Source organism: Hypomesus transpacificus, chromosome 6, assembly GCF_021917145.1.
Source record: "Hypomesus transpacificus isolate Combined female chromosome 6, fHypTra1, whole genome shotgun sequence".
Classification (NCBI taxonomy): Eukaryota; Metazoa; Chordata; class Actinopteri; order Osmeriformes; family Osmeridae; genus Hypomesus; species Hypomesus transpacificus.
Window position 1 is genome coordinate 12,711,106 of NC_061065.1, and position 143,241 is coordinate 12,854,346.

The 143,241-nt window shown below is 41.3% G+C and overlaps 8 protein-coding genes and 3 non-coding genes across 17 annotated transcripts; 4 read left to right on the top strand and 7 right to left on the bottom strand.

The window, feature by feature from the left end:
• The first annotated feature begins 8,783 nt into the window (after positions 1–8,783).
• LOC124469190 (steroid hormone receptor ERR2-like) lies at positions 8,784–45,221 on the top strand. Of its 4 annotated transcripts, XM_047022324.1 has the most exons (8): positions 8,960–9,152; positions 9,386–9,407; positions 18,245–18,660; positions 21,931–22,047; positions 31,560–31,670; positions 32,015–32,176; positions 37,733–38,002; positions 40,952–45,221. In XM_047022324.1, the coding sequence occupies exons 3-8, from the start codon at positions 18,258–18,260 to the stop codon at positions 41,194–41,196; spliced, it is 1,308 nt and encodes a 435-aa protein (XP_046878280.1). In that variant the 5' UTR covers positions 8,960–9,152; positions 9,386–9,407; positions 18,245–18,257; the 3' UTR covers positions 41,197–45,221. The 4 variants fall into 4 exon arrangements, with proteins under 4 accessions (XP_046878281.1, XP_046878280.1, XP_046878279.1 ...); XM_047022325.1 differs by lacking the exons at positions 8,960–9,152; positions 9,386–9,407 and adding an exon at positions 8,784–8,832; XM_047022323.1 differs by having other exon boundaries at positions 8,960–9,411.
• Positions 45,222–59,115: 13,894 nt separating this feature from the next.
• ylpm1 (YLP motif containing 1) lies at positions 59,116–75,045 on the top strand. 3 transcript variants are annotated; one of them, XM_047021323.1, is made up of 21 exons: positions 59,116–59,930; positions 60,331–60,552; positions 61,023–61,217; positions 61,315–61,871; positions 61,972–64,548; positions 64,749–64,872; positions 64,995–65,124; positions 65,214–65,303; positions 65,429–65,594; positions 65,852–66,027; positions 66,128–66,282; positions 66,382–66,444; positions 66,742–66,861; positions 67,068–67,244; positions 67,911–67,994; positions 68,084–68,167; positions 68,454–68,528; positions 72,796–72,847; positions 73,926–74,053; positions 74,275–74,460; positions 74,722–75,045. In XM_047021323.1, exons 1-20 carry the CDS (start codon positions 59,349–59,351, stop codon positions 74,419–74,421), a joined length of 5,904 nt encoding a protein of 1,967 aa, XP_046877279.1. In that variant the 5' UTR covers positions 59,116–59,348; the 3' UTR covers positions 74,422–74,460; positions 74,722–75,045. The 3 variants fall into 3 exon arrangements, with proteins under 3 accessions (XP_046877279.1, XP_046877280.1, XP_046877281.1); XM_047021324.1 differs by having other exon boundaries at positions 59,116–59,837; XM_047021325.1 differs by having other exon boundaries at positions 59,116–59,837; positions 61,026–61,217.
• Positions 75,046–75,130: 85 nt separating this feature from the next.
• LOC124469090 (prospero homeobox protein 1-like) lies at positions 75,131–81,871 on the bottom strand. The gene is made up of 4 exons (XM_047022181.1): positions 80,690–81,871; positions 80,189–80,290; positions 79,397–79,591; positions 75,131–78,837 (listed from the first exon to the last, which is right to left on the bottom strand). The coding sequence occupies exons 1-4, from the start codon at positions 81,869–81,871 to the stop codon at positions 78,670–78,672; spliced, it is 1,647 nt and encodes a 548-aa protein (XP_046878137.1). The 3' UTR covers positions 75,131–78,669.
• Positions 81,872–82,928: 1,057 nt separating this feature from the next.
• Positions 82,929–90,018, top strand: LOC124468938 (dihydrolipoyllysine-residue succinyltransferase component of 2-oxoglutarate dehydrogenase complex, mitochondrial-like). The gene is made up of 15 exons (XM_047021989.1): positions 82,929–83,102; positions 84,386–84,419; positions 84,699–84,741; positions 85,138–85,202; positions 85,300–85,374; positions 85,580–85,635; positions 85,822–85,930; positions 86,067–86,210; positions 86,650–86,732; positions 86,886–86,983; positions 87,095–87,225; positions 87,573–87,646; positions 88,101–88,184; positions 88,460–88,627; positions 88,793–90,018. The coding sequence occupies exons 1-15, from the start codon at positions 83,040–83,042 to the stop codon at positions 88,925–88,927; spliced, it is 1,362 nt and encodes a 453-aa protein (XP_046877945.1). The 5' UTR covers positions 82,929–83,039; the 3' UTR covers positions 88,928–90,018.
• A 3,144-nt stretch (positions 90,019–93,162) lies between these two features.
• Positions 93,163–98,125, bottom strand: LOC124468560 (leucine-rich repeat-containing protein 74A-like). Its single transcript, XM_047021355.1, has 13 exons — positions 97,911–98,125; positions 97,060–97,255; positions 96,534–96,709; positions 96,083–96,190; positions 95,711–95,804; positions 95,574–95,623; positions 95,281–95,362; positions 94,865–94,950; positions 94,560–94,754; positions 94,176–94,271; positions 93,895–94,035; positions 93,556–93,660; positions 93,163–93,296 (listed from the first exon to the last, which is right to left on the bottom strand). The coding sequence occupies exons 2-13, from the start codon at positions 97,220–97,222 to the stop codon at positions 93,207–93,209; spliced, it is 1,386 nt and encodes a 461-aa protein (XP_046877311.1). The 5' UTR covers positions 97,223–97,255; positions 97,911–98,125; the 3' UTR covers positions 93,163–93,206.
• Positions 98,126–98,334: 209 nt separating this feature from the next.
• On the bottom strand, positions 98,335–100,419 carry rps12 (ribosomal protein S12). Its single transcript, XM_047021356.1, has 6 exons — positions 100,357–100,419; positions 100,186–100,232; positions 99,688–99,804; positions 99,383–99,485; positions 98,925–99,026; positions 98,335–98,424 (listed from the first exon to the last, which is right to left on the bottom strand). Exons 2-6 carry the CDS (start codon positions 100,197–100,199, stop codon positions 98,362–98,364), a joined length of 399 nt encoding a protein of 132 aa, XP_046877312.1. The 5' UTR covers positions 100,200–100,232; positions 100,357–100,419; the 3' UTR covers positions 98,335–98,361.
• LOC124469251 lies at positions 99,108–99,189 on the bottom strand. The gene has a single exon (XR_006956275.1). It is a non-coding gene; the product is annotated as a small nucleolar RNA SNORD100 (small nucleolar RNA).
• Positions 99,569–99,652, bottom strand: LOC124469250. The gene has a single exon (XR_006956274.1). It is a non-coding gene; the product is annotated as a small nucleolar RNA SNORD100 (small nucleolar RNA).
• On the bottom strand, positions 99,888–99,962 carry LOC124469258. The gene has a single exon (XR_006956281.1). It is a non-coding gene; the product is annotated as a small nucleolar RNA SNORD101 (small nucleolar RNA).
• A 696-nt stretch (positions 100,420–101,115) lies between the features above and the next one.
• Positions 101,116–102,863, top strand: zgc:153284 (uncharacterized protein LOC751696 homolog). The gene is made up of 3 exons (XM_047021359.1): positions 101,116–101,311; positions 101,677–101,844; positions 102,697–102,863. The coding sequence occupies exons 1-3, from the start codon at positions 101,267–101,269 to the stop codon at positions 102,757–102,759; spliced, it is 276 nt and encodes a 91-aa protein (XP_046877315.1). The 5' UTR covers positions 101,116–101,266; the 3' UTR covers positions 102,760–102,863.
• A 58-nt stretch (positions 102,864–102,921) lies between these two features.
• On the bottom strand, positions 102,922–113,823 carry sh3bgrl2 (SH3 domain binding glutamate-rich protein like 2). 2 transcript variants are annotated; one of them, XM_047021358.1, is made up of 4 exons: positions 112,771–113,823; positions 108,318–108,503; positions 107,507–107,587; positions 102,922–106,189 (listed from the first exon to the last, which is right to left on the bottom strand). In XM_047021358.1, exons 1-4 carry the CDS (start codon positions 112,813–112,815, stop codon positions 106,175–106,177), a joined length of 327 nt encoding a protein of 108 aa, XP_046877314.1. In that variant the 5' UTR covers positions 112,816–113,823; the 3' UTR covers positions 102,922–106,174. The 2 variants fall into 2 exon arrangements, with proteins under 2 accessions (XP_046877314.1, XP_046877313.1); XM_047021357.1 differs by lacking the exon at positions 102,922–106,189 and having other exon boundaries at positions 107,424–107,587.
• Positions 113,824–143,241: the final 29,418 nt, after the last annotated feature.

Genomic DNA, 143,241 nt, shown 5'->3' on the forward strand with positions numbered 1-143,241 from the left:
ATTGATTTGTGCTGTTTTTGTCTGGCTGCCGTCACCTGACTGTGGCATCAAGGTGGCGGGGAGGCAAGGGTGGCACAGTGTCTGTCTGTCACACTGCAGGCAGCGGGTCAGGGAACAAAATGGCGTCACAGTGTAGATGTAAACTTTGTGTGAACTTCGATCACACATTGACAGCTTTTGAAGTCAGAGTTGCAGGATGTGAATTCTCACCTAAACTGTTAGCCTCAAAGTTAGAGAAAGGGAATGTCCCTCAAAACACTGTCATGTGTCAGTGATAGATTTGTAATACTTCTATTTCGTAAATTTGAACGTTCATGGCATTGGGATCACTGCAAATAGGCTCATGGATAATATGAATCTCAAACTTTACATGTAAACCAAAGCACATGAATTTTACATGGGCACACATGGTCACATTCAATTCACGTGATCACTGGATTAAGCTAAATGAATGTCAACCCGTGTTCACTAGCCTTACTTTAATATCCTAAAACAGTTCCGAAAGTGTGGTGTGTACTGCACCTCAATACATAAGAACTATGTTGTTTCCAAGATGCAGTAAGATGTGAAATATTGTGCATTAACTTCTATTAAGGTATTCTAAATATACATACCTTTTTTTCTTGGTGAATTTTGCAGTGTTATCAGATGGATACAAATGGACATGTGGTTGATTGTGCATGGACAGACATATCAACATTAAATGACGGTAAGCCCCTTTTTTTCAGAAAGACATGCTTTGATTGGGTGCTTAAGATGCAATATTACTGAAATAGATGATAAGGAAGAAAAACTCACACAAATAAATTGAGACATTCCCTCAATTGAAGGAAATACCCTCTCAAATGGTGAAATTATTTATTGATTTTCCTCCTGTCTTTCGGTCCAATGCCTTTGGGTAATTGCCTTGCTGCTGATGTTGTTGCATCCACCTCACAGTGTCCCAGTGCAGACACCGGGTACTGGTCCAGAACCAAGACCTCCTTGACCCAGTTCTAACATCAGTAGAACCTAGTCAGAGCAAACCAGTGCCTATGCTCATGATGTTCACCCAAGGCTGTTCCCACCAGTGCAATCCTATAAGTATTTAAAACAAATACAAAATGTTCTGCTTTTAAAAAGCAGTCCTAATTAGATTTTGGCTTTTAAAAAGCTACCCTATCTAGATTTGGGCTTTTACAAAGAAGTCCAATGTAGATTTCGGCTTTAAAAAGGAGTCATATCTAGATGTATTTAGTTCTCGGTAAGAATGCTGTCTAACAGTCTATACAGTATAAGAAGCTTACATTTACCAGGTGGCCCTTGTTTTTTTTTTATAACCTTTTTATTTTTTACATCCTTCAGCACCTGATTTATTTTTTCATGACTCTGGTCTCTTGTTTCCACAACGATGACCTCAAATTATAGGGTGAGGGGCAGAATGAGTGTATTGGAAAGCAGGAAGGCTAACCCCACTGCTACTGTTGGACAACTGTCAACCTTCCATTCTCCATGGTATATTTAAACGAACACAACCTTTGACCACAAGGTCTCATTCCAAAGTGCTAAGTGGGTCACTAAATACCTCCATTGCTGGGCCGTTGAAATAGTTGACAGTTGTTTACAAATGGTCATAGAATACTGTATCTAGTACCTAATGTAGCACACATATCTTTTTAGGACAATGATCCTTTGGGCTTTTGGAGAAAGAGAGAGACAAACGGTGGTTGGCAGTCTTTTATTCCCAAGCCCGTCATTAATGTTATTTTCTTTATTTAGTCCAGAACAAGAATCCTATATCCATCACAAAGTGTACCTTCAACACAGTCAGTAATTGTTTCTGGGTCTACTGGTGGGCTATATATCTGAGGATTTTAAGAAAGTAAACATGCTTGTTGAAATAAGCATAGAATTACTTCCTAATCATATTTATTCTGAAGAACTCTAAAAGCAAAAATTTCCACAGACAACACAATTACCCAGCATCTCCGACAGTAAACTGCAAGGGGTTGAAATCGATTTACATTTTCAACACCCTAGTGTTGTCTCACTCGCATGCATCATTGAAAAAATTAAATCATAAAAAACGAAGGTAAATTGCTCTGTGATTGTGGCCAGTGAAACCAATACTGTTTTCTTTGCTTTGCTAATTATTAATTACCCATCCTCCTGCATATGTGTTTATTCTCGGTGAGTCCTAATTGTATTTGATGGATGACTGGCAGCTTTGACACCTCATTAGGCCAGATTAATTGAACAACACAATATTTATGTCTCAGCAATGACCAGTTATCCTACCATCTATCATTGAGATGATCTCTCTGATTGAAAATCACCGAACCGTGTAATCCTAATTATTTGGTATCCCAAAAAAATGTATAGCTTCTTGTGGCTTTTTTTCTGTCATGATGGTAAATTGGAAACGTTAAATGCATAACGAGGGGGAAAATGAGCAGAAGACACAATCAGCAAATTAATGTGGGTGAATGTTAGGCTGGGGGGGGGGGACAGGAGAGAGGGGGGGTGGAGGTGGGTGCTGGGGTATAGAAGTGCATATTGAACAACTGTGGTGCCAAACGTACAAATGTCTGCCACTAAATGTTGTTATGGTCTAAGACCAACAGAATGGTGTCTGGAAGACCATATCGTGCCATGTTCATGTACCCAGAAAATGTTGAAAGGATGAAGATGGTAGGTAGTAAGAAATGCTTTATCTTTGTAAATAGGAAGCCTCCAAGAAGCATCCAGTTGTAGTGTGACAGAATCCAAAATAATTTTTCCGCTTTTGCTCTGCTTATCTATGCTTCATCCCCTCCCCTCCACTTCTCTGCTACATTCCATCATCTACAATCATTCTTTTCACTCAAAGAAAGTTAGTTTAGTGCTCCTGAATGTTACTGAACCCGATATAACCTTCTACAAACTTCTGCAAAGCTTTACCCCTCATGGGAAGAGCACAAACTGAAACTAACAGTACACCTACCTTACAGAAGCAGCAAGAGCAAAGCTTTCACTAGTGTACCATATGGAAAGCCTCCAGGAAAATAGCTTTTTTCCAGGGAATGAAACTTTAAGTTACAGTACCCTAACACCAACATTATGCCTGACTCCCTTGTGGTCTTAGGGGTGTATATAGTGAAAACGAAAGAGAAAGATTCTACCCTGAATAGATTTGGTAAAAAAACTAATTTTCTAATACATACAGTTTTTTCCATTTACACACACAGAGATCACATACGAAGCGTTTGAACAACACACACACACACACACAGGCACACACAAAGCATTTGGAAACAACCTCTTTGAAACTGCTGACCATATTAAAACAATGGGAGGTGGACCATTCTTAGAAGCCATTCTATTCTGTTATTTACACCACAGAATGTAATAAGTTTAACTGGCTTTTATGGATTGTCTTTACACTTGTCTTAAAAATAGTCTTTTGGAATCCAACCCGGGGAAGTTTAATCCCATTGAACGTGGCCGAGCCTGACGTACAGTAGAATACAAGATTATGCCATCCTAATATAGTCCTTCCACCACCCGGTTATTTTTATCTTCTATTAAGGCAGTGATATCCTTAAAGGCTGCCAAAATTATCCCGTAAAAATGCTGACTGGGAAATATGAAAGGTTCCAGGCGGTTCTAGTAAGCAATCTGCGCGCATGGTGGAGCAATGTGACTGCTGTGCTTGCTATACCAACAGGGGTGACCCCCGTTGGATGGGAGGTGAGACTAAATGAAAGTCATCCGGTGGATCTTAGGAGCCAAGTCTGGACTACTGGGCACCATAAATGAGATTTAGCCACCTTCCCATTAATGATTCATTGAAGAATGCCGTTTTGAACGTCAACTGCACATTTCAATCATAATACACTCTTCAAGACATTTAAAATGTCATTTTTGTGAGACGGTTTTATTTTGCCTACAGATATGTAGCGTAGATGCAAATGTGCTTTAATCTCATTTTTTAAAAGCCATGGTCAAACTTTACTCAATTCTTTGTAAATTACGTTCACCTGCCCTCCCCCCCCCCCCCCTCCCCCCCCCCCCCCCCTGCTGTCATTTTACTTTAGCAGTTGTGTGGTGATTAAGTGCTTTCTGGTAGATGAGCATCGCCCATGTGGGTGAGGTGAGCTACCCCACCCCCTTTTCTATTATCTGCTTTCCTGGACACAGCATGTTGTGTTATCAACAGTACATCAACTTATAAACACAGAATATATGCATGTATTTGGTTTCAATGAAAGCTGCTATTAGTTATATTGGAAAACAATTAAGCATATTGTTAAATGCTTTTGGAGCAAACATTGCTTTTAAAGGAAAAACAAGCTAAATGGATTTTAATCGAAAATGCATATTATTGAGAGTAATTGTGAATCTGCTAATGGTTGAATCTTATACCTATTTCATCATAGAAGTTTGTTGTTGAAGCATTTAACCTTTCAAGAGAACTGCAGTGCTGGGAAAAGTTGCTTCCAATACAATTATACAATCATTGACTGTTAAGAAACTATTTTTCCACAAACAATTTCAGTGAGTGACTACTGGATGTGCAGTAGGAGTGTTTTGCTGGCCCTGCCTAGAGATTATAAAGATATTATCCTTTACAGCCTGGGGAATAGCACAAGCTAAAAGGCTAATTTCCTTATCAAACACGCAGTGAATCATTTGAAATATTTATGAGGCTGCAAATTCAAGTTAAACATTTCTCAAAGAGAAGGTGATAATTGAAGTTTATATTGCCCAGTGGGCTTTATGAAGAAAATGTTGAAGAAGGACCCCTTATTCCACAATGAATGCAGAAAAAAAAGGTTTGGGTTTAAAATATTAAGTTATTATTAAGTTCAGTTCTTAGCCGTTTTAGTAGTAAATAATTTAACCAAACTTACAATATAAATGTGTAGTCTCTGTAGACAGGTAATGAAAATTAAGCTCTTGACATTATAGCTGTATAAGAATTAGCCCTCACATACTGTAGTTTGGCATGTTTAGAATGGCCAAATTACATTCTTTTTTTCCAGATTCTCTTTTCAGAGTTCTCTTTTCTTTTGATGTTATACAAATTCATTCTCTTTTAATGATGCAGCATGGATAGTAAAATGAAAGTTGTAAGTTAATATGAAAATGCTGTCGTCGAGTCATAAACCTTCCTACGCTTTCATACACTCTCCATTGAAGCTTCCTGTGTACACATGTATACTTCATATAAAGGACCTCGTTGCTTGCAGCTTCAGAGCTTCACACTTTCGAGTTTAGACCTAGCAAGCTTGCTGTGTATGCAAGAGCTTCCCAGCTCTAAAAAGCTGACACCATGGGGGCTGTTTTTGCTAGCTATTCCATTGGAATGAACTTGAGATGAATATATTGATCCACCCTTGCATGACAATGACACAACCTAGCTTGATTTTAGAGGTGAATCCTGGATGGCGCTCCTTGTGTTATGCTGGCGACTTAAAGTAAAGTGGCCTCAGATTTAACTAGAGGAGCTGTTTATAAAAGAGATCAACCTTGTGTATTGAGTGTTTCCATGTGTAATGAGCTTTGTAGCTATACAACATATTCTATGGTAGCAGTCAAGATATATTAACAGAAAAACGATACCAAAATGATATACAGAGCAGGCTTTGAAGAGGAGAATGAACAGGAAATAAAAAAGATTGAGGATTTCCGTTGGATGTTTTCTACAAACTTCTCCATCACTAACTTTCTCGTGGAAAAATATTGAATGGCTTTTGTTACACAGAGATAAAGTATATGTTACAAATGTAGCTATCATAGTTACAGCTGTAATACAGGTCAATGTTCCAGGGACTTCGTATCAAACAGTTCTGACTCACGTATTAGCTTACACACATCATTACTCTCTTAGCCTCCACTCAGCCATAAAGAGTAGAGGCACAAAGTTACTTTAGGGCACGGGGCAATTTAAATGTTCAGGTGAAAGACGGGAAGCAGAAGCCACACAGTCTGAACTCGTATCAAGTGAATATACATGTAACTCATGGATTATGACTGACATCAGACAGGCAAGGTAGATTTTTGACTCCATCATTTGAATTTGAACATTAAATCAAGAACGTATGGCTACATTCTGATGAACAGAGGTGCTTGAGTGGTTTTGTTGGAATTGGTCTTCGTTAAATGAGAAATGAGAGAGCTGGAGATAGAGGCTAATAGCGTTTATTAACCCAGCGTGAACAGACAAGCGTGGTAGCACGGCCTACTGTTGGTCGGCTCCTAGTCGCACAGTTGCCGTTGCCCAAGGAGGAGAGGACATAATAGAAATGACCAATTGCCCCAGCCGATTAATGCAGCCCCGCGGCTGAGGCAATTATCTTACTCTCCACTCCTCCAGTAGGGAGGGGCGGAATGAGGGAGTGCCACTGTGTGCTCTTAACTAACGTATGTGTCTAGCAGCGCTGGAGCAATGGAGAGCTGCTTTATCCAAACAGAGGACTTCTGGATTGGAGAAGAGAGGGGGGGGAGAGTGTTGTATGTCTTGTTTTGATTAGGAGGTGGTCCTGGGTGTGACATGGGGTGGTAGAATGAATCAAGGGAGGATTAAGTGAAAGTCTCTATATATTTCACGAACCTTTTTCATTATTTATTCCGACATGGTGCAAGCAATGCTTGTTTGGGTTTGAGACTTCCTTTGTCAATCTCTGGATACAACTCTGTATGTTGTTGTTTGGTACAGAGGTCAGTGTGGATGTCAGAAGGTCTGAGACAAAGGGCCACTTACACTCATCAATCAGGATTTTAATTACAGACACTCGAGGTGACGGACAGATTGCGTCTCACTGCCCGCCACAAAATCTAATTACAGTTTATTGACAGATAATGATGGGGCCTTTTCATGTTTCAAAAACAAGGTGCTGATTGTGGTCCCTCCAAACAATGCCTAATATCAGTAAACGACCTTATAGATGCTATTAGGTGGCTTTGGCCAGATGTATGTATCCCATGTCAAAAATAGTGCTGATCGGCTAATCATTTTAGGATTAATTTCCTTTTGTAAAAGAGGGATATTGGTTGTTGTATAGCATATTTGTTATCTCTAAGCCCCATTTGTGAGCAATAATTATTTCCATCTAAACCCTTATTATCTATTAGGTACTATGTACTGTGTCTGTTTTGGGTCTTAGAGCTGAAAATCAGTTTTGGGTAAATACAGACTAAATGATTGGATTACTGGTCCTTGGTTCGGTGGTTGCGTGATGGCGGGATTAGGGACTGCGCGGCACATGGATTTCCTGTCAGTTACCATGAATCAAATCCTCCCTCTGTTTTCTCTGTCAGAGTGAGCCAGGCTGAGAGGGGTGGAGGGTGGAACACACCCGAACACTCCAAATCCTGTTCAAAGACTTAAACCATGCTCCTGCTTTAAGTGTCCAGGGCATGAACAGAGACTAAAATAGAAAGGTTGACAGAAAAGGATAAAGTCAAAAGAGATGAGTAGAAGGTGATGGGAGAAGGGACCATTTTAAGTTTCCAATTATGACGTCAGGTAGTTGAGTGAATTTTATTTACTCATAACGCAACCACACAATCGTCAAAACAAATATGTAGGTCTTCACAGTCAAACTGTGGATATTAAGGTCGATGTCATTTTAAATGACTGGTGTTATACTTTGAGTGGCCTTTGGTTGTCATAATGTTTGTCTTTGTGAGACAAGAGAAGGAAAAAACGCTTCATGTCACCTTAGCTTTTGGTCGACTTGGTGGAGCTCTCATGCACTAAAACAAAAACAAATCTCTTATATTGATTACGTCTGGATGCTTTCATCCGACCACAAGAATATCCTGATTTCCACGGACTGTGCCCAATGTAGACAGAACATTAAATCCCTGTTATTGATAGTTTGACTTGCTTATATTAAACCAATCAACTTAAACTCGAGTTGATTCTGATGTAGACTGACATGAAAAGAAATGTATAATTTTGTACCTTTTATGTAAAAAGACAGTTTGAAAATCTTTCCCTGAGGCCCTTGGCTGCAATGCCATGATCAATAGTAGCGTGTGATGGGTTTTGTATTGATCAGAAAAATGTGGGTTGATAAAGCATGGGAGTACACTATCTGTGTGTTTGTACTGTACGTTGAGACTGCCCGTTTCATTCAAAGTCACAATATAAATTCAAATCTTACTGTACCGACTACATGACTTCGTCTTCATCCTTGAGCTGAGATTGCACAGACATGGAAGAGGATATTCCTACAACGGAAAACTGTGAAACGCAGTCTGAGATTGCTGGCATTCTTTAGTAGTTAGAGGGTCTGTAAAATGCTAGCTGCATGGAATGGAAGATAAAAGTGAACATGAAGGATTTTGCCCTGCTAAGCTGCAGCTGAGCCCGTTAAGCACCATACATAAAGTCATGGCCAAACTCTAGGCTGTAGTAGGAAATGCGCAGTTCGAGAATTGACCGATATGACTTCTATTCAGAAGATGAGGTTATTGATTCCATTCACTTCATGCATATTGTTTAAAATGAAAAAGCAACAACAACAAAAATACGGACAAAATAAATGTTTATGTTCATGTTTTGTGAATGTTGTCTTACAATTCAGCTTTGTGTAAAAGGGCCTTCTTTGGATGTTTGGATGTTTGGATTTATGTAATGTCCTAATTGGATATTATTTAGGTACTCTTATACCGCTTGTAACATTGTGTCATAATACAAAGACAAGAGAACTTTACTGAATGTGTTTATACGGATTATCTGTGTTGTGTGTTTAAGTCTGTGAGTGTGTGTACTTCACAGGATTCCCTTGTGAATGGCTGTATTCTGACTGGACGTCTGCTGGCCCCACCTTCTATTGCCGCCTGCCAACCCCCTTGGCTGCTGTAAGTCCGCCCCCCTCAGAGCTAGCCAACTACAGCTGCTCCATATTCATCAACCCCCCACCCCCCTCCCCTCCCCCAGTCTTAAAGAGCCCCTGTCTGTGGAATGGAGACAGTCAATCCTCTCACTGACTCGGTCAGTCTCAGTGCGCTCTCACCATTGCTACACTCTGTCCATTTCTCGCTCTCTCTCTGTTTCTCCCCCTTTCCTTATTCTCCCCCCTTTTACTCTTTCGGCAGCCTCCTTACTTTTGTAATTTCTGTCTCCGCTTTCTCTCTTTGTCTTTCTCTCTAAGAGCCCACACGTCATTACACAACCTGAGGTACCTGTGCATGTTGGAGTGTGCTGGGTCGAGCAAGAGGTGTTATTTTTGCTGGGGAGGGAACAGGGAGGGAGGGTGACTGCTCCTAGGAAGGTGCACACCTGACAACAACATTTTTGCGAGTGTGATGGGGAGACTTTGGGACTGACTCTTTCTTCCGGCACTTTTCCTTGTTTCCCACACCTGGAATGCTTAACCTGGACTGATGGATGTTTCCGAACTGTGTATCCCAGACCCTCTCTGCTATCATAACCAGTAGGTGCATCTCTTGTCTATCTGCTTTTCCTCTTTTTGTCTTTAAATGTGCTCGAACACCATAGGCTTTATACATTTCAAATGACTCGGCATGGTAGTATTATTTTTTCCTTTTTTGTCAAAGTTGTGTCTATGTACTTGTTTCCTATGCTTGCGTATGGTGTAACTTTGTCAGTGGTCTACGGGTCAAAGATGGAAAACGTTTTCTAAAAAGTGCAGAAAACTCCCACTCCCATCATCAAGGTTGCCCAATTCAGCGACACAGTTTAAAATGTTCCTCGTCCAAATAAGCACAGGTAATTCATTCACACTCAAGGAATGTATTCAGGATTTTAAAAAGCCCCTTACTTTAATGATAAATGTTCCAAAATCTCTTCTTTTTTTTGCCTGAGTAAAAAAATGCATATAGATGTCAAGTTGTAAATATTGCTATTTCTCGAATGATATACCGAGTATTTACAGTCAGTCGTGAGTTTCTGTGAAGCCTTTCAGTTCAGTCGCACCAGTGGGATGGCAGTCAGAGCTCAGTGTTTTGGGGAACCTCACTGAGCGCTGGCAGAGACATGGGGACCTCCTGGGGCTCCTGTAGGCTATCGCCCCCGCAGCACTGGGTCAGGATCCAGGGCTTACCCTGAGCCGAAGGGAATATCAAGCACCAGATTAATCAGAATGATCACCAAACAGCCATCACTAGCAGCTGTGTTTTATCAGGAGGCGAGCCAGACCAACCCGTGTCGGGTCTCGAGCGTGTGTGCGTGCGAGCAAGCGAGGCTGCTTGTGAGGGAGAGGGAGAAACCACGAGGGTGTGTGTGGTGAACATGCATTAGTGTACCAGGCTTGTCTATACACCCCAGGGGTACAAGTTAAATAAAAAGGACTTGCTTGAGTGTTTAGGACACATTATACTGGCAAACTGAAGACCATTTTTTTGTGGTCTGGAATGTCACTAAAAGAAAGTAGCTTTTAAAGGGTGTGAAATTTTAACATGAAAAAAGACCTCATGCCAACTTAAAGCTTCTTTATGATCACTCTGATCCCTTCAGTAAATGTCTCGAATTAACTGAGAAATAAAGTGGCTGCATTACATTTAAAATGTCATTGATTTAGCAGACACTTTTATTTAAAGTGACATAACAATTATGCATAAATAAATTAGACACTATCATCATTAAATTAGTTGTTACATAGTTCCATAGAAAATGGGAAACGGACAACATGTACCACCAGTTCAGCCTATGTCAGCAGAGTTTTATAAAGCGTCCAGCTGAAGTAGACTAAGATTGAGGAACACTCAATGCTTACACTACTTACACTAATGCTCCCTACCTGTTGCATGTCTAGAAGAAAGTCCGGTCATTAAACGCATGAGTGGAGAGGGAGACGCCTGTGTAAGCCTCTCTAAACTCCAGATGGGATTGGGGAGATTTAAACTTCTTGAAACTTTTCACAGAGACTTTGTTTACGAGTGTCTTCACTTCACTTACAAGGACAAACACACGTAAAGACGAGCACAGACAAACACACACTTACAAATTCGATTTTTAGACCTTATCAAACATATCAAACTGAAAGGAAATGTTTTTATTATGAACATTAATAAACATTTGGTGATAATTGAACATAACCTAATGTATAATGTATTAAAAAAATGGCCAGGAGGGTTGCTAAAATGTTTTGTTATATTAATAATCTCTTTAGTACATTCTACTAAACTCATTATTAGCAGTTTGTCATCAATGTTTTTTTAATTTGAAGAAAATCCTAAAATACAATAAAAAAAAGTAAATGATAGTTAATCTGCAAAGCATTCATACTAGTTTGAGTAGAGATCCAGTTGACAAGTTGAGCCCTGTTGATCACTGATCATGTTGTTTGTAAAACACACAAGAATCACCTTTTGGTTGGTACAGTGTAAGGATTATTAAGTCTTGGTATATCTAATATTTAAATGAAGCTGAATACTGTATGGATATTGATATTTAAATAGCAATATTTGTATTTCTGTGGGCTTAAACTGTACTACCATGGTCTGTGATTATAAAACCCTCTGGTGCGTTAAAAGATTGACACAAGATTTGTTCACAAGGTGAACAAACACTGATGAACCAACAAAGGGTCATTTATTTTGTCACAAAATGTCATTTGGCTCAATTCTCTCAGTGCAAATACCACTACAGAACACTATTTAAAAGGTCTCAGTCACTTTGATTGTGCGTTAGGCCGGCCCTATGACATGCAATATTCCTTTTTATGGTTTCACACTGTGTTCTTATATAACATCATATGCTGTTATACTCTTAAATACTCTGAAATACTCTTAAATAGGACAACAATCTAACACCTTTTTGATTTTTATTATGTTTCATGAATAATAAAATAGCTATACTTATATAAATGTATTCATAATAAACATATTTCCTTTTGTACATAGTCAGTAATGAAAGTGTAATATATCAGTACGTGTGCAGTACCTGTACGGTACATATTTGTTCAAAATATATGGTCAGTATGTGATATACACTATACATGTTAAATTGTATTATTTTGACTACAGATATGAACAGATGTGACAGAAATGAAGCTATAACCTCTGAAGCTTTCATTTACGTGAGAGATCTGCCTCTTTTACTACACTGGGGTGACCGGGTGCTGAGGTGTATGTGTGATATGTGTTTGGACACGGTTTCTATCTGGCAAATGAGTGAGGTATAAGCAAGTGAGTGTGTGGTGTGTGTGGGGGGGGGGGGGGGGTGGAGGAATGATTGATGAAAGGAGCATGGTGTTGAGTTTGTACCAGCTCTTCATGTCTCCCTATCCCCTCAGTGTTACGCTTTAGGTGTGTCCGTACGACCATGTGTCATGTCTCAGTTGAGGAAGTACTGCCACAAAAAACGGATTTGACTTCTTTAAGTGTGCTTATTGACCAATCAACATGAATGGGTACCTACAATTTGGTTACCAAACTGTATTGCTATGTAGTTACATGATAGTTCATGGAACCTTTTATATTATGTTGCCAGAATGTACTTATGCGCTGAACATTTTCACACTCCAGGTTGGGTAAAGAGCTAAATAAACCAACCCGCACACACAACAGTAGAGCCCAGTATGAGTATACTCTTATCTCTCTTAGTAGCGCTTCTTGTTTGACTCGAGCCTCCTAGAGTTGAAGCTCCTACACCAGTTGTCCCAGACCATGTGACCACGCAAACCCTGGACTTGAGTGAAGCTCGGTCTTTGAGGGTGCACATCTGACCTCTTCTGCAGATGAATTGTAGTCAGTTTACGAGGTGGCCCATGCCCCATAATATACTTAATCCTAACATGGGGGATTTTTGCCCACTTTATTAGCCTGAGGATAGAGGTTCAATGTCTGTAATGCCCACCTCTCATGCTACGCCCTCTGACGGGGGATAAGAGAGCTAATAGGTGTCTTTTCTCACACGCTCACACATGCTGTTCAGGAGAGGTCCATTCATGGGTGAAATATGATGTTCGAAGCTTGTCAATCGACTTTGATATTTCCATACTGCAGTGTCTTTAGGGAAGTCAGACCATTACAGAAATGTAACGTAGGATATCTACGTCGAGATTTCACTATTTCTGCATGGTATTTGTGATGTAGCACAAATCCCTTGAATGGCTCTCCCATGAATATTATTTCCGTCTCCACAAATCAGTTTGATCATGTTCGTAAAGACGAATCAGGTTTCAAACCACCTCATAATTCCTCTGTGATGATCTGGCATGTGCTTGTCATGTTTATCACTTGAGTTCAGGGACAGTCTAACGGCCAAAATGTAGGACGTTGCGTTGTATTCCACCCTTCTGTGACTGAGCTGGTGACTCTAGGGTTTTAAGTTACAGTCACCAGTGTTGTTTGTCATACTGTCCCTGAAATTTCCAAACAGACCCATGCAGCATTTTTTCTGGTTCCACTCAGTGTTCCTATACAGGTGCCCTTACCCAGCAGACCGTCTTGGAATACAGCTGCAGTTAACGCGCGCGCACACACACACACACACACAGAGAGAGACAAGACTGGGAATCACATTCCAACCTGGGACCTAATTTTAGAGACGGCATATCATCAAACAGCCCTATGATATTATGGAACACCTGACTATGTCTGTTAAAAGTATCTCATCGTTGTTCAATTTAGAAAACTGTTCTTTATTCAGAAATGATAGATAGATATGTATGATGATGACTATAATAATATAATGGATAGCAGATTTAGCGGTTTGTGGATCTGTGGCCTTCTGGCAGACACACTGCAAACAGCAAACTGGGCAGAAATAAATACATTTTTTAAATAAATCTGTCTCTGTGAATCCTGAGCTGTTTTGAATACTGTCAAACCAAATATAGTACATTATTAATTTTAAAAAGTCAATAGATCCACACTACTAAAGGCAGTTTTACCTATCTGTAATGTGAGTTTGCCCAACATCACACATACCTGAAATGGATCTTGCTTAGATTGTGTTGTGCTTAACTTTAGGATTAAGACTGGAAACAGCAGTAACATAAGAGCAGAAATCCAATATGACAATCGATAATATACAATATGGTATTAAATACATTAGTTGTATGTGTGTTGCAGTTTTCCAGTTTTAATGCCATTTGGAATCAGACGAAGATGGAGATGTTGCAGGGATATGCTATACTGGTATCGGCCTACTGAATTTAAAAACATATATTTTTGTTATCACCCAAAAGGCTGTGTACAGTCTCTGTTGAATGCCAAAATGGTACCATCTGTGCCATGTTGGTAAGTCTATCTGACTTCATCAGTGTAAACTCCTGTCACACCCTTGGCAAATGGGGCACAGAATTGACCTAAGAAGTCACTGGCAGTGTACATAGATCACATTGCTAGGATCCATCTTGGTTTCTCCCAGCTCTGTTCAAATCCTTATCCACTTTATAGTGGGCAACATCCATATTGAAGTATCTCCAACACCATATGAGAGCCAAAAAGGAAGTAAAAAACGATCCCCTATCCATGAGGGAGTGATCCATTCATTCATTAAGCTCATTGGTTGATACAGGAACCTAAACGGAAGCTGTGTGAGACTGCTATAAGTAACAGTAACCCGTGCGAAGGGAAACCAAATTTTAGAGTTTACTGATGGACAGAGAGAGAGCAGGTGGTGGAAAAGTGCCGTTTTTTTGTTGTGGCGCCCCGTTCCCCTGTCTTTCCCAGTCACCGAGTGACATGTTTATTAATGACACTGGCTGCTACGGCGCTGGTACTGTACCGCTTTGTGAGAGAGCGTTGTGTGTGCGCGCTACGGCATTGGCGGAGAAATAACTTCATTACATGTCGTGACCCCCCTTCTTGATGTAGATATATCCTTTAGGCATGCTGTCAAGGACTTTGAATTCATCAGAGTGTGAGCGCTCCCCTGTCTGTGGGTCGTATTCAGTCAGATCCGTTTTCTGTAAGGCTGATAACGACGTAGCCTACCTTAGAGAGGTAGAATTGGAGAAATTGAAATGGAGTAGAGTTTGTTTTATTGATCTTGTGAACACACATACACACGCGCACACATATACAGAGGCCCATTACATCAGAGCACTGAAAGTGGGTTATCGTCCTTGATTTAATGGGCCTACTACGCCTGTTACGACGCAACACATTGTGAAGTTAATCCCTCTTTATCATGTTCATTTGCATAGCGTCAATTGACCGGAGTACCTACTGTACCTGCTTGATCCTTACTTGAAATTCAGTCCATGCCCTAATGTCATTAGGTAAATGCAAAGTTGTGTCGTTTACACATTTGGAAGAAAGAAAAGCCAATTTGCACCAGACTGGGGCTAGCCTGTGATCATCAGGGTTTGTTATTACTATGGAGAGCGCACCCGTTTGAAGGTAATGTTTCTAGGCAGTAATTGAAATGCTAAATAACGTTAGGATCGATGGGCCATCTCTGTTTATTTATGAAATCAATATCGTAACTGTCCCTCACGAGTCCCTCTCTGATTCCCAATGACGGACTAAGTCATTACTCGTTTAATTTTTTGCCCCCCCCCCCCCCCTTCCTCGTTTTTGAAGGCGGTTAGGGGTGTGTTTGACTTTGCTGCAAGTGCAGCCCGACAGAGGTGGTGGATGTGTATGTAGATGGGGGTTGATGTTCCAGGTAAGGAGACATCATCCATGTGGGAAATCTATGCAATCTCTCCTTGTGGCAATGACATTGGAAGGACCAGATGCTGAAAGTACCGTGTGTGTGCATGTGTGTGGTGTGGTTGTGTATGTGTAATTAAATTACAGGTAGCTATAGCTACATATATAATATTATAGTTTTGTATGTGTAGTTTTTTTAAATGCTTTTAGCTAAAATAGTGTGTATAATGTGTGTTGGTGTGGATGTCTGTGTGGTCAGCAGACTTAAAAGACAAAAAGGTTTGACTTCTTTTTCTACCTCAAACAATAAACACAATACAATCATTTTTATTAGCTTAGTTACCATTTGGTTTAAGGAATCCAAAGAGAAACATAGCCTTATTCCCTCCCCTTCCACAGTTCTACCCTGTTCCAGTCAGCCATGCGCCTGATGAACATTACAATCTCTTGTGTCAGAACGAAAAGGGTCGCCAGTTTTAAAGCTGATAGAGTTTGCCCCAAACAAGGACAGCCTATCATAGAAAGATTAATGAACTAATTTCATGCATGGTTCCTTGCCTCTGTCCCCCTGTACTTCATGTTCAAGCGTGTGTTTGCCGTCCTGATTTACGCCTTGTTCCGCACTACAAGCTTAACCCTTAACAATAACATTTCCCCTCCGTGGATAAATATATTGGGGAACCAAGATGGGGGCAAGGGGGCTGATTTTAACCCTTCATGTGTCATGGTGCTCCATGTTCAAATCTGTGTTTGAGAGTAATTTTTTTCTTTCCAAGATTATAAGTCATTTTTAGACTTTTGCTGTTCTCACTCTTAAATACTCAGTCTGGAAAGTACATTTCATGGTTTAGAGAGAGAGAGATTCAGAATTTATGCAAGGGGGATATTCAACACTGCTAGGGTGAAGCCTGCATGCAAGCACACACACACAACAACACAGACACACACCCTCTGTCTCTCAAATACTGTGTACACACACACACACATTTAGTTCGCAAACTAAACTAACAGCTTCATTGCAAACACTGAGGCCTGTTTTTTGCACACGGGCGCAGTTCACCTGCATTACAGCGCAGTCACTGATACCGTGGTTTTTGACATTTTTGACCGTGTCCCTGTTATTTATTTGGAAAAAAATTGATATTCTGGTGGGTTTTTCCGTTGGAAAGGGTAGTGTGACACGTGTCAACCTCCCCTCCTTCACAGGGGCAGACAAAGACCCGCTCGGCCGCGCGGTGCTCTGCCCAGGTTCACTCGGAACCGGACCTCAGAGGAAGGGCGGAAACGGCGAAAGCCAGGTGACCTTCACGTCTCGTGCCCGCTCGGCTTGTGCCTGTTTTCTGCATGGAGGAGCAAACACGCTTCCATTGAATACCGGGATAAAGGGGGAGTGGGGGGAGAAGGGGGCGGTAAAAACCGAGCAATACAAAAACCTGCGCCCAGAACACGCTGTACCACTTGGTGGGAGGAGGACGTAGTTGGGGTGGGAGGGTGGGGGTGGGGGTGGACCAAATTATGAAAGTAAAGCAGAAGCTATTTCTGTCTGGAAAGAATTGGTCGGGCTCGTCGTGCCATTATTTCACTCCAACAGATTTAAAGGGGACCATTAGAAATTTCCATTAAATGTAACAAAAAAACATCTCCCAAGTGTTACTTTGCGCTAAGTGAGGAATGAACTACTTTTTACATATGCCACAATGTACAATTCTATAGGGAATCCCTCCATTGGGCTGCAGAGGAATCCAGAATGATGTATTAACCATTAGATTGCCCGCACTCTCCTGACTCCCTCCAGTAGACAAAACATGCCCTCACAATTTGCTCGGTGTGAGTGGATTACCAACTGGATTCACCTGGAGCCTTTTGAGTCTTTCATTAACCACGGTCTTTGAATCAAGCCCACCAAAATTTAGTGTATCTTTATCTAAAACTGTGTTAACAGTCCGATCTGATTAAAAATGCATAAGATATGTCTGGACTGTAGGAGGGAGGGGGGCGGGTCAGGGGGGTATTTATTCATGCCCCATCAGAAACAGGAAGGAAGGAGAGCTTGGGTCGATAGATCTGATCTGTGCCCAGGGGGGGGGGGCTATCTCCCCCAGCAGATATCGTCTGGACCTGATGACCTCACACTGTATGTCTATATATACACACGCACAGATAGTGGGTGACGTCTTTAAGCTATATTTAAGCCTTTTGCTGGAGTCTTAGGGGCATCATTGATAAGACCACAGTGTTCATTAGTCAGGTTGGGACATGCCCACCCCCCCCCCCCCCCATCCAGTCCCTGAACTTCTCACTCTCCTCTGTGGTGACCCAGCACCAGCCACTGTTGAACCATGACCATCGATCTGCTCACGTAGAACCCATGATCTTACTGAAAGAGACACTTCTATATCCATTAACAGGTTTCTTTTATTGGTCGATCTCTCATTCTTGGGTCAAATCTTGTGTTCACAATAGCGCGGCCCGTTTAGTTCACCATCTGAACCAACATATGTCTTCTGATTCGAATGTTTGTTTTAGATTCACATGCACCAACGAAGGCACTCTTCCTTTAACCGATGAGAGAAATAACTTATTTTTGTTCCTGAAGTGTCCGAAAAGTGTCCTTTCATAAGGACAGGCTCACTCACTGGACTTTTTTAAAATAACGATACCAGGAGTAACGCTGTCTGTGTCTTTGTCCTGTGTTCATCAGGTTGCTGACCAGAATGCCCTCAGAGGACCGCCACCTGTCCTCCAGCTGTGGCTCCTACATCAAAACCGAACCGTCCAGTCCCTCCTCCTCTCTCGTCGACACCGTCAGCCACCACAGCCCCAGCGGCAACTCCGACGCCAGCGGCGGCTACATCAACGGCCCCAACGGACGCTCGCACGCCCTCGACTCGCCGCCCATGTTCAACCCGGGAATGCTGGGAGGGGGCGGAGCTTGCCTCAGGCGCTACGACGAGTGCTCGGGCGGCGTCGCCGACGACTCGCCCATCAAGTGCGAGTACATGCTCAACGCCATCCCCAAGAGGCTTTGCCTCGTATGCGGTGACATCGCCTCAGGGTACCACTACGGAGTGGCTTCCTGCGAGGCCTGCAAAGCATTTTTCAAGAGGACGATACAAGGTAGTTGTCACCTCCCTTTCTTTGTTTGTTCACCAGCTTGCCCGACACTCAATATTTATATCTAGTCAGCAGTTCTTTTGTGTGTTTTCAAGTCTTGGGTGACATGAGTCAACATTTAGTCAAGCCACTTCAGATACGAGAAGAAAAAGTAGGCAATTTTCATTCAAATCCTCCTTTTAGCAAGCAGACTCAAACAACATTTTCATTATTCATTCATTTCAGTATTCATTCATTTCAAGGATTAAATTCAAACTCAAAACTCAATTTACCCAAACACTGTTTTGGAGGGATATGATCAGGAGGATATGATTGTGAATGTGATCAGTACACAGCTCTTTGTGAAGCATGTGTGACCATACGTTGATGCCTGTCCCATACCCTGGGCACTAATACCATGGTGATTATTAATGTCTACTGAGGGCATTAAGGCAGAGACTCGAAATCTGATTGGGTAGGAAGTTTGTTTGCTGTGTTTGCGTGTGAGTTGCCCCGTTGGCATCCCTTTTGCCATGTGTGTAATGTTCCAAACTAATCTGTCAAACTGACATAATATCCAGAATAAATGTGCTTATCTGCAGCATTTTTGACAAAAACTGGAGCATCAGACCTTTCTACAGATTTGTACTGTACCTTATTTGGAGTTTAAGAATGACCTGATGTGAATGGCACAAATCGGATATTTGACATTATACATCTATGAATGAAGGATAATGAAGTTGAGGTATCCATAGTCTTTTCAACGCTCCAGACACTGCAAATGCAATCTAGATGTTTAGCGTGTGTACCTTGCATACATCTTCCCGGAGCCCTACACACAGAGTATCGCGAAGGCAAAAAAAACGGGAAAAAAGACGATAGGGGCCGCCCTGGCGATAGGTCGCGAGCGGCCTTCGTCCGAGGCTTTGCGTTATCCGTCCACAAATCCCCCCCCCCCTTTTCCATTCTTCTTCTCCTGCCTGGAGGACGGACCACCCTAATGGACCTAATCTGTCCGTCATTCGTCCCGAGCGCCGGTACTTTTCCGTCAATAACGATCAGCATTGAAGGGGCGACTGTAATTAAGAACCAGGCTTTTCATTGGGAGAAAGTCAGCGGTGGCGGCGGGGGGTGGGGGGTTGGTGGAGGTGGAAAAGGGGGGTCGGCTCGCCCCTCTGGGGAAGGAGAGCGAGGCCAATTAGGAGCTCAGGCACGTGGCGTTGGTGTGGGGAGGTGGGGGCAATAACAGAGGAAGGGGACAGGAATGAGACACAGAGAACTCCTCTAAATCAGAGGAGAGGGGGAACGAGGGGGCACTCATCGGAGGGAAAGGGCCCTTTAATGGAATGGTAATCAGGAACCGCGGGTCCCGACCTCGCAATGGAGGGGGACAAGGAGAGGTCCAGCTAGAGACGAGATGGGGAGGGGGGGGGGTGCTTTGGGGAGGGTGGGGTAATGGATAATAGCATAGCATAATAATATATCAACATTTCCAGGGAAAATAAAAGAGGTTAAAAAAATGTAGGAGGTTGGGGGGCGAGGCGTCCTCTGAGGGAAAAAGAGGAGGTGATCAATGATTGATTAAGGATGCTGCGAGCGTAAACCTTTTAAGAAATACACTTGACAATACAGGACTGGTTTGAAATTCTTATCAGGTGTGTGTATTTCTGTTTTGTTAGTGTTTGGCAGACCATCTCTAATTGTGTTAGTGTTTCTTCACATCTATGTGAAATGACTGATTAACAAAATAGTGAAACTAGTTCACACACACTTATATACATTTATACACTTATATATATATTTTTTAGTTTGTATTATTATTAATGTATTTGCATAAAACTTTTTCAAAATATATTTGTTGCCAATGCCAACCATGTGAGAGAGAAACGGAGGTTTAGAAAAACCCCTTTGTTCTCTAGATGCCCTGATTAACTTCAACAGTGTTTTTGACTCATGTAAAACTCCCTTGGCTTAGACCTCTCTAAATGACTTTACCCACCCCAAACTCTGTCAGCAATCTCTGCCAACCAGCTGGCGTGAAGCCACAGCCTCCATGCTGTGCATGTGACCTCAATGCCACCCTTGATGCCAGGGATCCTGACAAATGTTGGCACCTTCTCCTTGACCAACTGGGAGGCACTGGCAGATATACAGTAGATGGCACCTGGTTAGCTTTTTTTAGGAACCTTGATGTTCCTTGATATATACTTGGTGTTTGGGGAAATCACTTACATGCTCAATCAAAGGATGGGGACTTTGTGGATTTGTCATTGATTCTCGGAGGTCATGTCAACTTTTTCAGAAGCACAGTTAGAATCCAAAACAAGCCGTTTTTGCCGGGAAGTCGAAGGGAGTGCAATAAAAGACTCATCCTTTTATTACATCGAAGCGGATATGTCTGCGTTTCTGCCTGGTTTTTGGACAGTATGATTATGTTGCAACGGAATGTTTTTTTCGTTTTGTTCTTCCATTGTGAGCCAAGATGTGCCGAGACAGAGTTGAATAATGCATCGAGTCTTTCGCTACATGATACAGGGCATAAAGATTGGCACCATTACAACAGGGCCTGGTTTAGTTGGAGAACATTATGCAGAGTGCTCAGTTGTGTGTCCGTCTTCTAACTGTCTTCCGCTGATGGTGGGGGGGGGGGGGGGGCTTACCCGTCGTCCTTTAGGATGCGAAAGAGGGGTTGGGAGAGGTTGTGGGGAAGCTAGCTGAGAGGACGCTCTGCATTAATGAAGCTAATTTATCGGAGGATTGGAGTGGGAGTGGGACGCAGGGGGCAGGGACGTGCTTTCAACGTGTCCCATCAAAATGCCACTATACCCTCCTTCAGGAATGTCACCCGAGATCACCTTGGGACAGCGTGCGTGCGTGTGTGTTTATACGTGCGCGCACGCCTCTGTGTTTATGCACACTCGGCCGAGTGAATATGTGCATGCGGACATCCACGCTTGCAGGGATGCATGTGGATTCCTTTTTCCTTCACACACCAAAAAATAACTTTTGTTATCCCTTACAACAGGGGTGTCCAAATCCGGTCCTCGAGGGCCGCTGTCCTGCATGTTTTAGATGTTTCCCTGATCCAGCTCACCTGATTCTAATGAATGGTCGTTATAACAACCCATTTAATTGAATCAGGTGTGTTGGAGCAGGGAAACATCTAAAACATGCAGGACAGCGGCCCTCGAAGACCGGAGTTGGACACCCCTGCCTTACAACATCAATTGAATACGAATGTGTGCCTCCACGACATTTGAACTTTTTCATCTGGCCTTTGCTCGTCCTCTGCAGGAAATATTGAGTACAGCTGTCCGGCCACCAACGAGTGTGAGATCACCAAGAGGAGACGCAAGTCGTGCCAGGCCTGTCGCTTTATGAAGTGCCTCAAAGTGGGCATGCTGAAAGAGGGTGAGTCTCGAAAACCGTCATCTCTCCGTCCATAATCCCTTTTGTTCTTTCAGTGTCCGTAGATCTGTGCAGCGTGGCCGGGAGGACATGGATAGACCGCGACGATAGATTGTGGGGATTAGACCATGGTGTTATCACTCAAATAATCATTTTAGAAAGCAGCAGGTCGAGGAAGTCGATCTGCCTCAGGAGCCCTTCCCCCCAAAAAAACCTCTGTAGGACTTTTCGGTGCCTCCCCTGTGACGTTGTCACGAGACGATCCACCTAATCGTGGGGGAGGCTAGACGTTGCCCAGCGAGGAGATGGGACAGTTGTCAGCAGCCGGAGAGAGGGAAACACTGTCGTGACATCATCTGCAGTGTTTACCTCCTCGCTGGGTTTGTCTGCAGGCTCTCAGAGACAGAACGCGGCCTGGCCAGGGGCAGGAAATGTGCTGAGTGGGTCGATCCTACCGGCCCGTCTGGCTGAGATAGAAGAAGTGTAACAGTACTCTTGAAAAGCACAGTGCCGTTCCCCCGAGACTCCACTCCTCTGGGTTCTGTGTCTCTCTCCCTCCCTCTCTCTCTCTCTCTCCCTCTAACGCTCGCGCTGTTCCCTCCGTCCCTCCCTCCCGTGCTCCCTCCCAGCGTATTGATCTGCTAAATGCTTTCCGAACATCCCAACTCACTTCCTGTGTGTGTTATGTTTCTCCCTTGGTGAGGGGGGGAGGTGGGGGTGGTGGGGGGTGTCATTCATTGGGGAAATCTAGCTTGGTGGATCAGGTAGATTCCTTTCTCTGATTCGCTGAAAAAGTTTGCTTTTGATGTATATAAACCCTTACATATATATATATGTAACTCAACAAACTATGGGTACGGGTGTTGTCATTTCAACATCTATACAAATGATTTGATTTTTAAATAGCTATTTTATAATTTTACAAGGAATTATTTATGTTAACTGGGCCTTGGGAAGGGACATTATTTTAAGGGTCATTGAAGAAAAAAATAAAATAATGAAATCTCTTAACAGACACGTGTAGACATTTCTACATGTTTGATGAAACACGGTTAACACTTTCCACACAAATTATCTCATTGACTCGCACAGTTAACCGCAGGTCAGTTTGTGGGGTAGGATTGTGTGTCAAGTTCTTGATAGAGCTCCACAAATATAACTCATCTTTAACAGCATTGCAGTGTGTGTGTGTGTCACCAGAAAATAGGACCAACGTCTGCTATTGTCCTGTCGTAACCATCCTATTTATAAAACCAACTTCTCCGATATCCACTCTCTCGCCTCATCCCCAGTCTGATGTCTCCATCCCACACCAAACATCTCATCCCACAGCTTTGTCCCCCAGCCAAAATAAACAAGGTTGCCTCAGAAATAAAGCTCAAACTATTAGCGCATGCTTAGGAGAAGAATTGCCGTGTATTGTCCATGGCAGGCGACGCTAAGCCGTTGATGCGTACAATTGGAGTGCAAAGAGAATTTGACTCCGTGCACCCCCCCCCCCCCACACACACACTCCCCCCTCCCTTCCGCTGCTGAGCACCGTACGGTGGTAGGCGATTCTCTGAAAATGACGGCATTCAATTAAAAGGAAAGATGACATTTAATCGCGAAGCGTGTTGTGGCCCCCTCGCAGACATGGGGGCCCGGGGAGATGGTGGGGGGGTTGATCAGAGTGGCTGTGTGGGATCCGGATTTGCCCTAGATCCTGTAACGAGATCACTGTCAAGCAGGAGGCCTGGTTTGGTCATGGAAAAAAGGAATAATGGGGGTTTGGACGATATCTGCAGGTGCCGTGTTTGGAGAAATGTAAGACTTGAGATGAATGGCAAGTTGGAATGGCAAAAGAATATGGTTAAGAAAGCGTAGTTAAAAGTTGTAACCTATATTGGTCACTGAATATATCCACATTCTAGATGTTAAATTATATTTTGAGAGAAAAAGCTCTATTCAACCTTGAAAATACCATGAATTTTCCCAAAGAATTTCACCATGCTCTGTGAGGTTTACTCCACCCCCTATACCCAACAAAAGTCCCCGCTCCTGTATGTCTGACATAGTATCGCGTGAAATACCATGCGCCCCTGCGAGGTGCTGAGAGAACTTATGAGAGCAGATATCAATGTTTCTAAATGTATTTAATATTTCCACCAGGAGCTTATATAAGCCCCTCTAAGCATGGGGTCCTGATTTATAAAGCACCAGCTGCTGGGGTCTGTCTAGTGTTGGTGGCACCACCCCCTTGAGCTAACCGCTAGCCACTGACCACCCTTGTCGCCCCTCAAAGGTGGCGCCAGCAAAGCATTCTGGGAACCCTCCTGGCAGGTTTGAATGTCGAGAGGAGTGGAGGCAAGTAGAGCATGGAAGGGGGTGGTGGTGACCTCCATTTGGGGCCTTCCGACATGCACACATATCCCCCCCCCCCCCCCCCCCCCCCCCCCCCCCCCCCCATTCTCACCCCTCGCACCGATCCTCCAGGATTGTGATCAAACGTAATCAAAATTGGTAAATAAGCAATTGACGGCAGCGGTGAGAACTGCATCTCCGGTCTCCTTAATGCAAGGTCAGGAAGTGTGTGTGTGTGTACGTGCGGCTTGAGCGTGTGTCATCTTTTTGTGCTGGTGCGTGTGCCTTTGTGTGTGTGTTGTTGCGTGAGGGCAAAATCAATGAGGCTGGCGGTAGACATTGCGGATTACAAATTTATTTTTCAAAATCAGGTTTCTCCTGTGTGGCTCTGAGAGGACTTGGCCGGCAGGCCATGCTCACTGGCCCCTCACACTCAGGCTCACTCTGGTAAAAGGTCACCAGGCCAGTGGAAACATCATGCCATAATAATAACTTGAAGGAGGTATGGTGCTGCTCACCCATGCCAGCTCTCTCTGCCAGTAGCTGGAACTCCCATCAGAAAGGCCTGCTGGAACGTTCCGCTGTCATTCACCGTCTAATCACAATGTGTTATAGAATCTTTCAATTAAAATAAAAAAAATGGTACAGTATACATTTTACAACTTTGACTGTCACTTCAAGTGTTGCATCAAATGAGCTAAACTGAACCATTAGCATAACATCTTAATAGCTCAGTGTTTCCCACACATAGACTAATTTGTGGCGGTGCGCCACAGAATCAACACCGGCCGCCACACATTGCGTTACGTAAAACATTTTTTTTATCGCTATTTAGGTAAAAACACGCAGCGTATTCGTTCAGCTGCATTTCCTTTCCCTGCTCTCCCTCCGTCTCTTTCACGCACGCGTCTTTCTCACATACACACACAGTCACTACGTCAGCACACGTTAGCAACAATGCATACGCCGTTCTAGTGAGACCGACAGCTACATCAGCGAGCCTTCAGCATTAGTGCCGTAGCTAAAGGTCTAGGAAAGTTGAGGCTACTTTTCGCTAGGTACCGACGGACATGTCTTAATCGAAGGTTCCCCTTCGTTCTTTTGGTGAGAAGTTTCAAGAGCTAGCTACTTACCCGGCGTCATGGAGCCGACCAGTTAAATAGTTATTTAGCACCCTGTATGCAGCGTCGCTACCTGCATATGCAGAAATTATTTGTTTGTTGTTGTTGATTTTGTGAATTATTTCGACCCCCCCCCCCCCCCCCCCCCGCCACATATAGTTTTCTAATCTGTGGGAAACACTGTAGCTTGATAACCATAATCCACTTGTTTTAGTTTTTCTTTTTGGTTCTAGAGATAATAATAATTAAGTGTTAAATATGCACAGCAGTCTCTGCAGATTGGGTCATTTATTTATTTATATACACATTTTTCCTAAGGAAGTTAGCTCTCGCTAATTAGCTTGCTAACATTGTAGATAGTGCTTGAAGGCCACTGGTGCAGATTTTCCAACACTGTTGTAATGTTATGGATGAGCGTACACCGCCAGACTATTTTGGCACCTTGGATTGCTTCCATGCCTTCTCGCCAACCACAGAAACGCCTCAGCAGCGGTCTTTCCTGAGAGGACGTTGTTAGCTGATTAGCATCGCAGGTCTGATTTTCTCCTGCCACATAGCCAAAGATTAGTAAGGCAATACCCAAATGTCAGGGGCGTGCGGGCTGCCTCTAGATCAATACACTTGGTTCAGAACGGAATCAATATGACGAGATTACATCATCAAAATGAAAATAACACGTAGCATGCATTTCTTTATGACCTGAGACATAGTGCCAATAGTGGGCTATTATATTATTTTACATGTTTTTATGTGATACACACATGGTGCTCGTCTAGGATTAGCATGCATTCAGTTCATCTCGTTCACAGTGGCACACCCCAAGATGCCAAGCTGTGTTGTGGACACACAAACTGTTGGCACTTGGGCCGTTTTGTCTCCCACAGTTTCGGCCTATCAGTCAACACATGCATACAACCTTGTGTGCCTTTAGAGGCGTTGACCGACCATGTGGCCACCCGGGGAGCCCGGTTTGGCCTGTCCTCACTGTCTGACAGGTGATAGATCAGACACGGACGCCAACACGTGTTCCTCAGAAGGGGGGGGGGGGGAGGGGGGGGGGGGATTAGATGAGGTGTTGACCCCTTACACTCCCTTCACCCCCCCCTCCACACACACACACCCACACACACACATACATGGATCCATGTTCACACACACACACCCATGTGTATATCACGTCTGACGAGTGACGGGGAACAAGCTTTCAGCTCACGCCCACAAGCATACACACCACACATCTAGCGCTCGCCGCACAAATACACCAGGGAGCCCGAATCGACCCAGTCATCTCGTGCTATGCAGATGTTTCCGCTTACCAACGTGGTTGTGGTTCAACAACCCTTGTAATACACAACACACAGAGGCTCCAAATTCCGAGGGGGAAAAACAATAACCTGAAAAACATTTTTAAGATGGGGTGTCCCTGACCAGCGGGAGAAACAGCTTGGTCTTTGTCTCTTGCCGGTCCTTCAGGGAGGGAAGCAGGTGGGCGGCCATCTTGCTACAGTACCTTGCAGTCCTCCTTTCCACTCTTCACACCCCTAACCCCCCGCGATTAAACAGACACTGTCACATGCTTACAGTGATCTGTAGTCTGGCGGGGCAGAGGCACTTAGAAGGGCTGGGGGGGAGGTGGGGACCTGTTTGCCTTGAAAGGGGAGGGGGGGATGCGTCCCTGATTTTTCCCAGCTAAAATAGGGTCCTCCTAATCTCCTTTTGGCACTGTTAGCCATCCCGCCCATTCTGACACATTCTCTAGAAAGAAGCACCCCTGACAGGTGAGGGTCTGAAAATAGTGTCCTTCCAAACGCACACACACACATACACACACACGGAGGACACACACACATCCCGGTGGTGATACAAAGCAAAACAGGCGCTTTGCAAGGAAGGCACTTCAAGGTAGCCGGGGTCGATATTGTTATTGAATGAAAGGGAAGCCAGGGGTGAGGTGACCCTAAAGATTGCACTGAGTCCAGTGCAAACATCCCTGCTTTCATCCCCTGTCCTGCAACCCCCGCCCCCCCACACGCACACTCACACACCAATGATGGGACCGTCACCCAAGTACGCCGCGTCCCAGACTGCCTCTCATAGCCGGCAGTAAAACACAGTCATGTGTATAATGTGCATAGATCTAGCTGAGCTTATCCCTATGTCTGCCCCCCATCCCTCTCTTTCATACCCCCCCCCCATCCACCCACCACCACCCACCCACTCACCCCCCCCCCCCCCCACCCCGGAGTGAACCGAGGACATCAGTTCCCTCCGACCACAATACATGGTCGGAGGCATGAGGCAACTGTCCGAGGTGTGGAATGTGCCGGGATGTCAGCGTCCCGTAGACCCCCTCGGCGAGGCCTCGTCCAGCTGTCTTGTTGTGGTCGGATTCCCAGTATATCGGATCGGATCACATGCGGCCGAGCGAAGCCGCCAATGGTTGGACCCGGACACCCTGAGCACGAATGGGAAAAGGCGGCCTTCTGCCACCTTTCACGGGATGACGGGAAAGCAGAGAGAATAAAGGGAGACAGACAAGGGGATGACCGAAGGGAAGGGAGAGTGGGAGAGAAGGACGAGGGCAGAACGAGCGGCTTCAGGCAAAAGGATTCCCTTCCGTTGTTCTTGCTGCCTCTCTCTCTCTGTCTGTCTCGTTTTTCCCTCCTCATCCTTCCTTCTCTCTTACTTCAGTTTCTGTCTCGCCCAGCTTCTCTCCGTTTTTTTCTGCCTCCCTCGCCTCTTGTGTCACTGGTGCTGCAGGCCTGTAAAATGAAACTGGTTAGCACCAAGCTCTTAATTCCTGTCAGCATCTATTAATTATGGGCCAGTTGGATGTTCCAGTTCAAACGGGCCCCCGCAGATCTTGAAATTCCGATTCCGGCTGTTCGGTTGCTTGTTGTTCCACGCAGTCACATGACCCTGGGCCCATAAAGGGGCAGCTGTGTGCATGCGTGTTTGTGCGCGTGCGCGTGCATGTGTGTGTTGTCAGGGTCGCAGTAGCAATTGACATTGCAACATAACAAGTATCTTAGGTTTGGGACATATGGGCTCACGGTTTACTATATCCTTCCCATGAAATGTATAAATTTGACGCCTTTGGTGTCTGGATGCCGTCTTTTGACATAAAGGTCTCAGGTAAATACCTACACAGTCATTTAACAAAGTCAATTTCTCAAGATACTATTCTGCTATAGGCTTTCTAAATTAAACTGATTTCCCATAAAGACTAATGGGGCAAACAGTGTGGAAAGTTCCCGTTTGCTTAAAACTCGGGCATCACAGTCAGATTAATTAAAAAACACATTCTTCCTTCAAACAGAAGGATAAGTCTATTTACAATCCTTATTGATTACTTAAGTCGTACAAATGGAAAGGCTCTGTTAGGCGAGGGCTCTCGATTTAGCTCCAATCTGCCAGGCATAAAATGATCTCACTGTGTTTGCTGGGAAGAACATGCTCCCTTTGGGCATTGTGGGTAATTAGGTTAGTGGATAGTCGGTGTCAGGAAATTGAAAGACCATCCTAATCGGATTCCTTTGTTTCCAGGGGAATCAAAGGAATTTGTACAAGTCACTGGAAATCTCACAACGCTATTCCACATGGCGGTGGTAAAAAAAGAAAAGGAGTTTGTTTGCTCTCCCTGGCTGTGAATACGATACAAGCGATACTCTCCCTTTGGAGAGTTAAGGACTCTGGGTCCTCAGAAATGATGGAACACATTCAATTCATTCTTCTTATTGTAATACCGACATCAGAAAAACAATCATCCAAGTTGTATACAGTGCCCTCCAAAAGTATTGGAACAGTGAGGCGAATTCCTTTATTTTTGCTGTAGACTGAAAACATTTGGGCTTGACATCAAATAATGAACGTGAGACCAGAGATCAACGTTTCAGCTTTTATTTCCAGGTATTTACATCAGGATCTGATGCACAACTAAGAAAATATCACATTTTGTTTGAATCCACCCATTTGTCATGTGATCAAAAGTATTGGAACAGATATACTTAAAACATATTTAAGTGAATAAGACTTAATATTTAGTTGCAAATCCTTTGCTTTCAATAACTGCAGCAAGTCTGTGACCCATTGACGTCACCAAACTTTTGCATTCTTCCTTTTTGATGCTTTCCCAGGCTTTCACTGCAGCCTCTTTCAGTTGTTGTTTGTTTTGTGGGGTTCCTCCCTTCAGTCTCCTCTTAAGCAGGTAAAATGCATGCTCTATAGGGTTTAAGTCTGGAGATTGACTTGGCCAGTCTAATACCTTCCATTTCTTGCCCCTGATGAACTCCTTTGTTGTTTTGGCAGTGTGTTTTGGGTCGTTATCTTGCTGCATGATGAAGGCTCTGCCAATCAGTTTGGTTGCATCTTTCCTTAAATTGGCAGACAAAATGTTTCTGTAGACTTCCGAGTTCATTTTGCTGCTGCCATCATGTGTTACATCCTCAATGAAGATTAATGAGCCCGTCCCAGAAGAAGCCATGCAAGCCCAAGCCATGACATTACCTCCACCGTGTTTCACAGATGAGCTTGTGTGTTTGGGATCATGAGCAGTTCCTTTCTTTCTCCAAACTTTAGCCTTTCCATCACTTTGGTAAAAGTTAATCTTTGTCTCATCAGTCCATAAAACTTTGTCCCAGAATTTTTGAGGTTCATCTCTGTACTTTTTGGCAAATTCCAGCCTGGCCTTCCTATTCTTCTTGCTAATGAGTGGTTTGCATCTTCTGGTGTAGCCCTTGTACTTTTGTTCATGAAGTCTTCTGCGAACAGTAGATAGTGATACCTTCACTCCTGCCATCTGGAGGTTGTTGCTGATCTCACTAACAGTTGTTTTAGGGTCTTTCTTTACAGCTCTCACAATGTTTCTGTCATCAACTGCTGATGTTTTCCTTGGTCTACCTGTTCGACGTCTGTTACTTAGTACACCAGTAGTTTTCTTCTTCTTCAGGACATTCCAAATGGTTGTACTGGCTATGGCCAATGTTTCTGCAATGGCTCTGATTGATTTTCCATCTTCTCTAAGACTCACAATTGCTTGTTTTTCACCCAAAGACAGCGCTCTGGTTTTCATGTTGTTTTCACCTCTGAATACAGTCTGCATAGACAAAACCTTCTTACCCAATCTTACCCAATCTGAACCTGAGTGTAGACATTCAGTGGTATTTATTGATTGAATAATGTATGTAATAGGACACACCTGGGCAACAAAACACACCTGTCAGTCACATGTTCCAATACTTTTGCTCACGTGACAAATGGGTGGGTTCGAACAAAAAGGTGATATTTTCTAATTTGTGCATCAGATCCTGATGTAAATACCTGGAAATAAAAGCTGAAACGTTGATCTCTGGTTTCACATTCATCGTTTGATGTCAAGCCCAAATGTTTTCAGTCTACAGCAAAAATAAAGGAATTGGCCTCACTGTTCCAATACTTTTGGAGGGCACTGTACTTATTAAATTTAAAAAAAAGAAACTGTTTGAACACGCATTACGATGTATTTTAATGGGTTTTTTTTATCTTATACTCTCTATTTTTATATTCCTGATATTACATTAAATGAATCTGAACTATCCATGCTAGCCAGTTGTCGAGCTGCTAAATTATAATGTCCAATCTAGTTGATGGAAGAGAAGCAGCCAATGAACAGTTAAATGAATGGGATTATCATGCACTGTTAGTCAATCGCTGATGCAACTCAATGGAAGCTCTTTGCTTACTGCATCAAAGGCTCTCTCCCTTGGCTTAGTGAAGTCAGTTAGGGATAGATTGAGCATTATAAGGTGTTTATTTGAAGGCCTCGCACAAGTCTAACTTTACTTTGACACAAGACATCTCTATGTGTCAGTCAAGTGTGGATATGATGTCTAGTTAGCATACTTGCATTTTCCTGTTGAAGATGTGTGTAACCTATACAGCTGGTATCGTGTGTCTTAGTGGAACTACACGGTTTGGCTCTAAATTGTGAAATAAAATGTACAGCTCAAAATTAAACTCCCTTATACCTGAGCTTTGGTGTTTTAAGTGTTGATTTGACGTGTTTGTTTACAGGTGTGCGTCTGGACCGGGTAAGGGGGGGGCGACAGAAGTACAAGAGGAGATTGGATGCAGAGAATGGGGGTTATCTCGGCCTCACAGTCCCCCCCCCAGCCAAGAAGCCATGTGAGTACCACACACTGGGTTAGCCTCTGCAGCCTTGTAATAGTAGATGTAGTTACTCAACTGCATGGGTTCATTAGTCTTGCCTCTTGAACTGGGTCATGTTATTTAGCATACACACCATTACCAGAGTTTGAATATAATTATGATGATGCTGTTTATTAGCCATATTAATGACTGTAAAGGTAGTGCACACCCTTAGCTCATTCATGATGTCCAGGCTAGTTCATGCTGAATAGAGAAATAACACTGCTCTCTCTCTCTCTCTCTCTCTCTCTCTCTCTCTCTCTCTCTCTCTCTCTCTCTCTCTCTCTCTCTCCCTCCCTCTCTCTAACTCTCTCTCTCAGTAACAAAGATTGTGTCCCACCTCCTGGTGGTGGAGCCAGAGAAGATATATGCCATGCCAGACCCCACTGTGCCTGACGGTGACATCAAGGCCTTGACCACTCTTTGTGACCTGGCTGACCGCGAACTGGTGGTCATTATAGGCTGGGCCAAACATATCCCAGGTAGGACCGTGACCGTAGGGTTCATTCACACCACTCTAAATTCAGCCAGCCGTGAAGGATGTCTCTCTCTCTCTGTCTCTGTCTCTCTCTGTCTCTCTCTCTCTCTCACACACACACACACTCTTTTGTCCCTAAAATACACACAAATTGGTCTACACTCCCTATGCAAACACGCTCACTCACACGTACACGCATGTACACGCACCTACACACACACATGCACACACACGCACGCACACACACACAGGATAATTAACATCTGCTACTCATCTGCACCTAGGGGAGCACCAGTCCCATATTCAAAAAATCTAATCAATCGAGAGCAGCTGAAACCTTTGATTTGACTGTGTGGGACGGGGGTTGGGCTTGGGGTGGAGGAGGGGGTGCCACCCCTATGTCAATGTATTCAATTTTCAATCCAGAGAGTTAAAAAAAAGGCAATCCTCTTACATACTTTAGAAGACCACACAGGGCCTGTGCAGTAAAATTGATTTATTTAGGCAAATACTCATGGACTTGTCTCATCCCGTTGACTCCTGCTTAAATAGGACTTGTTATGCAAGTTGCTTAGATCTCTTTCACTTTCATCTCTTTGAAAGAAGAATCCTTGATTTGAAAGACATTTTACAAGGGTGCTGAAAACACTGCAATTTTCTTTTACTCAATACCAAAAGCACACGCAACACAAGTGGTGGTAGATGAAGAATGACATAATAGAATATAATTTACTGTAATTTAATGTACATTGCCCGTAAATATGACCATTTAGTTTATTTCTCCCTTTATCCCAGCAGTGGAACACCCACCAGCATGCATTTCATTCCCTATCCGTGGCTGGCTCTCTTGCTCTCCGGTCTACCTTGAGCACAGGGTTACCCCTAAGGGCTGAACCTGGGTCAGATTATCCATGACGCCCTAATTAATACAGTTCAGAGTGGGTGAGGGTGAGCTGACCCCAGACCTGTGCTTAACTCCAGTGGGTTCATGATGCAGGGACGCAGGGGAGGTGTGGAGTCTGATTAGGAGATTAGTCAGTCGAGGGCCCTGGGAGCGTGTGAGGCAGGATTGCTGCTTCAGCACCAAGGGAGTTTACAGCAGGGACAGACTTACTCTCAGAGAGAGAGAGAGAGAGGGAGAGACTGAGAGAGAGAGAGAGAGAGAGAGAGAGAGAGAGAGAGAGAGAGAGAGAGAGAGAGAGAGAGAGAAATAAAGGGAGAACCACTGACCCAAATGCCCATTTCCCACACTGACCTGCTTCTTGTCATGGATCTTGAGGATAAAGGACAAGTGGCTTAGCTAACGCTTCCTGGTCTCTTTAGGATTAAGGTCCTGAGAGAATTTTGTGTTTCTAGATATCACAGCATTACATCTCACTGTCTGTATAGTTTCCCTCTTCAGAGTAAAAAATTAATAAATACCCAAAGTAACATGGGCCTGCTGTGAGGTTTATCACGATGTGACTATAAAGCAGAGGTACCACAATCCGCTGTCGTCCGATAGTCCACATCACACAAAGGAAGTTGGATAGATAGAGATTTCTATATTGAATAATCTACTTGAAGTATACCCAACAATCCATCCGCTTCACCACAAGCGATTCCAACAAGACCCGACGAGCGGAGAACAGAACCATTAAAAGTGGGATGTGACACTCTGGGGACGTTTTAACCGGGGACACGGGGGCAAAGTGTCACAATGTGACGATTAAGACAAAAGGGGGTCCCTGCACTTAAACAGTCCTCTCCCCCCATTACACTCAATAGCCCACAGCACAAAATGACTTTAACGATGAGCTAATAAGTGTCATTAAAGCAGATCGGTCCATTATGAGAAGGGACAGCAGTACTCTCAGCATTGCGCTTCCTCGTCACTCCCAAACTATTGGATGAAGACAGGAGGAAAATATGCAGTGTGTGATGTGCTGGTCAATCTATACATTCTGTTGCCATTTTTAGAAGCCTTGCCAGCCCTTTTCTGTTGCTAAAAACGTTGAACTCATTCCAAGCACCCACTGAAATGTCTGACCATTGTAATAAATTAAAACTGTACTGCAAAATATAGAATTTTCCAGTCCTTTTGTAGGTCCTAGGTTGTATAAAATCTCACCGTCTTATCTTACATTGCCTCTGTAGTTATAAACTGTAGTTTTTTTCTACATGGAATTAATGGGTACACAATAATGGTCTGGTTCTCAGTATCTGACTGTTGAGAGGCTGGCATGACTGCATGTGACTAACAAAGGCCTCGGGTCAGCTTGTTCATGTGGAGTGCTGTAACTCACTGCCACCCTGCCATTGATTTGGTGCTACACATACACACGCTGTCATGAAAATGAAAGAGGACTCATTGCTGGCCTGCCACAGGGTCAGAGGTTACACACACACACGCACGCCCTTACACGCATACACAAATCATGTTGGCCCGTGTGCAAGTGGAAAGGGCAACATGTGCACCCGCCTCGTACATGCACCTACCGAACCCCCTCGCCGCAAATACACACACACGCACGCACACGTTCAGACGTGTATTTAAACATGAACCTACAGTGCAACTTGTGAAATGATCTAACAAGATATCAAATCATCGGTTTGAATTATCTATCCCCTCAGCCTTCCCTACTCCCCCCCTCATCTCTCTCTTTCTCCTGTCTGTCTGTTCTCTCTCTTCAGTCATGTGGGCCCTCCAGTCTCATTATTACCTCTGTCGTTTTATTAGACCCATTAGGGCCCTTAGGAGGCCTGTAATGATACTAAATGAATAGAGTGAACTACTGCTGTCTGCTTTAGACCCAGAGCTATGACAGCTTTAAGCTTCACTGCCAGCCAGTCTGTCACAGACTGTGATACTGAGGGTATCACACAGGCCAATTCTCATTAAATGCTTTTCGGCAATTTTTTCCTGCCATTTAAATCCAACGCATTCATACTTTTAAATAATGTTGTTTTTTATATATATCGTGTTTGCTACTACAAATCAAACTATCATAAACGTGTTTGCATTCTACTCTTTGAGATTATTAGTAGAGTGTATGAGTGTCTCTTACATTTCATATGCAGCAAGTAAATGTATTATAATGTCAGGGGCAAACAATATATTACCATAATGTGTTGCTTTGTTTTTACTTGAATAGAATAGATACTTGTATCTGCCAATATTGCTATGCAGTATATCTGGTGTGCTGACTTACTTACAGTAGGCAGCAGGTCCTCCATGATGCTCTTTGTCAGGGAGAAGAAATGTCAGGGGTAGATATAGACATTCTGCTGCCACTTGCTCGATATTGTGTCATGTTTGGTCAAACGGCAGTAAATCAGTGGGGGTGAAATATTGATATTTCATCAGGGTGAGTCCCCCTTCGGAGCTTCACTTAACTCAGCCACCTCCGAGCGCCGCACCTGGAGCAGCGAGCGACCCCGGGGAGCCAGGAAGTCACTCCATCACTTCAGTAAATTGAGTGGAAAAAGGGGGGTAGACACGGCAAAGACAGAGAGATAAGAAGGAGAGAGTGGAGGCTGTGGAGCTAGTTTTTTCACGCCCCTCCAAAAAATAAATTACATGTTGGATCAACGAGGATTAGAAGCAACTTGGTTTATGTGTTCGTTTGTTTCAGTACTAAACGTTCTGGAGGTATTAATGAATATCTCAAATTCAATTTAAAACCTTGTCGGTTTATTATTACAGAATAAAAGGATACAACCAATATATATATATAGCACACTTTGTTTTACACCCCTGAGAATTCCAACACTCTTCATATGAAAAATAATCAAACATAATTTTTGCAATAATTCATGTTTGGTCATTATTGGTACATTCAATGATATGTCTAATGAAAGAGGTGCAAGCCACCTTTTCAATCAAATCCTCCAATTTATGTAGAGGGAATTCCTCTATTTTACTGAAGATTGTAGCCAGGAGAGAAAGATCTTTTGACAAATATTTGATCTGAATGAATTTTATAAAAAATATTTAGAAAAACGAAGTATTCGTTTATATTACAGCATTGACACCACAACAGTAAATGCATTTAAGTTCAATTGAATTCCCTTCCCATATCCGGAAGGAAATTCAAGTGTTCAGGTGTATAGTAGAAGTAGAGTAGCTCAATCATAGCTAGATACCCCGTCACTGTAAATATGAACTATATAAATACACATATATAATATACACTAGTTTCCGCAACAGAAATGTGTTTTCCTATCAAACTCTCATTAAGTAGGATCAATCTGTGTGATACAGTATATTCATCCCCCTCTCTAAACCTCTCAACTCTGCCACCTCCTCCTGAATGTGTTCCGGACGTCCTCCATCAGCGTACCGTGTGTCAGACCAGGCGCCTTCATCGATTCGCCCCTCACATTCGGCGTGCTGATTACAATCTACCAATCAATGGAACCCCCGCACTCTTTCTTTCCCCTCTCTCTCTCCCCCCAACTTGCTTGATAAGAACCTTTGAGGCAGAGTTTTTCCTAGCCACACTGCCCCCAGGTCCCGATCTCACCTCTTTAGGTTTGTATAGTGCAAGAGGTGGGTTCAAGGACCTGGTCAATAGTGCAATCAACCCCTATTCAACATAAAGAAGTGCATGGTATTGTGGGGGCCAGGATTCTTTCAGTGGCCTGTCTGTTTGATGTGGGGGAAATGTTGAGGATGGAGATAGTCTCTGCTTGTGCTTCCAATCAAGGTTGTTAATGGGTTTCATTCTCAATGAGATGGAAGGCTATTGTTATTTGGAACGGTTTGCTTTTAGGTATACGTTGTATTGCTTGGTTACAAAAACGGCACGCTATGGAGTTGAGACTTTTTGTTTGTTAGTTGTGGTGTGTTAGTTTTCCGTTTTAATCAGGTGACTTTTGTTTAGTAGCCGGGAAATGTCACTATTGCAATCAAAGGCATGATGCAGGTTGTTTAATTTCAATGTTCAAGACATGAATATTTAAGTCAGCTTTGGGTGTTGCACTGCCTTTGTGTTTTTGACACAGGCTTTGACATTTGGTAAAAAGACGGCACTTGACTTCGGTTTTATTGTAGCTGGAGTGCAGCCTCGGTCAGTACTCATGTAGTTGTTTCTGGGCCGCGAGGCAAAAAAGCCAACAGGACTGAGTGGGGCCCCTCGGTGACGATTGAGGGTTAAAGCGGCATGGAGTCGCGTTTCAAAGGCCTTAACCCTCTGCTGATTTATGTCCTTCCCATAAGCCGCCCTGCGGAGGGGACGGCCTTCGTTTCAAGTGGGCTCTTCTGGGGGCATTCATAAATACACACACACACACACGTACACACACATGGCCCTAAAACACATATGGGCCAGTGAGGCCACAGACCTGACTGGGTAGTGGGGTCACTGTGTTGAAGTTTGAGTGCAGGAAGGAGCCCTCCATTGAGAGAGAGTTAGACAGTTCAAAAAGATGAATTGTGTACTCAGAATTGGTGATACACAAGATTCCACCAATAAAAAAAAGATCTATAAACCAATAAAATGCTTATTCGAACACAAACCATGGCCAAAACCACACAAAAACAATCAGTAATAAACCAACCATTTTCTCTCCCCTGTAGGCTTCTCCACGCTTTCACTGGGAGACCAGATGAGTCTACTCCAGAGCGCCTGGATGGAGATCCTGGTGCTGAGCATCGTGTTCCGCTCGCTGCCCTACGAGGACGAGCTGGTGTACGCGGAGGACTACGTGGTGGACGAGGAGCACGCGCGCCTCACCGCCCTGCTGGACCTGCACGTGGCCATCCTGCCGCTGGTGCGCCGCTACAAGAAGCTCCGCGTGGAGAAGGAGGAGTTTGTCACCCTCAAGGCCATCGCCCTCGCTAACTCGGGTATGCTTCGCTTTTTATGAACTTGGTTGAGGCTTGCTGTTTATTGATTTAAGTCTAACAATCAACATACGTCTTCAGATCTTTTTTCTATGTTCTTTTTTTGTTGTATTTAAAGCATTTTGACAATATTATGATGGGAGATGACTACCTAATATGTAATAGTCAAAAGTATATCCATCCTGTTCATGAAGTATTAACGGATATAAATACTTGTATCTTATTTGTTATTAGTTCATTAACGAGGCATACATGGCGGGAACAGTAACCCTGAGCTTGACAGTCAAGTACATCTGTATGGAAAATCTCAAGTAAATCTAGATACTTGACACGTAATTAAAACAAACAAAGAAATAAAACAAAAAAATGTCCGCTGATTTTCTATCTCAGACGGCGATCACCTCCACAATGAAGGGTGTGTGATAAGAGAGGACAAAGGGGTCAGGAACATGGCTATTTAATTAAATACCCCAATGGTGTGTGTGTGTGTTGTATGTGTAAACGCTGTGTGTCTACCTGGGTACAAATACCAAAGCCTTGTGTGTACTGTATGTGTGTGGTTGTGTGTGTGTGTGCGCGTGTATGTGTGCGTGTGTATGTTTATGTGTGCATGCGTGTGTGTCTGTGCAATTGTCACTTTGCTCCCGCTCTCTCTCCATCTCCATGACAGTAGCTGCCAGGGCCCCACAGCCAAGGGAGATATATTTAGCATTTCATTAGGAAAACAGGGGCTGTCAATAAAATGTGTTAAGTGGAGTGGAATGAGTGTCGGGGAGCGACGGGCCTCGTTTGTTCTGATGTGAAGATGCGGCACTCGTATCGACAGTTTGCTTTTCACGAGGCAGGCCCTGTCCCCCCTACTAATCAATGCCTGTTTGGAGTCCTTTTTTTCCCCTTTCCGTTGCCTGACTGAAAAATGAAAAATGCTGAGCAGAGAGCTTTGGGTCTACAAATGACGAATCCTCTACGGGAGCAGAAGGGGGTGGAGGGGTGGAAGGGTGGGTGGATAGAGAGGACGGTGAAAGAAGGCTGGGGGAGGGCAAAAGAGGAGAGGGGCAGGTTTTCGGGAGGGTGAGGGGGTCGACCTTGTTGCATTTGAACCGTCTCAGGGAGATTGGACTCTTGGGGTTCTGTGGGTGTGACAGCTGTGGAAATTCATGGCTTCATTGATTTAGTAATTAGCGGTGTATCGACAGGATTGACGCCAGGCTGCTGACGGATTACATAGAAATTGTTTCTTCAAAGTTAGTTTCGCATTCCGCCCCCTAACCCACTGTCATGCGAGCGCACACACACACCTCACAAACACACACCACTGTGCGTACTCACGAGAGCACCCGAGAACACCAAGATGTACACACACGCGCGCACACACACACTCTGAAGAGTAGGATCAGATCGGCATTAACATGAAGGCTTCAAATGAAGACTCCGGAAACACATGTGCGGTCCACATAGCCTACTTAATTTCCCAAGATAGAAACGCAATTTACACAGAAGGCAACTGGTAAAAGAGACTTAATCAGTCAGTTAGGAACATAATTAGCCTTGTACTTTCCTTTTTACTGCCTCATTTACTCGCTCTTACACGGTGCCTCACTGGAACTACTTCTTAACAAATGGCAGAGCCATTCTTCTTTATACAGTGGCCTCCTTCTTCTGTCACTGGTCACATATATTTAACTCATAATGATTTATGAGTAAGATTCAGTGAAAATATTGGAAGAAAAAAAACATGTGTATCACTCGTACTCTTCATGTGTGTAAAACAGGTGTGGTACACTTTAGTGTGTATTCTATTTTCACTTCGATTTTCTTCCTGGCTCAAATTTCCTCAAGTGGTATACAAAAAACACACGCATGTTATTGCTTCCAAGTCAGGAAAATGTAACTGACTTTTGAGAGAATTGCGAGACCATTGATAGCAGATTCTATTCATCGAACATGCATGTCTGTAAGTTAAAACAGTCAGGTAAATGTCAAGTCAAATTTGACGTTTTATTTTATATACTCACTACTAGTGTACAACCTTGCCCATAACCGGACATCAAAGCTCACAATGTAAACATCTTTACAACTAACGCTGACGATACCAGATAAAATACTGTGCATTGACAGAAGATGATAAGTTTGTCCATTTTGATATCTCCTTCGGTGGACAATTACATCTTTTATTTTAGGTTTAAACTACGTACATAGTGTAGAGCTTCTTTTCCTGGTTTTATAGAGCGTATTACTGGTTTTATTTTCAAAGCCTATACATAAGGGGACCGACTGCTCTTTCTTATGGAAATTAAGGCCATCTGCCACTATCATTCAGTTGAACGATATGCTAGTAATGCAGCCATCTGAATTCATTAAAGGCAAAATACATACACTATATGGTCCAGGATACCAAAAGAAATAATTATTTTCCCTATCCACATTTTTTATACGATCTTACCTTTCTTTCTCTTTCTTTCTCTCTCTCTCTCTCTTTCTTTCTCTCTCTTTCTTTCTCTCGCTCTCTCTGTCTCTCTCTCTCTCTCTTTCTCTCTCTAGAGAGCCCAAGTCATGTGCAGGCATTTATTTAAGGCTAGTGATTAAGCACTAACAAGAAAAAGCCTCTCTCCAAAATTGGATGTTTGCTAAAAGTGAGCTGTTGAATTTTAAGTAGGCAGAAATGATAGCCAAACGGTGAGCTCCAGTTGCAGGTTACTTTTGTTTTTAAATTGAAGTGTAAACTGTTTAACTTTTTTGACCCCCCTAAAAATACGTTTTGGCGGTGTGTTGCATGAAAAACAAAAAAAACAAAGGTCACTTACTTAGAACTGTTTATAAGACTAAATTATAAATACATATGTAAAACGCCTATTGCATCAACTGTACTACTAAATGGATTGCAAATGTATAAGGTTATTTTGCTTTCCGACCCTCATTCTCTTGCCCCCTCTGTTCCTCCCTCTTCTCCAGACTCCATGCATATAGAGGATGTGGAGGCCGTTCAGAGGCTCCAGGACTCTCTCCACGAGGCCCTGCAGGACCTGGAGGGTTCCCAACATGCAGAGGACCCACGACGGGCTGGCAAGCTGCTCATGACCCTGCCCCTGCTTCGGCAAACCGCCGCCAAAGCTGTGCAGCACTTCTACAGCATCAAGGTGCAGGGAAAAGTGCCTATGCACAAACTCTTCTTGGAAATGCTCGAGGCCAAGGCTTGATGCTCGGACATGTATCTGACGGACAGCCGCGTCGTCCAATGAGTGAAGAGACAGCCCCCATGAAGACGTGAGAGCAATAGCATGAAGTTGTTTTTGTCGAGGCAAAAGTGAAGAGATTACCAGAAAAGAAAATTAAACAGAAAATTCAAACCGATTTTAAGGGTGAACATATATATAAATAAATATCGCTCGGATTGATATAGGCCATCAACATGTATATAAAGATGCTGTGTACAGAAATTGGCACTCTGGGTCTTGTCATAGGCTATAGAGACCCTTTACTCTATATCACCCGAAGCTTCTGTGACTTTTTCTTTTCTTCTTGAAACTGAAGTGTGAATACTCATTCTGATAAACTGTATGGCTATATGGCCAGTCAAGTGTTTTTTTTTTCTTTATTATCTTACTTTCTAATCGCAGTTGTGATGCATTAGAGGCACCCTCTGGTATTATATATAAACTGTATATGTGTACTGTATTGTGTCAAATTGCACTGTATGGGTGTGGGAATTATTTGGTAGACATATTCTTATATTTGTCGTCAACATCAAACGCCGAGTCATCTGTAATAGGGATGTTATATTCTGAACTCAAACACATTTACCTCCTTGTAGCTTCATTAACTCAACAGTTTTACGTAAGTCAAGCCTGGTGATTCATGGTGGTACACAAGTGTAGAGAATTGAACAAAGACTTTGCACTGAGCATCTGGTTTCTGGTTAACATTGTGGCAATAATGGGTACAGTATAGAGCTGTAGTGTGTTTTATCTAGTTGTGTCTTTTACTGCTTGTAGAGACTAACACCTAAGCTCTGTGTGTGGGTGGGTGTGTGTGTGTGTCCATGGGGTTGTTTGTGTGTGTGTGTAGGGGGGTGTTTGTTGTGCATGTGTGTGTGTGTGTTTGCTTGTGTGTGTGTGCATGCGTGCGTGCGTGCATGTGTACATCTCTGTGAACACTGACATTTTCAACACTGACTGTGGTGCAAAGAATAACTTAATAAATTGCATAATCTACTTCTTATTTTAAAGTACAGATGTAAAAGATTTGGGCACATTTCTGGGAATATACAGTTTGTCTATAGAATCCTAAAGATGGACTAAAAACCATAAATATTCAAAGATGCAGTCAAAATACCATGGTAATAATTATTCCCATATTTACCCAAAAAGGCATATATTTAAATTGTGTCATCCTAAATTAGTAAAGGTATGCAGAACATAGTGTCATTCAAACATGACTCCATAACGTAACATTAAAGTAACGCAACACACATTTGACCAAAATGCCCAGATGCAAGTAAAAAAAGCAGATGTAACTTTTTAGATATTTTAGAACACTGCATACATAGACACATTCAATGTTCAGGAATATTACAATTAGAATTACCCAATGGCCTACAATGGTGCATAACCTCAATACACTATATTTCCACCACTCATTTTTCCAGTAATTTTATATGTGATATGTAGCATTACAAAATTATTCAAAACTTTGACTTATATCAAAAAGTAATGGGTGGATAGTACAAAGTTGGTAATGCTAGTTTACATAAATATCCTATATATTTCTGTAACTACACAGTAATGTGTTTGTATCTACACAGAAATACTAGTAAAACGTATTGTAAAACCCAAAGATGTTCACCCTGTTGTCGTGTGAAATGACCTTTGTTCATTCTCTTAAAAATTCTTAGATAAAGACAGTTTAATAAATTAACTTACCTCAAAAGAAAAACATGAGGATGCAGAGCTAATTTGCGAGCACCATATGAAATCAATAACTCTGAAGCTCAAATGTGCCATTTTGTTTTTACCATTGTACAACCAAAGGAGATTGTAGGTAAGCTAATATAAGGGCTGGCAGCTAAGCTACCCTAAAGCAAAGCATATACCTCAACTCAGAGACTACTCTCTGGAGTAGACCAAAACCACCATTGACTTGCAGTAATGTAATGCGTAGCTAATTAAAGCTCAATACAATAGAGACTTACATTCCCAAGATGCACTCCATCTTCCCTCCTTGAAGGTGCAATGATCAAATTCATCTTTGCATAGACTAAAATTTTGGCTCTGCTCTACACCGTACTGCAGCTTGGCCTACAATTGTAATTACAACTCCCATTCAGTGTTTTACAGCATGTTGTTAGTGATGAACCCTTCCACAGTATTATGATAGCAGCCACATTGTGCCACTTGTTCATGTTTATTCATTGTTGGGAGGATTTGTTTGTTATTTTCTGCTTTCACAGTTTATGAACATAATCACACGATGACAGTCTGTAATATTTTTTTTCCAATCAGCATTAAGGTTGATTGGATGCCTGAATCTAATCAGTAGTATCGTTGTCTATCCAGTCCCAAAAAAGGACATCAATGATTTGCCATGAATCCTGCTTTCGGATCCTTTCCCTAACCCTAATAACTTACAATAAATGAAGGAATTCAATAGAATGTGTTCAATGCGCATGCTTAGCTTGTGTCCTTCTGGCTCCAAAAAGTCCAATGTGCTTGATAGACTGAGGTCTGTACTGTTTGATATGACAGCCACAAAAAAAGGGTTTTCCTCTCTCCAAAGTGCTGTGAGTTTTAGTACTATTCCCACCTCTGCATATTACGAAGATAATTATTGACCCCTTGTTCAAACTAACATAGAAAAATAAAAGAGAAAATGCTTAATTTATTTTAAGAGGCTAAAGTGGTATATACCCAATTAATTCTAATTGTCTTGTAAGATCAAATTCTCAACAGAAATGGAGCAATTAAATTTCTGCATTGGCTCCACCTTGGGGACTGCAGTCAGTTAAGTTGATTTTGGCACAAAGAGTTTAGCTAAACTGCTCATACAATTTCATGGTTGTCTGTAACAGTTTTTTAACAAAGTGATCACTGGGCTATGCAAGGCAAATATGGCCGATGTTCTGTTTGACAAATAATTGGTAGAACTTTCTTTACAGTGTTGTTTGATGAAGCATCAGTAAATGTCAGTTCAAATACACCATCATTTCACTGTACGTTTTGCTATGTACTAGAGTTCCTTTGCATTGCTGTTACTATATTTAGAACTGTAAGAGAGTTTGGTTTGGCCCATGTTTTGCCCCTTGATGTGATTCTTCATTCTGTATTCTACAACCTGAAAGAAGTTAAGAATGGCAGTATTTGCAGGGCCCTTTGAGCACTCATTATGCTAAATGTATGTTACTAACACCTTATTACTTTATGAAAAACTGTACGATAATTACACAGAAGCGCAAGATCAAGAGTCAATATTTATTTAATTTTGTGGGAGATTCTCATGATGTGTTTTGAAGGCACATCTCCGAGTCTCAGAATAATGGAACTACATCCTACTCGAGCCTAGAACTTGGCTGAAAAAGAACGCATAGTGTGCGTTTGTGCGTCTATACCTCAATTCAGATTTTGAAATTACTCGTGGGTGTGGAAGCGGGCTGTGGGGTTCCCCAGAGAGTTGGTGGCACAGAAATGAAGTGACATCACTGACTGCGTATTAAAAAAATGTAGATGAACCGCAATTGGGGGAACACATTCCTCCGGAGAAAGCTGCTTATTCGCTGTTCCATTTGTGGAGTATCTTATCTCCATGCACACTGAGATGGCAAGATTTACATAAAACATGGACAAACCACCTAGGCCATTGTGGTCCGCAGTGTATAAGAAACAGTGAAAGTATACGCACCATAGACATTTGATTACCCTAGAGGTTTGGTCCCCTTAAAAGCAATATGCTAGCAGTTATGATGTATGAATCAAGTTCGAAGGAAAAAGGTTTGGTCAATTTTAATTATCCTACCTGTGAAGAGAATGTAGCACAACTATAAACAAACTGTAGACTACATTCATCTAATGTTTCATCTGTTGGCATGAACAGTACCCTATGTGGTTGGCACACATATTGGAAAGTATTCTAGGGCATTTCATGTGTTGAGTTCTGTTGTGTTCATGCATATGGTATTCATGTGTAAATACATGCTGTTTGGAGTGAGTCAGTTCTCCCAATGCACTAAATGTACAGTGACAATAAACTCACTTGGTTTATGTAATTTGCATTTTTGTGTGCCCATTTTCGAAATGGAACAACACAACTGTACATCTTATTACTTAAGTAGGAAGTTAGATTAGAGTTCATTTGACATTGAGACACATCACCCTACTTTTACTTCAGTCAAAATGTTTTGGCAGTAGAAATATAATTAACAACGTTTTTGTGCCAATATGATACCGGTATTCAATATTCAATTCAATATTTATTCAATCTTATGACATGATTTTAACGACTAAAGTGAAGAACATACTACACCTTTAAAACAAGTCCATTGTGATAGTTCTGTATGTTATCCTTACAAAAGAGAGTTTTAAAGCACGTCATACACAAAGTGTTAAAATGCACACAAAAGTACCAAAGAAACTAATATCACTATTTATCGAAATCATGCATTTACAGATTAAAACATGTGACGGTTAAAAACCAATTTAAATAGCCTATAACAGATTCCATGTTCGTATTATCGCCTTGTTAAGAAAGCCTTGACCACAATGATAAAGAAAGTCATTTCCCAGGTCATTTAACCCTGTAGGGAATAGACTGTTGACATGGCTTGGCCTCCACCTCTTACTGAGAATGTAACGTGAAATGAACAGTGAAAGGAGTGCACACGGTCAATTCTGTGTGTGTGTGTGTGTGTGTGTGTGCGTGTGTGTCTAGAAGAACAGTGCCTTAGGGGTGTAACGGCATCCCGTGTCCCAACTGTCAGCTGGTTGGCTGTCTACACAGTGTCCTGTTTGACCTTCTGCCAGCAAGAACATGGGTGGAACGCACATCTGACACATTCACTTCCTTTGTGGTGCAGTCCGGTGGAAGTCATTTCATTTAGTGGGCATTCAGGCTTGGTCAAGATGGTGGTGGTGGAGGGGGGGGGGGGGGGGGGGGTGACCAGGCTAAGTTTAATCAAATTACTTCCAAGCATTGCCTATCCCTCTTCACAAAATCATTGATGATATTCTACCAAAAAACAGGGGTTCATGTGAAGCATTAGATTAAGGTAAAGATATTAATTCAGCATCAGTGCACGTTGTTGTTTGTTCCTGGATGAACAGTCCCAACTGCTACCAAATCATGGTTACGTTGTCTGGGGGGCTTAAATCAAGATAGAGAGCACCTCCAAAAAGAATGATATGAAAAACAACACATGGCATACAAAAAGAACCCGCTTATTCCAACCAACAGTCTGGATTCTTTCATTGACACAAATCCAAAGATACACCACCTGTATCTACTGTAGGGAGGAGCATACACTTAGAATCAGAACCCCTGTCAATTGAAAACCCCACCACCCACCTCTGTCCGCAAAAAAATTCAGTCTCTTGCCATTTTATGTTTTATAAATTGATATACAATACATGCAACAACAGAAAGTCAGGGAATATTCATCATGTTTCACCCAAAATTTTTGCTGTACTTCAAATAAAGAAACAGCTACATCATAAGTTGAAAGTGCCCAATGGAGGGTTGTTATGCTAGGAGTCTTCTTCTCCTGGACAATGGAACTGGGTGAAAGTGAGTGAAGCACAGAGAAAACCATCAATATGCTCCTTGTGTAAATTGAAGGTCATGATTTATGGCTCCGGGCTAGGGCGTACACATACATGCTGAATCCACGCTTTTCCTCCGCTGGCTCAAGGACAGGTAACGGTGCCTTTCCCTCCTCCCTGTCGCCGAGTCAGTGGCACGCAGTGATGGACAGCCTCAGAGGAAGTCATGTCTGATCGCAATGAGGTGAGCGCCATCTATGGGCTGCTGGAGATACTGTGAGAAAGTATGGCAGGGCAGCTGTGGGTTTTGTCATGGAAAGAAAGTTAGTAAGAAACAAACAAAGAAATAATAGGAAACACATGCCCCATTTGAGAAATTGACCTCTTTAATTAACGGTTTACAGCATTTGTCTTGACCTCATTTATCAAACGGATCTTGAAGTTACAAGTATTTCTAAACCACAGGACCAAGTCTCAGAACAGCTGTAGGCCTGTTCGCTGTCTGCAACAGCTGCAAACAGCCCATGACATTGCATGCTTTACTCCTGTAATGCATTGGTAAGTAGCGAGGGAAATAGCCAGAATGGCATCGTCTCCGTTTTCACTCCACCACCCAGTGAGCAGGTGAGAAGTTCATGACAGAGGTCTGGACAAGGACTTGTAGTCGCTGGTAGTCAACAGGAAATAGGACACATGAAAGAAGGCCACATGAGAGACATTGATACAGTTATGTACATTTCTAATAGGTCGCAAATGGAGCAGTAATTGAGCATTCTTCTTGGAAAAATGTAAAATGAATTTCTTTGGATGATTTATTATGTCTGGGTTCTTATGTTATTATTTTGCTTTTGAAGGTGCCAGACCAAAGAAATAGAGTTCTAATTAGTATCTCACCTCGGCATCATCCTTTGTTTACCTACTCCTTCTCACCTCTACATCTCTTCAGACAAAATGAGGACTGCGGGGAAGGCTTTCAGCGATGTGACACAGATTTGTTACCGAGCTGTAAAGGTAAGTATCATATTTGCATTTTGGTATGTACATTTGCATGTCTCTCTTCAGACTGCAGAGGCCTGAAGGAGAAGATGCTCCTGTCCCCCGGGAAGGGCTTACTCCTGGACTAAGCCATCTTGGCTCCTGAGTCATTCTGACAGCTGCTGAAATCCCCAGAGATAATGAAAAGGAACTGTGCAAAGATACCGTTAAGGCTCACTGGTACATTTTCGAGAGAAACTGAACATCAACCGCTGCTGTCTACGTCTTGTATTTCCCATTGACAGGACTGCTAAGTGCAGCTCAAACATGACCATTTGACATGACAGGACTAGTGAACTGGACTTCTGGCCTGTACTGGACGGCCGCCGAACACTGGACTTCCTGAAGATCACTGAATGTAGGATAACTGATGCTGTGCACCATATCTCTTTGCACCCAATCATTCTTATCTTCATTATGAACTTTTGTGTTGGGTCAGACAAGAAAAAGTCAAGCCTTACCCTTGGACATTTCCATGTCCATCCACCTTCCTCCCCCAGAACGGAGAGTGCCATTGACATAAACTTCACCCCCTCCAACCTTTTGTATTGACAGCCATCTCCAGATATCTGATCTGAAGTGATCCTGCCACACAAGTCAGAGAGCATCAATGATCAAGGCATCCTCATAGGCAGGATCTATTGTCTCTATTTACACGGTCCATCCTCTTTAAACTATGGTATTGATCTTAGGTCTGGGAAGTGGGGGATGGCTGAAGATAGTGGTGGTAGTGGTGGGGGCGGGGTTGGTGGTGAGGGGTTTTTCTGAGTGAGGGAACAGGGAGGGCGGGGGAAGAGGTTTCCCAAATGTCCATACTGCCAGTGTTCTTGTTTTGTATTTGATCCCTGTCTATGTTTAACATCTCATCTCAAAATAGCACGTGATGAGTTGTTAGTAGCTGCAAATCCTTAGGAGTTTCCTATACCTGGAGTGTGTGTGGTTCCTTTGAGTTTATTGAAGATTCAACCTGCGAAATGTAACCTACTTGTGGTTAGGCCTTAACGAAGTATACATCTATATAGTGTGGGTCTACCGAAATTGATCTTTTACTCCGCACAAATCAGATCATTTGATAACTTCATCATTGGTCATTTCCTCCATGTCTACATGCACAACAACAGGTTAGTTTGTCAAGCCAGTTGTCCTTCTGCGCGCGGAAACATTGCTTTCACGGTGAGACAGGTGCTCGGTACCTCCGCAATTACTTTTCAATTAGCACGATGAGCGTTTGCAACCACCGTTGCCGTTGTTTTTTTACAGCTCGGTGTCTTGGGCCATTAGTGACGGCACTGCCGGAGCGAGGCCGATAAACCATCTGGCCGGTCTCCCGAAAGAGATAGCGCCCATTTAATGGAGTGAAAAAGTAAAAGCAATTAACGTCACATTAACACTGCGCTAATAAGGCCTGCCCACCAGTATGCTGTAGCTTCTAGCCTATATGAGCACTGGATGGGACAGATAGTTGCCCAATACAATACACAATTGGCATAGAAATGTCTAAACCCACAGTTAGCATTGACACTTCATGACTGTTCTAGGACATTCAATTCAAGACTAAGAAGTTTAGTTAAAGTGGAACCGGAAGGTGAAAATAATAAATCCATGAAAAATATAGGCTTGCATGTAATACAAACACAACACATACATAAGTGATTAATTAGACCTTAAGTAAAATAATTGTTGTTGTCACATTGTTGTTCATCATTTCCAAACTAGAGTTTTATTGCTAATATGTTTATGACCTTTTTCACTTTGAGCTGCATTGAGACTATAGTCCACCCCAGAATTAACTTGTGTATCTGTGAACAGAGGTCTCCAGAGTTTACTCCAGGTTTTAGTTGCACGTACACACAAAACATGCCCTTTCTGCCTTGAATGGAGCCAGGCTTTATTTAAGCTGGCAGATGTGGCTTAATTGTTGTCTTTGCCACTGCTTAATTATAAAGGCATCAAAGTACTGGCATTGGTGCTCTCTAATTCCGCTATGTTCCGCTAATTATGTTGTGTTAATTGGGGTTTTTCTATTATGGCGTCACACTCGTTAACACAGCGGTGACACTGGCCTTGATTGGATAAGAGGTCACAGAGTCACTTATCTTTGATAAAGTTATTGGTTTCTGATGAACATTGCTTCCAATTGGTTAAAGATATATGGGAGACAGACATGGAGACATGCAAAGTGTTATTCAATGACTTTGTGGCATCGATGGGTATTATTACAAAGTGATCTGTTATGTGCTGTGAAGTAATTCCCATGATAACGAGATGGTGCCCTGGATATGACATACTACCTCCCAGCAAATCTGACTTTAGAACACGAGAGACCTGCGTTTGGTCACAAGCGTTAGCCTGAACCTACAACCATGTGCAATAATGCCAGCTGCTCTAAAATGGTCCTGTGTGTGCATCGATTAGCAAAAAAAAAAAAGCTATGATTTTATTTAGTCAGATAGACTTATTGTTTTAACATAGTCATACTTAAATTCAGACAAACCTGGCGACGGAGGGGAGGGGTGCAGGGGGAGGGGGGGGAGTGGAAGTGTATTTCATTACATCCCAAACTTTTTTTATCAGGGGAGGAATGGTTGTCACTGGTTGGACCAGTGAGTCTAGATTTAATAAGCATCAAGGTCTGAGGAGAGAAGGCTCCACATGCCTCCAAAATGTCAGCTGCTGCAGTATCATCACTCATTATAAATGTGCCTCTTCTTCCACTGACCTCCCCTTTTTCGTCGGGCCCTCTTGGGTCTATCTGGTCTATGCAGTGGCGATGCCTTGAGCCAATATGCAATTATTCAAAGTAGGATCAGGCAGCTTGTAAAATACAGTGGGGACTAGGTTTGTCTTTTCAGGTTTTTAATCAAGTACTGTTGTACCTTGAGCACTTGTATAGGTGGGTAACCGATATAGCTATATAACTGATTATGATGAACCCAATAACCCCAACCTTATCTCTAGATTGTTCACTGTAGCTACAAAGATGTCTCAGACATTGCTTGAGCATTCATATAGATGTCCGTCCCCAAAACGTCTGAAAAACATAACTAAAACATACTTGGATGTGGCTTTTAAATATTCTCTAAAGAATGTGTTGTGCCTTCCAGCCTCTAATTTGACCAATGTTTGTGTGTGCCACAATGCAATGTGTTCATTATAAAGGATCTATGGTCAGAATAAAGCATTAAATTATTGCTAAATGTACGTTGTATCTGTGTATCTTGAGTTGGCATTTAGCCCTTTCTTAAGGTTTAAATCCAAAATACTCACACACCATCCAACCCCCCAGGCTTCTACCCAAACATGCCCTCAATTACCCTGTGAGCCCCTCACGCAACATCATTAATAAGATCCAATAATAATTGTGGTGAGCTTCATTGGTTGTGAGGTAGATTTGACTAATTACTATAATTGTATTGGAGTCATGCTCATTAAATATGAAAATTGTGTTCGGTGGAATGGCTTGGTTTCCATGATCCATCTTGTCGTCGGACAGACGGGAAATGAATTAGAGAACAGTTTTTCATTGTGCAATTAACGTTCACACACACATGTACACACACACCTCCCACCAGTCTGGTTATGTTGTGTGGTCACTGGGGGTGGAGCTTGTGACAAAAGCAAATGTATAACAAAACTATATTTTACTGTGTTTAGTTTGAGGGTAGTGAATCAAATGGTTACAAAGTCAAACATTGTCATGTTAAGTTCATTCACAATGCTAAACCATGAGAAATGTTGAGCTGATGTTGGATATGAGTACTGTAACTCCTAATAAAATATTATTGTGGATTTAGGCTCTCTGATATAAATCCCCAAAGGCTTTTCTCTTTATAATCAAAACCATAATTTCCATTCCTATGCTTTTTGCATTTAAAACATCATACCTTAAAATGCTGAATGTGTTATTCATGACTTCGTTTATCAAGAATCTGTCTCTAGTCACATTTTTACATACAATGCACACCCATTACTGTTTACAATAACACACTCTGCTCAGTTCACAGCCAGACACACCTATTAATCATAGACACTTGTTTTTATGACAGAAAGCAAATAGTCATAAATGCTCTTATCTGTTTTTCTAATAGTGTGGCTGTTACAATCAGATTTATGATGGCATAAACTATTACATTTCATCTTTATCATATCAAACAATCACCCCTCTTCACAGGGATCATTTGTAACTAGTGGACAGCTTGTTGCGTAATGCAGTTCAAAGCAGTCTGTATCGTCTGGGGGATCTCCCTCTCTGTTTTCCTACATTTACATATATTTATGTGTGTTTGCTTTTCAGCCTCAACCAAGCAAGCATGATAAATTCATAGCTGTGGTCCTTCTTAGACAGCTAGGCACCACGCACAAAATACATTTGAGGTCAAGTAAGTTCCAGTTTACAGCAAAGTTTGGCTTTCAAGGATTCATTCTCTTTCCATTTCACAGAGGTTTGCATTTGATTCATAACCTAAATAGTAGTATGATACATTGTTTAGTGATTCCCAAACAAAATAATATACATTGTGCTATAATAACCAAACCTAAACATAATGTTATTTACTATTAACGTACCACAAAGCCAAATGCTAACAATTGAAGTTCAGGGAACCATCTGCACTGTGCACTCTTTCAATTTGAAAGGTTTTGATCTATTAATTAATATTCTCTTCTCAAGGACTTTTTTATAAACCTCATCATTAATAAAAGCAGACATTCAATTAGTACCCAAATCTTGATTGCCAATTTTGTCATAACAGTCCCTCTCACTATGTTTTTTGGGGAGGGGGGGAGGGGGTTGAATATGAGCTGGTGCTATGGTGTAGTGGAGGAAAATTAACTAATTTCATTAATCTAATTGTCATCGCTTTCAACCATCCTCCTAATAAGTACAAATTAATATGATTAATCAATTTGACGACATAAACTCATTCAATTACAGTTTTTCAAAGGCGAGTGGGTGTGCTGGGGTGATAGGGAGGAACCGCCTATGAAAAGAGGTGGACAGTAAAGCAGGTTGTTCTGTGAAGAATCCATCCCACCAAATTGAACCAAAGTCAGGTAATCAGTCATTGTTGAATTATAAATAAATGAGGATAAAATATGGAAGACAGGTATCTACTCAATTTTTGTCTTTTGTGTCTTTGAATGACACTTTCTAATCAAGTTTTTTTTTATTTGCAGTATACGGGGCATTGTGCAGGGATTTGTCTTTTATTGTGTTGCCTCTGTGTTTGAGGCTTAGTTTTCAATTTACCATGATATGGACAAGAATCATTCCTCTATTGACTGTACATTCATTCTTTGATCAATGAAGTTTGGGACCAAAAAAATTCTACATTAAGACTGAACATGTTTTAAAACATATATCACAGACGTACGGCACAGCATATGTTGTGTGAGTTAATCACATTCATGACAGGACTTGAGAAGAGGCCTTCCAGCTGGACTTACATGTGGAATTGTCTGCTTACCACAGTAGACTGGCATTCTAGTAGAGTGTCAGTGGTCATTTCCATTGTATATATTCTACCTACATGCCATGATCACACAACCCTTTAGAGAGGGTTCACCAGAGGTTCATAACCTTGTAGATCCTCTTAATTCTCTTCCTAGAAACTCACTACGCTTTCTCAGTAAGAGTCCATGGTTACGCAGTAATATCTGATTTGAGAACTGTTTCCATATACTCTACCATGTACATCTGCAACAGCTACACACTACTAATACTGACCTTCATTCACTTTGTGTTGCTCAAATCATAAGGTTGTGGTCCAATTTAATGGAGCAGATAATGGGAAATAGATTGATGTGACTGAAGCCCAGTTACTTTGGAGGGGTTTTAAAAAATGGTATTGTATGTGTACATACATTTTGGTAAAGCTCAGTAAATGATGTGACAACAATAAACATGCATAGAAAGTGCTAGCACAGCATTATAGGGACTTTTATGCTATTAGCACTGTAACTACACTACATTCAAACTCCACTGTTTGATTGAGCGGCACATATTGCTGTTTGTTACATATTAGGAATACCTTTCACAGGCACCCCGTCTCTAATTTGTGATGTAGGGGCATTATAGGGTAGACAATTAGACCATGGTTCGATTGGGCAAGGAGGGCTTGGATGCTGACAGTCAGGAGGAGGCTTTCAAATGTCATACCAATTAATCTATCTAGCCATCAAACAATATTCTGGAAACAAAGTCAGGGGGGGCGATCAATCCGCATCACTCTTCCCCTCACCGGGTTATGGGAAAATTGATTTGTCAAACAAAGCATTTTGGAAGCGGTGCATGGACTTGTTCGGGATCCATTAGCTTCTATTGAACATTTTGTTTAACATAGGATTTTCATCACCGTGAAAGTGCAGTGTCCTCAATACTGGCTAATGTTTACGTTAAGTTGTGGCTTTTCTGTCTTGTTTGTTTGATAGCTTGGGAAAGCAGCTGTAAAAATTAGGTCGCTTAAATAAACTGACTTCTATTCAAACCATAAACCATGAAGCAAGGGGTACTTTTTACAGTTTCATTCGATGATATGATCAGCTCACATTGCTCTATATGCAGCCCTGTCACCTTCCAGTGTCGAAGAAAACAATACATAGTGCTATAGAGTATACTGTCTTATCATTTGTCACTGTGGGCCTATCCTGCTATTCTATACACTGCTGTACACTAAGCTGCACTATGCAATTCCCTATACACTGTATTGTTCTAAATAGAACTGTATCACATTGTGCCCGTCATGCTGTTTTAGAGGGAGAGAGAGCTTCCTCTATGGGATTTCTCCACCCCCATCCCTTGATAATGTATCTCTCCCTAAAGGCTAGGCCTCCATGACCTTGTCTTACACAGGGAGGGCGTCTTGAGCAAAAGAGCTGTATCCTGAATGGGCCATTTCCCCTCTTTTAACACCCCTTTAATGTCATCTGTGAAATATGAAGTCATTAGGCGATATTAAAACACTGCTGACAAACTAATTAACGGGAGACATTAAACAGGATGGGCTTGATTAATCCGCTTTAACGATTCTTTTTAAGTGGTTCTGGTAAAAATTAATACAGATTTACTAGTGATCTCAATGAAAGAAAATAAGGAAGAAAAAAACTCAGGACCTTGAGGGGTGCCAGTCCTGAAGGGCGATTTAAAGACACTGGCCTTTAACCTTCCATGTCCTTTTCTTCCTCCCACTCCTTTATCTACTAGGTGAGATGATAATCTCCCTAGGGCCATGCAGTTAGCAACTGGGCATCAACAACTGGGCATAAAAAGGTGCACAGTATATGCTTACTAAAACGTTTTTATTGTCAAATTTTTGATTTATGTAAATATTTCTGCAATTCTGCAGTCGTAAATTAATTAAGTAAAATTGAAGAAGCCCTTAACACTATATGTTAAAATGGCTAGGGTATCTAGTATAATTAATAAACTATTTTTATTAACAACGTTTTGAAATGTTGAGACCAACTGAATGGAGATACTGGATCGGTGTTTCCCCCTTGTGGACAAAGAAACCAATGACAAGGTGATTTTATTGTACATTATGTGTGCATTGCTGTGTGTCATAAAACTTTCAAAGACTAAAAGAAACAACATTTTCATGGTCAGTATTTTTTAGGCCAACTATGACTTTTTTTTAGATTTTTTAAGATTTATTTTTGGCATTTTCATACTTAATGGATAGTCAGTTCAAGGTACAGAGAGGGGAAGACATGCAGGAGGCATGACCAGGCCAGATTCAAATCCGTCCTCATTCCCCATCCCGAATTCCTGTTAGGTGGAATGCCATTGTGTGCAGCAGCAAAGCTGTGACATCATGCCAAAAGAAAAGTCCCTGAGCTGGCTGCATTTGCATGCTGTATATCAAGATTATGTATGTTACGGCTCATATTGTTGTTAAAATCCGATCACAAAACCTTATCTGACAACTAAAAGAGCAAAATGTTCCATTTGTAAATAAAAACATTTTAAACTTTACTACTTAACTACAGGGCGCGGCCATATTTGAATCGTCATGTCTGTGACGTCACGAGAATGGTTAGGTACTGTGGCTAGCAGTCATCAAGATTGACACTGACAGATTGACAACACAGAGGTAGAAATGGCTTCAAACGAACCAGAAAAAAAAAGATGCAAAGGGGGATGTTATTGTACAGCCCCAGGTTGTACAAACACATTTTACAGGATAGAAGGCATTCACTATTATTATTCACTAGTCCTACCCCTCAAGCGGCAACCGGTTTTACGAAAATGGCGTGTATATGCTTACATTTGTCTTACTGCACTGATCCATGTTATCAACTGTTGTATGTCTGGCAAAATATTGTCTCTGAGCCCAAATCTCAATCAACCTCCTCCCTTGATGTATCCTACTCACTCATTATGCCTTTGCTTTATTAAATATTTCTCAAAAGATTGCTATCAGTGCTGTAGGCCTGTTGTAGGTGTTGACAACACCTGTCTTGTGTCTTAGAAGAGGAGGTACCTTACTCCCTAGAAATGTGTACTGTATAGGTACCATCACTTCAGTTGCACTAGTGTCTGTCTAGTGTGTGATTTAAAGTATAAATGACAGTCGTTTCCTAAGCAAAGTAATATGGCATATTTGAGACTACACAACACAGATGTAGTGTCACTATTTAAGCAAATCCACAAAAAACTCAAAATGTGGAATTCCAGAATTGTTTAGGAAGCTATAGCACAAGCTAGCACCCCAACTACTTGAGTAAAAAGTCCCAGATCAGTTTTTCAATTGATGAAACAAACTATCACTCAAATTAGAGCCAATGCCTGTGTGAATACCGTCCCGTATGTGGCACTGGGGTTTTAACAGTTTAAGACGTCTGTAATTAGCCGAGTGGTCTTTACACCCTTGGCTACTAACCTGAACTTCAATGCCATATCCTTCACTTGATGTCAATCTGTTCAGGAAAATTTCCTCTACAGGACTGTGAAACCGTTAACATTTTCCAGTTGCGACTTTTGAGATATTTGAGTTTATGCCAGATGAGTGCCCATTGACTGCAATGGAAAGCTTCATGGAACTCCGACTCGGAATTTGAGCTTCAGGGACACCTGACAAACAGTGACAACATTTGGCGTGTCGGACGTTTTAGAACTGTTTAAGTGATGTGTTCCCATCTTATTAAAGACGACATATTTTACAAACAAGAGGTTTGTTAACGTAGCTGTATACATATCTCACTTGTACTGGCTAATCAGCTAATATGTTAAAGTAGGCTACATCCAAAGTCGCTGTCCTCTTTTACATATGAGGGGCCGTCTAGGACACACTCACTACTGAGACACTCTCACACATACTATTGAAACACTCTCACACTCACGACTGAGACACTCTCACACATACTAATGAAACACTCTTACATTCACTATTGAAACACTCTCACACTCACTACTGAAACACTCAAACATACATATGTACTCTGTAAACCTATGCACGCTCATATATAAAACCTTATACATACTTGTCTGAAACACTAACACATACATATGAGAAATACACACGCATACATATATACATCTGTGTCATATACACATACATATGAAATGCTTAGATGCATACAAGTGAAACATTTATACGTATCTCTGAAACACTCATGCATGCACATATAAAAATGCATGTATATATATATAGGGCCTATATATATATATATATGTATATATATATTGTTGAACACGTATAGATTCATAACTGAATCTCTTGCATATGATTACCAAGATGTAAAAAGTTTAGATTCATGTGCAAGTGTTTCATATATTTGTATAAATGTTTCAAATGTGAATGTATACGTTTTTCAGTTATATGTAGGCCTATGTATGCTCTTACATGAGGATGTGCAAGCGTTTCACACGTATTCATACAAGTAATGTCAGTAGTGACCGTGAGAGTGTTTCAATAGCGAATGTAAGAGCGTTTCAGAAGGTAGGGCCCAGAGCCATAGAAATTTTTTTCTATGGCTTTGGTAGGGTCTGTATGAATGAAATGTATGAAAGGTCAAGGTCGTCAGTTACACCGGAAGGCGGAAGCATTGAGTGCAACTTTTGAACAGCGGCAAAGCGCCATTCTTAGCCAACGGTCAATGGTGTGGCAGCGAATAAGAGCGTGACATTTAAATTTTTGTGATTGAATATGAAGGTGTAACTTCTAACCATTTTGATCAGTCTGCAGGCCTTATTTGTAATTGCCAATCGCGATGACATCGTTGATTTTTTCCATAGGGTGCTGCGCTGCGTTGAATGCCTATAAGCAAGACCCAGGAGATGAGAGATTTTTTTGAGTGCTATGAGGACCACATCATTACCCTGAATTCTATGCTGTCTATGGTTGGCTCTAGGGAATGACCTGATGGAGAGAAAGTTTTTTTAATTTTTTTTTAATAATTTAATTCCATAATTTCCCCAGGAATAACTATTAAAACGTATTTCAGGAAAAACACTCCAACGGGTTTGTCCTCCCAAATATAAGTACTCAGATCATAAGTTACACCGATGATAAGCTAACATATAATATACTAACCCTCTCCTAAATATACCAAATAATAAACAAAACAGTATACTAAATATATAACACATATTATCCTATGCTAACCATATAACCGGAACATCTTTCAGGGAAAGCATGGCCACCTCTAAGGTCTTTCTCTTCACACAGCATGGGGAAGAGCCTGTGCTCAATGATGCACGATGATTTTGGTGGACCACCAACACCCAGGTCATGCAGGTCTGCCTCTTTGATCATGTCGATGTTGTCATGGCATTGTCGTGCATTTACGACATGTAGGCCTACTACTTGTCAAGTAGTAACGTTACACCACTCGGTGTTGTTCAACCTGTCAGTGTCAACTATATTCATATCTTCCGACAAAACCACATCTTCTGCATCATGGAACAACTGCGGGAACATAATTACATATTGATTCGAAAGCATACGCCATAGAATGATCAGGGATAGGAATTATGAGTTGATCTTCAATTTTTTATGCATTTTGGCGGGTTGAAATTGAGAGCAACCATTTTCGTGACGTCAGCTGTATACGTCATTTAAACATGGCGGCGCCCGGTTCTTCCTAAGTACATAATTTGCACGCTAGAGATATTCATTATTTATATAATAAGGCATACAGTTGTATGTTATACATTTTTTATGTCATTAAATGTATATACTATTATAATATCACTGTGTTTAATCTCGATTCAGTTCCACTTTAACGTAATGTCGAAATAAAGAAAACGTGTACGTTTCAGAAATCACGTGGACATGACGTAGCAACATCCAGCCCCAATCACAGCCTCACTAGAGTACGCAGCTTCCTGTTCCACGCAGCTAGCTGGCTAGCTTGTAAGCAAAGGGTAGCGGACAACGAAAAACAGATGGGTCGAATTTTAGGGATTTACTTTTTAAGCAAACCAGTTTAAAATTTACGATTGCTTGTGGTCTCTTTCGCACGAGTAAAAATAAATAATTTCAATGATAGATGAGAGTCGTTGATTGTTGAGTTTAGAGAACACCGGCTTTATGTGAGCACAAAGGCCTGCGCGTTGCTAGCTTCAGAGCATGTATCCCTCCTGGGGTAATTACGGTGGGTCTCAGCCACCAGCGCAGAATTTTAGTGGGCCCAGAGACCAACAGGTCAGGGGCCCGTCTCCTCAGGTAGCAGGATTTGGAGGATATGAAGCACCCCCATCTAGTTCTCTGTTTTCGAGTCTGCGGGAGCAGCATCTTCAGCAAATGCAGCAGCTGCAGCAACTTCATCAGAAACAGCTTCAGTCTGTGCTGCACCACAATAATGATGCCAATGCTTACGGCGGGGGTTCTGCGATCGGGTGCCCCGGCCCATGGCAAAGCGAAGTGTCCGGATACACTGACATGGGTCCCGGTGTACCATCCTACTTCCAGGACGAGACCCAGTCAATGAGGTGTCCACCTCAACAAAATCAACCCCAGCCGCCACCACCACAGACCAAGGAGGCACAGCCTCCTCAACCCGAGCCAACACCACCACCGGTGACCACCCAGAACAATGGTGCTCCCACATCAAAAGAGGTAAACAAGAGAGAACTGACTCCCCCTAAAGAGCAGGCCAACTCCTCCACGCCTGAGGAGGAAAAACACGATTTTTCGTCTATGTCATTGCAGGTAACATCTTGCATGTGCTTTCACATGAAGTGGTGCTCGCCTGTGATGACGTCCTTGAAAGAACACAAATAAAATGGCAGGCCTCATCCGTTTAGTTTCTGTTGAGCTTAACAGGTCCGGAGAGTATGATTTGAACAGTTACTTTTCATATCAACAAGGAATTATGAGTTGTATTCATACTTGAGGCTTTTTGCAGTGGTTGTGTCTGTTTAAGCTAGGTGTACGTTTCAAGTTAAAGTCTTATTGTCAGATGCACAGAACAACACAGGGTCAGACTGGGCCCATTATTACCATATTGGCTTACTTGTACCTATTGTAACTCCCATCTTCATTTAGTCACCAGCATCTCCCTCCTTGTGAAGGCTGTGTGTCTGATGTCCATGTCATTATTCAATCTCAGGAGCAGCAGCAGTACTGGTACAAGCAGCACCTTGCAAATTTGCAGAGGCTGAAAAATGAGAAAGGGCAACAGAATCAGAGCCAGGGGGACAGTCAACCATCACTCCCTAAAAGCCAGCCATCAGGGCCTGATCCTCCACCCCCATCCGAACCTCCAAAAAGTACTCCTCCACCCCCACCTCCTAAAGAGGAGCCCCCTCCTCCACCTCCACCAGAGGAAAAGGTAAGAATAAAAAAAGATCATATTTGCCCCTAATGCTCAACACCAATGCTCTTACTCTGAATAAGGAGATCAAAGATCATGGTTGGACACTAGACATTGACATATTGACATAAAAACAATGTGGCTAGATCAGAATATTTTGCCAAGAAAGATTATGAATATATTTATTTTTAAGTTGTTCTGTTTGAGGCTTGTAGACGTTTGGTAAATGGGATATGACTGTTTATAACAGTTCAGCACGAGACCAAGATCCATATTAACTTATTTTCATGTGCAATCTAATTCATATTCTGTTCTATGTGTGTCTCCAATTATTTATTTTTTTAAATCCTGTTTGTGTGGTTTAATTATTTTTCCGTTCCGTTTGCGTTGTCCATAAGGGAAATGCTGGTGTGAACGTTTCACACAGAAACCTAGGGTCCATTTAAACGATGACATTGAATCCGCTCTGCCCTCGTTGTGTGTTCAAGCAGCCAGAAGTCACTTCTCAGGACCCCGAAGAAGCGGCCCGCCTGCAGCAGCTCAAGGCTGCGGCGGCCCAGTGGCAACAGGTGCAGCAGCAGAGGGCAGGCATCCAGTACCAGGCCCTCATGCAGCAGCACGAGCAGCTGCAGAAGATCCTGCAGCAGTACCAGCAGCTGATTCAGCAGCCATCACATCTACAGGTAGCGCCGTTTACGTTTTTCCCACTGTTAAATGTTTGATCAGCACTGTGACACGGTGGTCCTAGCTCTCCATAACTTTTATCATCCTCTGGTCCAGACGATGCCTGTTGACATGCAGCTGAGGCATTACGAGGTGCAGCAGCAGCAGTTCGCCCCTGTCTTCCAGGACTGGGACCGCACCTTCCACCTATGGTACGAGCAGTTTCAGTCGTACCCGCACAAAGACCAGCTGCAAGACTACGAACATCAGTGGAAGCAGTGGCAGGAGCAAATGAACTCCACCCATGCCCACTTGCAAGAGCGGGTGAGCACCCTCAGAACCATGGTGCCTTATGGCAGCAGCCAGTACACTGGTGGTGGAGTGATGGGGCAGTGTGGACAGTACCCACCCCCAGGACCAGATGCACAAATGCAACATATGGCCAGCCCTTCTATGTCTAGTATGGAGGCTATAGCCACCACTGGACCAGGGGCCTCGGGTCCACCTCCCACTGGGGGACTAGCTGGTGGACCACCTGGACCAAGGCCACAGTCAGAACCCTACAGTTCCTCTGGACCGCCTGTTAGAGGAGAAGGACCTGCTGTGAGAGGTGCGAGACCAACTGGCCCCCCTCCAGGTCCGCCACCGCACTACCAAGACCCTAGAGGCCCACGGTAATTCATGAATTCCATTGCAACTTTGGGTAGTGCTCTCTTTATTGCATTGTAAAATGTATTCTCAGTCGATTCTTACAAGATTTTTTATATTTTACAGATTTGATGGTCCAAGAGGAAATGGACCAAGGTTTGAGCAGCAGTGCTTTGAAGGACCCCCCAGATTTGATCAAAGGCAGAGATTTGATCATCCTCAGAGAGGAAATGCTCCACGTTTTGGGCAACATATGAGATTTGAACAACCTCCAAGACAGGGCCCTCCTCCTCGCTTTGAACCGCCCCAGCAACAATCAGCTGGAACCCTGCAACGACCACCTGGACCCCCGCATGGACTCCCTGGACCTTTTCAACGACCCCCTGGACCTCAGCAACGACCCCCTTTTCCCCAGCAACGACCCCCTTTTCCCCAGCAACGACCCCCTGGCCCCCAGCAACAACCCCCTGGTCCCCAACAACGACCCCTTGGTCCCCAACATCGACCCCCTGGTCTCCAGCAACGATACCCTGTTCCCCAGCAACGACCCCCTGGACCCCAGCAACGACTCCTTGGTCCCCAGCAACGGCACCCTGGTCCCCAACAACAACACCCTCCTGGGCAACACCCTCCGGGACAACATCCTCCGGGACAACATCCTCCTGGACAACACCCTCCGGGACAACACCCTCCTGGACAAAATCCTCCTGGACAACATCTTCCGGGACAACACCCTCCTGGACAACATCCTCCAGGTCCTCATCCTGAACCAGAACCTGGTTCTAAACCCCTTGTGACTAAGGATGACACACTCCAAGCCTCCAAACCAGCAGGGCAACAACTGCCAACTTCACTGATGAATGTAAAACAGGTAGAGCAAGAAGACTACACCATGGACACACTAGGTGGCTTTTTTGTGCAAAACGACCCCATTCCTCAAACCTCCAAAGTAAAACCTGAACCAACCAAGAAAGGGGAACCTGGGAGTAATGAAGCTATGAAAAATGAGAAAGAGACTCCTCCTGCTGTATCGACTCCTTCCCCGGCTTCTCTGAAGAACACGCCTCCAATCAAGAGCGGCCTCAACACGGATGGGCCAGCGCAGAAAAATCTCAACAATACCGGACCCCAGCAAGGGCCGAAGCCTCAGGGGCCACCAGGGCCTCCAAGAAAAGACATGCCTAGTCAGCCAATCCCTCCGCCTGATATGCCTCGTGGCAGGGGACGTGGCCATCCACCAGGACCTATCAGGGGCCAGGGCCGGGGGATGAGGGGCCGTGGAGGGATACCCAGTGGCCCGGAAGGCCCAGCTCATGGGTTGAATCCCAACCGTGTTCCGTTTGAAGAGGAGGTCGACCAGATGTCATACAATTACAGACAACCACACGAGGAGCTACACGTAGAAGAGGATGACTACCAATGGCAGGAGTCGTCTTTAGAGGAACACGGCGGAGCAGAGTCAGAAGAACCACCCCTTGAGGAGGAAAGGTGGGTTCCAGAGGAGCACCACTACCAAGAAGAGGAAGAAGAAGAATACTATGAAGAGCCCGTGAGAGGTGGACATCCAATGGGTGGAGGGCACTGGGAAGAGCCAGAGGCCCAGGAGTACTGGGAAAAAGGGGATCCATATTGGATGGCGGACAGGAGGCCTCCCATTCGAGGCATGAGACCTCCATTCCCCCCTGGCCGTGGCCGTCCCCCTCGCGGTCGTCCTGGCTTCATGCACATGGGTATGAAGCGTCCGCCGCCTCCTCTGCATGACACGATGGACCAGGGACTTGAAGTGGATCCTCATGGGCCACCCATCCATCGTGGGCACGACCCACAAGGACCACCCATGCACCATAACATGGAGAGAGACATGAGACGCCCCCCACCGTGCGACATGGAAAGGCCCCTGATGAGGCCCCCTCCTTACCACGAAGAGCTTGAGAGGAAACCCGGCTGGCCCCAGCCCCCCCACTCCAGAGGCCCCCCTCCCCCACCTCACGAAATGATGGATAGAGGCCTCATGAGGAGGAGACCTATGGGTCATCGGCCAATGGGCAGAGGAATGGGCAGGGGCATGAGGCGCCCGCCTCCACCCCAAGAAGAACTGGAAGAGGGGTACAACGAGGATTACAGTGAGGAATTCGGGCCCGCGGACGATGGGTATGGACGGCCTCCCCCCCACAATTATCATCCCCGTGGGTTTGAGCGGGATCCAGACTATTACCAGCCCCACGGGGAATGGGACAGAGAACATTCCGAAAGGGACTACCCACCTTTCCCTCCTCGCGGGCCACGGCCACCAGAGCACTTCCGGGAGGAGAAATGGCTGGAGGAGCGAGAGCGTCCATATCCGTACGAAGGGGGTGAGCGGGGAAGAGGAGAGCTCAGGATACGTGAGTATCCCGAGGAGCCACCTTACCGACACGAGGACCCACCCTACCCACCCCCTCCCGAATGGGAAAGACCCGCAAGGCCACCCCCACAGGAGAGAGGGTATCCCCCAGACTTTGAGGGTCGGAGACCCCATTTCGAAGATCACAGATCAGAGTCTTTGGATATCCCCCCACCCCCACCGCAGTCTGTACCCCTCAGAAACGTTCCAGAGAGCCCCCTAGAACCCACGCCGCAAGCAGTCAGTTCTGGCATACTAGCTCTTTCTCAACGGCAGCATGAAATCATCCTGAAAGCTGCGCAAGAGCTCAAGCTGATAAGGTAATGACATGTTTCTGTTTCATTACAAACCACATATAATATAGTATGCAGATCATAACATTATTTACACCGTAATCTGAAGAAACCCTGCACGTACGTTGCATTGTTCCTATTAGCCCCACTTGCGGATTCATTTTGATACTTACTGTAGAACATGCACAAGGAAGTTCAGTCTGTTGTGTTGTCTCTTTTGGGATTAGAGAAATGCAGGAAGGTAAGAGCCCCGGAGGGGAAGCTCAACTTGGTTCATCTGAACCCACACCTGATTTACCTCCAGGTCTGTTGGGATTAGAGATTCCTCCAGAAGTGAGGAGCGCCTTGAAGGTAAATGACACACATCAGTGATGCTTCAAATATCAGTTATGTTTTTATTCTTAAAAATAAAAACTTTTATTTAACATTGGTAGTTTTTTCTGAATATGTAACATTCTATTTTCTCATAACAGGCTACTATGGTTGGATCTGGACAGCTAGCTTCCAGTGAATCCTACTCAAATACAAGTTACCTGTCATCTGCGCCACCTATTCCCAAACCACCAATTATTCCGAAAACAGTGGATTACGGGCATGGGCATGGTATGGAACATTGGCGGGGTGGGGGGGCATTAAAAAGGAAGACACAATTTGGATGCTAGCCAAAACTTGAAACCTGTTTGTATTTTCAGAACCAGGTGCAACTGTGGAACGTATTTCTTACGGTGAGAGGATTGTGTTAAGGCCGGATCCAGTTCCTTCAGAAAGAATTTATGATAAAGGTTTGTTCCCCCAGAAATAATAATAATTTTCTATAGGAGTAACTGTGGCAGTACATTATGTAAGTGTACATTTATTCATTTAGCATATTCAATATTTAAAATAAATGTTTTTCTTTTCTGCCCAGACCTAAGAGATCCTTACAACCGAGATCCATATTACGAAAGGCGGGTTGACCCTTACATGGAGCGTCGGGAGTACAGCAGAGAAAGAGAAATGTACAGAGAGAAGCCGCCTCCTGATTACGAAAGAGAACGATTCGATAGGGAGAGATACCCCCCCAGAGATGACAGGTAACACTGAAGAACTTTGTGGTTTTAACAGAACCACAGATTATGTTCTCTGGGGTAACTTGGCCCCAGTGTAACATTTGTTTTTGTCTTTTTTTTTGTTGCTTCAAGCAAACAGTCCATGGTTGTTGAAGAAAGGTAGTATATCACATTGTGCTGTGTGATTAGTCCAGATGGTTAGAACCATGTGATGGTCTGAGAAAGGAAATCCCTCTTGTTGCTGAGTAGCTGAATTAACCATTCCTCCATCATCTGCCTAGGCCACCTCCAGGACCCCCTCCGCGTCCTGGATATAGAGATCGTGAGAGGGACATGCGGGACAGAGAAGGCCGTAGCAGCCGAGATCAAGAGGAGACCTACGGACGTCCTGCATACGATAGACCCTCATATGAGCGCGGTGGGCCCGAGCGCTATGACCACGGTTCCTCACCATATAGTACGTCAGGCACTACCTCTTATTATGGATAGGTGCACTTCTTCTTGGCCCCAGAGCTAATGGTCAGGGTGTGAGTGATGATGATTGCGTTGTGTCTCAGGTGACCGAAGGAATTACCCCGAGGAGCGAGGTCCTGGCCCTTCCCCGTCACTACCTCCACCACAACCTGCTCCCCAGCGGGTGGAGAAGAAACCAGAGATCAAGAACGTGGAGGACCTTCTCAAACCACCTGGCAGATCTTCTCGTCCCGACAGGGTGCGAATGACGGCTGGCTCTCGGTGGCTTAACATGTCACACACATGCTGTCTCGACATGACTGGTACCATTTCTATAACCACTTTTGTTGTTCCCCAGATTGTCATCATAATGAGAGGACTTCCAGGAAGTGGGAAAAGCCATGTTGCCAAGCTCATCAGGGTGAGTTAAATAAATGTTTTTGGTTTTCAATTTTGAAGAACAGTCACAACAACCATGATGTGATGACATTGGATTGTTGAATTGAATTAAGTTGGAATTCCTTGGAAGGAACCGTAAACACAGGTGTTTGCCCTCGGAGAGCCAGTCTAACAAGCAGCCCGGCATTCACTCATGTCTGAATAGGTGTCAGTTGACGTTGATGGATCATCAAAACAAATTAGCAAAGTAATTCTCAGTAAAAGCTCAAACAATGTACTGTCACTCTTGATAAGCTTCCATATTTTTTGCTTTGTTAAGGACAAGGAGGTAGAGTGTGGAGGCGCCCCACCGAGAGTGCTTGGTTTAGATGATTACTTCATGACTGAAGTGGAAAAGGTAGAGAAGGACCCGGATACAGGCAAACGTATCAAAAACAAGGTGGGAACCTTTTCACTTCTGTTGTCGTATATTCATTTAATGCGCTTGAGATTCATATGCCTTTAATGCGCTTGAGATTCATATGCCTTTGTGAATGCATTATTGGTATTATGCATGGATGTTAGCTAGTGACAAAATTACGTACATAAACAAATGGTGACCTTAATGTGAACCATAAACATGTTCAACACCACTTCCTTCTCCAGGTGCTTGAATACGAGTTTGAGCCAGAGATGGAAGAAACGTATCGGAGCAGCATGCTTAAAACCTTTAAGAAAACCCTGGATGATGGCTTTTTCCCCTTCATCATTATCGACACTATTAACGAGAAGGTGAAACATTTTGACCAGTTCTGGAGTGCAGCCAAAACAAAAGGCTTTGAGGTGAGCAATTTGGACTCTATATGTTCTGTTTTTTCTTTCAAATTCTTAAAGAAAACGGACAGGATTGTGCCTTTTTTAAATGGGAATATGTAATATGGCATTCATATATGCACAGGCGGGGCGCACAGATTTAACGTTCTTTAACACTGCTAGCATGATATCAAATCTCTGTAGGGATGTTGACAAAGTGGAACCTATGTGCAGCTAGGTAGTTAGAGTTACACTGGTTAGTTATTAACGGCCTCGATTGGATTGTCATTGTCTGTTTTACAAAAAACAGACGAAAGCCAAGATGACAATAGCCAATACTACGTTTTTGTGTAAATCTCGTTGATCATACAAAAATATATGACATAGCACTGGAACGGTTGGAGATTGCAATCATTTGGACATGACGTGTTTCGATATGGGAGCAGTTGGTTGGTTAACGTGCCTCAGCTTCACAAAAAGTTTAACAGTTCTCAACTTTTGTAAATCCCAAAACCCCCCCTCGGCTCTAACCCCAATCCTGATTTTCATTGACAATGTGTTTCTGCTTGTAGCTTTGTCGCGCCGCTGCATGTGTGAATGCCATAGTCAAATAAAGGGGGAGAAGGATTTTAAATATTATAAGACGTCCCAAAAAAAGTCCCTGAGTTAACGAGTCAAATATATATCCTTCCCTAGGTGTACCTTGCTGAAATCACTGCGGACAATCAGACATGTGCGAAGAGAAATGTCCATGCACGCACACTGAAGGACATAAGCAAGGTCTGTATACTGTCACCATCTGTTGATGGCACATTTGCAAATTTGGCAAGTTTAAAGCATGTAGTTTTCATTGAATATAATTCCTACAGATGTTAAGTCACTGGGAGCCCTCGCCACGGCATATGGTTCGTTTGGATGTGAGGTCCCTGCTTCAGGACGCCGCCATTGAAGAGGTATTATACGTCAAGACTGGTTTATATGATATATGGTTTACATTTCACCTAAAATGACTTCACCTAATCTAAAAGGATCAGTAAACATAAATGATCAACAAAACTAGCTTTAGTTCAGTATCCATGTCATGAAATCTTGGGCAACCAATGAAGTTAACAAGTGGACATGCATCTTCCTCTCCTATATGCCAATATATAAAGGAGTTTCAGGAGCATTATTGATCCTCTAAACTTTCAGCATGCCATGGGTTTCAATTGAAGGTAATTGGATGCTTTCATGTTCAAGGTTGAAATGGAGGATTTCAATCCTGATGATGAACCAAAGGAGATCAAGAAAGAGGAAGAGGAAGAAAGCGATCTGGTAGGATCAAGATTGCATGCTCTTGTAGCCATATAGTTGTCAAACCCATTATTCCTGGTATTTGCTGTGTGTCAAAAACGTAATTGAGGATGCTCACATTAGGGTCAGTGAAATTTGTAGAAGTGCAATATCTGGGAAGATTTCCAAGCACAAGGAGCTAAACTATTGAGAAAGCAGTTGACATCTTAATTAACAGAAATAGTTTCTGTAAGTGGTCTCAAACTCAACAATCAGGCAGGATCAAAATGCAGTTTACACATTATTCATTGCGTATTAACAACTGACACAAGGGCTGGTAAGTGTGGTAACAAAAATTAAGTCAATGTTTTGTGGTAGTTTTTTTAAAATTTGATTTCTGCTGAATTGCCATACATTAATCCGGAAAAAGTTTGAATATTGGAAATGTGGTAAATGGTTCATGAGAGGGTTTAGTTTTCAGGAGAATTGTCAAGTATTTGCTTAAAGCAACAGCAACCAAAACCATCTGTTGGAAGTGAACACTTCTGACTGAAACCCAGTAATGTGGCACTTTGTGTAGTTCGCATTGCTGAAATGACCGTTTTCCACAGTTGTACGATCATGTGTAGGTATTTAAAATGTTTCTTAAGATGGTAGAGCGGGACACTTGAAATTAGGCTTTAGCAGGCGCTATGTTCATTTAACTATAGCAGATGGATACATTTTGTTGCGTGCTACAAGCATTCTTTCACCAAATGGTAAGTTTTGAGTTGTTGGTATTGCATAGGTAGTAATATTTACTATGTTGAACCCAACATAGCTAAATTGATTGATGTAGTTTATGAAAAAGACAGCTTAATTATTAATGTTGTGATTCCTGGGTTGGAGGTGACCTCTTGTGGAGAACACCATACACAACAACCCCATTTGGCACTGAAGAACAGCATTAATCTTTCTATGAGTGTTGGCATTGTGAATTGTACAGTAAAAAGATAAACAACGTTAATCGACTAATCAAAAGATTGTTATAATGATTAGATGGAGCTGTGCGTAGGGATAATTTAGTATTAGATGACTGGGCTAATAATACATATAGGAGCATGGCTGTAGTACTTACACCCATACTTCCTTATACTCATTTAGAGCAAATATTGACAAATAAGTCCCCTTAATGAACAAACTTGTGGCATTTAGCTTAGAGCAACTTGACAATGCAAGTTCCTAACATTGAGAACAAGTAATGACATACAAGATGTAATACTGCAAATGTACCCATTTAAATTATAATTGCGTTAATGGCATAGTATTGTGACATTCAAAGTTTCAGGATTCAATTATAAGGCAACAGTTCTGAGGATTAATCAAGATAATGTGACAGCTGGACATATTGCAAAAAAAAAATGGTTTTCAAAACTTTAGCTGCTAATATTTACAGCAACACTACCAGTCCACGCATCATTTCTGTAAATGGAATAGATAGGGCTACTAAAAAATATGGATTCTTGACAATTAAAACATAAAATGTTTCATCCATTAGTTTAATTTCCTGGAAATGTTGTTTCTCCAAAACGATATTGCTGGAGTGCTTACCATATTGGTTTCTAACTCAAATCTCTGAGAGGATGAAGGTTGAAATCTACTTTTCTTTGTTCATTGGACATGGAATGACCCACTGACTGTAAGTTTGAAGTAGTTTGGTAGGGTGGAGATTTATTATTGGCGACAGTTTACTAACATGCACCACACAGAACTATTCAAGTAGATTTAGGAATGGCAGTAGTTCTGCACACAAATATGATTATTCATACTGGCTGGTATTATTCACATTATCAGTGTTAGTTTTCAGGAATACTTTCGAGCATTGACTGGGTATTTCAAACAGGAAAACTTCTTACGATACGATTTTTTTAATGGAAAATAATATAAACTATAATGGAAAGTTATGGAAAATTGATTGGGAACCCTGAAAATGCTAACCCTAACCCTACAATACTTTCATGTTTAGGGTTTTGACTGTTATGTTTGTCATTTGATATAGAATATAGAAGAATGCGAATACAGTGATAAAAAAGATACAGAAAGTGGTCATAAAGAACATGAATTGTCGAAGTTTATTTGACGTTTTTTTTTTCAAACAACTTAAGCTATTTTTTTTTTACCAATTCATATATTTTTGGCCTTCAATGCTACAGTTTACGCATTTTGTCCTATTCCTTCCTCCAGTGGGCATGGCTTTGATGGGGTACAATTGTTGTTATAAACTAACCAGTACTAAGTATCATTGTTAAAAAGGTGCACTGTTGTAACCTCAACCTAAAAAACATCACAGGTAAAGAAAATGAAGATCATTGAAAGAACTACAAAAACATAGTCATGGTTCATCAGAAAAGAGGGTCCCCATTTTGTGTGTTGGATGCGTGGAGTGCGGTGTGATTTACAAAAACGAATGTTCCCTTTCATAGCCACGCCTATTGGTGGAAGAAATGGGACACCACTCGTAAAATGTAGCATTCAAGGCAGAAAAACAAATTGGTCGAAATAAATGGCCTACTCATATCATTTTGCATTTAAGGCAAAACAATTGGTTGAAAAAAAGTAAAAAGAAATACAAAAATGTATGAAAAGAAGAACCACCTGGAAACTCAATTCATGTTTTATTTTTTTTATGACCAGGTAAAACCAGTATGACCAAACACCAGTTTGACAAGTATGTTAAAAGTTTAACTTATTATGGTTTTCATTATTATTTTACAGTAAAATCTGCTGATCATGTAATAATCATATGATGGGCAAAGGGTTTTTACACGATTGGCTCTATGATTCAAATACATTATTGGCAAGGTACTCCTTAATAAGGTTGTTTTAATTGAAAAAGCATAAATAATTTCTGTACAATGACTTTTATTTGAGTTTTATTGACCTATTGTACAAAATACCTATTTTACTGGTTCTCAGACTGGCTCTACAGTAATGATAATACGGTACATTTTGTGAAACCTTTTGAGGTGTTTTGTATTCTTGCTTCCAATTCTAGGTCTGAAAAGGCTTTGCCATTTTTTGCTCTATATTTTTTGTCTCCATTCTATACCCAGCATCTGTTCATGGATGGAAACCATATTTAACCTTTTGTGGAAGAAATGTATTTTACAGTTGAGAATTTCTTGATGCCTAAAATTGCCGCATGTTGTCCAGGTCTTGAGCTACAAATCATGATACCACAATGTTTCACTGTTGATGAAATGCAGTGTTTTGCGTGGCAGTAGCCAAACTGTAATGACTACCACAACCTTAAATCTACTGATACACAAACAAGGTTCATCCCGGCACACAGCTATTACACCTGTTACAGCACGGTAGGTCTACTGTACTACATCATTCATCACAAAATATCTTGTTTTTGCCTCGGTAGAATTCGGCTTGTGGTGGTCATTTGAATTTCCTTTCTTCACATGGTTCACAAACAACAACTCGCTAAATATAAGTTTTTTTTATTTATTTTTTTATGTTTTAGCTTTTCCAAGTTATACTGGAAATTATGGGTAATTTAATACTCAGTAAAGTATTATTCATAGTCAGATGAATGAATGGATTCAATTGTAAAACTACTGTATGTGCAGTTTGGCAAAGTTGAAGATGGGCGGCATGCCATTAGCTCAGTCCATTTGCTTGAAGTTGATGGTATTGACCATCAAAATTAATCTTGCAGTCAGTGTTATTTAGCTGTTGCTGACCTGTTGGGCAACAAGCTTGGTGTTTATAAAATTGCTACTCTGAAACTAACATAACAGGCATGTCAGCAATAGGTGGCATGTAAAAAGAAGTGGCAGTAAAAAGTGCATTTAAATACAACTATTTGAGGAATTATAAATGAATTTAGATGTAAAAAATATTAAAATACCAAATAAAATGTTTGTTATCACATGTGAGGACCTTTTAGATGCACAAAGGCCCATATTCCATCTACGTTTTCAGTACAGTTCCTTTATTGATACTGATCGAAGTTTGTTTTCAACCCAAAGAAAAGTGGAAATATACAGTAGCTTGTATCAAAGAGTCATACCTGCGCCAGATGCTTTGATCATGACCTTACTTTAGAGAAAAATGTCCTAACGTGAAATGTTTGCATGCCAACGTCTCATAGAATGTTTGTTTCGTGCATCAGCAACTGTTCTTGATTGTTTGATTATCCTCTGCACTGTTTTTCTGGTCACCCAAATCTTGTTTCCTCTTTCTCTACCTCCCTTCCCTGGCTCATTGTCCCATGCCCCTCAGAGGAATAACCGTTTAAGTCTGTCTTTGTATAATTCAGGGTTACCTTCCAAAAAGCAAATGGGAGATGGACACTTCTGAGGCGAAACTTGGTAAGAATTATTGTTGCTGCTGTAGTTATTATATATGTGATGCTGATGACATCTGGTGATTACTTCATTTCTGCATTATTTTGCTTTGTTTATGTGGACATTTGTCTTAAACCCAGTTTTCAACAACGTGAAATAGTAACAACACTCATCTTCATATAGCATCTACAAACTTACACCTCTGACCGTGCTTACATTGAGTAACGTGTAGGTCACTGTCCACTTGTGTGAAGCCATACAATGCAACTCCAGCTGGTTAGCACTGCTTTAATTCTGTTCTCTGACTGAGCAGCAAGAAGGAAAACATTAGGTAGCCATGTTGCAACTCTTAAGACCTCTTATGTTGCTACCTAAGAACACAATAGCATCGTTTTGAAACGGTTACCTGCTAATAAGAAAAGCTGCATAATCAAATCTGCATCACTCTAAAACCCAGGTTTGACAAATTCACTATATCAATATACACATTTTCTTGTTTCTGAAGTAGTATTTCCAGGTTAGCTATGCACACAAATGTGAGAAAAAAGATAATGTGGGGTATGTTAGAGATAAAGTAGAACTTTATTCACAGTATATTTTAAGACCTTTATCTCTTTGAAAAACGTACCCCATGAACAAGTAGACAGATTTGTAATTAACATATCTGAAGTTCAAATAAGGACATTAGAAAAGGACATTGCAAAAAGTACAAACATGGGAAGCTAGAAAACATTTTACATTCTTCAGAAATATGGGAAAGCCATATTGGCATAAGACTATTTTACTCGTCATTCATAGCTTGACAAGTTGAGCTTTTTTTGCTTTAAGTTGTATTGCAAGGCAAGTGGTTTCAAATGTTTTCTGTTAAAGATCAAATTGAACAAAGTATATTTGTGTATATCCTACTGGTATGTTGTTTGACTGTGGATCTAGACCTGATTAGTTAAGAGAGGGGCGTAATTGACAACCATTCAAGGTCATACAAATTGACAACCATTCTGGGGTAGAAAAAAAGAGTAACATCCAAAGGTAGTTCATTATCAGGGAGGTCTTTCTCCTCTTGAGACTTGTTATCACCAGGACAACCATCTTTCCTATACAGACAAGCTGGATGGCTTAGTGAGTGGAGGGAAGAGGAAGCGTGACAGCGAGGACATGGCAGGCATGGAGGATTTCCTCCAGCTGCCCGATGACTATGCCACCCGAATGTCAGAACCAGGAAAAAAAAGGGTAAACATGTTTCCTCAAAACATCATTAGTGTTTTTTTGCCTTTTTTCAACACAAATAGTGACTCGTTTAATTGGGGATCTCATAACTCAGTGTATGATCTATGATTTCCTTTGCTTTGTTGGCATCTATCTGCATCTTGACAGCTCCCTTAGTATATGCATGCATTTACTGTGCCATCAAATGATTGCTTGGTTTGTTTCTTGGCCATTTTGCTCTCTAGGTGCGGTGGGCTGATCTTGAGGAACAAAAAGATGCTGATAGAAAGAGAGCAATTGGCTTTGTGGTGGGTCAGACTGACTGGGAGAAAATAACCGATGAGAGTGGCCAGCTGGCTCAGAGAGCTCTCAACCGCACAAAGTATTTCTAAGAAGAGAACATCATTCACATCCTGTTCCCATACAAACAGGTATGTGTGTATCCTGTGGCATACGCCGTTTCCTCAGATTTCTTTAGTACTGTTCATAAAGAGCCTGACAGGTAATAGATGTTCAATTTATGATTTATTAAATCAAACGCTGTTGAAACTGGTTGACCTTTTTGAAAGATTTTTTTTTTTTTTTACTTTCAATATCTTCTACTTAAAAATATTTACAAAATTCTATTCTATAAATGTTAAGTTAGACAGTGCATTTAGGCATCCTTTTCAATCACTTATCTTTTTCTGCAGGTATCAACTGTGAAAATGCTGAACCTTTGTTTCCTGTGGTGAAGAATGTTATTATGATCCCAAGGTTCATGAAATCAGTAGTTCTTTTCTGTGTGAATTCAGTGTTTAACATATTTGAACCTAACTGCATTGTAAGTAGATATTCTTGATATTGCTTTGAATGTTTTAGCAAATTTTACTTTATCTTTACTAGTACTTTACTTTTGTTGGTATACTCCTGCACCAGATAGTTTTGCTTCTCGTTTTATACTGTATGAGTCTACCTGTTTGAACTACTGCTATTTTAAGAACCAATAAACAAAGGTTTCAAACAAAAACCCTGGAGAAGCTCACCAGAGTTGTCATGTGGGTTATGCCATAAAGAGTTCTCTGTCATTCTTCAAATGGGCACGTTACAACACATCACAATTTATTTTCTTTTACCAAACTTTTTGTATCAGTCAATATCATCCATGACTCCAAATGTTCTTGTTGCATTATGTGCATTACAAGTATGCATTGTTCACATGTACAGATGTGTTTAATACCATTTGTCTTTCTGCATTCTACTGCATACAACATGCTGATTTGGCAATATAACTTAAGCCACTTTCTCCCTATCGCAGACTGTGGTGTGTTTCAATGCTAATCCTTTGTACTAATATGTTTGCGCTTGTACATTAGTAAAAGGCCCTCAATGTATTTTTCTGTCTGTAACATGGATTCTTAACGTCTGTTTTACGCTGGTGCATGTTTTACCGACTGTGCATCGGGTTTCAATGCAACGCTATGTATGAGTGAGTTTGATTGAAAATGGCCGCATATGGGTTTTCCATGCAGAGATGGGTGCAAAAGTTGAAAAAGCACAAATATTGGGTCCATACAGATGAGTTTGACTAATCAGAACATGTCTCAAAAAAGTATTCCCCGGGATACAAACTGTTCCCTTTTAGGCCTATGTATTTAACAAATCTGTCTGCAGAGGGTGGGCGTAGCAAGATATGCTTGTTTGTACCCCGGAAAATTCTTTTTCGAAACATCTGTGTTCTGATTGGTCAGAAGCGTCTGTACAGACCCAAAAGTTGAACTTTTCAGAATGTTTGCCTCCGTATTTCTGATGCAAAGTGCCTGTGGCCATTTTGAAAATGGACAGACTAAAACACACTCATAGATAGGGTTGCATTGAAACACTATGCACAGTCCTAAAAAATATGCAACAGTGTGAACCAGGTGTGACTACAATTTGCTGTCACTTATATGGAGATCTGTACTGATACCCAAGACCTATGATGGCAAAAAAAGGGATCAGCACACACCCTATGCAGAGAGAGAAAGACTGAGTAGGAAGAGACGGAAAAAGTGGCGTGACAGTACGATGCTTGCAGTCTACACACATTTAAACAATATTCACCTTTTGCAACCTTACTTTGGTGGCTCAAAGTTGTCAAAATTGGTGGGACATAATCATCAACTGATTTAATTATTTCAATTTTGCAAAGTGACAAATACAATCTTTGTCAATATTTCATATAGCTGTTATGTTTCCAGATTTTACTGTGTTACCTGTGACTTTATTAGGACAATAATTGGTAATTAATGTAGCTTTTGTGTGAATTTCTGAGTTTCATGGGCAATAATGCTCAAAAATATTAAAAGCCAATAAACAATGTGATGATAACATTAGTTGACCAAATAGATTGTGATAATCCAACCTAATTTTGACACACGGTGAGTACTAAAAGTAAAATGTGTGACTGCATCTTTGAATTTTAAAATACTTTACCCACCGCCATCAAGTACTGAACAGTACGTTGGTTTAGTCTATATCCCCTCGGGTTATTCCTTGAAGGAAGCATGTGTATCAGCAATTTTAGCTACAACTATATTTGGGTAAATCTCTACCAAATTTGCACAACTCTATTGGGCAATATTTGATTCTGCTTTATCATTCAAGCTCTGTTCAAGTAACCAGAGGAGCAATCTACACTCCTCAGTAGTCATGATGCAGATTTTCTATAGGAACATGGTCAGGGCTTTGACTGGACCACTCCATGACATTGTTTGTGCAACTTTGACTGTGTTCTGGTGGGAGTGGACACCTTCCATAATGACGATCTCAGATGTCTTCAAAATGGCAAAAGGTGAATTTGTTGTGTATTACAGGCACTGCACTGTATGTTATAGTTCAATCTTAAAATTTTTGTAGTGCATTCTCCATGTTACCTAAATACAAAATACACAAAGTAATATAGTTTATTAACATGTTTATATAAATAGGCCTTTTTTATTGACAGTAACAAATGCTTATTTTTTGTCTGTCTTAAAGATTGACATAGAATAGCCCACAAGCCCATTACAAATCTTCACAAAATAAGAACCACAGAGAAAGAGCTACATTCATGGAATACAGATATATTCAAATACATTCATGAAGATTGAGCTCCTGTACATAATAACATGCATGCTAGGTATGAGTCAAAATTATATTCTCCCTTAGTTGTGTACAGTTATCTGCAATAGTGATCAATTTCACCCCATATCACTGATTGTGGAATTCTGGTACTTTAAATGTTTGTGTCTACAAAACGTATATATCACTGTGGTTAACCTTTTGTATTAATTTGTTTCTGAAAGACTACATATATTTTGCCTAATTCCAGTCGGAACATTTTCAAAACACGGCACTGTTCAACTCTGTTAACTTGAAACATGAAGAAACAGTTGCATGTTTTGTGTAGTGTATGTAAAATGTATATATTTTGCAGGCTCGATTCAAATATTTTTAATGGGGAATGTTAATGAGCAATAGTAGTTTTGGAGGAACTCATAATGGATAAATGTAGTTATTGACCTAATGCCACAAAAGGTAAAGAAAAATGACTGAAATATCTGAATAGTCACTAGGCATTTTGAGGTAACCTGTATCTCACTACTGATAGATATTCTAACAATGTAATACAGACAGGTTCTTTGTAAGTCAGTATGAAACTCTTGCCCATGATAATGATAGTGAGTCTTCCAAGCCACTGAGTGAAAGTAAACCAGTGTTTCTCAATACTGTTATAATTTCCAAAACCAGAAGAGGTACGGCTCCTATACCTAGAAGAATGCTTTAAATAAGACTAGCACTTGCCAGTTGACATACAAGAGGGATTAAGGACCACTTTATATTTAATACAAAAAATGATATGATCATTCATTATTCTTGCCAGGGCATTAGAAGACGGTCAGGAATCATATTTGAGAATACGGCTGTGTTCAAGACTATAATTAACTCTGTAAAGCTTGTATCTGAGAAGAATGACTGAATGCCAATGCAGAAACATAAGGTAAGTATGCAAGTTAAACACAGTGGACTAACAATTTACATCAGTGTTTCAATTGATCCGGTCCGAGATCCAGGTCTAACCTTTCTGTAGAATCAGTTGTGGTTACACTGCATATTAAAGACTATTTTTGTGGGGGTGGTTTTTTTGTTGTCAAGTCATTTTTTTGCCACAAAGAATCATAAATATATGTCTGCAATATCAGAAATAGTTTTAAACCTGCACTGCTCTATGTATACCCGGAAGAAATATGATCACATCAAAGAACCGTTATGCAGAAAATATGTCTTGTTTTGGGGGAATTGAACTAAAACCCCTTGTTAAAATGATTACTTGAAATGAAAATGCATACCAAACATTTAAACTAGTTGGTTTATGATAATCACAGATAACTGCATGTGAGTTTCATGCCTCATAACATGAAACAGCATTTTAAATGTTAAAAATACAGAAGAAGAAAAAAGCTATAAAAAAAAAAAAAAAGAATAGACTAAATGTAAAAAGGTATGCTCACTTGTGCTTGAAAATGCTTACTTTGTATTGAAACTATTCTATGTCCTCTCTCAAACATGACGGACCTGTACATTTAGAGCATATCAAACTCTATAGTTTGACCAATTTGACTTCTAAGCTCTGCATTTGACTATGTTGTGAGGGGAGCTTTGAACTCGTTTGGCACATCACTGTCCAATTTACAGATTACCTTATAGATTGCCTTCTTCCAGGATGGGTCAGAGTCTTTGGCCAGTGATAAAGCAATGTAAAACTCTTGTAGTGTAATACCAGCCACCTCAAGAAATCTGTCAGGAACCTGTTAATCAAAAGACAAAGAGCAGGCTGAACCTATGAGAAAACAATAACACTATGAATATGCATGTGTGCCCGTTACAAGTGTGTGTGCTGGAATATGAAGGGGAATATGTGAGTGTGCACATTTTCCTTCATTCATGTGTATGTGATTGACTTGATTTCTGAAGTGTCTTGTTTAAACTGACACAATTTGCACAAAATATTCAGACTTAAAATCATAACTGCAGATCCTGGGGGGGGGGGGGGGGGGGGGGGTGATATTGGATTGACTGCTACCCCAGTAGTCTTTGAATATGATGCTGCAATATGTGAAATGCTCTTGAAATACGTCCGCTGCTTTACCAAAAATGTAAATGTATCTAAAATTAAAGGCACAGCTCCAAAACACAAATACTCATTACTCAAATATGTATTGATTTATGTTGACTGTATGTACGTGAACTATAATGTAATGTACACAATGGATGGTATTCAAGTATAAAATTGTTAACTGTCATCAGGGCATCAGTATCGTTTGCATTGCATACTCCATTCTTGCAGTATGAACGATGGTGTTTTACCTGGAAGTCATTGCCTTTGTTGTAATGCATATTAAGACCTCTGAAGAGTTCAGAGTCTCTGCCCACTGTCAGTTCTCTCACATTAGTGACTCCTTCCATCAGGGCATGGCGGGCAAACTTCTCCACCTGGATGTAGTAGAATTCTCTGAAGTTACTGAACCATTTGATGAGCTGAGACGTGATACAGCGCGTGAACTGGGAACACAGAATCAGCTTGGGTAAGTAAACAATGAGTTGTTAAGATAATTAAACTGTTGGTGAGGTTACAAAATGTGATATTGTCCAAATATATATTTGTCCATATATATCTTTTAGTTTTGTCATTTTTATGGATACACAATATACAGTGAATAATCTTAGTGTTGAAGACAGATTATTGATGATGAAATTGTCTGTGCGAGATAAAAAAACAAAAAATAAAGCATTATTGATCACATTCATGCATTCAGTGAATTTTGGAAGGGGTATGTTGTGAAATGTCATAGCAATGTAATTAATATTTGCCTTACTATACCACATGGGTTGATGTTAAGAGTATGAGCTCACTGAAACTGAATTCTTGCAGATATGTACTTGAGGCTACACAATTAATTGAGTCTTTAATTATAGATCCTGTACAACCCAGCAAATCCCAATTTGCTGTAAAGAAACAACAAAAAAAATGACCAAAAAAAATGATTTTTTTTGTATACTTTCAACGTCAATTTAGACTTACTTTACTAAATCCCTGTGGGGAAAATTGCATAAAAAATACTTGATCTCAGCCAAAATGTTGAGAAGCAATTTACTAACCTGTACATCGGGGAAAAATGTCTTCAGCACTGTAGAGCTAGGGTAGCGAGTGTAGAAAAACATCAGCTTAGCTTTTTTCAAATGGCTGGTGGTCAGACCTTCCTAAATGTACAAGTGTTAAGGCTATCAATAAACTCAGCATGACCAAATAAGTAAATATATAATTCTAAATCTTGTTTCAATATATAAGGTAATAAATCTATACATGTAGGGATAGCAGACAGCATAGAAGAGCTGACCTCATAGATTGTTTTATTTTGTCTGGCAGCAGTAGACATCACGAAGTTGTGGGCCAAGAATAAGGTTTTCATCTGACACTTGCCTTAAAAGTTAAAGGCTAAAGGTATCTCACTGAAGGCACTGTACTCTTTCAATAAGATATTTAATATCTGAAGACAACAAAAGCTTGGGTATGCAAATGTTTCCATTCCAAATGCTACATTAAAACATTGTAAGAAGTACGTGTTTAGTTGGACCAATAATGCTAATTTCAAAGGATACATTCACCACATAGGAGTGGTTCTTCAACATACTTTGCAAGGTACCACACTCCATCTTGACATTAGGTACACAAAATCTGTCCAGAACAACACGATCCATTGCCAAAGGCTGAGCTTGGTGACTTCTTACAGGCCTTGATGTCACTTTGGACTTGACCTTGACTGGCTCCCAAGGTAAGTCAACTAATCCAATGGTGGACTGACCCATGGTAGGATGCTTACATTGTAGTCCTTCAAATGTACCTTGGGAATTGTGTTTGAGATTCTCCAGCAACTGATTTCCCTGCAGAAAGGTTTGGTGGCTGTAAACAGGGGAAGAATGAAGATGATCTTGACTGTTCCCTTTCATGTTTACTCTTACTTGACTTGTCATGGAAGCCTTTTCAACAACCAAAGACAGCGCCTCTGTCTGAATGTTTGGTAGCTGGACGCCCATTGCACTTGCAGAGCATGCTTGAAACCTTTTCAAGCAGTTTTCAATGCTGGATGGCGGCTTGCAAGCATTATGGTATTCAGATTTGTTGTGAGTCTCGCTATCTTTCTCTTGTAATGGTGGTGACATGGGTACAGTATTTGCAATGTTTTTAAAAATTGAATCGACAGTTGTATTCACTGCCCTGGAAAGCTCATCCTTCAGGGTATCTGCTAGAATTTTCTTCTCTTTTTCTGGTTTGGAACGGATGTACTCAAGCAGTTTGATATTTTTCCAACCAGGGTAAGTAATATCTGAAGACATTTCTATCTCATGATATGGATCTGTAAGCACCTCACTTGTAATTGTCTCAGGAGACGCAGTGTTCCAAGTGGTGTTGTCTTCAGACATACCTGTAGAGCTCGCTTCATCACTGACTTTCTCGTTGCACTCATTTCTCATGTACACCTGGATACATTTTTCATGGAGTTGTCCAAGGAGTTGTTGCATGGTATGAAGTTGCTTCTTCAGGGTCTGACCTTCTATACTGCTACTGCCTCCGCTGTGAATTTCGTCTTGATTCGGGAACACATTGGTTTTGTTTTCTTGAATGGTTTCCAGTTCCTCAAGGTGCCCGGTTTCCTTTTCATCTGCAAAATGTCCTTCGGGCGAGCCTGCCATGCCTCTGATGATGTTCTCCACTCTGGCACGCTTTGCTTGATGGCAGTCACCTAAGGGCAAGTCTTGGGCTCCACTGTTTCCTGTAAGCATGTTATGCCCAGCTGGTGAAGGTTTCACTGTGTCGCCTTTTGAATTGTAGCAGAGTTCCACCACACTAGATTCACTCACATTTGAGTGTGGGGTACGAACATGGTAAACTGTGTTTTCCCTCTGAGTCCTTTTACTATCAATGTTTTTACTTAGGAGAATGGAAATGAGGGATCCATTTGAGTGTGCAGACAGAGAGGAGTCAAGGTTTAGAGGGGTGGGATGCTCAGGATGGTCTTCAAAATATATTTTGCTTGAGGAGTGCATGTTCTGGACCAAAAGTCTTGAATTACTACTTATTGCAAAGTAGAGAGAAGCATTCATATCAGATGTTTGTAGGTTGAGAGAATTCCATCCAACATGTGTATTACGAGTGGATATATCCAAATCGGCGTCAAACGTGGTTGATACAAATGTATTAGTAAACATTGACATTTACAGTAGATCATACAAATGTTATCCTCTGAATGAATTGTGCATTGTACTGAGACATTTTCAAAGATAAAATAAAAAGATGTATATAAAAGGTAAATAAATAAGAAAATAACATCCTCCAAATACATTTAGTTACAATAACAAAATTGCACACATTAATTTAACCGTCAAATATATTTAATCCCAGTTTTACATTTATAAAATGATTTGCTAGTATGCACTGCCCTCGTTAGTTACGTTTAATAAGAGGGTTTCGACTTGGAATGTACCTACCTGTTGCTCTGTGAGAAGGACGCGACATCGATGCTGGCTGTATACGAGAATGATTCCAGTCCAACTGTTCCTAACCAAAGACCCATATTAGAAAGGGGGCGTGGCCACATCGTTCAGAGACACCCCGTTTTGGTTTCACCCGTTTTCATGTCAAGTTTGCTTTATATTTTCCTATTTTAGAACTAATTTGCTACCGTGACCCACATTGTGCTGCACTGCGGTTCAGTTGAGCACCGATGTCAATTTGTGGAAGCGGCAGTGAGTATATTGTTGGTAATATTGAAAAATTATAGTTAATGAAGTGTTGCATTTAGAACCTTTGAATCTACCCTTCCGTTTCTGCCCATATTGGTACATCCCATTTCCTTGCGTTGGAACCTGGCTAGCGACTGCGTTTGACACAGGGAGTTGCACTTCCCTATCGCTCTCTCTGCATCTAATCAGTACCGATACGATTGCTGCTATGCTATCACATTTACGATGTTTGTCACGGACACTTGGGCGCTCTCTTTCTGCGCTAAGTCAGGTAAGACGTAAATATAAATTGAATCTCCCCAATTGGTCATGCCCGATACAATGACTAGGCTGAGAACAGGCCTCATCCGAACCCAAGGGCAGAATGACACTAGTCCCTTGCTAGGTACAGTAGTAGCAAAGTGAGTGCCCTCGCTTAGCAGTCATGAAACGTTGAATTCGTGGACTCTTCATGTGTACAAGTTAAGTTAGACGGCGTGCATATAGTAAGGGTGTTGTCACGCCAGGCATTTGTTTCCTAAGCTATACAGTAGCTGCTGTTCTATCACAGTAAAATAGCAGCTACGAGCTAGTCTAGTGCTGGCCGTTCTGTATCCGAGTTCTAGCATTCGAGCCTACACAGTGGCTAACTAGCATTAGCTTTCGTCAAAAACTCAGTTGTTAGCTAGTCTAGGCTAGCTGAATCCAGGTCATGTGTTCACAGTGCCAAATAAATGTGAATTTTACATTGGTTAACTACCTACTAACAGTACCCTTAAGTTATTGTATATTACATTCTAGATAGGAATCTGGAGTTGAGTTAATATTGCTGTCAGGCTAGCTAGTTGGTAACCCAGTTAGACTGGCCTTTAATGTTTTGTTGAGTTCCGGAGGGTCGTGCACCCGACCAGAAATAGACCAAGTAATGTCACACACCCAACTAGTAGAAACATACTTTGAAACCTTAGCTACCAGCTAGTGAATCTGTAAGGCTAGGGCACAGTTCCGGTTGACACATCCAGTGAGCACAAATTCACAACCTTATCTTCAAAAGTCAGTAGAGCTAAGCGGGGTACGGGTGCCATGTTGAAAGTGTATGATATTAAATGTTGTAGGTAGTGTGTGCATTAGGTAAGTTTTTAGTTTGTGGATGTTATTGGACTAAGCAATTCTGCTGTACAAGGAACTACTTGTCCCTGGTCAAAAGGAATCAATGGCTGGCTACTGTGCTATTGAACTCCTGTGATATTTTTCAAAGAAATCTGGAACACTGATTTAAAACGGCACATGTTGTATTTTTCTATTGATATAAGTTACCGCCCTTGAATACGTTGCTTCAATCCAATCACAGTGGATCTTTTTGATAGTGTCATCATTTTCCTTTTCCGTGGTCAAACATTGCATATTAACCTCTGTTTGAATCCTTATATCTAAAATGTTTTTTTCTTTGAATTATTTATTGCGGGAGATGAAGAAAAGCACCCCTAAGATGAAACAGCTACGCTGAATAGACTATTGAGATGTTTGATGAATTAAATCAACACTCATCTCTTTCTTTATTCTTCTTAATGCCAGGGAAATGGTGTACTGATACGAAGGAGTGCATCAGGTGAGTGGACTTCTCCCAGTTCCAGTTGTGCAGGCTGGAGCTAATGCAAGATCTAAGGCCTTGTTCCCTCATTATAAATAAGTATGCCCCCTCGACTGTGTGAATCACAAAAGATGACAATGCCCTTTGAGTAGCCAAGGTTGCTGAAGGGCCATGTAAGTGGTTAAGCACACCCATCACTGGGATGCTTCTCCTATGCCACACGCCCTCAAGGAGAGACCGACTCAACAATCCCCTTTACCCTCTTCTTTCTTTCTCTCCCTCATTCTTTCCTTCAAGGCCTTTCCGCCTCCAGCCGTCTTGTTTACAGGAATGGCCAGCCGTAAGTGCTCGTCCGCATCCGTTCATCATTGGATGGTTTATTTTGTGTGCGTCAAACACTTGATGCGGAGGTTATGATGTCAGAACAAAATTGTATACCTTTTAGAATTTGAGCACAATTTATGGAAGATCTAGGCAATAGCCGTTTTGAGGTCTTGAAATATAGACATCAATACTTGCTTAGTGTACAGATCCGATGGTTACATCAGTAATATTATTCTGCATTCATTTTGATTGCTTTCAACACTTTCTAAAGCAATACAGCTGTCACGCGAAATTGTAGATATATAATTCATCACGCAGTGCTATGTGTAACTTGGACTCCATTTATCACAGGGTCAATGAACTGTAAAGTTTTTGCGTTCACCTGTTAAAAAAAACACGTTTTCCTTCCCAGATGTGATTCCAGGTCAGCAGTCAACGTCTTCCAAATGCGATACTTCAAGACATCTACATTACGCAGTAAGCATTGGCAAATCCCCCCGTCATCTGTAACTCTGAAAGCTGTAGCTCCGAATGTCATCAGACAATCGCCTGTGTCCGTAATTTTTTGGAACAGGAGACGAAGTTCTCACCGTCAACACCCCAGCGTTCGCTGAGTCCGTCACAGAGGGGGATGTGAGGTGGGAAAAAGGTAGGTTACCTGAGACGGAAGGAATGGCGGGGTAGATGCACATTTTGTTGTTACTGAACGATTCAGTGTAACAGCTAACGGTTTACATGGTGTAGGCTGTAGACAAATACACATGTAGAACATATGAAAATGAATCTCTACGTAGTGATTCATATATATGTGTGTGGGGGGGGGACACTGTCATATAAATCTGGTTTTCCTTCAGCTGTTGGGGACTCCGTGAGTGAGGATGAGGTGGTGTGTGAAATTGAGACAGACAAGGTATGACTCGGAAAATGAGGTTTCCCTTCAAATCAGTAAAAGTATGGATAGTTGTTAAGGATCCAAGCAGTGCTATATATATATACCACTGTTCAATTGCAATGGCTTTTGGCTGCTTTGATGGTTTGTACCGACTCTTGAGTGCACTGTGTCATCGCTCATGGTGTTTGTGTTGCTCCCCCTCAGACCTCAGTGCAGGTACCCTCTCCTGCAGCCGGAGTGATTGAGGCTCTCCTGGTGCCCGACGGAGGGCGAGTTGAGGGAGGAAACCCCCTCTTCAAACTCCGGAAAGGAGGTATGGGCCCCTCATCCTGACCCCCCCCCCCCACCACACACTTTCTTTAAGGGATTTCTCTGGGGATAGTCTTTCATTTCAGGGCCGTAAATATATTTACGTAATTTTTGTTTCCTCATGGAACGCTTGTCTTTAGCCGGTGCTGCCAAAACTGCTGCCTCAGCAGAAGCCCCTGTGGCCGCTGCAGCCCCTCCTCCTCCAGCATCACCACCTCCCACCCCCGTCGCCATCCCCGTCGCCTTCCCCCCCGTGCCAGGACAAGCCAAGGAAGCCAAACCCGGTATGTCATCGGCTCCACGGTCTCAAACCCGCTTTCAAACTCGAGGCGTGTTTGGTTTGGCATGACCCCGTGTGACAACTGTAGCATCTCAGTAAAACATCTTTCAGCATCACTGAAGACAGGTCTTCAAACAGCATTTACACTCACATACACCTTTCTTAAATGCCAATTGGAATAATAGTCGTTGCTAAATGTGGATTTAGTACATTCAAAATTCTTATTAGCAATATATACGAGTCAGATGCGGTTAGGGAATCGTGCTAACAACCAGAAGGTTGCCGGTCGATTCCCGGACATGCCGGGAAAAGCAAGGCACTTCACCATACTTGCCTCGGGGGAATGTCCCTGTACTTACTGTGTCGTTCTGGATAAGAGCGTCTGCTTAATGACTAAATGTAATGTATGAGTAGCTCACTGTGTTTGTGTGTGTGTGTTATAGTTTCTGCTGTCAAGCCAACCGCACCTCGAGCTGCCCCAACCCCTCCCACAGCAGCACCCACAGGAGCCAGGACAGAAAGCAGGGTAGGAGCTTTACCTCATCCCTCCAAAAACCCACCGAAACATCCACAGCCTCGTGCTAACCCGCCCCTATACCACGTGACTACATTCCACTCAACCATGGTTCCTCACCGGAGCGACACGTTGCAAATGTGTAGTTCTCTTTATCACCACCAGGTGAAGATGAACCGCATGAGGCTGAGAATCGCCCAGAGGCTTAAGGAGGCCCAGAACACCTGTGCCATGCTGACCACTTTCAATGAGGTGGACATGAGGTATGACATTCCATCGTTTTATACAGTGGGAAATTGTGCTATGGTCATTCAAATGACCCTTTTATGTGTGTGTGTGTATTTCAAGAACTGCCTTTCTAATTCCTCCCTAAGCAACATCCAGGAACTGAGAACCCTCCACAAAGACGCTTTCCTAAAGAAACACAACATCAAACTTGGCTTCATGTCTGCGTTTGTCAAAGCTGCAGCCCACGCCTTGATGGACCAGCCGTCTGTTAATGCTGGTAAGCTTCGACCACCAAAGAATCCTCTTTTTAACCCCAACAGCTCATATTGTATGGGTTATATAGGCCAAACAACCAGATCTCTGGCCTTTGATGGAATATGGGTAAACTGGACAGTGTATTAACATTGACTTGAAGTGTGGGCAGGGTGACTTGTAGCCTCCAACAAACATGTGTTTCAATGGTAATGGTTTTTAGTTTATTTCCATTTATAGTATCTTTAACTAGGGAGTTTAGACTTGTGTGATTTCTATATCCTTTGTTTAAGCTTGCCATATTAAACTTCATATATCCTTTGTTTAAGCTTGCCATATTAAACTTCATCATGTTGTCGTTTCTTTTTCCAGTCATTGATGATTCAACCAAAGAGATAGTGTACAGGGATTACGTAGACATCAGTGTGGCTGTGTCGACTCCAAAGGTGAGACTTATTGGCTACCTGACCTAGACAGGCAAGGACACCTTGCTGTTTCTTGTTAGCCTGGCGATGGCACATCATTTCCCCAATGCTTACTAGTTCTGAGACCTCTCAGTACATTTTCAATATGTGTGCAAACCAACATGCCTTAGGACGTGATTGGATTGGTACAACCAATTAGAGTAATGAAATGTAATCTTGGTTGTTTACGACTTTGTACAGTCATTGTATTAAACCCGCCCCATATCCAATCAACGGTTGTGATTGGCCTGGCACTTTTCATGCCAGAGGGAAATCTGTTTGTATGGGAGGGTTTCCAGAGCCATCTCGCAGAGCGAATAAACCACAAGTTAACAGATTGGTAAAGTTCCCAGGCTAGTGTCTTGTTTCTTTAGTTTTTTGTGTAAAAAAAAAAGAAGCTTTTTATACAAACATATTTTTTTACAACCTTTTTCAGGGACTTGTGGTACCAGTGATTCGCGACGTAGAAACAATGAACTTTTCTGACATCGAGAAAACCATTAATGGATTGGGAGAAAAGGTACGATGTTCTACTTACTCAGATGGAGGGTGACAGAACAGAGCCGGTCTAATGAGTTACACAACCCTATGATCATTTTGGAAACAGTGTTTTTACCCTGTGTTTCGGCACAGTTGTGCAGCTGTGTTCATGGGAAATACTTTTGTCATGCTTGCTTCTCCGTTATCTGAGAGGCCTTAATTGTCCTGATTTTGGCAAACTCTGGAAACTGCAGTTTTGCCGACAAGTCAAACCCATGAATACAGACCTGTTAAGATAAGTTACCTTTTTCTCAGGCTCGCAAGAACGAACTGGCCGTGGAGGATATGGACGGAGGCACGTTCACCATCAGTAACGGCGGTGTTTTTGGATCCATGTTTGGCACACCCATCATCAACCCTCCCCAGTCTGCAATCTTGGGCATGCATGGCATCTTCGAGAGGCCAGTGGCCATAGGGGGCAAGGTAGGTCACAATGCGTGGTAATGAAACCAAAATGGAAAACCAGAAATAAGTGTAGCAGTCGAAGAATGCAACCCGAATTCCAGATGTTATTAAAACTGTTAAACCACATTCAAATGTTTTTTATTAACAAATGTTCTTTATTTTGTCTTCTCCTCTCCATGGCAGGTGGAGATCCGGCCCATGATGTACGTAGCACTGACATATGACCACCGTCTCGTCGACGGCAGAGAGGCCGTTACCTTCCTACGCAAGATCAAGTCAGTGGTAGAGGACCCACGCGTGCTGCTTCTTGATATGTGATTTCCTGTCCCCAAAAAGTTTATTTAAAGATGATGTCATTGATATATATAAAACTGCATCCCCTTTATATAAAAAAAAAAAAAAAAAAAAACACAAGCAACGGCTATATTCTACATTTTTCTGTATAAGTGACGGAATGGGGGACCGGATGACATTTTTAGGGACTGTCTCCTCAATGCAGTTTGTCGTTTCAGACTGGATAGTCATTTAAATTCCAGGGCCTAAAGGAATCTGGGTATGGAATTTCACCTCAAAATATGGAAAATGTATTTCAAATGTTTATTCTTTTCTTCAATGTCTGGTTCAACAGTTGTTGTGCAAAGTACACAAGATTATGCCCAGTTTTCTGATTTGTTACCCATCATATTGTCATTTTAAATGCTATGTTACTGTGTATAACTCTTATCCAAAGCTCATGTTCAACTCCAAATGCCATTTACACATCCACTTGAGGCTTTTAATTATTTTACAGTTATTTAGCCAAAACTGGTGCTCAATTAGATATATAAAGGCCATGGACCATTTATATGATTGTCGTTTGTCATGGTTGTGTAATCATCAAACATGTCTACACACCACTTAGTCTGTCAGTCTATCCTTCTCGTAGTGTGAAACAGACCAGGTTCTCTAAGAAGGAGAGAAGTGGACGGAAGTGAACTAGCTGCCATGACACTTTTGTGAACTGATCCATTGTCTTTCTTCTGCCGCTGTACAGTCTTCTGCTTTTGAGACAGTGGCCACAGAAGACAGACGTTTTTGATAAATGCACTGTCTGTGTTTATTGATCTCTTCAATGTAATGGACAACATGCAAGACCAGACTTTTTGTTTGTTTGTTGTATTAACAACTCTTGGGGAGTAGTTTTCAAGACGCACAATTTAGCAGTATGTACTGTTTCTCATGAGCTCATCACTGCAATATACAAAATGTGTATCTATTTAAAGAAAATGTTTTAAAGCAGTTAAAACGACATACGTTTTATGTAAACTACTGTATCTTTGTTCCTCATTCTTAACTTTCTAGTTCTGACAGGTTTCTGAAAGGTTCATTTCTTTTGGTTGCTATTATAAGTAAAAAAAACAAAAACACGAGACAACCATACATTATTGTCTGCATAAGCTGGAACATTTTGTTCCATATGTAGTCATAGCAGCCACAACCACTCAATTGGACTTCTTCCAGAACAAACCTGAGCCAAAGACGGGTCTTCAAAGCTAATTAGATAGCCTAGCGCACCCCTCTCTAGGAGGAGAGGAATAATGGGATCACATCGAACAGAGTCTTAAGGGTTGCTTGGCCCTTCCACCCACTCCACGGATACTGCCTGGAGTGCGTGCAGCTGCGTACAAACCCCTCCACTCTTTCTGTTTACTTTAATAATCATGGGGTACAATGGGTGCTAACGTTAGTCTTTGTTTCTCTGCCAGCACCTACACAAATGTCTGAACAACACCATTTGGAGCAAAAACATGGGATTCATTATGAGAACACAAAAAAGACACCCTAAACATTAGATTAACATAAGAATACAGGGGGTCCTAATGGGCATGAATACACTGAACAATAACAAGGGTTCTTTAATTTAATTATTTACTTTTATTGCCACTCAAGATTCCATTAGCGCTATCGAGATAATGCTAATTTGGTGCGTGCGCTGCAAGGTGCATAGATATCTGAGGGGGTTTATTTGTTGGGTGTTTTTTGTTTTCGTCTTGAAAATTTGGCCCAACATGTGAATAACCAATGAGTTCGTTCAATAAGATGGAGCCTTCAAGTCTTTGTTTTCATTCAGATGAAAGATATTCCATTAGAAATAGGCAAATAGATATTTGTTTTTATTAAGCCACATCAGAGGGATCATTTACCTAAATTATTCCAGGGTTTTTTTTGTAACAAGCTTAGTCCAGTTTAGGATGATCTTAGTGGTGTGAGTTTAAGATTTTGATCAAACACTAAGTCATAACTTTGAGATCATAGCACTTAGTCCCAACCAATGGGATATTAGGGAACATATTAATGGCCCGTGGTAATATGACACCTCAAATTGTAAATAAAACATTGGTAATTGGTCTGGGTGTTGATGAGCCAAGATTTAAAAATAGAAAAAGTATTTCCTGATTATACCATGGCTGCCATAACTCATGTCCCTAACAAGAACGTCTGAAAAAATACAAATATATGTTTTGGTCCATATTGACCTTTTGCTGACAAATTTCAAATGTTCCAATGATACTTGAAATTCGGTTAAAATCTTTTTTCTCATCTCTCAAACTGTCAACCTGGAATGATATAAATGTAAAGTATGAGCACTTGTTTGAATCTTACACCACAAATGAATTTCACGATTATGCACACCATTTCTGACTTTGATTTTATGAGACTTATGTATGATTTCCTACAGTACAGAATGCATTTAGATTACCAGTACATTTGAATAAGGATGGAGAACAATTTCCAAATAATACATTTTGGAAAGGGGATAAACACCTTTGAACCTGATTTCTCATATGGCAGTCCAACAGCAAATGGTCCAACACCAAATCAATGGGATAAAAGCACTTTGTGAAAAAGTGGCAACGCTCCAACCATTATTACAGCTGAAAACACCCAGATGCCACATCAAACATCATGATAAGCACACAGCCAGAAGGACTTCAGCAACTCTAGCTCATGTGATGACACTCAATAGTGTGGGTCAACTAGAGAGAATGATACAGTCGTGTAATTAAGTGTTCATTTAGGTTGTGTAGTTAATTTCATGATTGGGTCACATTTTACACAGGTGATCCTCATAAGTTATATGTGTCTATTGTCCATTACTTGGATAGTACAGAGGACTAAAAAAAGACCTTGTCTCCATCTGTGACCATCAAAAAGCTTGTAAATCCTCGAAGCTTAAATGGGCAACGGCAAGGTTTGACTACCAGAAGGTGAGACCAAGGTCGACACCTGCCCATCAGCTGATTCAGTGAGCTTCACCCCTACTGGCAACCTATAGCGGAGTCCTCATAAGTCTCTCCCGTCATAAATACACTTTGAGACTCAATCGGCAACATCCCCTCTCTGCCGCTCTATTGCTGCGCTTGCATAAGTAATGCTCCGCATGCATATTCAAGGCTTGTCGATTTCTTTTTACGGTTGGTCTCACAAAGCAAGCCAACGTGAACGGCTGGCTGCATCTGGCGCTATTCTTCCTCCCCTTACGCCGCCTTTGATATGGAACCGGCAAGGTCTCCTTCCTTTCTTCCTCGTTTGTGTTTTGTTGTCATACCAGAAGATTAATTCTGGACGGTAGAATGGCGACGCGGAGATACAGTTCCCCCCTTGGCGCTGCCGGCAGAGACGATGCGGTCCTGCAGCTGGGTGGGGGTGAAAGGTCAAAGTATTCATGGGTGGGGAAATTGGGTCAGCCGGGATATGGGGCCGCTCTCAAGTGTTTGTGCTCAGAGCCTGGATCGCAGTGATTCGGCGATCATTTCTGGGGATATTGGGCGATGGCGTGAAACAATACACGCTACACCTGAGGCTTTTCACTGGGGTTTATTCGGGTTATCTTTTGTCTCCCTCCGAAAGTCTCCAGGAAGCTCCTTCACTCCCCCAGTGTCCCACTGCCGCACTCCTAACTATGATGGCTGCTCAGCAAACTGACTGAATAACAGAAAGGATGGGGACAGAGTTGTGTTTGCGGAAGTCAGTGCCAAGGCTGGCCCGACCCAATAAACAAACTAAACATTTGTTTAGGGCTCTGCGATTGGATCGGGCTCCCCCCCCCCCAAAAAGAAACTTGGGTAAAAATGAATAAATAACATTTTCCCAATCAATGGGCCCCATACACTATTGTTTTTATGGCCCCCAAAATCGTAGGGCCGACCTGGTCAGCACCAAATGTGTTCTGCTCTACAAGTATAGTTTCTATACTGGATATGGATACAGAATTGCTGGCAAACATTTTAGCAGGGAGGGCAAAACATAAAACTAACAATTATAATCTCTGAACAGTCCCTAAGCTCTCTTCAGACAACAATTTTGTACTATATCTTCCATACATTTAGTCATTTAGCAGACGCTCTTTTCCAGAGCGACTTACAGTAAGTACAGGGACATTCCCCCCGAGGCAAGTAGGGTGAAGTGCCTTGCCCAAGGACACAACGTCGTTTGGCACGGCGGGGAATCGATCCGGCAACCTTCTGATTACTAGCCCCACTCCCTCACCGCTCAGCCATCTGACTCCCCATAGCTCAGTCATATTCCATTGGGAAATGCACTTTCACCATCAGACTCACCTATAATTGATTTTGCCTGTGCATTCCATGTCAAAGTTTTGGATCAACCACTCGAGCTGGTGCTTATCCAGAAGTATGCAAGCTTGCTGTAAGACATGACAGAATGGTAAAACATGCGATCATTGTAATGAACCATAACCTCTGTTCAGCAGTCTTTTGATTTTATGCCACAACTTTGACGTGAAAGGTCCTATTGCAATGTTGCACAATTATGTGCGCACAGAAGTACGTAAGTACTGTCTATAGGTCCATCAACAATGAAGGCCAACGTATGTGGAACCCATCAAACCAATTAGATTAGCTTTTATCATAGAAGTGTGTGGTTTGTGGATTACAGTTTCATACCTGTGCAGCTTTCCTAAAGTCTGAGTTAGACACCTGCATTGTTCCCTCCTTATCCAACGTTTGGAAGAAATCCATAAAACTTTCCTTTCTCTCATCCAGGTAGCCCTACAAAATACACAATTCATGGGAATAATCTATTGTTTATATTTACAATAGATATCAGTTGTTTTTATTAGTTTGATTCATTTTAAATAGCATCACACCAAATGGATGTCGATGTCAGCTTCAGTCTCACTACCAAGCTTAGAAACTAGTCTTAGTCAAAGCTTTTTGTGTGTGCATTGTGTTAAAACGGAGGGCTAAAAGCAAATACGTCTTTAATGTGAACACAATCCTGACCTGGAAGATCTTGAGGGCATCTGAGGGCTTCTTATTCCTGGTAATGGACCCGCTCACTCCCTGGTACTGGACCACCAGAGTTGAGTGGTCCTGAAGGATCGTGTCTAGCAGCTCCACAAACTGCTCATTCACCAGCACAGTCTATCAGTCACAAATACAGTGCATATGTGCATACATGAATACACGTAGTACATAGTACCATCACCCACACACACAATATGGGCACTGCACAGACACACAAATCAATTTCCCGGTACAGAATTGAAAGGGAATGTGCTCACTGAGATGTTAACCTCCTCCAGGGCTGATTTGGGGTTGTTCTTCATGGAGGTGAGCAAAGCCAAAGCTCCAACTTTTGTTATGGGGTTAGAGGCCATCTTCAGACGGGGGAAAACATAGAATCATGAAGGGGGGGGGGGGGGACTTTGTGAAATCGAAAGAGCCCTGAAACACTCAAAGCTCTCACCTTCCTGATATTACAATGAAATACTCGCAATTGTAATTCTATTATCCCATCCAATCACACACCAGTTTCAGGTATTGAGACAATATTGTCAGCTAGGCCTTTCCACCTTCCACAATCCAACTCACGCTCTGGTTCCCTCCCCCCTCCACCCACGCCAAATGACCCAGCCACCCATGTCAGTCCAGACCCACCCACCCACCCGTAAGACCCTGAGGCTGTCGTTGGCGGCGAGGCCCTGGAAGAGCACCCGAGTGCCCTCGTCGCTGATGCGGTTGCTGCTGACATCCAGCAGCACCAGGGTGTTGTTGTGGTGCAAAGCCTCGCCCAGAGCCTGGGCCCCGACATTGCCAAAGCCGTTGTAGGACAAGTCCAGCTGCTTCAGGGTCACGTTCACCTGGAGCAGAGGAGGGGGCGGGGGGTCAAAGGTCAAATGTGAGGAAAACAGCAGGCAAGTGACTCTGAGGAACCTCAGTGTTTGAGCAGGCATGAGTGTTGATGTCTTACCTTCAGACCAGCACACAAGGCCACAGCTCCACTCATCCTCAGGTGGTTCCAGCTCAGGTCCAGTGCCTCTATTCCCTCATTGTTGCCTGAGAGACAACTTTCATCAAAAAACTGAAATCCAGTAACTGAAATCTCCATGAATTGCTGTCCACATAATGTATATATGGACATGGGCTTTGAGTTGGGATGTATTAAGCAGCGTGACCACCCTCCTAGCATCTATTCTATTTTATGTAACATGACATGATTTACTTTGTGGCATTGGTGGAGGCATCCATTTGGGAAATGGAAACGTGAGGTAAACCAAACAAATTGTCATACGCATTTAGAAACAGAAGTGAGCAAGCTATGATGTATTTGAGAGGAAACCATTACAAACAGATGCTACTCTGGACCACAGTGAGCAGCCATCTCACCCAACATCTGTCCAAGATAATGTCCTCCCTTTTCACACAACTGGTTGTGACTCAGGACCAATTCCTTCACCCTGTAGTTGTTCTAGTGAGAAATAAATTGTTGTGGAGCAGGGTGGTTACTTAATGATTGGGTATGAGCTTGAAATTAGTTTGAGTCCTTTCAATCAATAATTGGCTCAATCTAAGAGGAAACTTCCTTTTGTGCTGCTTTAAAATGGAAAATAACTTGGAGGTTTATAGCCATTCTAGTCTCTACAGTGTTTATAAGTGCTGTAACACTAAAATGGACTCACGGCAAAAGCTTCTGCAAATGTTCTGGCATCTTCATCTACAAACCCGTTTCCTGGTGTGCAAGGAGGAGCGATAGCTTAAGGAATCATTCTTCAGTTTTTAAGTTTGAGTCCAGATCTTGCACTTATTATCACCTCACCTGACATTTTCAGTGATTTGACGGAAACATTTTCTGCCAGCAATTTGGTGATGCATTTAACTCCCTTTGACTGAAGATGGTTGTTGGAGAGATTCTGGAACAATGAATTTTCATACATTATTAGAGTAAACTAACATATTTGTTGCCATCTAGTGGAGTAAATAAAGATTACTGCATTACACAAAAACCTATTGACTTCTAAACATAACCAACCTGTGAGCAATGTAGTTACTTTCATTCATGTTGATTATTCAAATCAAAATCCAAAGTGTATAACAAACGCCTAGTATGCAGGATGAATACTAGGAAAATTCAATGCTTTCTATTTCTTCCCTCAATATGAATGTGTAAAAGAATTCTATGGCATGTTACCACACTCTGGATGGTGAAGTTCTCATTCAGCATCTCCATGAGGTAGTGCGTTCCCTCTGCCTGCAGGAAGTTATCCTCCAGCTCCAGATGGATGACATCAAGGTCAGACTGGAAGGACACAACAGGGTCACTTTGGCAACCAGTCCTACCAACGCTAAAAGCTTGGATAAGGTTACTGTAGCTTAGGTTGTATCTCAGGAAATTAAACTATGATCATCATACCAGTTATATATCTACTTATTTATCCAGTTATATACACTTTTGTTAAATATTTTATCAAACTAAACATTTTACTGCCCCAAGTACTGGTCATTAAATACCTTCTACCAATCAGATGACCACAGGTTAGTCCACTTGTACCTTTATCACTAATTTAACATGCCACTCAGTGGCATTTTCCATGCGAGAAGGAACCCAAAACCCATGCTTAAATGTTCTAGTGGCCCCCTACCACCAGGGCGATAGCCAGGGCTTTGGCCCCCAGGGGTCCCAGGCCATGGTGGTTCATTTTGAGGGTGGAGTTTCCCAGCCGGCGCATGTAGAAGGAGGCAGGCACCGCACCACACAGCTGGCAAGCATGGAGGTAGAGCTCAGTGGGAGTGACCCGTCTGGCCCTCTGGTCTGCATCTGAAGAAGAGAAGAAGATGGAGGTTGAGGGCAGTTAAAATGAGCTTGGTTCAAGGACTCTGACTGTACCTTACTGTTGATCATCCCACAGAGTAAAATGTTGATGTGTTGATTTAAGTTGGAGGAAATTGCATTTTTTGGGTTCATTTTATTTTCGCTATCCTATCTACTCACTTATAAATTAAGTCAAGCTGTGTCAGCGTAACAATGCTTAAGACAAAACAAGTGCCCAGAAGCGACATATTTAAATTCACAAGATCACCACCTGGTTTACAGGCTATAATTTACATTCAATTATAAATGCACTTAGTTTCTTGACAACTTCTTGTAATGTGTCAGCTTCATGGTACCATCAGGTTCCAGGTCAGTGTCCCATTCAGCATCACTGTCGATCTCCTCCACTTGGGTTGAAGCGGGGCTGTCCTCCTGCTCTGTGGCCTCTGGGGACAGGTCTGATGGTGCTGTTGTCTCCTTTTCTTCCTCACTGGTTTGTGCCTCCTCGTTGTCAGACATTGCACTGACCTTCAGAACCTTCCTGAAACCTCACTGAAAGCAAGCAACCACAGAGACTTTGGGTTGGTAAGCCAACACGTGGAACTAAATGAATTTGCATGCAAATGTGAATCAACAGTACAAAATTAAGTGTGAAACTACTATAAAAAATCAGTAAAATGTCAATTTGAAAGCTGTGATACCTAGGTAGTTTCTAGGTAGATAGTGACAAGTAGTTCTAAATCATTTTGGAACGTAAGTTATTGAGTAATAATGAAACAATAGAACCACATTGAAGCATCACAAAAGCCTTCTCTTTGACATGTCTTACAAGTCTACTCTACCCCCCCCCCCCCCTCCCATTCTGAGCTGAGTGCCCACTAATGTCAGTTGACTCATCCAATGACAATGAAAATGAGTTGGACTTTTACACAGCACCCCTGCTCTCGTCAGTCGGCACCCCGGTTGGGAAACACTGTACTAGATCTACAGTTGCATGTATAACATGTAGTTAAAGTTGCTGCAATATTGAGGATCAAAGACAACCCTTTCTGAATTATCTTGTTATTTCGACTTTTCATGAATTTGTCGATCATATCACTGCAAGAGGGGATAACATTTTTAAGTAGTTTCCTTCCATTTCGTGATCCACCACATCAATGCTGTCCCACAAATAGTTTACTTTGACATCTGACCAGAATCAACTTACCTTTCTGATCCTGCAGACATTTGTTGTTGGCTCTTTGGAACATATGGATCATAGCACTTATGATACCAAGTATTGCACAGGAACATTACATTTTCCTGCAGCTGGCTCTTGGGTCACTTGGATTTTCAGTATTCACTTCAAGGCTGGGACATTTGTTGAGGGCAAAATCACGCTATGAAGGATGGCTCCCAGCAGAGCCACAGCTGTAACTACACTTATCCCTACCCCCCCCCCCAAGACAAAATGGTTGTATGTGGATTATAGAAATATACAGGAAGACTCTTGGATGTTGCTGACAGGAGCCCACCTCTTGATGTGCTCTATGCTTTACCTGTTGCTCTACTGACCCAACCTACAGGACACCTCAAATACAGGTCAGGTTCCAAACACCAATACACTTGACAAAAACATGACAAACAGCAGATCCTTTTCCAAAAACTTTATTGACACCTCATTTCTTGGCTTTGAAGTACTCCTCAATGACATCCTTGGCTTGAGACTCCTTGCCATAGTCCTGTACACAAGAGGAAGCGACATTAATATGGTCCTCGGTAATAAACACTGCAGAAGCTGAACACTTGGTCCAAGATGAAACACCTACATGCCATTATACTAATAAAAAAAATAAAAACAGACACTCCCATACAAGGGAAATTCAATCTCAGGTAAATGTCAGTTCTAATCAAGTAGTCAATGTAGCCATTATTTGGGACCCCAGACACCAGTGATGGGTGGCGGGGCTCGTACTCTGGCTTACAGTCTTGCCAAGTGTTCATCAACAGCAGCTGCTGGCACGGACAGCCAGCACCTGCACTCGACTGGCAACACACAAACTCAACTGCCCTCAAGGGAGGTGACCCCCCACCCCCCTGATCTGTGACTTAATCACTCAACAACCCTTCTACGCCAAATCTGACAGTTGGATAAACAGGTTGAACATTAACCATGAAATAGTCCCAAGATCAAATTTACTTGATACCACAAGTGTCCCAGCTCTTAGCGCAAGAAATGTACCTTGATCACGACACAGCTGCAGCCCACGACCTTACGGGGTTTGCCCTCGCGGTCGATCTTGCAAAGACCGACCCATTCGCCAAGCTTCTTGTTGTCATCAACCTGGTCCACGACAAGGGAGAAAATGGCCAATCAATGTACATTTCTCATTTAAAGTAGTAAAGTCAAATTTTACAAGTCATCTGTATCTCAGACAATGAATTGGGTAACGATGGCAGTATCCTCATAATATTCAGTAGAGGGAGCCAAAATAATCACTGATACAGAACTATAAAACCTTCTCATATGATATCCCGACATCCCAAAACAGCAGACAGTGCATCATCGATTTCAACAGTAGACAAGTGCAAATGGTTCCATGCGTACTTTGTGTTGTCAGAATTCAATCATCTAAATCAAGCACCATTTTCATGCGCCCAGCATCCCTTAGGCCAGACAGACACCCGTCAATAATTCACCTTGATGAGGTTGATCTGATGCTCGGCGCAGAGGGCCTCCACCAGCTTGACGTACATGGGCTCATCACAGTTGGCCGCAAGGACGCAGAGATGAGCCTGGCGCCTGAGGAGGGGACCCATGGTTAGAAACTACACCAACAGGTTACAAAAAAAGAATACATCAGCTGCTTTGATTTTTCGCATCATAGTATCTCAGACATTTATTGGGTAACGATGGCGATTCTCCTCACGGGATTCAGTAGAGGGAGCCAAACTATCATCACTGATACTATGAAACAAGTTTAATTTAAGGTCAGGCTGCTCACTTGTCCAGTGCCTTGGCTGCCTCGCGAATACCGCGGGCCAGACCATCGTGGATGAGTGCGGTCTTGAGCACTTCTGGGAGTGCGGTGTTGACATCCATCACACCTCCGGCTGCGACGCTGGAGGAGCAACGAGAGAATTGTCAGCCGTGCATGCTAAATCCTGGATCACGCGTGTGGGGGAGTAAGGATGTTATCCTTTGGCGTGTCAGACAAGGAGTCTCACTCATTGAGAGTGAAGGGGTATCCGACTAAAGAAAGTAAGTCATCATTCATACGCCGAACATGTTTAAGTGTGCTAGTTAACCCGGTGCACATGGATTCGCTGATAACAATAAACATTACTGATCTGGAACAAAGTCTTGCTACACAATACCAAGTCCTGGTAACCAACTACTTAACGTTTAACAAACTGAAACTTAACACCTAGATTAACTTAAGCCACATTACGAGGTGTAAGGTAGTTAGCCATCGATGTATAATCAAAAGAGTCACGCTCACCCTTCCTCGGCCATTGTAAATTAGCGATGGATGATGAACCTAAACTTCTGAAATAAAGACGAAACACAAAAAATAAATTGTTGTTCATGATAACACGGTCGTTTTAGTGACATTATATCAAAGGATGTTGCAAAAATCGCGTAGATTCGAGTAGATGCTGTAGGAACCCACCCAAACCTCCTCTCGGACAGCGGGTAAAGAGGACGTCATAGGGTAGCGACATTCATTTAAGGCCAAAAGGACCCATACAAACAGAAATACCGGCTACAAATATGCCTGTCAGATAATGAGTTTTTGCGTAAATGTAGTAGCCCTATATAATTACCAGACCCATGCATAAAGATTGCTATATGGCTCTGATAATTACAAAGTATTATTTTAACATATATTTACAATAAATAGTAATTGAATTTAGTGAATCTACCTAATTTAGTGCCGCAAGGATGCGCTATTTCCAACAAATGAACAAGAAACAACTGTTGCGAGATATTTACCTGTTACTGGGTCATTACCTTTGGCCGTGTGCTAAAGTCAATTGTAAACATTTCTCTGACTAACCCCAGACAATCCTCCCAAGTAGTCTACCTCATGCGAAGTGTCTGCGTATGTGCGTGTGTGTGTGTGTGAGAGAGACAGAGAGAGAGAGAGAGAGAGAGAGAGAGAGAGAGAGAGAGAGAGAGAGAGAGAGAGAGAGAGAGAGAGAGAGAGAGAGAGAGAGCAACAACATGTGAGTGTTTGTGTGAGAGAAACAGAAAGAAAGAAAGATAGAAAGAAAGAAAGCTATCACCTGAGTGTGTTCACATGTGTGTATGTGTGTGTATGTGTGTAGATGTGTCAATATGAGGCAGGCCTGCTGATCCATGAAAACCAACAGGAATGGCAGGCAGACAGATAGGTGTGGCCACCAGGCAAACCATGTCTAAACCTGCATGCTCACTCTGCTGGTGTGCCAAAACCTGCTTACACTTTAGCTACCCACATTACTTCACTGATACAGAGCACCACTTTCCACTTCTACCTAAACACAAATACTTGCACACTCGTCCTCTTGGCATTAGTGATACTTTATTGCACAATTATCATGTCTATCCTAGTGTATTACACCAGCGTCAGCAGCTCAAGAGAGGTATGTGTTTTCTTGCTTTATTCTTTCCCCAGAGACATGGCCAATGTGGACACAATTTGTTTGATCTGCGACAATTCTTCTCGTCGATACTGTGGTGTGATAACATTCTTGATAATGGCCTTATGTGCTTTTGCAGTTCTGGTTTGTTAAGTTTTCTTTTTTGTTTGACCTTAAAACCTCTGTTTAGTTTACTGCGATATGTGGTTGTTGAATGCGGTGTTTGCTTCTGGTGCCTAGGGAGTACTGTAAAACTTACTGCCTAGGGAATACTGTAAAAGTTGGCCCAGAGATACACAAACCCCAGGTTTCGATCCACACCTGTACTCAATGCTTGGCTGAAAATCTCCCATGAACCTTTACCTCAGGTGAAGAAGCATCAGAGCAAGATCTTCTCATACCTGGACTCTAAGAAGATTGCATACAAGACCCTGGACATCTCCCAGAGTTCTGAAATCAAGGACGAGATGAGGAAGAAGACCGGCGACCCGACTTCCCTGCCCCCGCAGATCTTTCATGGAGACACCTACTGTGGGGTGAGTCCTCTTAGACACATGCAACATCTGCGCCACTGGTAAAGCTACGGTTTGGCTTTCAGCGTTATCCTGTGCTGTGCTCACAGCAGACAGACAGACAGACAGACAGACAGATGACATGCACAAACTGACTACCTTTTCTGAATCAAACTCAGTGCTTCTTAAGAGTTCATTGCAAATAATAGTTTGGCAAATGTGATGATTTGATTATGACATATTGCCGGTGAATTTATTCACGTCACATGTCTATTTTAAATCATGGTGCTGTTACTGGACATCCTGGTCGACCTAATGTATCCATTAGGACAAGATCAGGTTTGTTTGATGCGTATGCAAACACGTGCACAACACTATACACACCTATTCTCGTGCCCCAAATGTACACACAGATAATGACGCATACTCTCACACACACAACACACCCTCCTCCGATCAATTCACAATACCAAGCAGAGACAATAAATTCTCGCTCAGACAGTGCTGGAATGCCACAACAGGACACACCTTTCTCATTAAGTTATCACCATATATGAACGTCGGGGGGTGAAAAAAATGTTGCTGAAAATGCTGAATGTGCTGTCTGGCTGGTTATAGTCGCAAGCCTTATTATCTAGGAACCTGTTTATCTAGGAACTCCCATTTCTATTTATTTGCACTGGAGTCAGTCAGCATCTCAGAAAAACTATTAGATTATGCCTTGTCATTTTGAATTAGTTTAATGCAAAGACCCACTTCATACTGTCTCTACCTACTTCTAGGAACAACATGCAAGTCTTTGAGCACCTGCCTTTTAAAGTTAATCCCCTGTCTCCCTCTCTCTCTCTTTCTGTCTCTCTCTCACACATACAAAAGGACTACAGTATGTTTGACACTGCACTGGAAGATGAGACAGTAGAGGCCTTCCTCAAGCTCTAACCAGGAAAAGAAAACCGCTCACCAATCTGTCTTATTTGAAATGTTTGTTTTATAAATGATAACACAATACATATTAAGCAATAAATACATACAAAGTTGTTTAACTTCGGTATGTCTTTTTTGTGGGAGACACCGAGGTTGGAATGGAAATGTGACATGGAGAAATACCTATATACAATAACATCCACACAGATTTTGACTTTTGTGTGTGATGCAAATAGAATGTCATGTGTCATCTAGTATGGGTCCAGTGCTTCAGTGTTACAATCATTTACAGACGGCGTAATTGCACCCAGGCAGTGGACATACCTTATTAAAAGACACACATCCCCATGTTGACAACCTGGTAACATGTACACTAAGATCTTTCTAACTTTACATTCAAACAAGCTTGTTTGTATACCTTAGTGATCTCATGGGAAATTATGACAAATTCTATCTCCACTCCTTGTGATCAAACAATCACAGTGAGGACGCAGAGCTTTCCTCATACCATGAATAGATGGAATATCTGCAAAAATACAGTCCTTGTGAAACAGATGAAAGGGGAGGAACAGAAGGACAGATCTTTTACAAAGCTGAACACTGGAGCTTAATCTGTCCATGAGAAAAGAGATAACACCAATCATGGTGTCAAACACTGGGAAGGTGACTGGAGAAAGTGGAGAGAAATGAGAATATGCCACAATTAGAAGGACACTTACTGTACCAGACTGGGCTGCTTCTTTGAATTGCTGTGGTTACCATTGTGTTCTATTTCAGCGTTACTGATTCTGTACTCATTCCCAGTAGATGAGTAAACTGGGATAAACTGGTTTTCATTCATGAGCCTTTTGTGCTCCTAGTCAGTGTTTTGTCCCCCCAGTACGAAACATCGAAGTGATGTCAATTAGATGTCTCATGTAGAGGTGTCCAGTCATCAGGATTCAGCTCTGGCTGTCTCCTCATAAACAAAAAGTTGCTACTTCTTTCGGTTATCCCTTGTTGGCTTAGAGGGTAGGGCGACTATGTAGCTACATTTACAGTCCTGTATTTACAGTGGCTAGCTGAATTAGTTAACTCGATGAGCTACATAGTTTGGATGCAATGAGGAAACTTGTGCAAACCATGGTTTAGATGACTTTGCTTTTTTAATACAACTGAAAGAGATTATATGAATTGACAGTAGCATTACCTGAATTCAATCTGACATTTCAGCATGGTTTTAGGGTAATTTCAGGTCATGACATTAAATGTCCATGTGCAAAAATGGTAGCCCTAGCACACTAAGTCCCTGATAAAGAAGAACCATTATGACTTCAGACTACATAAAAAATACATTCTGTTTAAAATAAAGTTTTATTGCTCAAATTTGACAACATAAATAATGCCATAAAAAACTGGAAAATATTTTTTCAATCCTTGTTTACATCACGGTGTGTCACTTTTATCAACAGCAGGTACCGGCAGGCAAAACATATACTTTTTAGTGATTGTCAAGGACAAAAATAACCTGAAATCTGTGTTTGCCAGACCCACACCATGGTACTGGCGAACTGAAAGCATGAAATTGATCAATATGGGGAAAACGACATGAGCCTAGGGAGTCTGAGGGGCCATCCTATACAGTACTGTTCATCCATCTGTTACTTATCTTTTCACTGTCAAAATATGGGTTGTTACTAGACTTTTGTCTGGCCTTTGTGGTTGTTTTAGTGTCAAAACGTATGCATACACTGCCAGAGTTAGCATGCAATAAAGAGCAAAGCAAGCATGACAAACAGACAGTACACAGAGTGTCCAGCAAATTTGATCTAATACAGTAAACCTACATAAACCCTTTAGAGACAGTACACAGCATGCATCAACAAACAACTGTTATGTACACGTTTATTTCTTGTACAGTTCAAAAGCCGCAAGGGGAATGTTCATTTTGTTTTACAGTATGAAAGCAAGTTTTACTTTGGAATGTCTGCTTTTCCCTCGAAACATGAATATAGTTCCACGTTAATTCGCAAGATGGCGCTACAGAATGGGTCTCTTTGCATGCCTTTGTGTATGATCTCTAAAGGCCAAAAGGGCCCCTGTGTGTCCATCATGTGTAAGCACAAAATGATTGTTCATCCATCCATGATAATTTAATAAGAGTGAATCAGCGCAATAAGGGGAAAGAGGGAAGTGGGGGAGAAAAGGAGGAGGGAGAGTTACAGGGATGGGGGTAAGACAGTTTGTTGAAGCGTTTATGCAACTGCACTATCCTTTAAGGTGAACGGAATCCATGCAGTGACAGGTGAAAGACAATGAAAGAGAGAGAGGAGAGACAGAGAGAAAGGGGGAATGAGAGAGAACGAGAGAAAGAGAGAGAAAACATACTGCAAATGAAAGATGAAGCATCTGTCCATCTGCTTAATCCAGGGGGTAGGATCATACATCATGTGACTGTCTCTTTCCCCGACCACTCTCTACTTATAGAAAATGGGATGGGATCCTGCTGTTGTTTGTGTTTGATTTTGAGAGACATAACAGAAACACCCTTGCAAATCTGACTGTGACACTACGGACACTTTTCACCACACCATTCACCACAGTGTGGTGGAAAAATCATTTCGTAGCTATAATAGTCTTGCACATGAAAGTTTGACAATGTGGATAAATGAAGAAAAACAAACAACATGAGGGAGATTTGTTTTTCATTTAGACCATGCAGTAATGGTCCAAGGTCACTCGTAGTTTGATCACCACTTCATCTTTTCACACAAAACAATGTCCATAGACACACACACGCCCACGTGCACACACACACACCTACGCTAGCCCCCAGGTTGTCTCAGGTTGCATTAAGTGCTCCCTCTCAATTTCCTTCACTTCTCACAGCCTTCATTAACAACCTTTAACTGACACACACGCACACAGACACACACACACACGTACACACCCACATTAGTGTTGTCTTTCTGTCTGCATGGTTGTACTACCCGTTCAAAAGCCATGTGAGACATACTGCCACATACTACGCTGAAGATTTCACAGGACTGCTACATGGACTGGGGAACTCACCACAGCTACATACACTTCTACTGATTCAAAAGGAGCTAAATTTGAGTTCTGTTACACAAAGAATACATAACTATAAACACCACGCTTTCAGTATCAGAAGTTGTACAAATACAAGGAAGTAACATCTAAAAGTGTTCGACCTATCTCTCCACGCTCCACTCCGGCAGGTTAGACTTGAGGTGTATCAGTGAAGCGTGGGTGGAATGGTTTCAAAGGGAAGCAGTGGAGCTCTGATGTTTGGCAACGTGGTGGCATCTCCAGGAGATGTGGTGGGGAACTTTCACTGAGGGGGTAAACGAGGCGGTGATGGTGGTGGAGGGGCGATCAGCCTCAGTGCTTCAGGGTTCCTCAGGGTTCCTCATGGCATTGACGGGGGCTCCTACGACTCTGAATCCTTAAGGGAAGAATGCAGTCAAAGGCTAAGGGTCTACATTGGTGTACATATCATCTGCCCATCAGCCACCCACCCCTCTATTCACACATCCACCCACCCATTCATCCATCCATCCATCCATCCAAAGATTAATCCTTGAATGTTTTACTTTTAATTATTGTTTATGATAAATCCATTAAAACTGAAATGATGTTGGTAAATACATGGTTAATACCACATGCGTACCTCCTTAAGAATAGCAAAGAAGGTCAGTACAACAACAACAATGCCTTCCAAAAATGTATAAAGATAAGATATGGTTTGGATTGGTCTGCAGTTCATATTGTAAGGAAATGTATCTATTTACTATTTTACTACAATCAACCTCCAGAGAGGAGACAGGCATGTGATTGCAGGCTTAAGTGAAGCAGGAAATTAGAGGAGTGATCTAATGATCACTGATCTAATGATTCCTCAATGCAGTTTCAATCACGACAAAGACATGACTCAGCAATGTCTGCTAGACAATCTTATTAGTGTCATTTAGTTTCAGAGCCACTGTTTGTTTTTTTTATATCAACATGAAATCCAAGGAGCAATGTTTCCTACTGGCTGGACGTCTTACAGCAACATACTTTCGAGTTTGTCAGTTATTATTCCAACCAAGCGTCACCAACAAACCAAAAATCCAATCTAATATCATGATGTTAATCACATTTTCACAGGAGATAAATAATATACTGTGCAGCTGCAGTGGAGTAAATTTAGTTTAGTAAGATCATCCAACACATCTCAAAGCAAACGCCAAGCTCTTTAGATCTCTTTTCATAGTAACCTTTTATCACTGGGTCTCCTGGGGAAAAGCAAAGACACTCGAAAAGGTCATTGTTTTAGATTTCAGTCATTTAAATCTGCTGACACGACAGTTTCATAAATCACTTTTGTAACCCTGCAAAGTTGTAGTCAAATCACAAACTATGAATATTTCAGAGGCTAGACTCTGGACACAAGTGCTGATCTGGCAGTCAGAGTCATAAGGGAGAGAGACAGGAGGGGGACGCGGAGTGACAACCAGAAAGAGAAAATGTTGGACGATGCAGCAAACTAAGGACACGATGTATGCTGACTGTTATACAATGGGGACAATTTGCGAGGGGGTGGCAAAGAAAGAAAGAAAGAAAGAAAGAAAGAAAGAAAGAAAGAAAGAAAGAAAGAAAGAAAGAAAGAAAGAAAGAAAGAAAGAAAGAAAGAAAGAAAGAAAGAAAAAAGAGAGGGTGCGTGAATGTGAAAGTACTGTTTTTAATGTAAGTGGTGAACGTGTTTGTGTACGTGGCTTACTTTCACTGAGGGTTGGGAATGAAGGCCCAGGAATGCAAATACGGAATTGTTCTCTTTTGACTGGAAGAAGTCTTCGTAGTCCTGAGACAATGGGAAAACACAGGGATGCAGATTAACACTATCCATCAGTCTGAATTCACTACCGCTACCATATACTTCACTACTGCTACCATATACTACCATATAGCCCGTAGCGGCCCACACATTAGTTTCACTGGCCACTACCTATGTAGGCTTACACATAAGGCCAGACAGAGAGAGAGAGGTTGACTGGCTTATCCGCGTCATTGAGCAGGCAGATTACAACAGGATTATGGTGAAGCACATGGGTTCTGCAAATTGAGCAGAAAACGGCTAACTTTAGCTTGCTTAGCTAACTCAACTAAGCCCATTTGATTGTGTTTCCCATGTTATCCTTTTCTTATTTTAACTAGTTCAAAGTAAAGTCGGCAAATAACCTTGCCGACATAGCTGACAAAGGCAAACAGAAACCATAGCAGTACATTCAAATTATTTCAGCCACAACGAGGCATGGATTTGTGCCCTGACTGTACAGCATTCAAATCATCTTGACGTTATGCCTTGGGGACAAGGCTGGTTCTGTAAACTACCATCTGTGGCTAAGCACAACTAGGCCTCTTGTTAGCATGGAAACAAAAGGATGGTTGCTTGGTCTTGTCTTCTATCTGTAGGGTTTGGCTATGGTAGTCTATTACTAGGGTTGTGTGAAGGTCTACGCTTCAGTTCCTGGAATAAGGTAATGGGAGCCAACCACCTCTGCAACACATGGACAAAATGAGGAATCTCTCACCCCACAGTAGTGGTCTCCGTTGAAGATCTGCGGCGGAAGAGGGTTGCCCTTCTGTGGCTGCTTCTCTTGGGGAATGTTCCGGTACATCCACATCCTCTGGTCCTCCAACATGGTGATATCTACTTCCTGGAAGGAGATGCGGTTAGACTCCAGGAAGCCCACGACAGCCTGCTGATACTTCTTCACCTGCAGAGAGGATAAAGGGAGAGAAAAACAGAGCAAAATAAAGACAGAAGAAGAGATGAAAAGAGGGAGATGGGGGTTGAGGCGGTCAGAGGTGTTCCTCAACAACAACAAAAAGATCATCAACCCTAGATTTACAATGCTTTATCTAAACAAGTTTGTCGGACAATACGTTACTTGTTGGGACTAATTCGCTTTTATCACAGAAACTCTGACACTACTTTGAGTGTTGCACCCAGGCCTCAGTTTAAGACAAACAAGGCTAAAGTGATTCTCATCATCTGCTGCTTTAACTCTTTAAATACAGAGAGTGTGGACACCACTAAGACAACAAAGACACTCCTGAAAGTGAACACGCGATCTGATGTGATACTGTACAGGCATACATTGAATGCACGCCAATGAGATGGAGTGGAAAATGCTAAACAGGCATTCTCAGATTACCTCAGCTTGTCGTGGCGTCCCTGCACGTGTGCGCGTATGAGTGTGTGTGTGTGTGTGCGTATAAGTGTGTGTGTGTGGAAGTGAGAGTATATGGGAGCCGTGCGCTCCTGTCTGGTCATGTGACTGAGGGGTCAGTCGTATTATGCACTCCTGTATCGACAGACAGGAAACTGACACTGCCTACCTCTGCCAGACAGCAGGGTTTACACACCCACACACGACTCAATCTGACTAGCGGATAAGACCGGATAGGGAGTGCATGGTGTGTATTGACTGCAATGTCTGTCTTGCCCTCATGCAGTAATGGAGACGTTGGTGATTCTTGATTATTGGAGACGATTTGACGTCAGGAAACAGGAGAGCAGCCATAGATTTCCTGTCAATACAATGGGGGCCATATGCTATACCACCTGGTTAAAGCTGTGTTGCGGTTTCCATTGTCGCTTGTCTATTTTTCAGCTCATTCGTTTATCACTCTTTTTAAGCCCCATTATGTTTCGATGTTGTTTTGCCATATTATTCATGCACACTACTCAAAAACGGTTTCTGGAATTTCTGAGAGTGGACAAGGTTCCAGCTACGTACACACACTGTGGGTTCCTGCAGTGCTTTGTGGACTGAGTAACTCCCCATGGTACAGTTTACTGTCTTGACAGGGAACGGGACTTGTCCCTGTTAGTATTTTCCAAACAGCAATCTAATGACAATGTTGAGGAGAAGGAAATCCCACGCTTTTGACTGGGTTATTAAAAGACACACACATGCTGACGGAGCTTCCTTCCTGTGTCTCATTTGGCAATGTGCCTCAGCCGAACCCAGTCACCACGATGAGAGACGGAGGAAAAGCAATAGACAGCCCTCCTAAAAAATCTGCTTCCCCGACTAACCCTGACATACAACTGGACTTGAACATAGTCATTTAACAGAAGACACAATGAAAGCAGGGTTTCCAGACATAGTGCATAGTTAGTCAGTTTTTATCAATTCTACTTTTTTTTAAATTAAGATCCGTATATGTTTATTGTATGCACATTCCTGCCACAGTAAATTCTGTGTTTGTGTGAAGGTATATGGCAGTAAAAACTGATTCTGATTCTGAAATACAATATGTCACAAATGTGCTCAACAGCAGCCCACCGGAGCCTCTTCTAGCTCCTGTAGAACATAGACAGTACTTGAATGTGTCTTGGATGATTATTTACGTTCTATTCGTCTCCATTTCTTTGGCTGCTTTGATTCTGTCTGTTATTGGGGTTATCCAATAAGTGGATTGTTCTTCATTCTGTTCTGCCTCAGACTCTTGAGAATAACCTCAAACAAGCTATGCTTCGACATGACCCACTGTTCAGTGCCCTGAAAATATTCTGTCTTCGGGAGTCATACTGTGTGCGTATGAGTGTTTGGGATGGTGAAGGCACAATAGACCCATTGTTTTGACCCCCAGACAATTGGGGGCATGACAATGTAAAGAAGATGAATAGTGTACAGAACAATTAACAGACAGTGTCTGGCTGTCTAATTTCACTGTAAAATAAAAACATTGTCGGCCACCCGTGGTACCACTGTAACCAACTTCGTTGGCATAGCTTCAGCCATAAAACGGCCCAAACAGTATGCCTTTTGATTATTGAGTTCAAGTCCAGGTTTAAGTCTTTTATTGTCAGATGCACAGAACAACACAGGGTCAGACTGGGCTCTGAAATTCTTAGGACAAGACGACACAAAGCAACCTGACATCAGATAACATAAGTACATTATGTATCTATCTATTTAATAAGTACAGGGACAACCACATACTGGGGACACCATATACTGTTCATTAAAACTAATAGTGCAGTAGCTGCTTTTCCAGCCACAGAAATGTTTGAGTGCTAACTGAGAGCTGGGGGTCTGAACAACCGTTATTGTGGGAATATAATAAGTTTAGTGGATGATTTCCATTCATGTGTCAAATCATTCCTGAATGATAAACACTCCCTGTGTATAAGTGTGTGAAGAGAATGACAAGTGTGCACGTGCGTGTATGTGTTTGAGGTCAGACTGTGGAGTACTCTGCGCACTTGTTTTGTTATGTACCTCTGCTACTGAGATTAACGAAGGTTTAAGACAGAGAGCTAATCCTTTACTCAACAGGTCACAACCGAGTTAGAGTTTGCTTGTGTGAAAAAATAGAGAGTGAAGTAGGATAAATAATGAAGAAAGTAGCGTCAAAAATCACTGTACTTGTATGATAACAACGACAGGCAAATACAGATGTACCATCCCATAATATCATGTACTGTGTGAAACAGTCTGGATGTGATGTACAAGATCTAGGATCCCCTTTTTGTCTCCATTAGGCAACATTTTAACCAATGGAAAGGTGAAACAGCATTGTAACCATTGTTAGAGGTGGCAGTAGCTCTACAATTGTCAAATGATCGGTCAAACATCAAAGTCCAGCTAAGAGAACTGTGGGTCATTTGGAACCCGCCTGTTTCTGCATGGGTGGTTTTAGAGCCACTAGTCTTCTCCATCTTATGTAAGAACTGCTCACTCTGGGGTGGTACACAGGGGTGGGGTGGTACCACCCACCACCACCAGCACCATATCCAGCACCAACACATACACACACACACTATAAGTTAAAATACAATATTACCTGTAGTTAACGCTGTCCCCTCCCACCCCAGCCTACTAACAACACATCAGTCCATTTGACAATAACTCAACCAATGAGATCTGCCACCTTCCATCAATCCACTCTAACAACATTTTCGAATTCACTTTAATGCTGTTAAAAGTCAATTGGGTTGCCATATCAGAGCTGGCCCCAAGGGTATTTAAGCATGCGTGGGTGTAAGACGTGTCTCTCACAAAGTTAAAAATAACACTTGGATGTTGTTATTCCCAATTCTAGAAATGGTCAGTTGAATTCATTTCTCATTTGACCAATTATCCAAGACATGGGGTACCAACACTTCTATTCCAATCGCTTTACATCACAATATTATGATTACAGAGTTAAATAGTTCATCCTCATTCCTCTATGGACAAAGAGACAAACAAACATATACTGTGTGTGTGTTCATTGCACCTTTATTTTTCCTGGATAGGCAAGCATTTAGCTATCGACAATCCTAATGCAAGCCATCTGCATGAGAGTAGTGCCAAGGGACAATCCTTGCAGCTTTCAGCTCAAGCATCAAGTAAAAGATTTGCATTCAGAGTAAGTTACCAAGGACCCTTTCCTTAAAGAGTAAAAATACACTTTGTTAATCATTGAAAAGTGTGTATTAAAATCCGCCTTCAAATGCATTATACCATGTAGCAAAAGGCCAAAAGTCTACGTTTTGGGCTATGCTTTCACCATCAAATAGATCCCATTTCAGTTTCGTAGACTGTCATCCCAATGCATGCTGTAGATGGAGGATTATTATTCCCTAAAGCCAAACTGCTATTCGCCAAACAAACAGGTTTAAGTGAATTGAGTGAAGGCATCTAAGGCGTAATTAATAAAAAAAATAGACTTATAATATTAATAGTCTGATTTAAAACCTACATTCAAGTGTAAAAACATATGGAGTGGGCTAGCCTAGTTCTTGAATCTGTGATAAGGTATGAGTATGTCAGAAAATCATAAAACAAAACGTATGCAAAATGTATTTCCCAAGTATGTTAAAACTGAGTTTCATTTTGAAATCAATTAAGTCACATTTTGGAAGATGGGAGACGCGTATCAGAGAAGTTACATAAACAACTATCATTGATGAATAAAACCATGGCACGGGAGAACATATTCGACCCCCTCCATCAGTTAACCATACGCAACTTAATCCACACTTACCGCAACAGATCCAGAAGAGGATGCAATGTAAACCTTAATTACCATTTCGATCCGACCGGGTAACAGTCAAATTATTATTTTTGCAACAATGTACTTTTGTTGGCTAATAATTCCAGTCTGGATGGCGTTTCCGTTTTCTGCACCACTGGTGTAGCCTAATCGTTGAATTTTTTAATATGTGCCAAAGCGGGTCCTATCATTTAGATTGCGCCATGATATTTTTGTTCCCACGACCGTGGTTCGCCCTCTTCCGAATGGGATTCGGCGGTTTGTTACCGTTCTGCTAATATTCAGTATATTCCCTCTTCGCATTGGTCTGAACTACAGACCGGGGAGATTATGGGAAATGTAGTTCTTCTGACCCAATTCCACTACTGCTTTGATAACTAATCTGATCATTAAGAGTCGGCCTATCGGTGATTGATCGGTGAACACGTTCTTCTAGAAAAAACTTTTTTAAAAACCTAATTTACAACTGAAGAAAAGTACTACCATCTTCTCACATGGTCTAACATTTAATGTTCCTGAATTTAAAAGTGACAAAGTTCGGACACCTGACCATAGCACATGAGCTTCTAGGACCTCACATTAAACCATGGGCATCATTCAAGCTGTCCATCTACATTTTGTATGTGTATGTGGACCAATATCGGCGTGTTATTACCCATTTAGTGTAGGCCATGTTCATCTTAAGCGGTGTAAAAATGCAACATACAGTGAAAATTCCCACCCAAGGTACATTTCTGATGTATTCACATTTTATGCACAAGACAAGCAGGGATACTTGCTTAGTATTACTTATTATTGCTATTTTATGTACCCTTAGTATAGTTAGACCATAAATTAAAATGTAAGATTATGTTTTTTGCATGCACCTTCCAGCCAAAAGCAAATTCCTTGTCTGTGCAAACTATCATGGCGAATAAAACCCTTTCTGATTCATATAAGGTTGACTGTTTACTACAAATCAAAAGAAAAGGTTTCTGGCTTTCAAAATTCCAAGCAGATGTCAGCGATAACTCAATAGAAGCGCAATGCTGGTGTTCTTGTTGTAAAGACCAGGGCTATTACCATTCTGCCACCTAAAGGCTGGAGGTAAATACTGCTTTAAACAATTTCATCTCGCCATTGACCAATGATAGAAATATAAATGATTACAAACTTTTTCTACAAATAAGGTCTTCATGTCATTGACACAAAACTTTGATTGAATGTTCTTCAAGAAAATCCCAATATACAAACACTACTCTTTGTCAACCCCAAAAAGTTCAAGGAAACATTTACAAGAAGACACTGCAATATTCTTACATGGTCAAACCTTATCCTACATTTCTTGCATTTAAACCCTGCAATGTGGGGAATCAAAAACCAGAAAAAAGGTTCTGACAAAGTTATTTGTAAATGTATTCAAATTAAAAACATAAAATGAAGCAAATATTCTTTCTTTCAATATAGCTCTCAGTTTGTACTTGGCCATTTCAAGCAACAATTAGAATGGGCAGTCACTTACAATGACCACAGACCTTATCACATCTTTAGGTTTCATCATCAGGTTAGAATAAATCTAAAAAAAGAAACTTGGTATTATGTTTGTTTTTGTAGAAATGGCCATACACATTTTAAAAGTGACTAGTGATACCTATTCTGGAATCTGTGGTATCAAATCCATCATCACCTTGGGTTGTGGGGACACCATTTCCAGCTCTGCACATTTTTTCAAGTCACCAATTTAATTTGACAAAAAAGAAATCATGACACATTTGCCTCCTCTGTAAGCAAAGGTTTGCGATCAGGGTTCTCCAGTGAGCATATGTAGCCTAGGTCATCCATTTGGCCAACACCTGCAGTTCCATCTGTATATGGGTTGGTCCTTTCATAGTTGCTCAATTTAGTCTTCTTCTTGAACATTCTCTCAGACGTTCTTGCAGGTTGAGTAACCGTCTCTCTTTTCTTTTTTTCTTTTCGCGTTCCATAGTGTAGGGCAAACACCTCAGTGGCATGATTTGGGTTGATGGCATTGTCACGCCGATATGTTTTCACCAGACATTCAACAAGATAAACTAATCGGTGGGTAAAGATGAGCCACTTCTGATTGTGGAAACTCAAATCAAAGTTGTACTCCAAAATGTCACCTAGAAAGTGTGAATAGGCCTTCTTTTTTTTGTGTCTTTTAACATATTTACGGATCTCGTACATCACACCATTTGTCAGAAACTGCAAGTCACGTTTTTCTTTAGATTCCAATTTTGAATGTACATCAAGGTCTATGCCTGATTGTTCACAAAAGGGATAGTAATCAAACCTTGCCCTCATATTGTTATTGTCTTCCAGCTTCACTTCTTCAGCACACAAGTCAGTGTGAGTGTCATAAGATGATGTCAGGGGAGGGGCAGGAGAGGTTACATGTCCACCACCAGCAGCAGACAGGACAGTAAGTGAAGGTTCAAGACCAGGGTTCTCCAGTGAGCACATGTAGCCTAGGTCCTCCATTTGGCCAAAATCTGAACTTCCATTTGTATATGGGTCAGTCCTTTCAAAGTTGCAGAACTTACAGGTCTTCTTGAAATTTCCCTTAGATGTTCCTGCAGATTGAGTAACTGTCTCTCCTTTCTTTTTATCACCATCAGCGGCAGACAGTTTTCTCTTTTTTTGTCGTTCCGACTGCCTTTCAGAAACAGCTGGTGCTAATTTGAGATCCCTCTTTCTAACTTTTTGCAATGAGATGGCTTTTTCATACCATGCCAGACCACGACTCTTATTAATAGAACGTTTTGAATAGAATTGGTAGAGAATTCTTCTAAAGAGCTCAGAGTCCACAGTTTGCAAATCAAGATCAAAATTGTGTTCCAGAATATCAAGAACTATCTGCTTGTAATTCCCACACAGTTCCTTGGTATACTTGGCCACCTCAATCATAACCCCTTTGGTTAAAACATCCATGTCAAGTTTCTCTTGAGACCAACCTTTATATGTCACTTCAAGGTCCAGACCAATTTCTTGACACAGGGGGTAGAGGTCTGCCCTGGTCTCCTTGGACACAGTATAGAATGTCTCCACCTTGATGTCCTGGTTGGCCATCATGTCAGACTCACTTTCAACACAGATTTCAGCATATCCCAGATGCTCTGACTTGATTCCAGATTCTCTAAGATGGTCACTCTGACTGGAAGTCTTTGGAACCATGTAATATGGTTTTAAGCCAAGCATCCAAGGTTGATTAAGAATAGATATTTCAAAGGGCTTCTGTGCGTGATATTTCTGCAGTTCGACCACTCTCTGCCAAGTTTGAAGTACAAATGCAGTTCTATTTTCACTGTTTTTAAAGCCAATATCAAAATTGTACTCCAGAATTTCAGCAATGTAATGTCTTTGAGAATCAATCGACAGAGCTTTGGCAAAAAGTACAATTTCTTGCATTACACCCATCTTAAGTAAATGCAAATCCAGTTTCTGCTTCAGTCCTGACCCCACATCCACATCTAATCCTATTTTCTTGCAGCTCATGTTTTCTTCTAATTTCCCGCTTGTCACTTTTGAGAATATTTCTTTCACCAGAGTTGAACGTCTCCGCCATATTGCTTCTTTCTCTTCAATGTTTCTTGATTTGACATCATGTTCAATCTTGATATTTTTGGAGGTTTTTGAATCCGAAGATGTGTTGTTTTGAGTCTGTATTTTAATGGTCCGAATAGTGTTTGCTAAAAACGGTTTGTATTCCTCCTTTTCAGGACTAATTTCGGTGCACGGTACCTCCTCATCATTGTTTTCTTGCTTCACAACAACGACTTCCATTTCCAAACTAAAGATAGCGAGTCCTATCCTGTATTCTGTAGTGCTGTAACGCAGGATTAAATGAATATAAATTATCCATACACTTCCTAATCAAATCATTGTTCAGGGTTTTTTTTATAGCGTAGCTAGCACCCGACTGACTCTGATTTGCACGCGTGTATATTCTTCTTCTTCTGTTGATGTTATGGTAGATTGCAACTTTTTGAGGCGCATCATCTCCACCTACTGTTCGGGAGTGTGAATCCAGTTGCCTACACTAATACCAGAGAATGTCTAATAAAGAGAGAACTCCCACTCTCGGAAAACTTTCGGGTTCTGAACTCGTTGCAATTCCGCTCAAGTTCCATATGAGGGCGCTAACGGTCGAGTGCAGAATGATGGAGGTCTATGGACCCTCAAAATCCACTTTTCTCAGGATACAATTTTTGGTCTAGTAATTTGAATTCTGAAATCGAAAGGGGAGGCATAAAAATACACATCACTGAGTGTTAGATTTTTTTAAAAGTTGCCTTTCTGTTATGAAAAGTCTTTGAAAATGGCTTTGACGTCATACACATCGTATGACCAGAGCTAAAGCTTGACGGCAAGCTCTGGTTACTTCCACTTTTCTCTCGAGGCATCACAGCTGACAGGTTAGGCTGTCCCTGTCAATACACATGCTACAAAGAGTTTTGGCTTGCTAATGTTGTTGCTAATGTTGCTAATGCTCTGACATTTTGGTTCTGCTTCGGATGCCATCAAGCGGGATCTCTGGTCGTAGTCAGTCCAGAGCCTGTTTAATTAGACATTCTCTGGTCAGTCCTTCACTAACCAATCAGCATTCGTTAGCAGAATGCAAGCGTGTAATGGGCAACGACTTACCCTGTAAGAAATCGAAAGGACATTCGTACTCGTTCATTCAACTTTTGACCAGTAATCCATATTGAACATGCAAAAACTACAATCAAATCTGAGATTTATCAACGACAATCAGGCGAAAGAGACAAATTTTGCCGTTTAGGTTCATAGATTCCCATTCATTTTGCACTCGAACGCGATCACTCCCAGTGGAACTCGGGTGGAACTGCAACAAGATTCGGTACAATGGGGCTTATTAGGGAGTGGGCAGGCTCTAAACAGGCTCTGCTAATACCAACCATTGTGTGGTACAAACTCAATAACTCATAAAGAAAACACCTATATCCTGCCCCCATCCCAGATTACAGGTCAAGTGGGGCTAAACTACATATACATTTTCATTGGATGATTGTTCGTTTGTGATGAATACGGAGTGTGTAAAAGGTAAATTTCTGATGTATATACGTTTTATGCACAAGAAGACAAACGGGGATGAATATAAGGTTAACTGTTTATTACAAAACCAAAGGTTTCTGGCTTTCAAAGTTCCTAGCAGATGGTAAATACTTCTTTAAAACAATTTCATCTGGCCATTGACAAATGATAGAAATATAAATTATTACAAACTTTCTCTACAACTAAGGTCTTCATGTCATTGACACAAAACTTCTATTGAATGTTCTTCAAGAAAACCCCAAGATACAAACACTACTCTTTGTCAACCCCAAAAAGTTCAAGGAAACATTCACAACTGAAGAAAATACTGCAATATTCTTACATGGTCAAACCTTACTCTACATGTTCTTGCATTTAAACCCTGCAATGTGGGGAATCAAAAACCAGGAAAAAGGTTCTGACAAAGTTATTTGTAAATGTATTCAAATTAAAATCATAAAATTAAGCAAATATGCTTTCTTTCAATATAGCTCTCAGTTTGTACTTGAGCATTTCAAGCAACAGTTAGAATGGGCTACTGTGCCCCTGGCTAAGTGACTACTTACAATGACCACAGACCTTATCCCATCTTTAGGTTTCAATATCAGGTTAGAATAAATCCCCTAAGAACTTGGTATTATGTTTGTTTTTGTAGAAATGGCAATACACATTTTAATAGTGGCTAGTGATACCTATTCTGGCATCTGTGGTAGCAAATCCATCATCACCTTGGGTTGTGGGGACACCATTTCCAGCTCTGCACATTTTTTAAAGTCAGTAATTTGACAAACAAAAAGATCATGACACGTTTGCCTGCTCTGTAAGCAAAGGTTCGAGACCAGGGTTCTCCAGTGAGCATATGTAGCCTAGGTCATCCATTTGGGCCAACATCTGCAGTTCCATCTGTATATGGGTTGGTCCTTTGTTGCTCAATTTAGAGTCTTCTTCTTGAACATTCTCTCTGACGTTCTTGCAGGTTGAGTACCGTCTCTCTTTTCTTTTTTTCTTTTCGCGTTCCATAGTGTAGGGCAAACACCTCAGTGGCATGATTTGGGTTGATGGCATTGTCACGGCGATATGTTTTCACCAGTCGTTCAACAAGATAAACTAATCGGGAGGTAAAGATGTGCCACTTCTGATTGTGGAAACTGATATCAAAGTTGTAATCCAAAATTTCACCTAGAAAGCGTGAATAGGCCTTTTTTGTGTGTCTTTTAACATATTTACGGATCCCGTACATCACACCATTTGTCAGACACTGCAAGTCACGTTTTTCTTTGGATTCCAATTTTGAATGTACATCAAGGTCTATGCCTGATTGTTCACAAAAGGGATAGTAATCAAATATTGCCCTCATATTGTTATTGTCTTTCAGCTTTACTTCTTCAGCACACAAGGCAGTGTGAGTGTCATAAGATGGTGTCAGGGGAGGGGCAGGAGAGGACACATGTCCACCACCAGCAGCAGACAAGACTGTAAGTGAAGGTTCAAGACCAGGGTTCTCCAGTGAGCACATGTAGCCTAGGTCCTCCATTTGGCCAAAATCTGAACTTCCATTTGTATATGGGTCAGTCCTTTCAAAGTTGCAGAACTTACAGGTCTTCTTGAAATTTCCCTTAGATGTTCCTGCAGATTGAGTAACTGTCTCTCCTTTCTTTTTATCACCATCAGCGGCAGACAGTTTTCTCTTTTTCTGTCGTTCCGACTGCCTCTTGAAACAGCTGGTGCCAATTTAAGATCCCTCTTTCTAACTTTTTGAAATGAGATGGCTTTTTCATACCATGCCGGACCACGTCTCTTATTAATACGACGTTTTTAATAAAAATGGTAGAGAATTCTTCTAAAAAGCTCAGAGTCCACAGTTTGCAAATCAAGATCAAAATGATGTTCCAAGACGTCAAGAACTATCTGTTGGTATGGCCCACACAGTTCCTTGGTATACTTATCCACCTCAATCATAACCCCTTTGGTTAAAATATCCATGTCAAGTTTCTCTTGAGACCAACCTTTATATGTCACATCAAGGTCCAGACCAATTTCCTGACACAGGGGGTAGAGGTCTGCCCTGGTCTCCTCTGACACAGTATAGTGTGTCTCCACCTTGATGTCCTGGTTGGCCATCATGTCAGACTCACTTTCAACACAGATTTCAACATATCCCAGATGCTCTGACTTGATTCCAGATTCTCTAAAATGGTCACTCAGACTGGAAGTCTTTGGAACCATGTAATGTGGTTTTAGGCCAAGCATCCAAGGTTGATTAATAATAGATAATTCAAAAGGCTTCAGTGCGTGAAATTTTCGCAGTTCAACCACTCTCTGCCAAGTTTGAAGTACAAATGCAGTTCTATTTTTACTGTTTTCAAAGCCAATAATAAAATTGTACTCCAGAATTTCAGCAATGTAATGTTTTTGAGAATAAATCGACAGTGCATTGGCAAAAACTATAATTTCTTGCAATACACCGTTCGTAAGTAAATGCAAATCCAGTTTCTGCTTCAGTCCTGACCCCACATCCACATCTAATCCTATTTTCTTGCATCTCTTGTTTTCTTCTAATTTACAGCTCGTCACTTTTAAGATAATTCTTTCACCAGAGTTGAACGTCTCCGCCATATTGCTTTTCTCTTCAATGTTTCTTGATCTGACATCAAGTTCAATCTTGACATTTTTTGAGTTTTTTGAATCCGAAGATGTGTTGTTTTGAGTCAGTATTTTAGTGCGAATAGTGTTTGCTAAAAACGGTTTGTCTTCCTCCTTTTCAGGACTAATTGTGCACGGTTTTTCCTCCTCATTGTCTTCTTGCTTCACAATAACGACTTCCATTTCCAAACTAAAGATAGCGAGCCCTATCTTGTATTCTGTTGTGCTGTAACGCAGGATTAAATTAATATAAATTATCTATACAATTCCTAATCAAATTATTCTTAAGGGTGCAATAACAGTTTTTTATAGCATGGCTAGCACCAGACAGACTTCGAGATTTGCACGTGTAAATATATACTTCTTCTTCTGTTGATGTTATGGTAGATTGCGATTAACGTTTTAAGGGCTCATTATCTCCACTTACTGTTTGGGATTGTGAAGCCAGTTGCCTAGCTACACTAATACAAACCATTGTGTGACACAAACTCAATAACTCATAAAGAAAACACCTATATCATGCCCCCATCCCAGATTACAGGTCAAGTGGGGCTAAACTACAAATACATTTTCATTGGATGATCCTTCGTTTGTGATGAATACATGGTGTGTAAAATGTAATTTGCTTTGCAACTCTAATGCTAGTCGTATAATCTTGCTATACGACACATTGTCTAGTTGTCAAACAATAACGTATTTAAGCCCTGCATCTATAGTAAAAAAAATAAAAAATAAAGTGAAGCTAATACTTAATTTATACTTAATTTATACTTAAACAAAAGTAGATAATCCTGTTATTCTGTACATTTGTCAGAGGAAATACAAACATATCCTCACTGATCTATATTACATGGCCAAAAGTATGTGGACACCCAACCAAAGCAAATTACCTTCTTGATCCTCCTATTAAACCATGGGCATCATCAAGATGCATCTCCATCTACCTTTTTATGTGTATTTGGAGCAATATCTGCATACTATTACCCATCTAGTTAAGCTAAGTTCATCTTGAGTGGTGTAAAACTGCAACATACAGTAAATAGTTCCCACCCAAGGTACATTTCTGATGTATTCACATGTCTACACAAGACAAGCAGGGATACATATAAGGTTAACAGTTTATTACAAATTAAAACAAAAGGTTTCTGGCTTTCAAAGTTCCTAGCAGATGTCAGCAATAACTCAATGGAAGCCCAATGCTGGTGTTCCTGTTGTAAAGACCAGGGCTATTACCATTCTGCCACCTAAAGGCTGGAGGTAAATACTGCTTTAAAACAATTTCATCTGGCCATTAACCAATGATAGAAATATACATTATTACTAACTTTCTCTACAACTAAGGTCTTCATGTCATTGACACAAAACTTCGATTAAATGTTATTCTAGAAAACCCCAAGATACACACACTACTCTTTGTCAAACCCAAAATGTTCAGGGAAAAAATCATGACACGTTTGCCTGCTCTGTAAGCAAAGGTTCGAGACCAGGGTTCTCCAGTGAGCACATGTAGCCTAGCCTTAGTCATCCATTTGGCCAAAATCTGAACTTCCATTTGTATATGAGTAGTCCTTTTAAAGATGCTGAACTTACAGGTCTTCTTCTAGAAACTTTCCTCAGATGTTCCTGCAGATTGAATAACTGTATCCACTTTCTTTTTATCACAATCAGAGGCAGACAGTTTTCTCTTTTTCTGTCTTTCCGACTGCCTTCTAGAAACAGCTGGTGGCAATTTACGATCCCATTTTCTAAATAGTTGCAATGAGACGACTGTTTCATACCATTCCCGACGACATTTCTTTTTATCCTTATGTCTTGAAAGGAATTGGGAGACAATTTTTCTAAAAAGCTCAGAGTCCACAGTTTGCAAATCAAGGTCAAAATTGTGTTCCAAAATGTCAAGGACTATCTGCTGGTATGTCCCACACAGTTCTTTGGTATACTTGGCCACCTCAATCATAACCCCTTTGGTTAAAACATCCATGTCAAGTTTCTCTTGAGACCAACCTTTATATGTCACATCAAGGTCCAGACCAATTTCTTGACACAGGGGGTAGAGGTCTGCCCTGGTCTCCTTGGACACAGTATAGTGTGTCTCCACCTTGATGTCCTGGTTGGCCATCATGTCAGACTTACTTCCAACGCAGATTTCAGCATATCCCAGATGCTCTGACTTGATTCCAGGTTTTCTAAGATGTTCACTCTGACTGAAAGTCTTTGGAACAATGTAATATGGTTTTTGGCAAAGCATCCAAGGTTGATTAAGAACAGATAATTCAAAAGGCTTCTGTGCGTGACGTTTCTGCAGTTCAACCACTCCCTTCAAAGTTTGATATCCAAATTCACTTCTTTGTTTACTGTTTTCAAAACAAATATCAAAATTGTACTCCAGAATTTCAGAAATGTAGTGTTTTTGAGAATAATTCGACAGTTCTTTGGCAAAATCTACAATTTCTTTCAGTACACCCTTCGTAAGTAACTGCAAATCCAGTTTCTGCTTCAGTCCTGACCCTACATCCACATCTAATCCTATTTTCTTGTATATCATGTTTTTTTCTAATGTGCGTTTTCTGCTCTTCACGAATATTTCTTTCACCAGTGTTGAACGTCTCCGCCATATCTCATTTTTCTCTTCAATGTTTCTTGATTTGACGTGTTCAATCTTGACATTTTTTGAGGTATTTGATTCCAAAGATGGGTTGTTCTCAGTTTGTATTTTAATAGACCGAATAGTGTTTGCTAAAAACTTTTTGTCTTCCTCGTTTTCAGTACTAATTTCGGTGCACGGTCTCTCCTCCTCGTCGTCTTCTAGCTTCACAACAACGACTTCCATTTCCAAACTAAAGATAGCGAGTCCTATCTTGTGTTCTGTCGTGCTGTTACGCAGGATTCAATAAATATTAGTTATCTATAAACTTCCAAATAAAGAATGTTTTACGGGTGCAACAAAAAGTATTATTAAAGCATAGCTAGCACCAGCGGCACGAGTCTATTCTTTTTCTTCTGTTGTTATGTTATGGTACATTGCAACTAACGTTTAAGAGTTGCATCATCTCCATCTACTGTTCGGGAGTGTGATGGCGTTGGCCTACCTACACTCATACAAACCATTGTGTAATACAAACTCAATAACTCATAAACTAAACACCTACAGTGCCCTCCAAAAGTATTGGAACAGTGAGGCGAATTCCTTTATTTTTGCTGTAGACTGAAAACATTTGGGCTTGACATCAAATAATGAACGTGAGACCAGAGATCAACGTTTCAGCTTTTATTTCCAGGTATTTACATCAGGATCTGATGCACAACTAAGAAAATATCACATTTTGTTTGAATCCACCCATTTGTCATGTGAGCAAAAGTATTGGAACAGATATACTTAAAACATATTTAAGTGAATAAGACTTAATATTTAGTTGCAAATCCTTTGCTTTCAATAACTGCAGCAAGTCTGTGACCCATTGACGTCACCAAACTTTTGCATTCTTCCTTTTTGATGCTTTCCCAGGCTTTCACTGCAGCCTCTTTCAGTTGTTGTTTGTTTTGTGGGGTTCCTCCCTTCAGTCTCCTCTTAAGCAGGTAAAATGCATGCTCTATAGGGTTTAAGTCTGGAGATTGACTTGGCCAGTCTAATACCTTCCATTTCTTGCCCCTGATGAACTCCTTTGTTGTTTTGGCAGTGTGTTTTGGGTCGTTATCTTGCTGCATGATCAAGGCTCTGCCGATCAGTTTGGTTGCATCTTTCCTTAAATTGGCAGACAAAATGTTTCTGTAGACTTCCGAGTTCATTTTGCTGCTGCCATCATGTGTTACATCCTCAATGAAGATTAATGAGCCCGTCCTAGAAGAAGCCATGCAAGCCCAAGCCATGACATTACCTCCACCGTGTTTCACAGATGAGCTTGTGTGTTTGGGATCATGAGCAGTTCCTTTCTTTCTCCAAACTTTAGCCTTTCCATCACTTTGGTAAAAGTTAATCTTTGTCTCATCAGTCCATAAAACTTTGTCCCAGAATTTTTGAGGTTCATCTCTGTACTTTTTGGCAAATTCCAGCCTGGCCTTCCTATTCTTCTTGCTAATGAGTGGTTTGCATCTTCTGGTGTAGCCCTTGTACTTTTGTTCATGAAGTCTTCTGCAAACAGTAGATAGTGATACCTTCACTCCTGCCATCTGGAGGTTGTTGCTGATCTCACTAACAGTTGTTTTAGGGTCTTTCTTTACAGCTCTCACAATGTTTCTGTCATCAACTGCTGATGTTTTCCTTGGTCTACCTGTTCGACGTCTGTTACTTAGTACACCAGTAGTTTTCTTCTTCTTCAGGACATTCCAAATGGTTGTACTGGCTATGGCCAATGTTTCTGCAATGGCTCTGATTGATTTTCCATCTTCTCTAAGACTCACAATTGCTTGTTTTTCACCCAAAGACAGCGCTCCGGTTTTCATGTTGTTTTCACCTCTGAATACAGTCTGCATAGACAAAACCTATCTTACCCAATCTGAACCTGAGTGTAGACATTCAGTGGTATTTATTGATTGAATAATGTATGTAATAGGACACACCTGGGCAACAAAACACACCTGTCAGTCATATGTTCCAATACTTTTGCTCACGTGACAAATGGGTGGGTTCGAACAAAAAGGTGATATTTTCTAATTTGTGCATCAGATCCTGATGTAAATACCTGGAAATAAAAGCTGAAACGTTGATCTCTGGTTTCACATTCATTGTTTGATGTCAAGCCCAAATGTTTTCAGTCTACAGCAAAAATAAAGGAATTGGCCTCACTGTTTCAATACTTTTGGAGGGCACTGTATATCCTGCCCCCATCCCAGATTCCCCGGTGTAGGTGGGGCTTAACTAAATATACATTTTTATTGGATGATTGTTCTTTTGTGATGAATACGGACTGTGTAAAGGTAATTTGCTTAGGTTTAAGCAAACCTTTAATTTAACTGTAAGGTTAGTCATATACTATTGCTATCCTAAGACACATTGTCTTGTTGTCAAACAATAACATATATAAACCCTGCCTATACAGTAATAAAAAGAGGCAAATACATGAGTCAATTTATACTCTAACAAAGGTATACTTAAAGGTATACTTAAACAAACATATGATCCTGTTATTCTGTAAATTTGGCACAGGAAATACAACCGAAAACTCATTTATCTATATTACACGGCCAAAAGTATTCGGACACCCGACCATAGCACATGAGCTTGTTGGACCTCCCATTAAACCATGAGCATCATCAAGCTGCATCTCCATCTACCTTTTTTATGTGTATTTGGAGCTATATCTGCATACTATTACCCATCTAGTTAAGCTAAGTTCATCTTGCGTGGTGTAAACCTGCAACATACAGTAAAAAATTCACCCCACGGTACATTTCTGATGTATTCACATGTGTACACAAGACAAGCAGGGAAACACATAAGGTTGACAGTTTATTACAAATTAATACAAAAGGTTTCTGGCTTTCAAAGTTCTTAGCAGATGTCAGCAATAACTCAATGAAAGCCCAATGCTGGTGTTCCTGTTGTAACGACAAGGGCCATTACCATTCTGCCACCTAAAGGGTAGAGGTAAATACTGCTTTAAAACAATTTCATCTGGCCATTGACCGATGATAGAAATGATTAAAAATGTTCTCTACAACTAAGGTTTTTATGTCATCGATTGAATGTTCTTCTAAAAAAAACACTAGATACAAACACAACTCCTTGTCAACCCCAAAATGTTCAGGGAAACATTTACGACTGAAGAAAGTTACTGCAATTTTCTTACATGGTCAACCCTTAAAATGTCCCTAAATTTAAACCCTGCAATGTGGGGAATCAAAAACCAGGAAAAAGGTTCTGACAAAGTTATTTGTAAATGTATTCAAAATAAAAACATGAAATTAAGCAAATATGCTTTCTTTCAATATAGCTCTGAGTTTTTACTTAGCTATTTTAAACAACAATTACAATGGGCAGTCACTTACAACGACCACAGACCTAATCACATCTTTAGGTTTCAATATCAGGCTATAATTAATCCCCTAAGAACATGTTTGTTTTTGTAAAAATGGCCATACACATTTTAAAGGGGTCTAGTAACACCTTTTCTGGCATCTGTGGTAGCAAATCCATTATCACCTTGGGTTGTGGGACACCATTTCCAGCTCTGCACATTTTCTTAAGTGACTAATTTGACCAACAAAAAAATCATGACACGTTTGCTTGCTCTGTAGGCAAAGCTTCAAGACCAGGGTTCTCCTGTGAGCACATGTAGCCTAGGTCATCCATTTGGCCAACATCTGCAGTTCCATTTGTATATGGGTTGGTCCTTTCAAAGTTTCACAATTTACAGGTCTTCTTCTTGGAAATTCTCTCAGACTTTCTTGCAGGTTGATTAACCGTCTCCTTTTTCTTCCTTTCTTTTGGCATTTTCGAGTGTAGTACAAACACGTCAGTGGCATGATTTGGGTTGCTGGCCACGTCACGGTAATATGTTTTCGCCATTAGTTTAACATCCTTCACTAATTTGTGGCTAAAGAAATACCACTTCTGATTGTGGAGACTCATATCAAAGTTGTACTCCAAAATGTCACGTAGAAAGTATGAATAGGCCTTCTTTTTTCTGTTTCTTCTAACATATTTACGGATCTCATACATCACACCATTCGTCAGAAACTGCAAATCACGTTTCTCTTTGGATTCCACTTTTGAATATACATCAAGGTCAATGCCTGATTGTTTACAAAAGGGATATTTATCAAGCCATGCCCTCGTATTGTTATTGTCTTCCAGCTTCACTTCTTCAGCACAAAAGGCAGTGTGAGTGTCATAAGATGATGTCAGGGGAGGGGCAGGAGAGGTTACATGTCCACCACCAGCAGCAGACAGGACAGTAAGTGAAGGTTCAAGACCAGGGTTCTCCAGTGAGCACATGTAGCCTAGGTCATCCATTTGGCCAACACCTGCAGTTCCATCTGTATATGGGTTGGTCCTTTCAAAGTTTCTCAATTTACAGGTCTTCTTCTTGAAATTCCTGTCAGCAGTTTTTTCAAGTCGGGTTCCTTTCTTCTTTTTATTTTTATCACCATCAGCGACAGATAGTTGTCTCTTTTTCTGTCGTTCCGACTGCCTTCTAGAAACGGCTGGTGGCAATTTGGGATCCCTCTTCCTGATTTTTTGCAATGAGACGGCTCTATCATACCATGCCTGACCACGTTTCTTTTTATTCAAACCTCCTCCATACATTTGGTAGATAATTTTTCTAAAGAGGTCAGAGTCCACAGTTTGCAAATCAAGATCAAAATTGTGTTCCAAAATGTCAAGAACTATCTGCTTGAATGTCCCACACAGTTCTTTGGTATACTTGGCCACTTCAATCATAACCCCTTTGGTCAAAACATCCATGTCAAGTTTCTCTTGAGACCAACCTTTATATGTCACATCAAGGTCCAGACCGATTTCCTGACACAGGGGGTAGAGGTCTGCCCTGGTCTCTTTGGACACAGTATAGTGTGTCTCCACCTTGATGTCCTGGTTGTCCATCATGTCAGACTCACTTTCAACGCAGATTTCAGCATATCCCAGATGCTCTGAGGTGATGATTCCAGAATCTCTAAGAGGGTCTTCCTGACTGAAAGTCTTTGGAACAATGTAATATGGTTTTAGGCCAAGCATCCAAGGTTGATTAAGAATAGATAATTCAAAAGGCTTCTGTGCGTGACATTTCTGCAGTTCAACCACTCTCTGCAACGTTTTATATCTAAATTCACTTCTTTGTTTACTGTTTTCAAAACAAATATCAAAATTGTACTCCAGAATTTCAGAAATGTAGTGTTTTTGAGAATATTTCGACAGTTCTTTGGCAAAATCTACAATTTCTTTCAGTACACCCTTCGTAAGTAACTGCAAATCCAGTTTCTGCTTCAGTCCTGACCCTACATCCAGATCTAATCCTATTTTCTTGTATATCATGTTTTTTTCTAATGTGCGTTTTCTACTCTTCAAGAATATTTCTTTCACCAGTGTTGAACGTCTCCGCCATATCTCATTTTTCTCTTCAATGTTTCTTGATTTGACGAGTTTAATCTTGACATTTTTTGAGGTATTTGATTCCAAAGATGGGTTGTTCTGAGTCTGTATTTTAATAGACCGAATAGTGTTTGCTAAAAACTTTTTGTCTTCCTCGTTTTCAGTACTAATTTCGGTGCACGGTCTCTCCTCCTTGTCGTCTTCTAGCTTCACAACAACTACTTTCATTTCCAACTAAAGATAGCGAGTCCTGTCTTGTGTTCTGTCGTGCTGTTACGCAGGATTCAATAAATATTAGTTATCTATAAACTTCCAAATAAAAAATGTTTTACGGGTGCAACAAAAAGTATTATTAAAGCATAGCTAGCACCAGTTGCACGAGTCTATTCTTTTTCTTCTGTTGTTATGTTATGGTACATTGCAACTAACGTTTAAGAGTTGCATCATCTCCATCTACTGTTCGGGAGTGTGATGGCGTTGGCCTACCTACACTCATACAAACCATTGTGTAATACAAACTCAATAACTCATAAACTAAACACCTATATCCTGCCCCCATCCCAGATTCCCTGGTGTAGGTGGGGCTTAACTAAATATACATTTTTATTGGATGATCGTTCTTTTGTGATGAATACGGAGTGTGTAAAGGTAATTTGCTTAGGTTTAAGCAAACCTTTAATTTAACTGTAAGGTTAGTCATATACTATTGCTATCCTAAGACACATTGTCTTGTTGTCAAACAATAACATATATAAACCCTGCCTATACAGTAATAAAAAGAGGCAAATACATGAGTCAATTTATACTCTAACAAAGGTATACTTAAAGGTATACTTAAACAAACATATGATCCTGTTATTCTGTAAATTTGGCACAGGAAATACAACCGAAAACTCATTTATCTATATTACACGGCCAAAAGTATTCGGACACCCGACCATAGCACATGAGCTTGTTGGACCTCCCATTAAACCATGAGCATCATCAAGCTGCATCTCCATCTACCTTTTTTATGTGTATTTGGAGCTATATCTGCATACTATTACCCATCTAGTTAAGCTAAGTTCATCTTGAGTGGTGTAAATCTGCAACATACAGTAAAAAATTCACCCCACGGTACATTTCTGATGTATTCACATGTGTACACAAGACAAGCAGGGAAACACATAAGGTTGACAGTTTATTACAAATTAATACAAAAGGTTTCTGGCTTTCAAAGTTCTTAGCAGATGTCAGCAATAACTCAATGAAAGCCGAATGCTGGTGTTCCTGTTGTAACGACAAGGGCCATTACCATTCTGCCACCTAAAGGCTAGAGGTAAATACTGCTTTAAAACAATTTCATCTGGCCATTGACCGATGATAGAAATGATTAAAAATGTTCTCTACAACTAAGGTTTTTATGTAATCGATTGAATGTTCTTCTAGAAAAAAAACTAGATACAAACACAACTCCTTGTCAACCCCAAAATGTTCAGGGAAACATTTACGACTGAAGAAAGATACTGCAATTTTCTTACATGGTCAACCCTTAAAATGTCCCTAAATTTAAACCCTGCAATGTGGGGAATCAAAAACCAGGAAAAAGGTTCTGACAAAGTTATTTGTAAATGTATTCAAAATAAAAACATGAAATTAAGCAAATATGCTTTCTTTCAATATAGCTCTGAGTTTTTACTTAGCTATAATAAACAACAATTACAATGGGCAGTCACTTACAACGACCACAGACCTGATCACATCTTTAGGTTTCAATATCAGGCTATAATTAATCCCCTAAGAACATGTTTGTTTTTGTAAAAATGGCCATACACATTTTAAAGGGGTCTAGTAACACCTTTTCTGGCATCTGTGGTAGCAAATCCATTATCACCTTGGGTTGTGGGACACCATTTCCAGCTCTGCACATTTTCTTAAGTGACTAATTTGACCAACAAAAAAATCATGACACGTTTGCTTGCTCTGTAGGCAAAGCTTCAAGACCAGGGTTCTCCTGTGAGCACATGTAGCCTAGGTCATCCATTTGGCCAACATCTGCAGTTCCATTTGTATATGGGTTGGTCCTTTCAAAGTTTCACAATTTACAGGTCTTCTTCTTGGAAATTCTCTCAGACTTTCTTGCAGGTTGATTAACCGTCTCCTTTTTCTTCCTTTCTTTTGGCATTTTCGAGTGTAGTACAAACACATCAGTGGCATGATTTGGGTTGCTGGCCACGTCACGGTAATATGTTTTCGCCATTAGTTTAACATCCTTCACTAATTTGTGGCTAAAGAAATACCACTTCTGATTGTGGAGACTCATATCAAAGTTGTACTCCAAAATGTCACGTAGAAAGTATGAATAGGCCTTCTTTTTTCTGTTTCTTCTAACATATTTACGGATCTCATACATCACACCATTCGTCAGAAACTGCAAATCACGTTTCTCTTTGGATTCCACTTTTGAATATACATCAAGGTCAATGCCTGATTGTTTACAAAAGGGATATTTATCAAGCCATGCCCTCATATTGTTATTGTCTTCCAGCTTCACTTCTTCAGCACAAAAGTCAGTGTGAGTGTCATAAGATGATGTCAGGGGAGGGGCAGGAGAGGTTACATGTCCACCACCAGCAGCAGACAGGACAGTAAGTGAAGGTTCAAGACCAGGGTTCTCCAGTGAGCACATGTAGCCTAGGTCATCCATTTGGCCAACACCTGCAGTTCCATCTGTATATGGGTTGGTCCTTTCAAAGTTTCTCAATTTACAGGTCTTCTTCTTGAAATTCCTGTCAGCAGTTTTTTCAAGTCGGGTTCCTTTCTTCTTTTTCTTTTCATCACCCTCAGCGACAGATAGTTGTCTCTTTTTCTGTCGTTCCGACTGCCTTCTAGAAACAGCTGGTGGCAATTTACGATCCCATTGTCTAAATAGTTGCAATGAGACGACTGTTTCATACCATTCCCGACGACATTTCTTTTTATCCTTATGTCTTGAAAGGAATTGGGAGGCAATTTTTCTAAAAAGCTCAGAGTCCACAGTTTGCAAATCAAGGTCAAAATTGTGTTCCAAAATGTCAAGGACTATCTGCTGGTATGTCCCACACAGTTCTTTGGTATACTTGGCCACCTCAATCATAACCCCTTTGGTTAAAACATCCATGTCAAGTTTCTCTTGAGACCAACCTTTATATGTCACATCAAGGTCCAGACCAATTTCTTGACACAGGGGGTAGAGGTCTGCCCTGGTCTCCTTGGACACAGTATAGTGTGTCTCCACCTTGATGTCCTGGTTGGCCATCATGTCAGACTTACTTCCAACGCAGATTTCAGCATATCCCAGATGCTCTGACTTGATTCCAGGTTTTCTAAGATGTTCACTCTGACTGAAAGTCTTTGGAACAATGTAATATGGTTTTTGGCAAAGCATCCAAGGTTGATTAAGAACAGATAATTCAAAAGGCTTCTGTGCGTGACGTTTCTGCAGTTCAACCACTCCCTTCAAAGTTTGATATCCAAATTCACTTCTTTGTTTACTGTTTTCAAAACAAATATCAAAATTGTACTCCAGAATTTCAGAAATGTAGTGTTTTTGAGAATAATTCGACAGTTCTTTGGCAAAATCTACAATTTCTTTCAGTACACCCTTCGTAAGTAACTGCAAATCCAGTTTCTGCTTCAGTCCTGACCCTACATCCACATCTAATCCTATTTTCTTGTATATCATGTTTTTTTCTAATGTGCGTTTTCTGCTCTTCACGAATATTTCTTTCACCAGTGTTGAACGTCTCCGCCATATCTCATTTTTCTCTTCAATGTTTCTTGATTTGACGTGTTCAATCTTGACATTTTTTGAGGTATTTGATTCCAAAGATGGGTTGTTCTCAGTTTGTATTTTAATAGACCGAATAGTGTTTGCTAAAAACTTTTTGTCTTCCTCGTTTTCAGTACTAATTTCGGTGCACGGTCTCTCCTCCTCGTCGTCTTCTAGCTTCACAACAACGACTTCCATTTCCAAACTAAAGATAGCGAGTCCTATCTTGTGTTCTGTCGTGCTGTTACGCAGGATTCAATAAATATTAGTTATCTATAAACTTCCAAATAAAGAATGTTTTACGGGTGCAACAAAAAGTATTATTAAAGCATAGCTAGCACCAGCGGCACGAGTCTATTCTTTTTCTTCTGTTGTTATGTTATGGTACATTGCAACTAACGTTTAAGAGTTGCATCATCTCCATCTACTGTTCGGGAGTGTGATGGCGTTGGCCTACCTACACTCATACAAACCATTGTGTAATACAAACTCAATAACTCATAAACTAAACACCTACAGTGCCCTCCAAAAGTATTGGAACAGTGAGGCGAATTCCTTTATTTTTGCTGTAGACTGAAAACATTTGGGCTTGACATCAAATAATGAACGTGAGACCAGAGATCAACGTTTCAGCTTTTATTTCCAGGTATTTACATCAGGATCTGATGCACAACTAAGAAAATATCACATTTTGTTTGAATCCACCCATTTGTCATGTGAGCAAAAGTATTGGAACAGATATACTTAAAACATATTTAAGTGAATAAGACTTAATATTTAGTTGCAAATCCTTTGCTTTCAATAACTGCAGCAAGTCTGTGACCCATTGACGTCACCAAACTTTTGCATTCTTCCTTTTTGATGCTTTCCCAGGCTTTCACTGCAGCCTCTTTCAGTTGTTGTTTGTTTTGTGGGGTTCCTCCCTTCAGTCTCCTCTTAAGCAGGTAAAATGCATGCTCTATAGGGTTTAAGTCTGGAGATTGACTTGGCCAGTCTAATACCTTCCATTTCTTGCCCCTGATGAACTCCTTTGTTGTTTTGGCAGTGTGTTTTGGGTCGTTATCTTGCTGCATGATCAAGGCTCTGCCGATCAGTTTGGTTGCATCTTTCCTTAAATTGGCAGACAAAATGTTTCTGTAGACTTCCGAGTTCATTTTGCTGCTGCCATCATGTGTTACATCCTCAATGAAGATTAATGAGCCCGTCCTAGAAGAAGCCATGCAAGCCCAAGCCATGACATTACCTCCACCGTGTTTCACAGATGAGCTTGTGTGTTTGGGATCATGAGCAGTTCCTTTCTTTCTCCAAACTTTAGCCTTTCCATCACTTTGGTAAAAGTTAATCTTTGTCTCATCAGTCCATAAAACTTTGTTCCAGAATTTTTGAGGTTCATCTCTGTACTTTTTGGCAAATTCCAGCCTGGCCTTCCTATTCTTCTTGCTAATGAGTGGTTTGCATCTTCTGGTGTAGCCCTTGTACTTTTGTTCATGAAGTCTTCTGCAAACAGTAGATAGTGATACCTTCACTCCTGCCATCTGGAGGTTGTTGCTGATCTCACTAACAGTTGTTTTAGGGTCTTTCTTTACAGCTCTCACAATGTTTCTGTCATCAACTGCTGATGTTTTCCTTGGTCTACCTGTTCGACGTCTGTTACTTAGTACACCAGTAGTTTTCTTCTTCTTCAGGACATTCCAAATGGTTGTACTGGCTATGGCCAATGTTTCTGCAATGGCTCTGATTGATTTTCCATCTTCTCTAAGACTCACAATTGCTTGTTTTTCACCCAAAGACAGCGCTCCGGTTTTCATGTTGTTTTCACCTCTGAATACAGTCTGCATAGACAAAACCTATCTTACCCAATCTGAACCTGAGTGTAGACATTCAGTGGTATTTATTGATTGAATAATGTATGTAATAGGACACACCTGGGCAACAAAACACACCTGTCAGTCATATGTTCCAATACTTTTGCTCACGTGACAAATGGGTGGGTTCGAACAAAAAGGTGATATTTTCTAATTTGTGCATCAGATCCTGATGTAAATACCTGGAAATAAAAGCTGAAACGTTGATCTCTGGTTTCACATTCATTGTTTGATGTCAAGCCCAAATGTTTTCAGTCTACAGCAAAAATAAAGGAATTGGCCTCACTGTTTCAATACTTTTGGAGGGCACTGTATATCCTGCCCCCATCCCAGATTCCCCGGTGTAGGTGGGGCTTAACTAAATATACATTTTTATTGGATGATTGTTCTTTTGTGATGAATACGGACTGTGTAAAGGTAATTTGCTTAGGTTTAAGCAAACCTTTAATTTAACTGTAAGGTTAGTCATATACTATTGCTATCCTAAGACACATTGTCTTGTTGTCAAACAATAACATATATAAACCCTGCCTATACAGTAATAAAAAGAGGCAAATACATGAGTCAATTTATACTCTAACAAAGGTATACTTAAAGGTATACTTAAACAAACATATGATCCTGTTATTCTGTAAATTTGGCACAGGAAATACAACCGAAAACTCATTTATCTATATTACACGGCCAAAAGTATTCGGACACCCGACCATAGCACATGAGCTTGTTGGACCTCCCATTAAACCATGAGCATCATCAAGCTGCATCTCCATCTACCTTTTTTATGTGTATTTGGAGCTATATCTGCATACTATTACCCATCTAGTTAAGCTAAGTTCATCTTGCGTGGTGTAAACCTGCAACATACAGTAAAAAATTCACCCCACGGTACATTTCTGATGTATTCACATGTGTACACAAGACAAGCAGGGAAACACAAAAGGTTGACAGTTTATTACAAATTAATACAAAAGGTTTCTGGCTTTCAAAGTTCTTAGCAGATGTCAGCAATAACTCAATGAAAGCCCAATGCTGGTGTTCCTGTTGTAACGACAAGGGCCATTACCATTCTGCCACCTAAAGGGTAGAGGTAAATACTGCTTTAAAACAATTTCATCTGGCCATTGACCGATGATAGAAATGATTAAAAATGTTCTCTACAACTAAGGTTTTTATGTCATCGATTGAATGTTCTTCTAAAAAAAACACTAGATACAAACACAACTCCTTGTCAACCCCAAAATGTTCAGGGAAACATTTACGACTGAAGAAAGTTACTGCAATTTTCTTACATGGTCAACCCTTAAAATGTCCCTAAATTTAAACCCTGCAATGTGGGGAATCAAAAACCAGGAAAAAGGTTCTGACAAAGTTATTTGTAAATGTATTCAAAATAAAAACATGAAATTAAGCAAATATGCTTTCTTTCAATATAGCTCTGAGTTTTTACTTAGCTATTTTAAACAACAATTACAATGGGCAGTCACTTACAACGACCACAGACCTAATCACATCTTTAGGTTTCAATATCAGGCTATAATTAATCCCCTAAGAACATGTTTGTTTTTGTAAAAATGGCCATACACATTTTAAAGGGGTCTAGTAACACCTTTTCTGGCATCTGTGGTAGCAAATCCATTATCACCTTGGGTTGTGGGACACCATTTCCAGCTCTGCACATTTTCTTAAGTGACTAATTTGACCAACAAAAAAATCATGACACGTTTGCTTGCTCTGTAGGCAAAGCTTCAAGACCAGGGTTCTCCTGTGAGCACATGTAGCCTAGGTCATCCATTTGGCCAACATCTGCAGTTCCATTTGTATATGGGTTGGTCCTTTCAAAGTTTCACAATTTACAGGTCTTCTTCTTGGAAATTCTCTCAGACTTTCTTGCAGGTTGATTAACCGTCTCCTTTTTCTTCCTTTCTTTTGGCATTTTCGAGTGTAGTACAAACACGTCAGTGGCATGATTTGGGTTGCTGGCCACGTCACGGTAATATGTTTTCGCCATTAGTTTAACATCCTTCACTAATTTGTGGCTAAAGAAATACCACTTCTGATTGTGGAGACTCATATCAAAGTTGTACTCCAAAATGTCACGTAGAAAGTATGAATAGGCCTTCTTTTTTCTGTTTCTTCTAACATATTTACGGATCTCATACATCACACCATTCGTCAGAAACTGCAAATCACGTTTCTCTTTGGATTCCACTTTTGAATATACATCAAGGTCAATGCCTGATTGTTTACAAAAGGGATATTTATCAAGCCATGCCCTCGTATTGTTATTGTCTTCCAGCTTCACTTCTTCAGCACAAAAGGCAGTGTGAGTGTCATAAGATGATGTCAGGGGAGGGGCAGGAGAGGTTACATGTCCACCACCAGCAGCAGACAGGACAGTAAGTGAAGGTTCAAGACCAGGGTTCTCCAGTGAGCACATGTAGCCTAGGTCATCCATTTGGCCAACACCTGCAGTTCCATCTGTATATGGGTTGGTCCTTTCAAAGTTTCTCAATTTACAGGTCTTCTTCTTGAAATTCCTGTCAGCAGTTTTTTCAAGTCGGGTTCCTTTCTTCTTTTTATTTTTATCACCATCAGCGACAGATAGTTGTCTCTTTTTCTGTCGTTCCGACTGCCTTCTAGAAACGGCTGGTGGCAATTTGGGATCCCTCTTCCTGATTTTTTGCAATGAGACGGCTCTATCATACCATGCCTGACCACGTTTCTTTTTATTCAAACCTCCTCCATACATTTGGTAGATAATTTTTCTAAAGAGGTCAGAGTCCACAGTTTGCAAATCAAGATCAAAATTGTGTTCCAAAATGTCAAGAACTATCTGCTTGAATGTCCCACACAGTTCTTTGGTATACTTGGCCACTTCAATCATAACCCCTTTGGTCAAAACATCCATGTCAAGTTTCTCTTGAGACCAACCTTTATATGTCACATCAAGGTCCAGACCGATTTCCTGACACAGGGGGTAGAGGTCTGCCCTGGTCTCTTTGGACACAGTATAGTGTGTCTCCACCTTGATGTCCTGGTTGTCCATCATGTCAGACTCACTTTCAACGCAGATTTCAGCATATCCCAGATGCTCTGAGGTGATGATTCCAGAATCTCTAAGAGGGTCTTCCTGACTGAAAGTCTTTGGAACAATGTAATATGGTTTTAGGCCAAGCATCCAAGGTTGATTAAGAATAGATAATTCAAAAGGCTTCTGTGCGTGACATTTCTGCAGTTCAACCACTCTCTGCAACGTTTTATATCTAAATTCACTTCTTTGTTTACTGTTTTCAAAACAAATATCAAAATTGTACTCCAGAATTTCAGAAATGTAGTGTTTTTGAGAATATTTCGACAGTTCTTTGGCAAAATCTACAATTTCTTTCAGTACACCCTTCGTAAGTAACTGCAAATCCAGTTTCTGCTTCAGTCCTGACCCTACATCCAGATCTAATCCTATTTTCTTGTATATCATGTTTTTTTCTAATGTGCGTTTTCTACTCTTCAAGAATATTTCTTTCACCAGTGTTGAACGTCTCCGCCATATCTCATTTTTCTCTTCAATGTTTCTTGATTTGACGAGTTTAATCTTGACATTTTTTGAGGTATTTGATTCCAAAGATGGGTTGTTCTGAGTCTGTATTTTAATAGACCGAATAGTGTTTGCTAAAAACTTTTTGTCTTCCTCGTTTTCAGTACTAATTTCGGTGCACGGTCTCTCCTCCTTGTCGTCTTCTAGCTTCACAACAACTACTTTCATTTCCAACTAAAGATAGCGAGTCCTGTCTTGTGTTCTGTCGTGCTGTTACGCAGGATTCAATAAATATTAGTTATCTATAAACTTCCAAATAAAAAATGTTTTACGGGTGCAACAAAAAGTATTATTAAAGCATAGCTAGCACCAGTTGCACGAGTCTATTCTTTTTCTTCTGTTGTTATGTTATGGTACATTGCAACTAACGTTTAAGAGTTGCATCATCTCCATCTACTGTTCGGGAGTGTGATGGCGTTGGCCTACCTACACTCATACAAACCATTGTGTAATACAAACTCAATAACTCATAAACTAAACACCTATATCCTGCCCCCATCCCAGATTCCCTGGTGTAGGTGGGGCTTAACTAAATATACATTTTTATTGGATGATCGTTCTTTTGTGATGAATACGGAGTGTGTAAAGGTAATTTGCTTAGGTTTAAGCAAACCTTTAATTTAACTGTAAGGTTAGTCATATACTATTGCTATCCTAAGACACATTGTCTTGTTGTCAAACAATAACATATATAAACCCTGCCTATACAGTAATAAAAAGAGGCAAATACATGAGTCAATTTATACTCTAACAAAGGTATACTTAAAGGTATACTTAAACAAACATATGATCCTGTTATTCTGTAAATTTGGCACAGGAAATACAACCGAAAACTCATTTATCTATATTACACGGCCAAAAGTATTCGGACACCCGACCATAGCACATGAGCTTGTTGGACCTCCCATTAAACCATGAGCATCATCAAGCTGCATCTCCATCTACCTTTTTTATGTGTATTTGGAGCTATATCTGCATACTATTACCCATCTAGTTAAGCTAAGTTCATCTTGAGTGGTGTAAATCTGCAACATACAGTAAAAAATTCACCCCACGGTACATTTCTGATGTATTCACATGTGTACACAAGACAAGCAGGGAAACACATAAGGTTGACAGTTTATTACAAATTAATACAAAAGGTTTCTGGCTTTCAAAGTTCTTAGCAGATGTCAGCAATAACTCAATGAAAGCCGAATGCTGGTGTTCCTGTTGTAACGACAAGGGCCATTACCATTCTGCCACCTAAAGGCTAGAGGTAAATACTGCTTTAAAACAATTTCATCTGGCCATTGACCGATGATAGAAATGATTAAAAATGTTCTCTACAACTAAGGTTTTTATGTAATCGATTGAATGTTCTTCTAGAAAAAAAACTAGATACAAACACAACTCCTTGTCAACCCCAAAATGTTCAGGGAAACATTTACGACTGAAGAAAGATACTGCAATTTTCTTACATGGTCAACCCTTAAAATGTCCCTAAATTTAAACCCTGCAATGTGGGGAATCAAAAACCAGGAAAAAGGTTCTGACAAAGTTATTTGTAAATGTATTCAAAATAAAAACATGAAATTAAGCAAATATGCTTTCTTTCAATATAGCTCTGAGTTTTTACTTAGCTATAATAAACAACAATTACAATGGGCAGTCACTTACAACGACCACAGACCTGATCACATCTTTAGGTTTCAATATCAGGCTATAATTAATCCCCTAAGAACATGTTTGTTTTTGTAAAAATGGCCATACACATTTTAAAGGGGTCTAGTAACACCTTTTCTGGCATCTGTGGTAGCAAATCCATTATCACCTTGGGTTGTGGGACACCATTTCCAGCTCTGCACATTTTCTTAAGTGACTAATTTGACCAACAAAAAAATCATGACACGTTTGCTTGCTCTGTAGGCAAAGCTTCAAGACCAGGGTTCTCCTGTGAGCACATGTAGCCTAGGTCATCCATTTGGCCAACATCTGCAGTTCCATTTGTATATGGGTTGGTCCTTTCAAAGTTTCACAATTTACAGGTCTTCTTCTTGGAAATTCTCTCAGACTTTCTTGCAGGTTGATTAACCGTCTCCTTTTTCTTCCTTTCTTTTGGCATTTTCGAGTGTAGTACAAACACATCAGTGGCATGATTTGGGTTGCTGGCCACGTCACGGTAATATGTTTTCGCCATTAGTTTAACATCCTTCACTAATTTGTGGCTAAAGAAATACCACTTCTGATTGTGGAGACTCATATCAAAGTTGTACTCCAAAATGTCACGTAGAAAGTATGAATAGGCCTTCTTTTTTCTGTTTCTTCTAACATATTTACGGATCTCATACATCACACCATTCGTCAGAAACTGCAAATCACGTTTCTCTTTGGATTCCACTTTTGAATATACATCAAGGTCAATGCCTGATTGTTTACAAAAGGGATATTTATCAAGCCATGCCCTCATATTGTTATTGTCTTCCAGCTTCACTTCTTCAGCACAAAAGTCAGTGTGAGTGTCATAAGATGATGTCAGGGGAGGGGCAGGAGAGGTTACATGTCCACCACCAGCAGCAGACAGGACAGTAAGTGAAGGTTCAAGACCAGGGTTCTCCAGTGAGCACATGTAGCCTAGGTCATCCATTTGGCCAACACCTGCAGTTCCATCTGTATATGGGTTGGTCCTTTCAAAGTTTCTCAATTTACAGGTCTTCTTCTTGAAATTCCTGTCAGCAGTTTTTTCAAGTCGGGTTCCTTTCTTCTTTTTCTTTTCATCACCCTCAGCGACAGATAGTTGTCTCTTTTTCTGTCGTTCCGACTGCCTTCTAGAAACAGCTGGTGGCAATTTACGATCCCATTGTCTAAATAGTTGCAATGAGACGACTGTTTCATACCATTCCCGACGACATTTCTTTTTATCCTTATGTCTTGAAAGGAATTGGGAGGCAATTTTTCTAAAAAGCTCAGAGTCCACAGTTTGCAAATCAAGGTCAAAATTGTGTTCCAAAATGTCAAGGACTATCTGCTGGTATGTCCCACACAGTTCTTTGGTATACTTGGCCACCTCAATCATAACCCCTTTGGTTAAAACATCCATGTCAAGTTTCTCTTGAGACCAACCTTTATATGTCACATCAAGGTCCAGACCAATTTCTTGACACAGGGGGTAGAGGTCTGCCCTGGTCTCCTTGGACACAGTATAGTGTGTCTCCACCTTGATGTCCTGGTTGGCCATCATGTCAGACTTACTTCCAACGCAGATTTCAGCATATCCCAGATGCTCTGACTTGATTCCAGGTTTTCTAAGATGTTCACTCTGACTGAAAGTCTTTGGAACAATGTAATATGGTTTTTGGCAAAGCATCCAAGGTTGATTAAGAACAGATAATTCAAAAGGCTTCTGTGCGTGACGTTTCTGCAGTTCAACCACTCCCTTCAAAGTTTGATATCCAAATTCACTTCTTTGTTTACTGTTTTCAAAACAAATATCAAAATTGTACTCCAGAATTTCAGAAATGTAGTGTTTTTGAGAATAATTCGACAGTTCTTTGGCAAAATCTACAATTTCTTTCAGTACACCCTTCGTAAGTAACTGCAAATCCAGTTTCTGCTTCAGTCCTGACCCTACATCCACATCTAATCCTATTTTCTTGTATATCATGTTTTTTTCTAATGTGCGTTTTCTGCTCTTCACGAATATTTCTTTCACCAGTGTTGAACGTCTCCGCCATATCTCATTTTTCTCTTCAATGTTTCTTGATTTGACGTGTTCAATCTTGACATTTTTTGAGGTATTTGATTCCAAAGATGGGTTGTTCTCAGTTTGTATTTTAATAGACCGAATAGTGTTTGCTAAAAACTTTTTGTCTTCCTCGTTTTCAGTACTAATTTCGGTGCACGGTCTCTCCTCCTCGTCGTCTTCTAGCTTCACAACAACGACTTCCATTTCCAAACTAAAGATAGCGAGTCCTATCTTGTGTTCTGTCGTGCTGTTACGCAGGATTCAATAAATATTAGTTATCTATAAACTTCCAAATAAAGAATGTTTTACGGGTGCAACAAAAAGTATTATTAAAGCATAGCTAGCACCAGCGGCACGAGTCTATTCTTTTTCTTCTGTTGTTATGTTATGGTACATTGCAACTAACGTTTAAGAGTTGCATCATCTCCATCTACTGTTCGGGAGTGTGATGGCGTTGGCCTACCTACACTCATACAAACCATTGTGTAATACAAACTCAATAACTCATAAACTAAACACCTACAGTGCCCTCCAAAAGTATTGGAACAGTGAGGCGAATTCCTTTATTTTTGCTGTAGACTGAAAACATTTGGGCTTGACATCAAATAATGAACGTGAGACCAGAGATCAACGTTTCAGCTTTTATTTCCAGGTATTTACATCAGGATCTGATGCACAACTAAGAAAATATCACATTTTGTTTGAATCCACCCATTTGTCATGTGAGCAAAAGTATTGGAACAGATATACTTAAAACATATTTAAGTGAATAAGACTTAATATTTAGTTGCAAATCCTTTGCTTTCAATAACTGCAGCAAGTCTGTGACCCATTGACGTCACCAAACTTTTGCATTCTTCCTTTTTGATGCTTTCCCAGGCTTTCACTGCAGCCTCTTTCAGTTGTTGTTTGTTTTGTGGGGTTCCTCCCTTCAGTCTCCTCTTAAGCAGGTAAAATGCATGCTCTATAGGGTTTAAGTCTGGAGATTGACTTGGCCAGTCTAATACCTTCCATTTCTTGCCCCTGATGAACTCCTTTGTTGTTTTGGCAGTGTGTTTTGGGTCGTTATCTTGCTGCATGATCAAGGCTCTGCCGATCAGTTTGGTTGCATCTTTCCTTAAATTGGCAGACAAAATGTTTCTGTAGACTTCCGAGTTCATTTTGCTGCTGCCATCATGTGTTACATCCTCAATGAAGATTAATGAGCCCGTCCTAGAAGAAGCCATGCAAGCCCAAGCCATGACATTACCTCCACCGTGTTTCACAGATGAGCTTGTGTGTTTGGGATCATGAGCAGTTCCTTTCTTTCTCCAAACTTTAGCCTTTCCATCACTTTGGTAAAAGTTAATCTTTGTCTCATCAGTCCATAAAACTTTGTTCCAGAATTTTTGAGGTTCATCTCTGTACTTTTTGGCAAATTCCAGCCTGGCCTTCCTATTCTTCTTGCTAATGAGTGGTTTGCATCTTCTGGTGTAGCCCTTGTACTTTTGTTCATGAAGTCTTCTGCAAACAGTAGATAGTGATACCTTCACTCCTGCCATCTGGAGGTTGTTGCTGATCTCACTAACAGTTGTTTTAGGGTCTTTCTTTACAGCTCTCACAATGTTTCTGTCATCAACTGCTGATGTTTTCCTTGGTCTACCTGTTCGACGTCTGTTACTTAGTACACCAGTAGTTTTCTTCTTCTTCAGGACATTCCAAATGGTTGTACTGGCTATGGCCAATGTTTCTGCAATGGCTCTGATTGATTTTCCATCTTCTCTA

Coding starts and splice junctions, on each gene's coding strand:
- LOC124469190 (XM_047022323.1), top strand. CDS start 9,362: ATGTTTCCGAACTGTGTATCCCAGACCCTCTCTGCTATCATAACCAGT. Junction 22,048..31,559: donor AGTGGGCATGCTGAAAGAGG/GTGAGTCTCGAA, acceptor GTTTGTTTACAG/GTGTGCGTCTGGACCGGGTA. Junction 31,671..32,014: donor CCCCCCAGCCAAGAAGCCAT/GTGAGTACCACA, acceptor TCTCTCTCTCAG/TAACAAAGATTGTGTCCCAC.
- ylpm1 (XM_047021323.1), top strand. CDS start 59,349: ATGTATCCCTCCTGGGGTAATTACGGTGGGTCTCAGCCACCAGCGCAG. Junction 65,304..65,428: donor AGAAAGAATTTATGATAAAG/GTTTGTTCCCCC, acceptor TTTTCTGCCCAG/ACCTAAGAGATCCTTACAAC. Junction 66,862..67,067: donor GCAAACGTATCAAAAACAAG/GTGGGAACCTTT, acceptor TTCCTTCTCCAG/GTGCTTGAATACGAGTTTGA.
- LOC124469090 (XM_047022181.1), bottom strand. CDS start 81,871: ATGCTTACAGGAAACAGTGGAGCCCAAGACTTGCCCTTAGGTGACTGC. Junction 79,592..80,188: donor CATTTTTCCCCGATGTACAG/GTTAGTAAATTG, acceptor CTGTGTTCCCAG/TTCACGCGCTGTATCACGTC. Junction 78,838..79,396: donor ACAAAGGCAATGACTTCCAG/GTAAAACACCAT, acceptor TTTGATTAACAG/GTTCCTGACAGATTTCTTGA.
- LOC124468938 (XM_047021989.1), top strand. CDS start 83,040: ATGCTATCACATTTACGATGTTTGTCACGGACACTTGGGCGCTCTCTT. Junction 85,636..85,821: donor GTGAAATTGAGACAGACAAG/GTATGACTCGGA, acceptor GCTCCCCCTCAG/ACCTCAGTGCAGGTACCCTC. Junction 87,226..87,572: donor CCAGCCGTCTGTTAATGCTG/GTAAGCTTCGAC, acceptor TTCTTTTTCCAG/TCATTGATGATTCAACCAAA.
- LOC124468560 (XM_047021355.1), bottom strand. CDS start 97,222: ATGTCTGACAACGAGGAGGCACAAACCAGTGAGGAAGAAAAGGAGACA. Junction 96,710..97,059: donor CACTGACCTGGAACCTGATG/GTACCATGAAGC, acceptor TCTCTTCTTCAG/ATGCAGACCAGAGGGCCAGA. Junction 95,805..96,082: donor ACTTCACCATCCAGAGTGTG/GTAACATGCCAT, acceptor TCATTGTTCCAG/AATCTCTCCAACAACCATCT.
- rps12 (XM_047021356.1), bottom strand. Junction 99,027..99,382: donor ATCAGATCAACCTCATCAAG/GTGAATTATTGA, acceptor GTCGTGGACCAG/GTTGATGACAACAAGAAGCT. Junction 98,425..98,924: donor GCAGCTGTGTCGTGATCAAG/GTACATTTCTTG, acceptor TCTTGTGTACAG/GACTATGGCAAGGAGTCTCA.
- zgc:153284 (XM_047021359.1), top strand. CDS start 101,267: ATGTCTATCCTAGTGTATTACACCAGCGTCAGCAGCTCAAGAGAG. Junction 101,312..101,676: donor GCGTCAGCAGCTCAAGAGAG/GTATGTGTTTTC, acceptor CCTTTACCTCAG/GTGAAGAAGCATCAGAGCAA. Junction 101,845..102,696: donor ATGGAGACACCTACTGTGGG/GTGAGTCCTCTT, acceptor CACATACAAAAG/GACTACAGTATGTTTGACAC.
- sh3bgrl2 (XM_047021357.1), bottom strand. CDS start 112,815: ATGGTAATTAAGGTTTACATTGCATCCTCTTCTGGATCTGTTGCG. Junction 108,504..112,770: donor CCTCTTCTGGATCTGTTGCG/GTAAGTGTGGAT, acceptor TCCTCTCTGCAG/GTGAAGAAGTATCAGCAGGC. Junction 107,588..108,317: donor ACGGAGACCACTACTGTGGG/GTGAGAGATTCC, acceptor CCATTGTCTCAG/GACTACGAAGACTTCTTCCA.